We start from the raw sequence: 144,179 nt of genomic DNA, 5'->3' as shown, positions 1-144,179 counted from the left end.
TACGAGAGCGTGGACATGAGTATGGTTCTACTGACTTTGGTTCAGGCCTGCAACTGAGCAAGCAGGGGCTTCTGGGAGATTAGGCCTCAGGAGAGAAGTGCTGAGGACGTGCTGGTAAGGCAAGGACACTCTGTCCTTGGCGAGTTTCGTAAACAACCCTGAGGGGATAAGGCAGGAAGAATGAAGAAGCTGCTTGCTTATCGATCGTAATCTGGGCTGGCCAGACAGAAGTTATCTTTCGAATAAACAACCAAATACCGTCGAATAAACAATCAAATACCGTTAGCAACCAATCATGAGCTCAAGTTCTGCAATATGTATGAGGCTAATTATCTACTGTATAAATATACTTGCTTGTGGGACAATAAACGAGCTCTGCTGATGACCAACGGGTGTCTGCAGTCTCCCTCTCTCCGACACCGGTCCATCAGAGTGGTCTAAAGAGGGTGATGCAGTGTGCTGGCTTCGGCCTTGCCCTTGGGGAGCTGTACAAACAAAGAGGGTCAGTAGACTCTTGGGGGAAGGAAGGGGAGAAATGTGTGTGTATGAGAGAGCAGGAGTGAGCTTGCAAGGAGAAGATAAGCTGTCACATCACCTTTCCTGCAAATCAAAGCTAGCTCATGGTGTAGACAAATACTGGGTCCTGCCTGTTCCCTTTAGAGACTTTATAACCATCCATCATCGTAATCTTCATGTAGTATCTACAGCCTGGCTTCTGGGGAAGATAAGATAGATGGGAAACCAAAGACAAAATACGCCTGAAAAATGGCTTTGTGCAGTAAACAAGCAAGGCAGCCTCCAGCCTCCCATGGAGGAAAGGCTGCTCGCTGGAGATGACAGCTGTTCCCATGACAACACCCAAAACCTTTCACCAGCGGGTATCAGCAGGAGAACTTCTCCCACGGCAAGGAGATGCAGCCAGCAGCTTAGTCCTCTGCTCTCCTAAATCACCCTGTTGGGCAGCAGCGATCAGGAGCTGCCCGTTGTGCACATGCAGCCCACTTTGCTGTTGCAAAGCTGGCCTTAAATGAAAGGAACAGCAAACAAACCCCTAAAACACCAGTGAGCGGGATTAGTGTAAAAGGAACATTAAAGCTCTACTGATGTTCCTGGATTTCCTTCTGCATTCCAGCTGAGGGATCACAGTTCTTAAGGGTGAAAAGCCAGGCAGAAATACAGGCCATTTTGCCAGCCGCTGAGGAAGCCACGTGGCAGAGAAATCTCTCATTGGCATCGGAGGGAGGAAGGTGCCAGGGTGACCTTGTGCTCTTCACCCCAATGCTGTCCTGTCTAGCCGGTGATTCAGCTACATTTTTGCATTGGAAATGTTGGTAAAAGATCTTTTGTAGGGCCCTGCTATTTGTAGGGCTTCCAACTCCCCAAGTGTTAAGATATGTGAGGCTTTTAAGAGCCATCTGAGTGTGCAAGGATCTTCTTTTTTAAGAAATAAGCCTTTGTACATTTGGAAAAAAAGAGCTAGAAAATGTGTCCAGACAGCTCAGAAGGCAAAGGTAAAAAACAAACAAACAAAAAACCTCAACCTCCCAGCAAAAAAATGTAATTTTTAAAAATATCTAACCAAGCTCAGTGGACTTTTCTTGTTTTGATTTTCCTTTTTTTTTTTTTTTTTTGACCAGAAGAGCTAGGCATGTTCTGCTTGAATGGTAGGAGTTAGCAATGCTTCTACATAACACTTTTCAAGCCTATTTTTACTCATCCTCATTTTGAGTATTTAAATATTAACATCCCCGATTCCTCCTTTATTTTCCTTTTTTCTTTTTTTTTTCTTTTTTGAAGGGGGAAGTATTTCTGAAGTCCTTCTCAGATTCCTCTGACCTCTGTTATAACATTAGTTGCTTGGTGATCATCATGAAATGGAGGAGGAGAAGTGAGAAATGAGAAGAGATTCTGAACCTGTAGAGCTTACACTGTTCTGTAAATATGTCTCTTGTGGTTTAAACTCACAAAACTGAATATTAGTAGGAGTTTAGGCTGCATTAGCAGTCCAGCTTTAAAAATTCACGCATTGCTAAGCTGGGTGAAATACATTCGCTGCATGTAGGCACCATCCTGGAAGTCTACCAGACTTGGCTGGGCCTGCAGGCTGGTGGCCCATGATGCCAGCAGCTGCTTTGTGCTGTGACATGTGTGCACAGCTCGCTGTGACATTAATGGGACCTAGACACACATTCAGGACAGAGTGTGCTTGGCTGTGTCTTAGAAACACATTAAATGAATACTGGAAAGGGAATAGGGTGGAACCATAGTGCTATTTGTCCACAGGGCAATATTTGCAATATTGTCCTGTTTCCACGGTGTTTGACCCCGCGCTCCCCTGAAGCGATGAGTTCCACATCTCCGTGCACTCTGCAAACAGGGCACAACATTTTCGGACTTCATTCCCTAATCCTCAGGTCCCGCGCAGGGATCTCTCCAAAGGTCAACACTGCTCTGTTTCTGTTGAGGTTTTTTTTGCTGCTTCTTGATGAAGTTGGGGCTTGTTTTCCTTGCAGTCTCTCATAGCCTTCCCTATCAATATTTGCATGCTTTGGCATTACTGGAAGGGTGTTGCAGGAAGATGCCAGCCCTAATGGGCTTCACCTTCCCACCACTTTCCCACTGATGCTCAGAGTAATGGACCAGTCCGGAGTTATTCCTTGTCCTGTACTGCATCCATTAACTCCTTGCAGGTGAGGCAGAACCTGCCTGAAAAATGAGAGATGCTCAACTCGTTCTGCTGCCTGCGAAAGCCGGTGCTGCTCTGGCCTGTCCGATCCTGTGCCTGTCTGTCCATCCAGAAGGTAAATCTGGCTTGGGAGCGCTCGGAGCTCCTGCTCCAGAGCACCAAGCACAGCTGGACACTCTCCGCTCCGGCTACGAGCGTGTCTATGTCCATTACAGACCCTGCTCTCCGTTTCTGTGTCGTGACTGCTGGGAAGAACAGTCTGATGTAGGAGGCTTTTCCAGTAAACAATTCTCTATTGTGTTACAAAGATGCAAGCTGCAGAAATTCTGGGTTTTCAGATGCGACAACAGGATGCTGTTATTTTTTTCCTTCCTCTGTTATTTTTTCTGTTTTAACTCTGCCTAGCAGCTGCATGCAATATGTAAACAGAGCCCTGAAATGCTCTAACAAGGAGGGTGGCTTAAGGCTGGATTTTGATTCAAAGGGGGAAATGAGTGGGTAGTTTCACAGATGATGCTGTAGGCCCATAAGTGGCTTCACCCACCTCTGGCACCCAGCTCCCTGCTGTGAGCTCTGACCATGCTCATTTGGGCACGGTGGTGCAAGAACTGGGGAGGAGTGAGCTGAGCTGGCTGCACGTCCTTAGGAACCCCTGCATTCTGCCTGGCTTTTCCTCCTAGCTTTACTCGTGTAAGGATGAGCCCTGAAAGGTTTCACTGAGCGCATGGGTTCTGTGTCAAACTCCTCTGCCTTCAGTACTATGAAGATTAATATCTGCCCGCTTTGGGAACACAGTCATAAGTCATCCATTTTACTAGGGCAGAGAAAGCTTAAGCATTTCCAAGAAAAACCCCCCTTCCTATTATGTTGGGTAAACTGGAAAGTTTTAGCTACCCTGGGCACTGTAGGTCTAGCATCCAGGATGGCATTTGCTTATTCCAGCAGGGATGAACGCAGTGGAAAAACCACCTCTTTTGTGCCATTAACAAGTCAACAGAGCAGGAAGGAGCTGTGCTTAGGAGAGCGAGAGGGCAGTGGGGGATATCAGGTTTTTATACGAGGAGAGGGGAGGTTTCTAAGCTGCCTGGCAGTCCCACATGCAGAGCTCATCCGCAGGAACTCGCTTGAAATGACCCTTTTTAGCCCCATGGCTCCTACCAGCAAGGGTCTATAAAATATTAATGCTTCTGATGTAGGATACAGTTAATTCCTCCTGTTCTCTTTGGAAATGCCTGGCTGCTGGGAGGGACAAGGGAAACAGCCCTTGTGCCCTGCCCAGGCAGGCTGGCTGGCAGCCAGGGAAAGGCCATGGGCTGCAGCGGGCCAGCAAGGCTGGAAAATGATAAGGAAGAGGCAGAAAAAAAATAAAATCTCCTGGAAAAGAATTCCCCAAACTTCCCCCTTCTGCCACTGCTGAGTGACCTGTGAACTGCTGGGCTTGGGGAGCACAAACATCTCTGCTCCAGCTGCTTTTGCTGTCAAACAGTGTCAAAACAGAGAAGTAAGTGTATGTGACGCTATGGTCAGTCTTGGCACTGCCCTGTGGGTCTCCACATCTTCCTTGCCCAGGTAGGCCCTTTCCTTGTATGATAATTTGCTTAGAAAACACACTGGGAGGAGGCAGATCAGTTCTGCATGTTACCTATCTAGAGGTTGGACTTTGCCTTGACGCTGTTCCTCATGATGAGGGTCCTACCTGAGGAAGGATACGAAAACCCAGTGATGAACCCGTGGCTGCAGGCTCGCAGGGCAAGCGTGGCTGTCCCTTTAGCATGCTGGCCGTGTGGCTTGGTTTCTGTATCACAACACAAGCAGACTGATGGCAGATGGGAGCTTCGAGTCTGAGAATTCATTCAGCTCCATTAAGCTGCTTTTTTGACACTCAGAATCGCAATATTAATAGTGGTTAACAGAGGTTTCCTGGAAACAGAGATGACAACTTAAAAACAAAGTAAAATAAAATTGATATGGCTGTGGGTGTCAAAGAGGGAGGAGTGTTTACAGCATTTGGAGGCAGTAATTGCTGCTGCTGATGCGAAGGTGGTGACGGGACCGCTGGCTTTGGGCTGCCCTGAGCCTGCGAGGTGGGAAGGGCAGGAGCAGGGCATGGAAACAAGTGGCTACCAAGGAGCAGAAGTGGTTGCTACATTCCCACATTTTGAACGGTTTATTAACTGGCTGTGCCTGGGCAAATGCAGTGGTAAACATGTTTGCTTTACAGTAGCACATTTCAGTAGAAATGGCATCATGAGCATGTTGGGGCCGTATACTGGGAAATGGGGAAGCCCTGCAACTGAGCAACTGCATTTTCCAGCATTACGAGCCCTCGGTCATTTACATACACTGCAATGTGTTTTTCAGTCCTCTGCACCTTTGATAAAAGGTTAAAAACAACAGATAAAAGGTTTGATAAAAGGAGAAAAATGCAGCATAAATACAGATTTCTTCTTCCAGTACACAGAAATGCAAAATAAGTGTTTTTTTTAATAGCCTTTCTTCAGTCTGGAGAGAAATCTCTGTACTGTGCAAGTCAGAGATGGTCAGAGAGGGAGTTCATGACACGTCCCAAGCTGCAGTGACCTGTGCTTGCTCCCAAATCTCATCCCTTTGCAAACAAAAAGCTGGAAATCAGAAATAGTTCCCAAATTGGCTCATATTGGCTCCTTCCTGGCCTTTGTTGTAGGGACGAGATGGGAAAGGTTAATAAGGAAATTAATTTTCGACAAGTTTCGGGGCCTGTAGATAGCTACATTATAATTGGCTATGTTAATTGAGGCTTCCTATTTTGCTCCTTTTTTTTATCTTCGCATCTATTAATTATTGCAGAGTGGTTTCTTGCTACCTCCCCGGCAGCTTGTGCTGGTGTTCGGAAATAATAAAATGATATAGTTGGCAGGATGGGTACAGACACGCACAGTTAATTGGGTTTTTGCAGAAGGAAATTGTGGAACATGCTTGGTGCCCAGGGTGCAATGGGAAGTGCAATTTCTTCTTGCCTTAGTAAATAGGATTGGGAGAATATGAGCTCTGGCTTATAAGTTGCCTCAGAATTGATCCCAGAGCTGCCGAGGGTTGCAAAGCTTGAGGGGCCACCCCCGGCTCCCCTGTCATCATTTCCATTTCCCATCTCTCTGCTTGTACTTCTGCATCAGGGGAAAAAATGGAGAAGAGCAATGGGCTTCCCCCTTGACCTCCCCCAGACCCTTGTGTTGAGCAGCAAGTTTTACCCTAGGAGGCAGGACTGGATAGAAACATTTCGGAGCGTTTTCTAAGTGAGAGAGGCTGTTGAGAATCAATGTTTTTCATTTTTGGCTAAATGCAGTTCTGCAAAACCGAAGCTTTTATTTCCCTCCCTTATCTGAAAGCACAACCTTGGCCCAGTCTGCAAGATATTACACAAAATGGGCAGCTTTGGTGCCTGTGAAGAGCAAACATAGTTTACTCCTGTTTCTTTAGTAAAAACACGAATGATTTTCAGGGAAAAAATAGAGACTGGAAGTCTACTTCTAGTAGGAAGCCATTTCCCTAGAGAGAACATCTTCTCCCCAGAATGACGAGCAGTCAGTCCTTGGTTACAGCTTGCTGGAAGGGCAGTGCTTGGTTCTCCATGCAGCTCCGGTGCCTTCCCAGCGCTCCTGCTGGGGCTGGGATGTGGGAGAAGCATCCCAGGTCCTCCAGGCAGCTGCTCCTCTCTTGCCATCCCAGCTTTGCAGCTGTTAATTGATGGGATAATAAACTTCACCCGTTTTACAGAGGGCTTTGAGCTTCCCTGCAGCCCCGCAGATGCTATGGATGCAGCAGAGTGCGCGTTTCATCCCGGGTAGCCAATGTGCCATCTTGCCAGCTCTGCTAATCTTGTTTCAGCTTCGAGTTTGGGGTTTGTAGTTTTGTTGCTGGTGCTCTGCATCAGCATTCCTTCTTGTAATTAAAGTGACAGCTCTTGAACTTGAGCGTCAAAACAACACGGTTGAGGCAGGAAAGTGCGGGGAAGATCATCTTTAATCAGACAGCCATGATTCGCGTTTGACTGGGTAGATGGCAAGTCCCATATCTAGCTGGCTCCAACTGCAATCCTGTGTCTCTAAGGACAGGGGTTTGTTAGGACGTCTGCACCCAGCCTGGACCCCAACATGTGTGTTTTTTTTTTTTTTTGGTGGAAACTGGAAACTGTTTAGTCTGCATTTTCTGTTGGCATGTCAGGAGTGCAGCTGTGATGCTCTAAACTCTCAGTATTTTTTCTGTTCCTGTGCAGATCCCTCACCTCGATATAGCTGCTTTCCTAGAAAAGCTGTTGTGCTGTCCCCACTATTTCTGAGGTGCTGCAAGACCCTGGGGGCGCTGGGGACAAGTCCGAGTTATCCCAGGAGACCTCACGGGCATCTTTGGCCTCTGGAAACCCTCAGATGGAAGAAGGATGGCTGCATTTTGCAAATCTGAGGCTTGGTTGAAAGAGCTAGGAGCAGGTTAGCAAAACCCCATTATGCTTTTTTATTATGTAAGTTAGCTCAAAACAGCAGAGCCTTTTCAAACATTCATATCCCTGGAAAGCATTAATGGTGCCTCATGCAGTCCGGCCGGGCCTGTGTCTGGGGAGGTCGTCCCAGAGACAAAACAAGGCCGAGCGAGGCTAACTGGCCTGGCAGAGCATCATCATTGGTGTTTTTAAAACAGATAAGGGGAAAACTTGTTGCTGTGAAACTTTAAATGTCAAAGTTTTCTTCATACCTGTGTAACAGGCTGGCTGAGAGCCTCCTTTTTGTCCAGACTTCCCCTTTCTCTAGGGCGAGGAGCCCCAGCCCTGGTTTTGAAAGTGTGGGGCAGTCGTGGCTGCTAAACTCGCTCTGAGACTGAGCTCAAGGGTAGTAACTTGGGAGTGTGGCTGGAGCCCATAAATCAGACGAAATCTGGTGTCCCCCTTTCCACCCATGCGCTCAGCTTGGCCTCGTTAACTGGGATCTTGGAGGCCTGGGAGTATTTTCCTTTCTCGTTTAAGATGCCCTGTGACTCCGTAAATAGCTATTGCAGCAGCCTGTGTTTGCAAAGGCCTCCGAGTTTATTCTGCGTACAGTGGCGGCTCTCCAGGAGTGCAGTGGAGTTTACGGGGCATAGGGACCCTCGATCAAAGGCAGGATTTAAAAATTGCAGCAAATAAACTCTCATTCTTGACCAGAGTCTGGTGCTTTGTTGTCCTGGCATGTTAAATGGGGTATTTACTTGTACTGCCCTATGATCTTTCAGGAACATTTGATGCTTCTGAAGATTAAAACGCTCAGGTTTCAAGGGCTGAATGGATTTCGGGCTGGCAGGAATCAGCAGCCCTAGCTAGAGCAATATACTATATAGCACTAAACTAAAATAACGGTTGCTTTTCCAATAATATAGCTCAAGTTTGAGCTACCGACCTCTGTTAGAAACCATCAGTGCAGACAGGCCTGCTCGGGTCTGGCCTGGCAGCTCTCCTGCTCCCGCAGTGTTTGGCTTGGGAGACAATATTCTCCCTCTCCCTCCATCCATAGGTGTGAAATCTTTCACTCTTAAGGCCCACAAACACTCCTGAGTAGTAAATAGTTATATTTGAAGTAAAAAAATAGGTGGGCTGGGAGGCTGCTGCTTTTCGCACATGTGCTGCTCTGGGAAGGTAACTGAAACCTGAGCTTGGTCCTGCGAGTGCAACAGCTGGAACGTGCGATGGAAAAACATGGAGACTCCGGGCACGTGGGCTGCGAGGAGCCGGGCCACAATGGGAACGGATGGACTGGGAATTGCTCCGAAATTAGCGGGAGGGAGAGGAAAGCCAAGAGGGTGGTGGGGCCGCCTTCCCCGCGCTCCTGGCTCGGCAGCCTGATGCCCGGGAGCTACCGGGGTGGTTGTAATTGTCTCGTTAGGGACAGCCGAGGTAATTAAAAGGGACAGGAATCTTCCTCCGAATTCAGAATGCTGCAGTCTGTCTCTGGAAGCGATTTTGGCTTTTAGTGCAGGTGGGAACGTCCCAGTGATTGAACCCAATCAACTTCTCGTGTCAAACCGCTAAGGAGAACATATCGAGCTCCCTCCCGATGCTGGGGCTGGTGCTGGCGGCAGGACCCGCTGTGGGGAAGCAGGATGGGGCCTTTGCAGCGCCGCCTCTCCCCCGCGATGGGATCAGATGGGCAAACCCAGCCCCGAGTGGCGCACGTGGCAGGAATGTGTTATTTTTGCAGAGCATGAGCAGCTCAGTCCCATCTAGGACCCTAACATAAAGTCACTCATGTCGTTGTCTTCATTTCCTTAGATATTAATGCAGCTCCATGTCTTGGGAGAACGGATGTTGCGTGAGTTTGTCAGTGAGGTTGAGACTCAATGTGAGATGCAGCAGGGTGAAAATGCCCCCTCCTTGCTGGAGCCAGCACAGCTGTTTCCCTGTCCTGCTACTGCAAGGACGGATTCAGACAGCCACCTATCCCAGAGGAAGGAGGTTCATCCAGGCTCTCAGTGAGCCGTGTGGGTAGGTGCAGAATTAGTGCAGGGCAATCGCTGTGTTTTGGTGTTCTTCAAGGCTTTCAAAGCCCCGAAACTGCAAGAAAATCATTTTCACATTCCTCAGGCATTATGAGTATGAACAAAGTATTTTGGTGGGCTAACTGATAGGACCTGACCTCCACCCTCAGTGTATTTTCTTTCAAGACAATCTATAAAATGCTTCTCTCTCCTCCATCATTTATTTCCATTTGTTGCTTTTCTTCTGGGATCAACAGAAGAGAAACTGAAGTACTGAGAGAAAATAATTTTTCTTGGTGTTCCTCATGCAGTCAAAAATGGACTTATTAGATTTACTGCAGGAAAAACAAATCTCTCTGCTTTGGTCCCCTGTGGCCAAATGCTAGACTATGTATTGGAGGTGGAGGCTCTGCTCTCACTTCAGCAAAGCGACTGATCCAACAAGACTTTTTGTTTTCAGCTTCTGCGATGCGGTGAGCAAGTCCTTTAGCAGCCAGGGGCCAATGCTATAAATTGTCCACAGCTCCTCAGTTTGGTGGGGACTGACATTTCCAGAAACCTCGCTTAGAAAAGCCCATACATGGAGGAAAGTATTACTATGGGAACTGGTAGTCAGTACTCTCTTGGGATACCTGGCTAAGAGCTCTTCTGAAATGGTTCCCTGTGGACTCTATCCATAAGACCTTGGGTCCTGCCTTTTCAGCCTGAAAAGGGGATGGATGAAGAAGGAGGTGACTAAAAGGAGGGAATTAACAAGAAAAGTGAAATAGCTTATTTCTGTTTCATCTCCTAAGACATGGATGAAGATCTTTGCAGCTAATGAATTATTTCTGAAAACACTAGTAATAGCTGCAGGCAACATTAACTTCAAGATTCCCAAGCATCACTTATGCACTGATTTAAAATTCTAATGCATTTTCATTTGCAGCAGCTCAACTCTAACATGACTGTAGGTCTGGAAGGAGGCCAAAAGAAGTAACCATGTTTCTGATAGTTATCTCCATAGGTGCAGCAGTAAAGATCAGTGGCTAGATCCTATGAAGGCCTGGCACAGCCAGTTATCACAGCAGAGTAGCTCCAAGGGAGATGGGGAGTTCCCAGTTGCTGCAAGCACAACAGTGAATTTGAGCTAACCAGGAAAACCAGGTATGTCATGAGTTAAACTGTTCTGCTGCTCTTTAGAGGCACAGAGTGAGACCCCGGCCCTGCTGAGTGCCATGGACATTTTGCTCTGTCTTGCAAAGACACTGGGGTTTCTAACTCGTTTTCAAGGAGACCTGAGACTGCTGAGCTGGTGTTAACATCCAGGCCAGGAAGGTGGCTTGGAGCAAATCCCGTGGCAAACGCTCCAAAAATGAAAGTGGTGACCTGAGATCCCATCTCGCGCCTGGACCAGAGGGTGATGGGGAGCATGGAGAAGAAGAGAGGGAGCTGGTCTGAGTGACTCTCCAGGGTTTGGTTCTCATCCTGGTGGCACTGCTGAGTGACTGAGGGATGTGTCATCAGTGAGAAAAAGAGAAGCAGATGGTAGAGGGAGTTACAGTGGGAGGAAAACCCAATTAGAAGTCCCAGCATGGTTTGTGGTAGGGATGTGGATCTTATACCTTGAGTAACAGCCAGGAAAAGAGAGGCACCCATGGCTGACTCGAGAAAAGTCTTGTTTCAGGCAGAGATTGATTTTGAAAAAGCTTTGGGAGATGCTTCTCTGAAGGATGGCAGAGCTGGGGCGATGCAGAAGGGCAGACAAGCTTCACACATCCAGAGTGGAGCTCATTGTTCTTGTGTAGGGTATTTTTCTCTCCCCCAAGAAGGGTGGTTAGTGTTTAAGACAGGGAAGTCGGTAATCCCACCTCTGGGAACAGTCCCGGTCTCTGTGACTGAGCACCCTGGGCCATGGGCTGTCACTTAGGCCCGTGGTCCAGTCTTGCAGAAGCAGAGAGCGTTGGTGCATGAGCTGAGTCAGCCAGGCAGCTTCTCTGGGCCTTGTTTTTTGGAAAATTCCTTGTTTTTGAAACTGAGTTGGTAGCTTTTTGCCATGCAGGAGGACCAGGGGCTGGTTGAGGTGAGATTCACCATTTTTTGTTTATCAGAGCAAAAAGGACCAGCTCGTGGGGGCTCTAGATGCCCCATGTGACAGTCCCTGTTGCTCAGGGTTGCAGGAGCTTGCTTGGCTCCTTCTTCAGGCAGATCCAACCTGACTTTTGCCTAGGGACTATCCCTCCCTGCGTAATGGGATTGCGTGCGCTCCGGATGAGCTGGTGACCACATGGTGTTGCTAGTGTTCAGGCCAATATTCCTCCACGGCTAGGTGGCCAAGCAAGCACACCACCTCTCAAAGCCCAGAGACACGCAAGAAAACACATATCACGCTGCCAGTAATTGCCTGAGGGGAAGCTGGATTCAGAAACAGCTGGGACAGTGGCCTTGTGGGCAGATACATGTGTCTGGAGGGGAAAGAAAAAGGGAAAAAAAACCCCCATCCTTACTCCTTTGTGCATCTGGATGTTATTTAAACTGCAAAATCCAAATCTTGACTTTTCTAACACAGCTAATTTGCAGTTTCCTGTGCAATGCTCATGCACGGCGGTTGGGCATGCCTGCGTGAGCATTTTCCTGCAGTACGCGGCCCCCAGCCGCGCTGAGCAGCCCCGAGACGAGATGAGGGCATGACTGCTCTTCTGGTGCTTGCTGATGTTCACATGCTTGGTTTGCTATCCGAGCAATCTCCTGTTCCCATGCCGGTCTGCACTCAGGAGTGGTGATGCTTTGCAGGTGGACTGCAAAGAGTGCACCATAGCTGACTATTTATAGGAAGAAAAAGCCTCTCCGTGAGGAAAGGGGTGCATGTTCTGGGAGCAGGATGAGAAAGTGAGAGATTATGTGAGAAAGAACTAGCGAGACACCCTGCCAAAAGGACTAGGGAAGAAAGTCATAAAAATAATTCTTGAATAGCATGAGATATGGCAAACATGCCTAGTTTATTCTTTATCACTGTGACCATTTTTTTTTCATGAGATCATATTCATACCTGGTATTGCATTCTAAATTATCTTGCTGGAAATAATATATATTTTTTTCTTCTTAGCTTATTTACTAGTGTTAATAAAGTCATCATCAATTATAAAGCCATAATGCTCTTCTGAAATAGATATGTGTTTTCTTCCCACTGAAGGTTGCCCAAGAACAATAGATCAGCATTAAATATAGAGCCACAGCTTGAGTATTCTCAGACCTCTGCATCAGGCTACCACCATCAAATCATTCTTGTAATAGCAGCACTGGTAGAAATGACTGGCCATCTTTAAAATGGTTTTGCTTTCCATTAAAAAAAGCCCAGGAAATGTTAATTTGAGAATTTATTCTAGACCTCTCAGTATCCTACCTCAGCTTCCATTCATCTACCCAGACACCAGAATACCAAAATCAGTCGGGAGCAGGCACTTGCAATATCCTTCCTTCACTTTCTCTCTCTCTTTTTTTTTTTTTTGTTATAGAAATTCTGTGTTTTCTGGAATAGAGGCTCTGAACTGCTGAACTCTGTCTGAAGTCAACCCAGCTAACGAGCTCATTTATATTAATAGGAAATCAACTGTTCCTTTTTGCTGGATTCCCAGTGGAACAGCTGGTGGTCTGCTTTTTCAGCATTGGTCTTCCTACTCTCTACCCAAATGCCTCAAAAATATTTGTTTGCTAGAAAACATTACATTTCAGGTGAAAAGAATATTGCTGATTTGAAAAAAAAAAGAAAGAAAAAAAAACAGAGAAAACCACAGATTTTTCTGGTAAGTTTGACCTTCAGGAGGTGGTCTTTTTTTTTTTTTTTTTTTTTCCTTAAGCATAAGAAAACACTTAATAGCTGTCTTCCAACAAACAGCATCATGACTTTTAATGACTTATCATTAAAAAAAAAAAAACTGAACAAAATAGAGTTGGAGTTATGGTCCCCTTATTTGGAATGAGCCTATGTGAGCATGAAAGCTGATGTAAAATATCAGGCTAAATGTTTTTTCTCAGCCAGTAGCCTGGCCTGGATGGGCAGCACCAGCTTCTTTGGGGAGGTTGTATAAGAAAAGCTTATGTAGGCTACTCTATTCACAGGGACCATTTCTTCCTAAATCAGCTCATCTCATGGGGTGCACCTTATACCACTAGCTAAAAGGTTTATGTACGTTATAATTTATTTTGTCACCCAGGCCTTCCTGTTATTGGAGCAGATAGTTCCTGGCAGGGCCAAGACCTGAGAGCTGCTTGAACCCTGAGTGTGGAACAGGGTCCTCAATATGCTCCAGGGTAGCTTTGAAGAGCAACCAGAACTGCAGAATGAGCCAGAGGAGTGACCTGAGCATGTCAGGAATGACACATCTTTCCCAGACCCTTATTACACTAGAAATTGGCCATAAAGGTGTCACAGTGAGGAAAGGCTGCGGGTTCTGGTGACCAGCGCAAGCCCCAGGTGTGACCAAAGCTTTGGCTGCGGAGCGCAGGGCTAGGGGTTGACTCCAGCACTTTGTGGGCTTCATTTTTTAAAGAGTTTTCTGGCTTTGCCAGTCTCATGATTCAGAAAGTAATGTCTCCAATTTATTGTATCATCTGGCCATTAAATCTGCCTGTGAAGAGGAGTAAAACTAGACCATCAACATCTATGGGAATTTATTTTGCTAAATAATTTAAATTTACACTTTCTCATGCCTGGATCAATCTTCATCTCAACGCTCCCTAGTGTTCTCCTCGCCACTGTTCAAGAGCGTTAGAGGCTGCAGATCACCATGCAGATCGTTTTTAGACTAATTATCATCAAGGCGTGAAAATAGCATTTTACAGTCTCTATTCTTTCTGTGCAGTACATAGACTTTGATTATTATTAACCACATAGCTGCCAACAACGGCACTGGGTATAGTAAAATGTAAGCCTGCCTTGTAGATTAGACATGTGGATTCATTGTTTAATTATATAGGGATTAAATTGTCTTATACAATGCTGCACAAAGTTGCACTTACTTTCCAAAGCTACGGTTAACGCTCAGTGCTTGGGTTTCTAACCAGAAACCACAACCTTTCCTTGCTGGGACACATTTGTCTCAGCCTCTGCTTGGATGGCTGCAGATGATACTCTGGGGCAAAGTTACCTCTAAATGCTTTTGCTTGCTGAGTAATAATGATGTTGCAGCTCTGAGTAGCTCAATTTCTTAATGAAAAGCAGGAGGGAAGTAAGAAAGGAGAAGGAGACAGTGGAAGAAACTATGCCCAATTTCCTAAGCAGACACTTGCCTCCAAATAACTTGGAATTTATTTAAATCATTACTGACTTTTCTGAAATGAACGTTGTATTTTGAAAACTCGGCACTTTCCTCGTGTTCTTGTGTGATGAAAAAAACTAAACATTCTCCTTGGTTTTGGTGACGTAATGTGATGATACGTGGTGAACAGAAATGTTCCTGCTCTTCCACAGCAGACTCTGAAATCTCTAGGAACGAGGGCCCTGCTGCAGCAGCTGCAGCTCCATGCGCCAGTGGTGCTGGCCAAGCTAAACGCTGGAAAAAATCCACTGCTTTTAAGGATAGAATTAGAAGTAGTACAAGGCACCCGTGCCAAACAAAACCCAGCACTTGCTTGCCAGATCTTTCCATAGCACGTATTTAACATTTGAGCTTAATTGCATGATGTAAAACATTAGCTAATGCAACGGCATCAGGCCTTGCAGACAGCTGGGGTGAACGCAGTGAGGAGTGCAGCACCACGCCAAGCTGCTGCCTTGCTGTAGGGTTAGAAATGCTGGTGTGTTGGCCATAAAGTATCTGGAGGCACCAGGATTTGGAGGGAGGGAAGTTCTGAGCAAAGTGGAGACGTTTCTGTAGCGCACATTGCCTAGCACAAAAATATTTAACAACTGAAGGGCTGCCACACAATAATGAGCCACAACGCCTTGAGAGATAGGCATTATTTTAATTTACTTGATAAAGTAATTCAGTTCATAAAGAAGAACTCCTTGGACAGCATAATTACAGATATCGGGTTATAATTCAGGAGCTTTCATGTTCAGGCTAGCAGGCAAGAAATAAACAAACAGAAAAACAGTAGTAGAAAGTGGAAGACGTATGTGATTGGGGTTTCTCACCTTCTAGCTCTTCATTTGTAAACTTCCTCTCAAGTTCAGCGCCTTTGTCTTATTGGATTTCATTGTGCAGTTTATTGTGAAACACTCAACCACTCAACTGATCTTTTTTTTTTTGTTTTAAAGATTGCACTAAACTGAAAATGAATACAGGTTGGTGTAGCTACACACTACTGAAACGCTATGCAGGTACCTGATACCACTATGGGATTTGGCTGCTTTTGTATGTAACTTTCTGATCTCTTTTTGCGAGTATGGGAGCGTGCATAAAATAAGACGTGCAACTGTACACATTGTAATCTTTTCAATTTGATTTGTTTATGCATTTAGTTTGAGAGGTTGAGTGGATGTGGACCCACACAAACAAATGATGGGCCTGGGCAGGACTTTATGCTTCTTCTTTCTTTCTTTCTTTCTTTCTTTCTTTCTTTTTTTTTTTTCTTCTTTTTCATTTTAAAAGACCATAAATTAAATCATTTGAGTTAACTCTGAATGTCTCGGTAAATCAGGAGGTGCAAACTGAAGGGTCTTACAGAAGATGCAGTCTCAAATAAAAATACAGTTATAATCAACACAAAGAAAACATTAACGAGTAGGTCAAGCCACCACTGCCCTGACGAGTTGCATGATTTAACCGGCCCCTTCGTTAATTCAATGGAGAGGAAACCCAGTGTGGCTCTATCAGGAAGGCCAAGCTCTTGACTCAAGCAGCAGCCAAGGCAGCATCTTTGCCTGCAGCAGGTTTCAGGATGCCGCAGGTTTGGAGGGGACCAGGAGCTCCGAGCACAGCGGGGCCGCGCAGTGCCCATCTCCTGAGGAGCCTTTTGTCCGCGTTGGGTAAGGACAGAAGCACCCGGGTTTATGCAGTCTGAATCTCTCAGGCTTAAACAGGAGGTGTCAAATTTGGCACCACTTTCCTGAATCATGGCCTTCGCCGTGAGCAAATAACATATGTCTAAACCTGCTGTTAGTTGCAATGAGCTAAGGCAGGAGCTCATTGCCAGATGATGGTATTTACTTTATTTTTGGCCAGTAAATATGACTGTGAAACAGAGCAACTAAAGGCTTTGGTTTTATCCATACCTTTTTATTTATTTCTGTAGTCTGTAGTAAGGGACCATTGCTTTAAAATCCTTAGACATTTGGACATATTTTACAAGACAGTACAGTTTCTGAATGTCACACATTGATCACAGTTTCATACTACTACATGCATATAAAGACATTGATTTTCTTTTTAATATTTGTTTTTACGGAAACAACTGGAGAGGTCAATAAACTTCAACAAAGAAAGACTAAATGAAAATTACAAAAAAATGTAAGACTCTAAGTACACTAGTATATGGCTAACATTGCTGTAATCACCCCCAAATGCCAGGGTATTGAAAAATTGCTTAAATGGGGAGAAAGCATCTACTGATGCATTGTCCCTTGGATTGATCCAATGTAACCCAATGTAGAGATCATGCAATATGTGCTGTCTGCTGTCAAAGGCAGGAAGCATTGCCCTTCATGAGATACAAGTTGAACTGGTTTTCCCCTTTGCTCAGGTTTAAAAAATAACTAATGTCCAGGGCAATGGAGAAGCCTACTATGTGTTCTGCCCTTTCTTAAACTGCCACAGTCATTTTCAATTTCCAAAGAACTTCGATCCACAGGAGATGCCATGGAAAACACAGATTTTTCCAGTTTTTATATGTTGTTAAGTATCACATTTTTCTTTTAAAGGAAACCTCATGGCTTTCTCATTGTGTAATGGCCACTGACGCTCACCACTTCTCTTTGGGGATGAGGCTCTCAGGGCATGTAGGGCTGATGGCTAATGGAGCATCTGTAGGTCACGCAGCTGGGCGTGGAAGGACTGAGGCCCTTCACAGCCTACTGAACAGTGGCTCTTTACGTGTTTTCTCCCCATTTAAGACCCATTTCACTGGCCTGATTGAAAAACAGGATTCTTCTTCATTATAGATGGGGCTCTTTATTTTTCATGCTAGTTTAGTTGGAAAGTAAGTTTGGTACTCATGGTTGGTCTTTCGGGTTAAAGCATCAAGGCTTCAAAGTTTAAAGTAATATGGAGATGCTGCCCCAAAGTCAATGGGTTCAATGCAAAAGCAATTTTGTGTACCACCAGGAAATTAGGAAGAAAGGGAACATTTTTCTCTGTCTTTGCCACAAGCCAACAAAATTAGTATAACTAAAATAAAACCCAGTGATCTCATGAGCCAAAGTGTTGCTAATAGTACTTAGGTGCAGTAAAAAATAAAAGAAATAATAGACCTCATGGGCAAAGAATCTAAATGAAAAATGGAGTGTAGAGCAGAACTGATGTATCCTAAAAATGATTTTAATTGCAGATTACCAACAAAATGGGTGTGACACTGTCACAGGTCAACAACTGGTGACCCAGCTCTGGGTAGTGTCTCCTCAGCATCAGCAAATCTTGGGCTCAAGGGCTGGCAGGGTTGAACTGTGTGGCTGAGCATGTGATCCCAATGAAAGGACCATGACTTGTGTCTGGGATGCTACCTGTGGCTTCAGACTAACAAAAAAAAATGAGCTGACCTAGTGTGATGCTCAAGAGGAAGAAAATGGCCATCCTCCTTCATGGAGGTTTACCACCTTTCATATGCTTTTCATGAACTGATACTGTTACCATCCCCAAATGGTTTTCTTGTAGGTGCTATGGACAGACACCTCCATCCCTGAGATCATGCAGAACCTTTAGTTTTCCATTAGCTTTTACAGACATGGGTCCAAATTCTTTACCAGGCTAAATGGGCACAACTCCATGGCCATCAATGGATCATTACTTACAGCAGCAAAGAATTTGGCAAATTAGGCTCCCTGGCTTCTCACAAGGCTTTAGTTTCGGTAGATCTTTGTTCCGAGCCCATCCTGATAGCTCTTTTTGAAGGTAGTGTAACTACGGTATTGAAAAGACCCTTTAAAGTGTCAAATGTTAATCCTTGTTCATCTCTACAGAATATCAATAGTATCATCACTACTGAAAAAAAGAAACTTTGTCTTCTAAGCCTCTAGAAAGAAGACTTCTTGTGCGATGAAGCCAGAATCAAGCAAAACAAAATTCTGAGTAGTATTTACAGATAAGAACAGTTGTGGCACCCTACCATTGGTGTCAAAGGACACTTATTTGTGGCTTAGGTAACACCAGCAACAAAGGGGACACACATCCTGAATACCAGCTTTAGTTTTCCTAAGGTTTCCTTTGTCTGGCCAAGACAAAGACCTAGTGCCAGAGCCTAAATATAATCAGGATGAGGCACAAAACATGTAGGAAAAGTAACATCTCTTCTTTGATGGGCTACTTGTCATTTAGATAATTTCTCTTTTGTTGTGGGAGGACTACTTGCAGGTCAAATTTGAGACTGGTATGAATAGAAGCTTCTTATTGCCTTGCTGAATTTTCTCCAACTTATTGATATGGAAGGTGCCTTTTGAAGGGGCATCTTTGACGATGGAGATATAGCTAGAATTAAAGATCTATTGCAATAGTTGCTTTCAAAAACAAACAAACAAAAACCCAACTAACCAAATGAAAAAAAAAATAACCTCATATATAATCATGCATAAACACATGCAAACCTGTGTCTGCCAGTAGTACTATTCCTTCAGCTGTTAGCCAGGCTTTTTAAACATATGCACATTCAAATGAATTCTGTTTCTGATTTACTGGTTAGCTTCATGGGCATATGAATATATCTCACAAAGAGACCTCTGTAAATGTACAATTGGGCTAACAAATGAAATAATGAGACCCAAAATGCCTTCTTTGAAAAGAAATAGTCATTGACAAGGCTGCTGGGCTGATTCGAAATAAAATATTTATGCAGAGCTATGGGGAGGTCAGAAACTCTTTGTTAGGTCTAACCTGGGCAAAAGTCCTGCTGAACTTCAACAGGCCATGAGAGATATGTTTAGCTCATGGACTTCTTTTTAATTCACTTTATGTGACCTTAAAGCAAGATCATTAAGTAAGCAGGTACATGGATGGACTTTACCTTAGCCAAATCCAAATTGGGTCCTTTTGTGAATGTGAACATTCAGTATTTTGTTCCCCTATTATTTTTCCTCATTTACTGAATTTTGTCTGGAACTGAAAATAGAAGTTCCAAAACCCATTGGGAAATAAAAGTCTTGGCCCTTGTGTTTTAAGACAGGAAAAACTCTCAAGAAGGTAGAGACCTTGTGGGGAGCTTTCCCTGAGCATCATCAGTTCATTTCCTTGACCGAAGACCCTGAACTTTCAGTTTTGATGCCTATCCCAACTCCATCACAATCACCAGGACAGTCAAATTCAAATCCCATCTCTTCTTTATGCTCTCGATTTAACTGATGGAAACCTGGAACATCTGCACTGAAGTTCAGGATATGGTTAACACTGAAACCAGTGACACTTGCTGACATTTGCACTGCCATAAATGAGGTTAGTCTGGCCTTCTGCTGTGTTTCTCAGCAAGAACATCTTAGTTTCCATATCCAATCCCTGGTTATTTTTAAGTTCCACAAACAGGAAAGTACAAACACGTGACAACATCAGACAAACTCAGCGACCTTTCGCAGACGCACTTCCAGGATGGATGTTGCAGGTGGTTTCAGGATGGAAAAATAATAACAAAAAGGTTATTATGCACTATGTAGATGAAGAACAAGAAAGCATCTAATATATTCTGTAATACAAAAAGAAGAAATCTGACTTGATTGCCCTATTATAAATTTGCTAAAAATACAGATATATATTTATATTTTTTATATATATATATATATATATTTTAAATCTGAACAGAAAAATAGACTACTCTGGAATGCATGAAAGTCACATGACTTTTCCATACATCAGGTACTTATAAAGCCAACACAATGGCAAACAGGAGGTACAGAGGTAACTAGAACATCTGTACTTTATTCAAGAACTATTTAAAGCCGTATTCTCCCCAAGTGGGTGCTTCTAGAGCAATCTAAGGTAACACTTGTTCCTTGGGAGTACCGAGGGCAGGATGACTGAGAAAATATGAGCGTTGTTGGAGCTGATGTGGAGCCGCCTCCTCGCGCGGCTGCGGGCTCCGTGCTGTCCCCTCGCCATCGCTGCGCTACTTTATCCAGCGATTCCGCCGTTTGCTTCCAAATGGAGTGATAGAAACCACTGGAGATGGTGGCATGGAGCTTACCGACAGAGAGAGAACCTGGCTTTGGAAACCTTGTCTTTGCAGTGAGCTTTAAATACCCTTGTTATTTACTATAAACTGTACCGGTCATTATTCTGCCAAGACATAAATATACAATAGGTACAAATATTAACAATACATTACAATTTTACAGAAGAGAATACTGTTTTCCTTAGAAATGTGTATCTTATTAGCTGCAAGGGAAGAAAAGGCTACAGTTTATCACAGCCATAGTTGCCAAAGAAACCATCCGCCTCGGATTTGTTTCTGCGTGACTTGCACAGACAAATATTCCCCGGCATTTGACACACGGTATGTTCAGAAAGGGAATGTGCGTTCCATTGGTTTTCTTTTCATCTCTCTTTTTTTTTTTTTCCTTCTTCTTCTACCTTTATAGACTGTCAAACCTTTCAGAAGTGTGGATTTCACAGGAGACTCTCGTTTTTCCTTAAGTGTGCTTAGGTGAAGTTTCTAAGAAAAGGCACTGAGAAATCTACTGCAATAAGTGACTGCTGTTTTCCTTTGCTCAAGGCTAAAACTCAAAGGATCTTTGCCTCCTGGTTAAGAAAACTGCACCCATTCCTTCCGCGCATATATATATATTATATATATATATTTATATATGTATTAAAAATGACATTAATGGTGTAAAATACAAGCAAGAACAGACATCACACATACATAGTCCTTTCAGATATGACGTCTTCTGCAGCATTAGGTGAGTCTCTGTCAGCTTGCTTGGTACACAATACACAGTAAATTCACAGACCTGAATGCCAAATATCAGTGATTGAACTGCACATTTTAGCTTGATGCAAGAGATATTGCATAATTTTCCCCTACTTCCATGAGCTTTAGGAAATATGTATCAAACTATAAAATGAAATTATCTTTCTAGATCTATAGGATTTGGTGAGCATTATGTTTTCAAAGCACTGCCTTCCCTTTTGTAATGAGTACAGATTTGGTCTACCATAACTTTATTTTAGAGTAGATTTCCCAGTGCTTACATTATATATATGTGTATTAGGCACACACACACATATATAGATACATACTTCATATTCAGACTTTATTTCGTTAAAATAAATTAAACATACTTCCTTTTTAACTGGGCACAAAATGAGAGCTACATCTTCATACACAAATAAGAAAGAAATGCTCTTCAAGCATATTATATGCTTAATTTTAAATTATTTGCTTTCTATAAGAAATCTATAGGACTTTGGCTATTCAGACTTAAAAGGTAGATTTTTAATGATACTTTTGAATTTGGCTTTCAAAAGTGAATCAATAAAATGCTACTTTAAAGGTAGGACTAAATAGATGATATAAGGTGTGTGTCATACGCGATCACACAAGGCAGAGAGAGGGCCTTTGGTTACAAGGAGAGTTGCACCAGTTGATTATCAGTTAAAAAATGATAGAATTGTTGATCTATACATTTTTGTCAGTGCCATTTATAAACCAATTGGATGAAAGTGTGGTAAATACTACACTATATGGCTATATTTAAATGTATTAACTTCTGTGACATGTAAAATATGACTTTTTCTCCACATGAAAGCATCAGCTCTAAAAATATTTAACTTGGAAATCACTATTATTTACTTTATCAAAAAAATGTTCCCTGATTTTCTTTTCTTTTTACATTTGTGCTGATGGCAGACATGAATGATCACTGAAACATAGAGATTACGTTAAGACTGTTCTCTTAAAATTTCTCTTTGCTGCTCTATGGCCTTGGAAGCCATAGAATGAATCAGTAATTAAAGCTTATCTGCTGGAAAGTCACTTTACTGTTTCATAATGACTCAATCTTAACTAGTGTCTCAGCAATACGTCAGTTCCTCTAAGTACACTTATATTTACTATGGCCAAATCCTAAAGTCCTTCACCAGGCAGAGAGCCTATTCAGATGAATGGTGGTTTTGACTGAGTGAAAACGGAGCAAAAGCTGAGGAACCTCAGGAATTGGCCCTGTGTAAATGCTCTGGAGAGTGTATTCTGCAAGCATAGACACCTTAACTTATTTCAAGTACCTCCTGTGTAACTCTTTGCATGACATGAGGTCTCTTGCTGCCAGCAGGCTAATTCATGAGGTTGTAGCTCAGTTCTTGCTCGCGCCTTACCCAGGGTTTTGCCTTACGAGGAAGCAAGCACGACTTGCAAGGAAAGTACCTCCATGGGCTACGTCCCACCATGAGGGGATCGGCTGAACAACCGCTGAGTTAATCCCAATGTGTGTACAGTATTGTGCCGAGGAGAGACCTAACAAAGCTATCGTCATATCCCAGAATAGTTCCTACAACATATATGTGCTTATTGCTTTTGTCCGTACATGCTGCATTCACTATTACTGATTACAGACAGAAGTACTGTACAGCTTGGACGGACAGACATTTACATTCAGGACTAACCAACAGCTTTTTTTTTGTTTTATACAGTAGAAAGGAACAAAATGTAGTGGACTCGAGTGGCTTATGATCTTCCTCCAGCGTGTGCATCCTCTAGAGTCCCGTTTATTAGCAAGTTCCAAGACCTGTTGCATGCAAATAGTTACACGCCCCGGCAGGTACTTAGAAATAGGCTAGGAAACGCTTATCGACAGAGTTATTTACAATCGAGTTTTACAGTAGAAACAGATACAACATAAAGTATTACCATCACAGTTATCACAGGACATGTTGTGACTTGCTACGAGTGTGTAACAAATCACGGTCACGACAGGAGGCACAAATTAAAATAGTGCTTGGTTAAAGTGCTTGATTGTTACACTCTGCTATCCTACTCCAGCATTGCAACAACGACAACAGAAAGTCAACGTAAAGTGCTTTTCCCCCCCAGTATTAAAAACCAAAGACAAATTATTTCCTACGCAATTTGACATAACTTTATTGAAACAATAATATCTTAAAAACCTAGGCTGGTGGCTGCTAGTTCTGTTCATTTAAAATGGTCAAATCTTAACTTTTGTTGTTGTTTTGCTTAAAAATGACTGGATGTTACTAAAACCTCAGGCCTGGTTCTGCTGTCTCTCGCAGCCGCTCGGCCCTGGCGCGCGACACCCCGCGAGCTGCGCACGAATCGGCCCCGAACGGCAGCTCTGCGAGGGAGAGCACAACCAGGCCCGCGGCGGGTGACTAAAGAATCCCTCGTTTTGCATATTTTTGTGTAACACTTGCATATCTTTCACTGCACCCCTCGGGGTGCAAAAAGCTTCAGACCGACCCGTTCCTCTCCTTCGCCGAGGGCGAGATGGTGGCTGACGCCTAAAGTCGGAGCATGGGCGGGAAGGGGGAACCCCCCGGAGCTGACCCGGCCCTCGGCACTGCCCCGTAGGGACCGTCCCCGGCGCGAGCGCGTCGCTGCGCGCGGGTCGCGGCGGGTGGCAGGGCAGGGAGCCTCCCGCAGAGGACCAGAGCGCCCAATTCACCCGGGAGAGGACGGAGCTCTCCTTCCACCCCGCTCCCGCCGGCCCCGGGAAGCGGCTCCGGCTGCAATGCCTCCGGAGATTCCTGCTTCTGCATGGCTCATTCCCACCTTCCCAGCGTGGGCTGTGCATCCCTGCGGGCTGCGCACCGGCCCCAGGGTAGCTATTGGTTTTAGCAGAGGGTAAGTGCAAGTTTCACTACGTCCTAAGGGATGTTTGGAATTAGATACAAGTGGTGCAACTCACCCTGCTGATATTTCAAAAGAAAATGTCAGGTCCTACAGGATATTGTATTGTTAAATACACACAGAGCATTTTAATAATTGGTTTCTCTAGACCACTATTTGTTTTAAATGGTTTTCACTTGGATTTTCCAATAATGCAAGTGTTCCCTGTTACCTTTAGACACAATATCCATCAGAGAAAGCTGTAGATGGGGAACAGCTGCCCTGAAGCAGTGAGCACTGTGGTTTTGATAGCTTTATACCAACCCCAGCAATTTATTCCAGAGTTCAAATCTGGCTGCCTTGGCATCCTTTATGGAACTAACGCAAACTGGATGTTAATATTTCCAAAAGGAGCTCTAGCGTTCAAGGGGAATGGATGGATATTTGGTCACATTGGCTTCACTGGACAACATGAAAGGAGATCAATGTGTGATCATGATTTGCAATCCTTTTTTCTGACCGATGTTTGTAGCGCTCGAGTTGCGCAATGTCTTTAGAGTTGTTTCAGAAAAGGACATTTTCACAAACCCACACTGGACCACCCCTCAGGCTTAGAAACAGGTGGCTCGTTTCAGCCAAGTTCATGCCATGCAGAAGCTCTTTTTGTGTTGACTGTAAAGACATTCCTTTAAACTCTCCGTAAGTTCTTTTGGAGCATGTCTCAGATGCTTTGATCATGTGTGTTAGTATGTCCTCCGCCACCTGGTAATACGTGGACTTCTGGGGAAATGTGATTTTCTAGTCTAACAGTCTCCTGATTGCCCTGGGTTCTTCCAGTGATACCTTCCATAGAGTAAATGCAGTTTTGCCCTATCAGCTTAGGAGAGGTGGGTAAAGCAGCAGCTTCTAGATGGTTCTTCTCTGTTCTATAAACATTGTCCTTTTGCTTTAGATAACCACTGTTTGTAACATACTTGGGACTCACATTTCCTGGGGGGCATCCAGGAGGACTTGAATCGTAAAGGAGTTGACCTTCATCATCTGTGTCAGCATCTATATATTTATGTATACCAGCATCATGGAAGTTGAAAGCTACGGCTGCCTGCTTCTCTGGTGACTTTGGGGGTGTCCTAGCACTCGCGGTTGTGTAGATGGAGGTTTCTGGACTCATCAATGATCTGTCAGAGAGTAAGGAACTATCTGTGGCAGCAGCAGCAGCTCCTCTGCTCTTGAGAGGGTCTGGGTATATTCTCAGTACATTTGATGGTGTTACTAATGTGCTGGTGTCCTCTTCCATGAAGTTGACTTTCAGAGACCGTAGTTTTAAAGGGTTACTGGCCTTTGTGGAGCTTTTGGGACTTTCTATGAAAAAAGCAGAACGGTGGCTGCCTTCAGAGCTTGGGTTTAATTCCACAAATCTGGCACCACTCCCCTCTGGCCTGCTCTGCTCCTGAATCACATTGATGCCACCCTTGCAGGGAATGGTAGCAAGCGGGCTGTGAGAAAACCTCCCGGAGTCTGGGAACTCTGCAGCACAACTTATGAAGCTGTCGATACTTGACATGCTCCTCATGTCAATGATCCCGTCTGCACGAGTGGTCAGCAAGGGCACCATAGGGCCGGGAAGGGTCTCCATTTCTAGCTCTTCCTTTTGTTTTCCAGGCTGACTCGACTCTTTAGTATTAAGATTTGGCTGTGACTGAGTCTTTGCCATTTTGTTATACATGTCCTCTAGCTGTTGGACATTCAGGTGCTGGGGACTTGAAGAAGACCTGGCTTTTTCTGGAGATCCTTGTTCTTTAGTTTCAAAAGATTTACTAGAGCTAGTTTCAGAGAGTGTTCTCTTGGTCCATTTCCATTTGTTGGGAGATAAATGATTGTCCTGAACTTTATCCTTTTTGGCTGCACTTTCTCCATTCTTTTCGACCACAATGTCCATGAGTTCTATACTGCGAGCGAAAGCATCCTTCATGTTCATGGAGACGATACTGCCATTCCTTTTGGCTCTTTCAAGAGCTTCCCTGCGCTTAATGGCTTTCTCCTGCCTCTTCTGCTCTTTGTAGAACTCAGAGAAATTATTGACAATAATTGGGATTGGAAGAGCAATCACCAGCACACCAGCGATGCAGCACAGTCCTCCTACTATTTTACCTAGAAGTGTTTTGGGGTAGATGTCTCCATAGCCTACTGTTGTCATAGTGATTGTTGCCCACCAAAAAGAAGCTGGGATGCTCTTGAATTTCGTATCATCCTCATCTTTTTCTGCAAAAAACACTAAACTGGAAAAGATCATAATGCCCATGGCCAAAAACAAGATGAGTAAACCAAGCTCATTATAACTCCTCCTCAGGGTAAACCCCAAGGATTGTAAACCCGTTGAGTGGCGGGCAAGCTTTAGAATCCGGAGTATTCTCATAATCCGAAAGATTTGGACCACTCTTCGTACGTTTTGGAACTGAAGTACACTTTTGTTGGATTCTGTGAGGAAGATAGTGACATAATATGGTAAGATAGCTAGCAAATCAATAGCATTCAATGGGCCTTTGAAAAACTTCCATTTCTTAGGCGAGGATAGGAACCGCAAGAGGTATTCCATTGTAAACCATGCAATGCACACCGCTTCCACATGGGCGAGCTGAGGATTATCTGTGGTCTGCCCAAATTCATCCATGCCTTGTAGTTCAGGAAGTGTGTTAAGGGACAAGGCAATTGTAGATAGTACAATAAACATGATGGAAATGATTGCCAAAATCTGGAAAGGAAAGAGAAAACAGTGAGTTCATCTCATAGTATATTACGCTATCATTATCGTTAGCACATGGTTGTACTAAGCATTTCAAGGCTAGCTCTGCTCAGATAACGAATGCATCCTGAAGAGATTTAATTTTGAAACTGGTTTCAAATGTATTAGATGTAGAAAGGAGGTAAAGCATCGTCCGTGTTCATCTCTATGTATTCAGGAAGGCTGTGCCAAGCAGCTGGGATTCCAGGAGGGCTGGGAGACAGTTCACTGCACAGGAGCTTTCGATTAACTACTAATTAGGTGCCCAAAGTCTGTCTGGACAACAGGCCCTGAAATCTAAGCAAGCAGGAACGCAGTTGTGAATGCAAGACTCATACGCAGTGATGCCCTCCACTTAATGCATGGTTACATTTGTGATTACAGGTGCCTCTGGCTAATTATGGAGATAAGTATACTCCATATAAGTGCAAAAATAATGCACGTTTTGAATGACCAATCTCTAATTTGAAACCTGGTTGTCATGAAGGACATAAAAACTTTTCCAAGCTTTCCAAAATATTTTGAATTTTGAGCCACTGTGTGTGGGACTGCATAGCCATGGCAGCCCCTCACCACAACCAGGGGAAAGAGCAAATTTGTTCAAGCAAATCAAGTTGTACAGCCCTAAGATAGTCAAACAGGTCAGGTCCAACTACTGGAGAGCTCGGTCACTGTCAGAAACCTACTCTTGGGATAAAGTCAGCAACATACCTGTTGCATAGAGATTTTAATATTGACTAGATTCACTTCGCTGTTTCTTAAATACTTAAATACAATTTTTTTTTTCTCCTGAGGAAGAGGGCCTAGTGCTGACAGACAACTTAAGGAGCATCTTTTTTTTTCCCGGTGTATTCTTTCTCTAACTCATTAAGAGGGTAGAAATATACCTAGTTTCTTAGGCTACTGCCAAAGTACAGAAACAATTTCAAAATGCTCATATATGTGACTAATGCTTTTATGTATTTATGGCAGTGTAAGTTGGCTCCTTATGGTGGCTTTTCTTCTGCTTGAAAGAAAAACAATATAAAGTCGATAGAAACCTGTGTGTGTGATGGCTAAATGCACCATTAAGCAATTATGAAACTCATGACAACACTTTTGCATCGTGAGTTGCAGATCTGACTAGCTCTCTGTCTGCTTTCTTCCTTGTCTATATTACTAGATTTTAGATTTCTTCACTACGACATCTCTTAGCCAACCTCACCATGCCAGAACACAATTATCACCATCTGGGACACTACAGAAAGAAACTTGCATAACTTCTCTTCAGCCAAATCCAGCACGGACATCCTAACTATCAGGATATATATCTCCCTAAATGGAGGGTCACTAGACTGGAACAAGCTATGGAGGCCTTGCTGCTGTAGGAGAAATATCTGATCCTATACAATTTGGAAACCCCACAACCTTTGCTGGTAGAGCCTTGCCTCTTCTGCAAAGACTGAAGGGTAGAAGTGTTCAGCAAAGCTTGGAAGCTCTATTTGAATTGTATTAACATACAAAGCCTAAACTATGTTTTTTTTAAAAAAATAAGTATGTATGCCTTCAAAAAAATCAAAATTTCACTTTGATATTTTGATTTCAAAAAGTGTTTTAAAATCCACTTGCAGATAAAGAAAAAAAAAAACCAAATCAATTTATTAAAAACGTTATCCTTTCAACTCACTAAAAATGCACTACATAACTCTGATTCATTCATGACACTGCGGACCTAGCAATTTAATCTGAAGAATGAAACTTGTCTAGAAACAAAAATCAGCTTCATTAAACCATTTAAGCCTATTTGTGGCTTATGCACTTACATGACTGAACAAAGAGGTAAGAAATGAGGCAAAACTCACAGAGACATTTTGATCCAGAACCAAGTACTACTTTGCTTAGCAAAGGACCATAAAAAGGACCAGGGAGGTGCATGTGCCTGACAAGGGGAGGAAGCCAGAGCAGTGGAGCTTTGAGCTTGCTGAAACGACACTTTCTCAGCTGAATCAGCTAGAGGAGCTGCAGGAAAACCTGGGATTCCTACAAAAAAGATAGGAAAAAGCCTAGGAAGAGGCAAAAAGGGAAGCAGGGAAGAATGTATGAACTCCAGTTTCAAACTCATGGGAATAAAATGGAAGATAAGTGTCTTGTGCTGAAGCCAAGCAAAATTTAGATGCAGACTAGTTGATGTTTATTTTTTAAAGTAATTCTCTTGAGACCAAACAAATACCACTGACAAACAGGGAACTGGATTAACTTTCTTAGAAGACCCTTTTTGCTGTGATTTTTTTACTACCCAAGATTTCTGAAGGTTTGAGATGTTTTCAGTGGTAATTTTCCAATTGCTTTCTGGGTTTTATCGCTTCCTACTATACACTGAAGGGCTTACTTGTAGACTTAGATGTACCTAGTGTGTTTCATCTCCCTTACTTTCAATGTAAATATTAACACTACATCTTTATTCAGTGGATGGCATCCAGCAGCAGTAATTGGTGTCAAACCTTCTGTTTCCTTTGATATACTTTTCTGCTTTGAAGATCAAGGCAATGCCAGGTGAACATAAATTTGAGAACTAGGAGATCTGAGGGTGAAATTATTTTTTAGTTTAGCAGATTTGGCCATGGAGCTGAGCAATAAACAACAAGAGACATTTATCATTTCTCCTGCAAGTGGCAGCAAGATGTCACCTGTGCTCCTAAGATACAGGTTTCCCCCTTTTTGATCCACTGCAATCATTTATCTTGAGGAAGCTCATCAATCTATGACAAACTTCTAAATGTGGGGTGATGGTTTTCAGGTAGTTGAAACACTTTAGAGATGGAAAGTGTAAAAAACAAGAAGGTGAAGCATCTCCAGAGGGGCCATAAAGGACTTTCCTCCTTCTCATGCCTTGTCCTGGTCGCATCCATCACCCCCTAAAAAACGCCAAGCTGCAAATTCCATCTTCAGTTGCTAACCACCATTAGTAGAGAATTCAGTGGCACGGGGCTGTATAATCTGATAGGATGTCAGGTTATGGAAACCACTACCTAATCGGGTTTCCCATCACAGCCACATTGAGTCTCTACCTTGGCAGCATTCGTGTTTTCAGCGCACAGTTTAAAACCTGATGAAGTGCTAAGATGGCAAAGGGTCTGAGTCGGCCATCTGCCACGGTGGACTTGGTGTCCAGAGGCAGGAGGGAAGGTAGGGCAAATTTGGGAATTGCTGTCAATGATGGAATACAGGAAGCTGGAGGAAAGGCGTAGACACCACCAAGAATGCCTGGAGATGTCTGTGCTGCAGACAGTCTTTGCAAATAATTCCCAACGTTCTCTCATTTCTTTCCAAGCTTGACCCAGGCCACATCAACAGCAAAGGCAGGAAAGGAACCCATGTTCTTCCAACAGCACATGCCTGAGGGCTAATCCATTCCGTTCCTGCACTGGGGCCATCATAGCTCATTAGAGGAGACTGACAGGCCAGGTCTTGCTGGACAGGTGTCACCACATCACAGACAGCCTGAACAGCTCATAAAGCTGATAAGCCTTAAGACTAATCTTTCCCTGCATGATATTCAGACCGTTTCCTCCAAGAGATTGCAGGAATGAAGCTGTATAGCTCCCTGTTCTTTGTTTCCGTGCCTGCTCTTAAATTTTACCTGTATCACCACACCATAGATTGTGTAATTCCTTATTGAGTTCTTTGCTAAACGACTTGCAGGACCCATTGAATGGGCTCCTAATGATAGCACTGGCTTGTAGTGCATGTCTCAGTATGTATAGGCAGGGTTCCAGAAAAAAACTTCTCCACTGAACTGACTGTTTTGCAAAGATTTTTTATGGAGTAAATCTCTGGGTTTCTGCTATGATTCCTTTGTGAAAGCTAAATAACCCAAGGGTAGGCAGGGCAAGGCTTTGAATGAATTTTAAGCAGTTGCCTCAAAGTGATTAGTATGATTGCACATATGGGCTGGTTATTACACATGCAAATGAGACAAGCAAGCTGATTGCATCAGTAAGCGTACTCAGTTTGTGTGCAACTGCTACTCCCCAAAGTAGAATGGACAAACCAGGTTTGCAAGAAACCAACCTTCCTCCCTGTCAATGCTAGACAGGCAACACCTGGCACACATCTCTGTGTACAGAGCCTGATCCTGCAGCTGGGTGAGAGTGGCCCTAGGAATTTAGCACATGGTCCTTCGGGTTGGTAAGTTCCATGCTTGTCCTTAGAGGAAAGAGTCCTGCCACAGAGATGACAGTTTCCTCAGGAATTTCCTGTCTTTCTTGAGCTTGTGGTGGCAGAAGTTTGTGGGCAGCAAAATCAGGCATGCCACCTTCTAGACCGAACAGATCTGGGTAAGTTTCAGGCATCAGAGACTAACCCAACCTTTGGGTTGAGTAGCATTTATTGCTTTACTGTGCCTTGTTTGTATTACTAGAGACTAAGGCCAAAGCATAAGACTTGAAATTTTCAAAGCCATTAAAATTGATGAGAATTTGCTGTCCAAATCCCATAGATGGCTCTAAAATCTCAGGGTAAGCATCTGAGATCTTTCTGCTCATGGCAACATGCCCTATACTTTTTCTGTAATCATACTCAGCAATGAAGCTGAGGTAGCAAGGAGAAGGGGTGGTATGTGGGAGAGAGTAGGATGGTGTTTGAATATAGATCCAATATTCTTGGAAATACGATGAGGAAATTGTTATGTAATCAAGAAGTTCAATAATGGTTTGTCTAATGCATTTTTTTAGCTCCATCAAGGCCTGCAGAATAAACTTGGCATCAGGGCCAGGTTTCATTCATATGCTCCATTTACTAAGGATTTCTCCTGCAATCCTGCTATTTCCCCAAGCAAGCAATATACTTCAAGTCAGATTGCCCAGTTCCATCCTGCTGCATCTATGCCAAACTCTGTCTCTCCAAGCTCTGGGAAATACAGAACACAGTGTATGTAAAGTGATATCCCACATGCTCCGCAGTGGGGAAACAGGAGGAGAGTTTCCCCCGCCTCCTGTGCTTCAGTTCTGCACAGGGATAATGTCTCATGCTCATGACAGCTACACATGTCTGTAGTGTTGATTGGCAAACACTTGTTTTAGGAAATCTCTTTTCACTAGAAAATGCTTACATATTTATAAACTGAAAACATTCATAGAAAATGGTCATTTCTGGTGAATGTCATATTTCTGACCATTGGCCTTGCAGAATGCTTTCTTAGAAGAGATTGAGATCATAAGGGGATGCAGCCCTTGCTTCTTGGATGAAGACAAGGCCAAACTTGCAGATGGGGGTGCCAAGGGAACCAAGAGAACTTTGCTTTGCTTTTTAACCATGGCAGAATATTAAGATAAATTAAGCAACTGTGAATCCTTAACCAAATCTTTAAGTCCTGCTGATTTCTGTGAAATAAACCCCCCTGATTAAGAGCTCTCCTGATGTGCCACTTGGCACAGCATGCCCATGCACAGCCTCAGCAGGGCCCTTGGGACCTGCCTTCTGCAGGGGCAGGTGCCACCACATGGGCAGCTTGCTCAGCCCTATAGCACAAGGGCCAGCACCTGCAGTCTGCACCAGCTCAAACCCTTTTACTCATCCGTAAGCACTGCAGAGTATAAAACCCTTAAAAGGAAAGCCAAGAGATAACCATTTATATTCTCCCTTGGAAATGTCCAAGCTCTTAATTTTGCCATTGTCTGGCAGAGCCCAGGTTGAATATTAATTGATTTCAATTACAGCTGTAAGTAATTTATCTGTTGAAGAGCAAGTCGCTCTTTGGTTTAAAGGAGAGTACAAGGATGTTGATGATTTTATGTCAATGACTTCTTTACCTTAAGGCATCCCAGAGAGCTGCTGTCACTACTGCTGCTGACTCAAAGTAGCCAGAAAAGTAGCCTTCAAGCATGTTTGTCTGCAAATTCCTTAATGCTGCTAAAAACATGTTTAGATGTCAGAGTTATCAAGTCCTCTAAATTCTAAATGATGTCAGTCTTCCTTGGGTGTAAAGCTCAGATGCAAATGATATGCAGAGGAAGAAGGAAATGATAGATGAATGAAAATACTGAAAAGACAGATTTCAAAGGCACATGCTGTCAATAGATATCAATACAGTGGTAGTGCTCAGGAAAGGATGAGACAGAAGCATCTGTCCTGTTTCTGCTACTTTAGCGTGGGGAAAATTTAAAAAACAAACACATGGTACATGGAAGCTGAATTTTCCCTTTTTCCCCCCGCCTTGATTTGCCTTCTGTCCAGGAAGACACTGTTTGGTAAAACATCTTTTATGCCAGAAGTAATCAGCATATATAACTGTGGTGGCTAAATTGAAGTTAGAGCTGGTTCCTCCATGTCCTGCACAGATGAGTTTTGAAAATGTCTAAGGAAGGATGTTCCCCAAGCAGAAATGGGAGGATTTCATAACCTATTCTTTCCCTGAAAGACATCTAAAAGGACTATCACCAGAAAAAAAACCCCAAGGACAACACTGAGAAAATCTTATCTGTTCTTAAACACTCAGTGGTCACTGCAGGAAATCAAATCTCATGACTTTCTGCAGGCACTTTTAATTAGTTAAATAGTATTTTTTTTTCCTGATCCCTTGTATTATTAAGACTTTTCGTATGCACTTCATTTCCTGCTTTGCTCTTTCTGCCTTAGTTTTCCTCATTCCTCACCTGTCCAGGTTACCATTTTTTGCCCACATTCTCCCTCTGTGGTCCTGCCAGGATCTACCATATGAGGGTGCTAGACCCCAAAATCTGATTCTAACTAAAACACAGCAAATCAACAAAACCCATCAGATTGTAGCCTTCAAAGCAAGTAGGGGCAGATGGTGGATGTGAGGCCCCTTCTAGCCTAAATTATTCAGTGGCTCCGAGAGCAGAAGTGCTCTAGGATATCTGCTCTGGTAAGCGAGATACTAAAAGATGGCTTTACCTGCCAATACAGATAAAATACAAGAAGAAAACAGCAGAGGAGCCACTGGAGTTACATGTTGGTGACAAGTTGGTGTCGCTTGCAGCTATCCCAGCATTGTAGCAGCCTTTTCCCCCCTCCTCTTTTTTTTTTCCCCTCCTTTTTCCTGGCACTGTGGCAAACCATTAGCTGTGACCAATGTCCGATTTCAGGCCACCTCCCCAGACAAAAATCAGTGCAGGTTGGGGCTGACCTTCCAGGTAGAGCTGCTTTCCCTGCTCTCTACACAGTAGCCCACAAGTTTGAGTTCAGGCATCCTGATAAAAAAAGTAAAATAATCAACCTTTGGCAAGGCCAGCTCCTGGGAAGACTGCCCTTCTCAGGGCTTTTCTGATATGACACCACACCAGAGAAAGACAGAGCTCCTGTCCTGAGCCTGCTCAGCCTCACATGTTACTTACAGGGGATGCAGAGTTTAAAGCCTTGGTATTGTGTGGAGCAGTTGTAGGAGACTTTTTTCTATGGTCAAATCCAGTCAGCAATGTGCCAGGGTAGCTTGAAATCAACTAAATGTAATTAGCTTGATTGCCAAACCAGTCTTCTTCCCATGAATATGCATGAGAAGAACTGATATTGTTTCTTTTCAAATTTGAGGCGCATTAGTTCTTTGAATTACAGCGTGGAAGTTTTGGAGGAGTAGCCAGATCCACTGGCACTCTTTTTTTTTTCCCAAAGGTGCTATGAGTTTTTCTGCAGAGAGGTAGAAGTAGCCACCAACACCCTACTTGTGTACCCCTTGGCAAAGAAATTAAAGCAGCACTCAAGTAATGTTTTATCTGCAAAAATTATGACCTGCTTAGCATTTTCCACCCCCTCACCCCAAGATGAGCTAGGAGAAACGGCAAATCTAGTTAACCAACATCAATCACATACATAAATACATACGGAATCCTGGCAGGAAGAGAAAAATGCCATAGGTTCACAAGAAAAGGCAACACCCTGTGCTTATTTAATAAACTGGGCACTAGCCCTGGCTGCTTTTAGCCAGCAGCTAAAAAGCTCCTAGCCGCTATTCCTTGCATGTAGCTTGCAAAAAGCTGACTTTTTTTTTTAAAAAAAGAAAAAACAGGGAAAACGAGAGAGAGACATGCAAATGCAAAGGCCTATAGGTAACTAGAACCATGGGGGAGAAACCTCCAACTTCTCATCCTCTTCTTGACCCTGGCTTCCACTCATGAAGCCTCTTGTTCTCCTGAGAGCGTCTGCTCCGCGATGCTGACACGTGTCCGTGTGCTGGGCAGGCAGGGCTTGTACCAGGCACAGAGACTTCGATCCCGTTCCTGGATAGGCTTCCATGCACAAGGGTCCTTTCCTCCCAAGGTTGGACTCCCCACGCGTTCTTCTAGCTATGGTAAATCACAAAGCCTTTGTGGGGACATCAGTACAAAGCAAAAAGGGTTTTAATCTCAAACACAGATGGCTCTTCTCTTTATAAGCACTAAACGCTGGATTATACAGCACATATTTAATAACAATGAATAACTGCACACAAACAAAAAAAAACAGGCAAAAAACTAATCCTTGGCAATTAATTATTCACCTTAGTATGAGGTCTTAACAAGAAGGAAATAGAAATAGCAGATACAGAGTATGTTTGAAAATAATACAAAAAACCCTGTGTCAGTATTTCAGTTAGACAGTTTGGTCTCAGTTCAGTAAAACAACTTTGTTGCACTTGAGCTAAAAATACACAAGATGAAACTGAAGTCCATGAAATGCATGCTTACTGTTTGTGAAACTCTTTACTGAGCTCTGAAAAGCCTCAAATTACTTTAAGCATCAACTAGCAACCTGGAAGCACTCATTATTCCTGGAAAAAGACATCTCCTGTGCTGGATAACCCCTGGCTTTCTGATCATTTCAAAATCTTTTTTGATGACCTTCCCTTTATCACTACATCCCATCCCATCCTAGCAGGTAAAGTATTTTATGTATATATATATACACATTTACGCAAAGAACTTACTTTTCCTTTACCACCTTCTGCAATATTTAGGAAACCAGAGAAGAAGGGGACTGAGCAAAAAGGACAAGAGGTAGCACAGGTGAGTTTTTATGTTTTCCCTAGGTCTTTACAGCTGTTCTGTTGAATTTGTGCCCTTCATCCTGATAAAAGCCACCTGGCACCATTGGAAGCATACAGGTGTCCTGACTTTTAGGGAATGCACAGAGGAAAGGGGCAAGGGAGGAGGAAGCAGATTTTGCCATAAATGGCAGATGAAGGGTGCCTGGGGGTGCATCATTTTGCAATGCATGTGCAGAACAGCGAAGATCAACCTCTGTGATTAAGGGGGAAATGATACACTTAGCCAGGCTTTGGAGAATTTATTTTGCCTTTTTTTGTTTGTGTTTTCCAAGTTAATACTGGATGATACCACACTGTATACTGCAGTGGAATTAGGCAGGAATTACTCATGTTACAAATGTACTTGAAAAGCTGAGCCTCCTTGAGCTCTTAAATTTGAGCTGATTTGACTGTCTCACTATCATAGCAGCAGATTTTGGAATTGCCAAGTTGAACCTTACTTGAACTTGCTGGCTACGTTAACACTGTTTTTCCATCTCCTCCCGACCTCCATCTATGAATAATAAAACCCAATCTCACTTTTTTTTCTTTTTTTTTTTTTTAATACTATTAAGGCCTCCTAGTAACTGCTCGCTAAACAAACACAGGCTAACATGGCATGTTGGGGGAGAAGCAAACTGAAGAGCCTGATTTTTCTTTGCCAAAGCGAAGACTTGTCATTTGAGGGACACGTGCAGTTTTGATGTCCTGGGAAACTTGGCATTTTCTGTTCAGCATGTGGTTCCTTTATCTCAACATCAGCTAGACTGCAAGCATGACAGCTCTGGGGTTTGCAAAACACATACCAAGTGTCAGCTGGGGCCAGACCACGAGGTTGTTCTTTTTTTTTTTTTGCCCTGTTCTCCTGAAATTTCATTACAGTTCAACTGAACAGTCCTCATCTTGGCCCACTGCTCTCTTGAATGTTTTCGCTGCAGAGCAAGGCTCTGGCGGATTGACTCAGCTCCCAAGCCGCTCCAGCAAAGCAGCTCTAATGCTGTCTGTATCCGCTGATTTTGAGTGAAAGCTCTGCTTGGCCAGCAAAAAATAACCGTTCCCTGGAGCGGCGCGGAGGCCGCAGCGTGTGTCCCTGTGCTGCGAGTGTCCCGGCAGGCGCCAGCCCCTTCCTCTCCGTGGTGGCTCCCTCCGGGAGCCGGTGCCATCGCACAAGGTCGGACACGAGCCGCCCCGTGTGCCCGTTTGGCCACCGGATAAAGCTCTGGCTACAATCAGGTTGCATTATCCCTAACGAGCCCTGGCAGATGCTCCAGCACCCTGCTCCTCCGGCAAGGCAAGCTGGGCAGATCCCACCTTTCAGAGCGCTGCGCTTAACTCTTTCCACCTTCATCGCTTGCTGACGGCACGTGGCAGAAAAGAGCCCAAATACTGCTAAAAATGTGGGTAGTTTTGTTACCAGAACACAGAGTCTCTGTCCATGTTACGCAGTGCAGCACAAAGTGCTGAGAAGCCATAACAGGGGGAGATCTGAAGATCAAAATGAAGTGATGGTCTTTTAAAAGTATATAAGCTCCAGCATGTCGCATTGACAAAACGTTTGAAAATCACCTGCTGTCTGAGTGTGAGCTACTGGGAGCTGCTCTGGTAAGAAGCTACTTCTATGAGAACTCAGCATGTTTGGAAATGATTGACAGAAGCTGCACAGCATAGGGAGAAAATCACTGCAAACTCGAAAAGAAAAAGCAGTTTACATTAGGAGTGGGTTAAACAGGGACAAAATATTAGGAAAAAAGAACCCCTCCATTTTTCAGATAAATAAATTTATAGGAACAACCAATGGATCTTGGAATATCCTTTTACTGCTTGAAATCTAGCACAGAATAGATGCAAATGAAAGACCCAAGCACCTTCAGGCTCTGCATGCATTACGTGAGCTGGGGCAATTCCCAGGGCAGTCCTAAATGGACAATCTCATGAGAAAAACTAACACTGGCTTCCTGATTTCCTTTATTTCCTAGGGAGGAGAAAGCATCCTCACAGGAGTTGTACTGGAACTGACTATCCCAGCCAACCTGCTGCAGGTCGGGTCAGAGCATCTGCTCCTGCCTCCTCAGAGTGTGTCTGCCCCATGCACAGCCCCAGGAAAGAGACAGGGAGGAAGAAGGGGGTGCTTATATATGCAATAATTCTGCTTTATGGAGCTGCCCTTCCTGCTGCCTCCCTGAATGGGCTTTTTTCTTTTTTTCTCTTACTCTCTTCCTTCTCTCTCAATTGATTGCTCTCTGCCACAGGGTATATTAACTTCAAAGCCCCATTTTCTGGTTCCTGAACTGCTCACCTTCCCCGGGCTCACTGCAGCTCCCAGAGGTCACCTCTGAGTCCCAGCATGATTCAGGCATTTCATCCTGACCTCAGCCACCTCCTATGCCCACCCCATCACGCAGAGACCCCCTTCGAACCGCGCAGATCATTTTGGACACATGCATTTTAAAAACCCAGTAACAGGAGGTGATTTGATTATTTCAGTGTTAGGTAGAAACAAAGCGGAACAAAAGTTCCACCCCACAAAGTGGGGTTTCAAAAACCCCAATTTGGTGAGGGGCATTCGTGTCCCTGCGCTAGGCTCAGCTTGCTGCTCTCTGGCATTCCAGGACCAGCAGCTCTGCTCTGCTCCCCGCTTTTGCTACAGGTTAATCTGAAGACTGCAAGCTGCAGCGTATAATTCATGTGAAAACTGCAGACTACTCATGATCCGGGTGTCTCGGAAGGGTTTCCACCTGGATGCGAAATTCCCAAGCTGTAACTTGTCACGTTGGTGGGCAGCAAGGGGCAGCAGCACCGTGGTGCGTGCCGGGCTCTGCGCTGTGCTCTTCACACTGCTCTGCGTGCTGTCCTTTGCTGGGCAACCATGAGGAACAGGTTCGCTGGTAAAAATGCCATGCCGAAAACAATTATTTTTTTAATGTAACGCCTTTGGTATTGCTTCCTGCGCTGTTCCATAAAGTCACCTTCCTCTCAGAAGAGTTTTGCTGACAAGACCTAGTGAGATTCACAGCTTTAAGGTTAAGTTTTCTACTAGCTTCTGGGCAAATTCAGCTTTATTCTATTCTTGGGTCCATGGACCAGTATGTGGACTATGGACTGGCTTAGGAAACGGTTACTTAAAGCACAAGGACAGCAAGGAGTGGACACATCCTGGAGCTGGTCCGTGGTCGCCCCACGGCTGTTCTGCAAGCCAAAGGGTGTTCGGATGAGCTTATAAAAAGTTACACGTTCAGCTTCAACCAGGGATACTTATCCCTTTTCTCTTTGATTCAGCTTTCAATTCTGCTAAAAAGGGGACGTGAGGGAGGACCTGGGCACGGGCAGGATACGTCCTGCGGGTGGTCGGCCTGACCTTGGCCTCCCTGGCTGCCACGGAGACACCGAAAGGATGGGGAACACCGGGACAGCGTCTCCACAACAGCAAGGAAGGGAGGCAGCACCGCACGGCAGCGGGATTCCTGGCGGGAGCAGCAGGGACAGGTCTGTTGGGACAGGGCTGAGGTCCCCACAGGAGGATGGCTCCATCCCTTACCTCTGAAGGGAACAAGCTGGTCACGCCGGAGTTGCCACCCTGCAGCTCTGCTCCGTTACAGACGTGTGGCCAGGTTTGCTGGTTATCTCATTTCCTCTAACGCTTTGTACACTCTCAGGCAGCATAAATAAGGTTTTGTCCTGAGCGACTCCTTTCTGTGTCATTGCAGAAGCGCCTGCAGGAAATTACTGAGGGGAGCCTCAGCCCAGGCTTGTGCTGATCCTATCTCAGGCCTCACGGAAAACCTCGGGAAGATAGAGAGTCTGGAAGGAGAGGGAATGGAAAAGCAGCTGCCCCGGCGCCAGGGCAGGGATCACCAGGGTGAGCTCAAGACATGGAGTGGGAACTAAAGCAGGGAGAGCCCCGTCTTGCTCGGGAGGTGTGAGCAGGAATGGTCAGCATGAGGTGATGTGCTGAGGAAATGTTGATTTCTCCAGACTTATTCTCACTTACAGACATTTTTGGGAAGCTTTTGAAATTCTTCCCTTTTCAGTTCTCCTCCCCCCGCCAACACACAAAGCCCTGATAAATGTAATTAAAGTTTAAAATAAAAAATCTGATAGAACCATGAAAATAAGGAAAAATGGGTTTGTTCCACATCTTCTACAGCAGCTTCCCTGGATTTCGCAATGTTTGTGTGTTGGGTTCTTGCTCATCTGCCATTTATCTCTGTGCACAGTGATGTGCCTGGAGAGGAGCCGCAACCAGGGAGGCTCCTGGTAGAAATTCCTCCCTTTGGAAGGGCCCTGCTCCCCCCAGTGCTTTGCTGCCACCCTATTTACAATATCCACTATGCTTTCCATGAACCTGTGACACGACAAGGCACAGCTCCTATTTATTTGAAGTGCCAAATCCAGTCCCTCCTTCACCCTTAGCTTTTGCTCCAAAACCCAGTGAAAGCACCGAGCTTCCAAAGGCTCCCGTTCCCATCGGGAGGGAGCAGATGATGGAGAGACGAGGGGCAGGACGGAGGCCGCAAGCTCCCGCTCTGCGATGCCTCCCTGCGCTGCGGGGAGGTCTGAGCGCTGACAGTTTACCTCTCCAGTCCCTAAAACAAAACAGCTCTCGAAAATTGCTAAAATATTACTAACACAAACAGCAGCAAAGCAGCAGGATCGCTTTGTCAAAGTGACAGCGAAGGCTTCTTTTCCCCAGGCTGCTGCAGCGCGGTCCAAGGCCACAACTGCTCCAGGAGGGGTTTGGATCCCTCCTGCCACGACGAATATGCTGCTGTTGCCACCTGAGCAGAGCTTGATTAAACCCACCGTTTTCATATGTTATTAGATGCAATGGATCTCTTAATCTGCCTTTCCCAAATCCTCCTTCTCTCTCTGCACCAAGCCACGATTCCCACTAAATCGTGCTCCTGGCAAGGGACACAGTCCTAGGAAAGGCAAGGGGGTAGGGGGTGCCTTTTGTAGAGTTTCCCCAGCGCTCCCAAGACATTTCCTGCTGTTGGGGTGCTCAGAGGAGCTCAGACTCGACTTTGTAACCCCCAGGGTCACTATTCACAGAAAACATCCTCCACAGCCAATGCACGAAGACGGGAAAAAGCGGGAGAAATGGGAAATTACGAGGCAAAGGCAGAGTCACTCAAAGAGAAAGGTGCTGTTGTTTAAAGGGATCTATCGACCAAAAGTAACATCTGCCAGCTCTGTGTGCTTGCACAGTGGCGTCTGCAGCCGGCTCAAACCTGGGCACTGGCCGATGCTATTTGGGGGATGAAAGCCAGACGCTCGCCGTCACCACCGCAGTGTTCTTGGCTTTGCTGCCGTTTCGTTGTTTTGTTATTCTGAAGAAAAGCAGTCTGTCAGAGCGCTCTTTTCCTGGCAAGTGAGTAGCTGCACGCGCAGCCGGTGAGCGGGCTCCGGGGACACAGCGGCTCCGACGCGGTGCTGCCCGCTCCGGGCAGCTGGGATGGTGCAGGGATTTCCCTCCCTACAGAGCTCAGCTCTAGGGGTGCTCAGGATACATCCCTGCAACCCCCTATCCAGCCAGACTGCAGCAAAACTCAAGGAATATATGGGCACACACACGGAAACACCATCTCCCACCATTCGCCCCAAAGACTTGGCGGAAAATTAGGGTTAAGAGCGGCAGAAAGCCTAGAGCTCAGTGGGGAGCGGAGCTGGAAGATGTAGCGCTATGTCCAGATTGCTTCTGGGATGCAGCACGTGGTGCAGCACTGGGCCTCTTGGCCTCCAGAGCCACTTTAGAGGCACAAAACTCCCCAGACCTCCCCAGAGGGGTCTTACCCCAAGCCCAGGTGTAGGCAGGAGCACGTCCCGCTGTGTCAGTCATCATGGGGCCCTCCTGCCACTGCAGACCGGGCTAAAAACCGGGCTGGCTTGAGCAAGATGCTCATAGTGTCACCTGGCATCAACCTGCTGGGGAGGCAGCCCCATGCCCTCCCTCTCCATCACTTGCTTTTGAGGGTTTATTAGTTGCCTGCGGTTATATTAAAGACACTGGTATTACAGGCTCTTGCTGCCGAGCGCTGCGTAATTGCCCCCCGAGCCCTCCCACCCGCCAGGTACCCACATAATTTACAAGGCAGGTTTTGACGTCTGTCTTTAAAAGTGTGACCTCAGGATGAGAGAGCATTTGTCGAGGACACCAATCTGTAATTTGAAAAGGTTTAAACATATTTTTAAGCAACTCTGTGAAATAACATGCTGCCAAGCAGGAGCTTTGGCTTAAATTATACCCCCACGAAAATCACAGTGTGCAACGACGGCTGCTGGAGCTCGACAGGGCCTCAATTACGGAAGCCCCGGCGGGCAGCGCGGCCGTGGCGCGATGAGGCCCCGCAAACCCGTGCTTTGGGATCCCTGGATAACCCCACATGCCGTGTGCGCTCCCCTCTGGATGCAGCAGACATCCAGGCTGATGCTCTGGAAAACAAACACTGAAACTTGCTTCTTAACACAGCTGGGAGCCTCGAACCACAGGGCCTCACTGCTAGCGGACGAGTGCGTGATTTAATCCCGGAGATGTGAGCGAGGAGCTCGCTGGACAGAAAAAACGCTGGGTGGACAGTAAGACTGATGAGGTAATGTGTAAAACCCAGCGCTTTCTAGCAGAGAGGACGTGGCAGAGCTGACATGTATATTGAAAGGGACATAAAAGTGTAGACAAAACAAGGGCCGTGCTTGGCCGTGGCCTGCCTTACGCAGTGGAAACATTTTTTCCTCTGAAGGCGAGAGGCGCAGAAAGCTCCATGATTGGTATCGGAGCCGCGGCATCTGCCTGCGAGATGCAAGCCCTATTTTTTTCTCCACTTTGGGGCAATGGAGAAAAATAAATGCATTAATATAAGCTGATTTGTTAGGAGCTATGCCCAAGGGGTGGCTGTTTGGCGAAGGTCTCTGGCGGTTGTACCACGAATGGAGCTGTAGGTCGCCCAAGCGGGAGGAGGTGACAGGGGACCCGATGGCTTCGGCCACCGTAGCCTGGGCAGAGTTCACAGAGCTCAGTGCCCTGACACAGCTTAGCCGGGCCTGGAAAACCAATAATTTAGTTATTAATGTCATTTTGCGCTGAGATAGTGCACGGAATCAATGTATCCTGCTAAATCTGCCCGTTCCAAACCGTGGACACAAGGTGTATTAAGGGGATTTGGGGAGATTAAAGTGCTGTTCCTGGGCGCCCGCATGTGTGTGGGGAAGCTCTGACTGTTTTATCTGTGCACAGCCGCTACCGGGCTGGGAAAGCAAAAGATAAGGAAAGCTGCTGGGATGGGGATGGGTATTCCTGGACTCAGTGTGGGCAGCATTGCCTGATGGCAAGTGAGCGCAGCCGGCGGAGCCTGGGGTGGTTTTGTGCTTGCTGTGCACCACGGGCACCTCCGAGCGCCCGCGGGAGCACCCGGAGCCGCGTGAGCCGGGGGGGCCCGTCCGCGGGGGCTGACCCGGCCGGCGGGAGCTGCATTTCAGGTCTGGGATTAGTGTTGGGGAAACGCTTAGAAAGAAATGCCGCTCTGCAGGGGGGAAGACTGCAGCGGTAAATCCCCGTGCACTTGGTGCTGTGAAATGTGTGTTATTTCCAAGCATTTACCTGGCAAAGACATGTAAAAGGTGAGTGCCTTTCCCCCAGCACTCATAGCGTGCGTAACAGCGGCTCTATAAAAGGCATCCTCGGAAAAGATTTTCCTAGTGGCTAAAGGCCCATTACGAGGACTTCCTGGCTTACTCGGCTGCATATAGCAACCGTAAGCCTATTATGCTTATCCTAAACTGTCCTCCACCCAACAGGAAAATGAACTTTACAGACCACTAGAAGCTTAATTAAGCCTTCAAGCCTGCTGCAAAAAGCGCCGTTCTGCCTCTTCACAACGGCACAGCCACATTATCTTGGAAAAGGTGAACTGCAAACCTGCTCCACACGCTTCCAGGCACGGCCTCCCTGCCTGCACCCAGCTGCTGTTTTGTCTACCTGAGGTGAGCTCTTTGCAGGAAGGATTGTCCCGTTAGTTCTTTATCACTGAGAGCCCAAATCCACAAGCAAACAGCTGCACTGTGAAGAGCTGCCCTGAGGTTGAGGAGCACGTACTCATCGTGCATGACTGTATTTCCGATGCATTGCAGCACAGCTTTGCTTCTCAGCTCCTGAAGCTCCAGCAAGACGTTTCTGAGCAGCCAGTGGCTTCCCTGAGCCTGGTTTTGGTCATGGGAGGTCACTGCAAAGCTTGAAAGAAGCAGTATTTTAGCAAACACTGGTGAAAAGCAGTCAGGCTGCAGCAGCCCCGGCGCCACTGTGGGCTGCTTGGGGCCAATGTCAGCACGAACCTTGGAGCGCTCGCAAGACCCAGGAGCTGAGCAGCTGTGCCAGGCTGGGCTCTGGAAGTCAAGGAATCGGAATGTCCTAGCCATTTTGTTTCAACCATATACAGCTAAATGACAAAATTCATGTCTCTCTCTTACCGCTTTTCCCCCCTATTCTCACTTGACAGCAACTGAGCTGCTTCAGAGAAATCCAAGCCCCAGAGCAGAAACCAAAGGGGGGTTATCCTGAAGCTATAGAAGAGTCTTTATATTGCTTTGAAAAGCACAACACAGCTCCCAGTACTTGGTCCTACAAGCAGCACATCTCTGATTCCCTCCAAGCCTGGCCTTGCAGAGGACCCGACAAGACCCAGCGTTGTTATTCTGACATACCAAGAGGTGCTGGTGTCAGCTTATTCCATCATACTTCAATCCTTGGTCCCTGCACCTTTTCCTAATGGAAGACAACTCTGTTGTGGAGCCCTAGCAATTAATATCTTCAGACACTTGCTCTTTGGCGTGACGGACTAAAGCAGGCTAAATATTTTGTGTTCTTGTCTTGCCCTGCTGGTAACCCAGATACTATCAGTAAAGCACAACTGGGTCATGTGAATTAATATTAGCATCTGCGTTAGCTGCTTTATTTACATCACTGTAGCTGTCAAAAGTTGTAGGTAGCTTAAAAAGAGTATGGTTTATTCATGCTGACACTCTCAGCAGAATAGTTGCATTAACCAGGGCTGGCTCCTCAGTACCAAAAGGCCAGACAGGCCCTGCAGAAAGCACAGGGCCAAAGGGGAGCCAATCCCACATGGATGTCTTGGTCAGTTTGAGGTGACAAGGTGGGAGCATGTCCCAGTTCCAATGGGCCAGTAAAAGACTCAGCCAGCAATACGAGTATTGCCCCAAACTGGGGAGCTGGGAAGTAAGTAAGGGTAGAAGAAGCTTGGTTTTCCAAAGGTGCCAGCTCCAGACTGGTGCCCCATGGATGCTGTTGAATGCAAAAATATGAAATGAATCTAGCCTTAAAGCTCAGCAAAAAGAAATTTGTCTGAATCTGATTATTAACAAGGAAATGCTCATGGTTTCATGAAATGCTCATTTCATGAATTGTGGATGGGGATAGGTCAGATCTGTGATGCTCCAAGAGATGGAGCTAACAGGTCTGCATCAAGACTCCAGCTGAAACCTCCTGATGCCTGGACCACGGCCCTGCCTCCTGCAGAATCCTGCTGCAGACCCCATCCCACTGCTCCCAGGCCCTGCACATGCCAGGGGCTGGGAGGGAAGAAGAGGTCCCTGACGCAGCATCACAACTGCTTTGTCCTGCCCTGTGGGCTCAATTCCCTCTCTCATTTTGCATCTCATTTCGCTTCAGCTGAGTTGTACCAGGACTAGGGCTGCATTTGAGGTAGAAGAGGTTGTGTAGAAGAGGTTAATTTTTTAAAAAATCTGATCACTCTTTCAATATAATTAAGGAATTAATTAACTTTCTTGATCAGTAATTAAAGAAGCTTCAGCCATGCGAAGTAGTGTCTCTTTCCATAGATTCCTGTGTGTCAAACAACGGACGTGGATCTGGGACTATCCATCATGTCCAGTCTGGAGCAAAGGAGCGAGGTGGGCTGTGGTGCCAGTGTTCAGACTGAGGCTGGCGTGTGTGTGTGTGTGTTTGCAACGGAACAAACCTGGATTATACCTGGATAATAACATCTTTGTAACCAAGGATCAGAAAGGCTGTTAGAGAACGGTAGGAAAGCTTCTCCTTGGCACCCAGCTAACTTTGCCATGGCTGTGCTGGCCACCAGGTTAGTGGAGCTCGTGATCTGAATGTTTGTGTGTATTTGTGCATATATTCCTGGGCAGTTGAGTAAAGAGAGCAGGTTAGACATGAGCTGAGGAAGCAGCCAGATCCCTGGCTAGCTCCAAGTCTGCTCCTGGAGACGAGTGCATTTTTATAACTATTTTCTTTGGACAGCTTATGACAAGCTGAAACATTCCTCTGCTTTCCTGCCTGACAGCTACCCTCAAGAAGAGGGATGAGGTACAAATTTGCCTTCGTCCCACTCCATTGGAGATGGCTTCATGACAAATCAACCTGCCCTGTCCCGCAGTGAACCTGACTCAACCCTGACCACTGCCGGCCCTTGGGAAGCAGCGCTCGGATCTGCCCCGACCTCTTTGGCTGCTGCCCATTTGTCTACAGGTGTTTGCAGCTGACAGCCCCACTGCAACAGAGTTTGACCACCTCTGTTTTGCTCCCCAGGCTGAGCCATAACTGCAGAACAGATCGAGGCCATATCTAGCTGAGAAAGAAATGCATAAAGGGATGTAAAGGGGAAATGACTGTTCTCCCCTTGTTCCTGAGGAATTTTGCCCTGCCAGTGTCTACCTGCAGTACATGTGTTCATGTACAAGTGTTCATGAAGGTGTTGCAGAGGGGGCACCCAAAAGATAGGCAACACAGGAGCTGGGGTTTCTCCAGCAGCCTCAGAAACTAGTGGAAGGGGCAAGGATTTGCGAGTTTGCTTGCTGTTCTAGGCCTCCGTGAAGAGCTGAGCCTTCCGCAGAACTAAAATCAACCCTAAACCTCCCAAATCCTAACAACAAAGGAAGTTGCTCAACCTGGTGAAAGCTCTTGAAGACAGAAGATGAAAGGCTTAAGATCTAGAGAGTGAATGAATCCTGTGCATATTTGCAATGGAAAAGAAAATATTAAGATTCGAGGGGGCTGTTGGGCCATGCTGCAATCAGGAATAGAACGTCAAACAATATATAAATATAGTCCCCTTCAAATAAAAATCAGCTCTCAAATTCATCTCCCTGATGCTTGCATGTCTGCATCTGAAATGAGCAACTGAAGCTATATTTGCCTTAAGATATTTAGTCAAGTCAGCGCACTTTAAAATATTCATGTTTTCCAACCCATTTACCTGCTTTTCTTTTTTCCCTTTGTGCATCACATTTTTTTTCCTAAATAGCTCATGTATTGTTCCGTGTATAGAGTGGAGTAAACACATTAATCTGCCAGGGCTGCTCCCTGGGAAAGGGCCTTCGCTGGGCCCCACTCAGACTAAGAGGAACCTAGCACTATGGTTTATTTGATTAAACACCTTATTTGATTAAAGGGTTAGTTTTTTATACCTTCTTTCTTGCTATTTGGTGCTGTATCTCATGAGTCATCTGGGCTGACTGCAGTGGGAATGCATTCAGCTCCTCTGTCCTCATAGCTTGCACATTTGCTAAGCTGGTTGCGTCTCTGAGAATTGTGTCCTCACCCCGTGGATGCACCTGACAAAGGGCTGTAGTGCAATGGGAGAAGCTGGAGCCCCTGGGACCAGTGTAATGTTTATTTTCTTGTATCATGCTCCCAGTGTTTTGATTCTTCCTACCTGATCTTTTGGCCTGTTCATGCATGTGGCCTCTGCATCTCCAGGCTCATAATAAATTGATCACCCTGGTTAAATGCAGCACTAGAGATGGCTCAGCTAGCAATGTGGAAAAAAAGCTCAAATGATATTTTGAGATGAGGAACCCAAAACCAAACAATTTCCTAACCAAAAATTAATTAATTTAAAATGTTCTTCCCTCAGTTGCCATTATAAAGATGCATCTCACAGCAAAGGCAACATCTGTTTTTGAAAGCAGGCTCCCAAAAGTAGATCTCCAAAACTCAGGTGCTCCAGGAGCCGGAGATATTGCTGCTTCCTGGATTTTGGCCCTAGCAGCTGCCGAGTTTCTTTTTGCCTTCAGGAAACACTAGTTGCCATCTGGAAGCTTCACCAACACATAAAAGCTGCAGCTATAATTGTACTTATTAAAGAAAAATCTAAATCTGTCCCAGAGAAAACAAGGCGCTCCCTGGGACTGAGCATATGGCTGCTACCGTGGGCCCCAGGCAAGTCCGACCCCCGGGAATCAGCAGAGCGGTGATGGGAAGAGAAAGCGCAGCAGAAGTTCTAACGTTGGACTAGGAGGGAAAAGCCCTGCCGTGCTCGGCTTTGCTGGAGCCCCGGGCCACCCTTATCCCTGGAGCAACCCTCACTTGGACTTCCCTGCCCGGGCAGTGCAGGCCCAGCTGCTTTGCGTGAAGCTGAGGTCGCTCAGTGGGAGCGCGATGCTTTGGCTCTGCCCTCCTTCACAGACCAACCCTGCTCCCCTCTCTCGCCCCTCTCCAAAAGCCCCCAGACTCGTACACTTTTGAATATCTGATACTTTGAATGGACTTCAAGAACTCTTGGGGGATTGATTACTTCTGACATACATAATTTTGCATATGCAATGCAGGCGGTCACATGTTTTTTAAAAGCTTGGCTTCTTATTCTAGTAAAAACTATATAAAACTCCGTTCTTTTTGTGTGGTCTGTTCTGTGTGATTATAACTATGCTCCCTAATGAAAAGTTACACTATTATGGGATGTTTTCAGGGGAAGACGCAGGAACCCCACTCCAATTTGCAGGGTTCCCCAAAACCAGCATCTCTCCCATGGGATTCTCCCTGCAGAGAGGCTGCACGGAGCGCGCTCCGCACTGCGCTTACGCACACGGCAGCCCTCGATCCCATAACAGCTGCTGCCACCACCAGCCCATGTCACCTTTTGACTTCACTAATAGGAAAGAGCCGAGTGTTTTGCCTTAATCCATGCCCAATTCCTCATGTTCCCCCATCAGTCATCGCCAGCAGTAATGGCAACGTTACCCTCTTCTTGCCTCATACTAAATCTCTCCCCACAGCTCTCTGTCAGCTTTGCTCTTTGACCTCCAAGGGAAGCCTGAAATAATTATGAAATGGTGCTTTCTTGGCCAGCAGGTTTAGCTACCCTCTAACTGGCTCTTTGGACCCCATCCCACCAGTCAGACGCTGTAGAGGCAGATCCAAAGTGTGACCTCGCCTGGTCCAAAGGCCCCACCGAGGACATTTGAACTGGTGATTTGTGGTCACTGGCTGTGCAGCCCTTTTCTGCAAGGTCCTCAGAGCCCTTTTTTTTTTTAAACAGATGACTATAACGACGGGTTTTGCAATACTGACATCACCTCTTATAGATATACCTACCTCTGCACGAGCTGGAGAGCGCTGAGGTCTTGCAGCTACTACCCCAGAAAAGGAGTGATTCTGGATAACACATTTGGTATAACACATTTGGTTTATATAAATATATCAGAGTTGGCCAACTTGTATATAATCTGCTTCTTACCGTCTTTCCAAATATCTCTGGGCCCTACGATCACGAAACTGAGTTCACTTGAACGAGAAAGGCTGAAACTTCCTGCTGCCTCACTGCTGCATCTCTCAAAGGCACTTGCAAATCTCAGAGAACACTTACAAAAACATTTCTCCCAGGACTAAAGAAAATCCCATGGGTACAAAGTAAATTAACTTAGAAGACTTGGGAATACCAGCGAATATTGTTCCTGATGTGGGGAAAAAGTTGGAGCTGTTTTGTTTCCATCTGCTTCGTGGGCCCGAGAGAATGATCTTGGTTTTGCCTTACTCATGTTAAGGTTTCTGGGAAGGAAAGTTCAGGGAGGACAGAACAGAACCTGCATGGAATACTGGTGGCGAAAATTGTCTACTTTGGCTGGCTATTTTTGACCAAGAGCTCTGAGCATCTACTGGCTTTAGTTTTGCTAACTGTAGCTTTTAATTTTGGCAAGGATGCCTGGAGCCTGGGAGAATAATGCCCTGTATATATAATTATAAATCAAAATATAATATAATAAGTAAAATGAACTCTGAAAAATACCACTTGCTAACTGTGTATGCCATCTACCTAATAGCTCCAGGCCATGAGTCACCACTGGAATTAAAGAGGTGCAGCACAGTGGCCGAGGGCCAGCTCTGCAAAGGTAGCTGGGCTCCAAGGGCTGCTCCAACACTCAGATCTGAACTAATCCCCCAGGCAAATCTGAGCTCAGCGGTGTTGGGCTTGGCCAGTCTCTTATAAACCTGAGCACTGAGACATTCCATCAGGTTTCCTGTGCAATATAGGCCAAGAGTTAATGCATGAGCATCATAGAGCTAAACAGCAGCATAAGAGGCAACTGGGAACTTCCAGGACACCAGGACAGTCTTTTCCCAAGAAGAAAATGGGGAAAGAGGAGGTGTTGCCATATCCTGAAGGCTGAAGCACATTTTGGACATCTGAGATGCCAGTCCTGGCTCTAAGCCCTGCTCTGCTTGACTGGAGCAGCCTCGCAGTGAGAGAAGTGATTTCACATTGCAGCCTAGGTTTAGTCTGGGTGAAACAGGAGGCCACGGGCACTCGAATAAGGGTGTGTGACTAGATGTTTTCAGAGCGCTCAACACATGAGAGGATGGAAATACTAGAGTGAAAGGTGCAAGGAGGGACATGGCTCTGAGAGGTTTCTACTGCAAACCTTATTGTTGTGAAGGCACGAGTAAAATTTGCGTGAAGATAACGAGCAGGACAGCGTTCTTTCACACATACTTCTTTGAATGTTATCCCTGCTGCAGTAAAATCCTCCCATAACTCATGCATACACACACACACTTGCACACAGAGCTGCAGGACCAAAGTCACCAGCCAAGGGCTAGACCTGCTCCCCAGACCCGCATCTCGCCGGAGCAACAGGTTCCTGTGAACTTACACCAAGAGCCGTGCCGAGTAATGGACTGCCTGCTTATCTCCGGGACATCAGGATCCCAGAATAATAACTCATGGTGATTTCACAGCAACTTTGAGCCAGACAGCTCCTGAGCTGCCTTCAAGGCCATGTGTCCTTGGCTTCAACTGCTTCCCTGCCCTGGACTCCAGCCACTTCTGCACTGGGACACACTGGATTTTTAATCTCATAAAAGACAGTGCCAAAGGACAGGGCCTTGCCTGGGGGTTAGTGCTGTAAGGCCCTTCAGTTTTATTTCTGGACAATTAAATATTCCCAGCAAGTTACTAATCCTTGAGAAATGTGCTGGGCTTTGGTCATTATTATTTTAATGGAGTGGATGGCAGAAGGTGGGCCTGAAAGGTGTGACTATTTCATCGTTCTCCTAAAGTGGCTCTGGTTTATGGCAGATCCACTGACAGTATATTCCTTTGCAGTTCTGATTTCATTAGCCAGTATCAGAAAACCAGCAGTTCTGTGATACATTTCTCTTTACAGGATTCCAGAAAAGCTCTAGGTTTTCCTAAATGATAGCAAAAGCCTGAGAGGGCTTAGAGTATTTCATTCACAGTGGTTTTTGTTCCTAAAGTGCTTTATATTTCTTCAGTTTGGTAATGGCAATAATAACCATTAAATCCCATAAATCTAAGAGCGAGTCTCCTAGCCACCTTGTGTGTGGTTTAAATGAAGCAGATTTGTTTACGGTATATTAAGGGCACTGGGAGATTGAAAATTTTTTACCAGCTGTTCCTTGTGATTTTTTTGGCAGCTCTCAGGATGTCATTGTCATTCCCAACATACCTCGAGATGGCTCTCGAAAGCGCGGGGAGCGGCACCAGGCCCGTCCGCGTGTTCCCGCTGGGCTCGGGGGGCCCTGCGCGCTCCAGCTCTTCCCTAGAGGGAAATGGCCCTGTTTTGACCGCTCACTGCAGGACTGCTGTTTTCTCCTCTCCCAGCTACTACTTATATCCCTCTCCAGCTCATGCCCAACACCATCTCAGCAAAACTGATCTCCCCTCTCTCTTGCATGCCTGTTTTGATCAGTCGGTCCATGGATTTTACAAGGCGCTGGGGACCAGGTTTCCTTTTCATTTGTAGTGGGTCTTATAACCTGCAGGCACCTTTGGCCAACACCAGACCTTGTGAAGGGAAAGGCTGGCTCAAGGTACCACATTCCTTTTGCTGAACTGGAGTACAATCTATGGACCTGCCTGGGGCAGCTCCCTAAGCATGTTCGTGTCCTGCTGGTTGCCCTCTACAGCTACTCCTTCTCATAAAATTACAGCCTGCATCTTTTTTTATCCACATTGGGTTTCCTTTGCAGACGAGTAACTTAAAAGCTCATTGGTTCCTGTTTCATCTGATGGGGAATGGACCTTTATGGTTCTTGTAAGATTCCTGTGACATCCAGGGTGTTCCCTCTCTTACACATTAAATTCATTTTTGATTTGGTATAGAGAAAACAATATTAGAGGGCTTTTGAGATTTGTTAATGTATATTCTTTCTTGCTTGATGGCGCTTCTTGTGAATGCAATACATTTACTCATAAGCTCTGGCAATATATCATGTAATTTCTTCTGTGATGAGACTCATGCAGTTAATGCACCAAACTGTTACAATTAACTAAGATGTTGATGGTGATCATGATGTTGCTGATCTCTCAGCACTTCTAAACTTGATTAGAGGGGCACTCTTTGCAAGACCATCAGGATAATCAGAGGTAGCCCCTGTTGATTGGGAGACTGGAAGTGTTCGAGTTGGAAAGATTTGAGTGTGTTCGTACACTGAACTCCTCTCAGGCACAATTTGGGCTGATGAAACAATCAGTTCCACTACTTTACAGAACAAGCTTGTAAAGCCTTGTCATTATTAAAGACTAAAAAAAAAGTTGCAGTCTCTCAGGTAGCTATTGTACCAAAGCAAAACAGAGCCCAAATTAATATAAATCAGCGCCTCAACACAAGCCTGTAATTTGCGTTTAGATTACTAAAGAGTCAAATGCAAATCCTGCTTTCTCAGACATGAAGCTACATTAAGACAGACCAGGTCTGTGTGCACCATAGTGCTGCTGCACCAGAGAGGAGGAAATAGGATAGGTACAAAATGAGCAAGGGGTCGGGGATGGGGTGTGTAGAGCAGAGCAAGTCACCACGAGGAAGGAGAACAGGACGTGCTGATAAAGGCAGGAAGGGGAGTTAGGAGATCTGGGTCCTTTTCCTGACTGGCATTTTGACTGTGTTCTGTGACCTTGGGTGAATACTCTATTCTCTTCGTGCACGGCTTCCCCCATGTGTAAGGTATGGTTAATAGTTACTGCACAGAAAGGTTGGCTTTTCCTAGGTTCAGTGGAGGGATGAGTCAGGACAGACCGTGCCACACAGCGAGCCTGTGACGTGCTAGGACACACTACAGAAGACACAAGTTTATAATTACTGCTTCGTTTCCTTGAGACAGGGGCAGCCCATAGCTGGATCGGCAGGTACGGAGCTGACCAGGAGCTGTGCAAAGCAGAGGGAGCTGCCAGGAGCATCCAGACCATGCGGCGACTGCATTTGGTACCAGCTTCAGGCTTCTCCAGCACGTGTTTTTCTTTTGTGCTCACTGGAGGGGCAATATGACGTGGAGCAATGTGAGCTCTGACAGCTTTAGCACAGAGCGAGGAACAGCTATTATTTTTTTCTATTGTGGAGAGCAAGCCACAACTTCCTCTATGACTGCCTTCATTTCCATCCTTCATCTTGAAATACATAATACTATTTTGGAAGCCAAATAGGAAGAATAATGCAATATTGTATTTCTTTAAAGGTTTTTTTTCAACGCAGCTAAACTACACAGTAGATGTATTCATCTTGGAAACTTGTAACAGGCGGAGGCCGATGCCAAAACACATCAAATACAGCAGGCTGGGTCTGTCCACATTTTCAGTCCCTTTTGCACTGAAGCTACTGTTCCCAATGTGTAACACTCCTTCCCAGCCCAAGCTGCACAGGCACAATTACAAGGCCTAGGCTTCAGTTTTTTTAGACCCTTGGAAAACTATTAGCTTAAGCTGATGTATAGGGTCAATGAGCAAACATGTGTGGCATTCCAAGCTAGAGCAGCTGTTGGTCTCTACTGTGTGAGAATCATATGGCGAATTTTGAGAATTCTTATAAATTCAGAGGCCTGATCAACTCCATAGTTGACACTATGGTGTTGAACAAGTCACTGAATTTATATGGATACTTAACGTTTGCGCCAATATCCCCAAGAAGAGAATTTATCTCCAAATGATAAGAAACCTATTTATGACGAACTACAAATTCTGACATTTTGCATAACCTTATATTGACTTTTCCCCCACGAAGGCACTGATAGTGTACAGAATCTCTTTTACAGCAGGTCCCAGCAAAATGTCTAACTACTAGTTAGATACTCCACTTACCCTATCGTTTCCAGATGTATTTAAAAGGCAGTGAGCAGCTCATTAATACATCAGTGCTGCCCTGAATCCCCGTGAAATACCTGATTTAAACTCCAGGGCACAATCAAAAAGAAGGTGGGGAGCTCTAAGGTGGTCAGGACGCAGTTGCCAACATCTCTCGTACTCCGCTTCACCAAAGTGAAACAGAAGAATCGTGCATGGGGCAGCCGAGCTGCCCGGTCGGGAAGCACTAGGTGACCAGCAGATGCTCTCTGCTGAGGACAAGAAGGTGACAACTGCCCTGCTCTGCTGCAGGGCCAGTTTTATGTACTGCTAACGTGAACAATAAACCAGCCTGGATGGCAGATCGGTTCTTCTGGCTATATAACAATGAATGACATCTATATATTTTAAGGGAATTGCTTGGATTTCTATACCTTTTATAAAAGAAGAGTTATAGGCACTTATAAGGCAGCTCACATTTTAGGTGTTTCCTATTAAACATGTCATTCCCAATGGTTAATAACTCATCCAAGTGTGACTTGAGTAGCCCACATCATCAATATTAAATGTGACATTTACAGTCAAGAGCAAAGTTTTGGGGCTGCTGCCAGCCCCACTCACTGAGCTGTAAATATTTTGATCATTGAACAGGAAGAAGCAGGAGCTGATCAGCCTGCGCTCGCACCCGACACCAGCGGGGAGTAAATGGGTGTTTTCACAGAGCCCCAAGTGGCTCAGCAATTGCAGCCTTGGCAGAAGCAGCATCTTGGGGTGAAGCCAAGGCAGGGTGAGGAACGCTCCTGTGCCCTCCTGCCCAGGCTGTTTACCTTGAACAACAGTCACGACTTCTGCTGAATGGGCAGAAGGGGTGGAATGGGCACTGCACGGAGAGAGAAGAGAACATTCTCCCTGGGTTTTAGTGCATTATAACTTGAAACACTTTGGGGCAACACTCTGGTCTCCACAAAATGGACCCTGCACCGCTGGGGAGGTGACGCTCCCCCAGTGCCCCGCAGACCCTCATGCACCTCCGCTGGGATGGCACAGCCTGGTCCCTCTGGGGTCCCTAGCATGGTGACCCCCCACAATCCCCTCCAGAGACCAGCCACAACCTGGCAAGTGACTCATGCAGGAATTTGCCATCTCCTGACCCTTTCCATGAGCAGTTTGTTCATGGCTATGTCCAGCCTGGGCTGTGGATGGCTGGGATGTCAAAACTCAGTCAAATCACATGCATTCCTTTACCTTCACAAACATCTTGGTGCCTACCTCTGCTTACTGTGCAGTATTGCTTCCTTAGCTACTTTCTGACTGCGTGTTGCAGTGCGCTTCGCTGCTACATGATGCACAAAAACACAACCTCCAAAAGCTGCAGGTGTTTAAGCTACAGAGCTCTCACTCTGCAATTATATTTGTCACGCAGCAGTGGCATCATGGTGTGTAGGAGAAGAAAGGCCCTTGTGAGGGATGTCCCTGTCACAGGTTCTTCTTTCCATTTCCTTCCTAGCACACGCAAGGCTAAGAAGAGGCATCAGCTCAAAACGCGGGGGAAATAAAACTGCAGCCTTTACCTGTGTCAAAGAGCACCAGTGAAGAGTCACTGTCACAGTGACCACAGCCCCTCTTTACTGCAGCAGAGGCAGCAGAGATGTGGTCCAGAGATACACGGCACCATCTAGGGCAAAAAAAACTTCTGAAAATACGCTTTTACTGAATAGCAGAGTGAATAGGTGCCAAAAGCTTTCCCCTTGCGAGGAGGCAGAAATCACAACTGCACGCACAGCCCCAAAACACCACTGCCCTCCATCCCCTGCTTCTCCTGCACCCCATAATTCATTTTTTTAAAGCAGTAGTTTCTACTTTTTTAGGTTGTATGCGCCGAGGAGCCTTGGCTGTGGCTGGGCAGCGGGGATGCTGAGTGACAGATCGCTTAGCTGCGAGACTGAGCTCAAAACCCAACAACAAAATTTTGTCTTGACTCAAAATATTTTGCTCTGCTCAGGAAAAAAAGAAAGAAAGAAAAAACCCTCTCTTTTGCTCTGAGTTAGTCTCTTTTTATTTATGTTTTTCAAAACAGAGAGGTTAGCTCAGCACTATTTCAAAAAAAAGAGACAGTAACTATTTCATTTAGAAAGTATTATAACAAGCCACTCTCACAACTGCCCAAATGAAATGTTTAGGCATTCCTGAATCACACTTCTCCTTGCTGCACACTGAACTGCAAGCTGTGCGGTGCACCCCTCTCTTCTGAAAGGAATATTTAGACAAAGATATTATTTGCAAAAAATTATGTCACTCATCTATGGTAGTAAGGAAACCCCAAGGAAATATCAATGATTAGTTACTTTGGCTTTTTTTTTTTTTTAAGAGTCTATTATTTAAAGAAGAATTTTTGGAAAAGTACCAGGCATGTTATTGTGAACATGACCTTATAACTAGACGTGACAAATAAGTATTGAAGGTCTCATTACTGTGGAATCACACTGTATAATAAAGACTTCAAATATGAGACAAATAGCTTCATTACTCCCATTATCATCTTTTATCATTGTTTAATTGTGTGTATCAATTTTTAATAAAGAAACTTCATGTGCCTATGAATTTAGATCATGCTAACGGAGGCTTTTATTGATTGCAGAACCACAGCCAGGCTCTCTGGATCATCTGGATACCAAAGCAAGGTGCAGTTGCAGAAAGAATCTTAATATTCGGGTCTGCGTGACAAGCAGAAGCACTTATTAGACTTTATTCAGTGTCACTTAATGTTATTAGCCCTCCTGGACCAGAGTGATTCTGCTCTTGCTCCGAATAACGACAAATGCTGCAGCTGGACAGAGCCGAGCTATTCACTCCAGTGGTAATTGCTGCACAATGATATTAAAGAAGCATTCACAAAAACCTTCCCCAGTTAATGATGTTTAATTCATTATTAAATGCAGGTCATTATTGTTGGAAAGAAGGCCATTTAGCAGCCATCAGAGTTGCTAATGTTGCTGAATGTCTTGCAGTGGTGAGGCAACAGGGCGGACAGCATGTTTTAAAAATGTAGTTTTGCTTTAGAATAAAAAAGGATTTTTTTCTGGCAGTCTTTTGAAACGAAATAATGTCAAATACTGTCTGAATTTCTCCTTTTCCTGGAAAAATAGAGCCCTTAGTTGCTTGCTCCTGGAACTAACCTCTCCTTTAGGTGAGATTTTTAAGATATAATGTCGCTGCAAGCAAGGTTCACTACTCACTACTCGCCCCGGCCCCCATCAACACCCCCAGCTTTGCTGCAAGCAGGTACATGTGCATCACGTCAATCACACCAATGCATCAGCCACACCAACACATCAACCACACCAATGCATCAACCACACCAACGCATCAACCACACCAATGCATCAACCGCACCAACGCATCAACTGCATCAACACATCAGCCACACCAATGCATCAACCACACCAACACATCAATCACACCAACACATCAACCACACCAACACATCAATCACACCAACACATCAACCACACCAACCACACCAACGCATCAGCTGCACCAACACATCAACCGCACCAACACATCAGTCACACCAACACATCAACCGCACCAACACATCAACTACAGCCCACCCCCAAGGCCTGTCCTCGCTCAGGGCCGCACTTGCTATGAGAACCACAATGTTTCTGCCTAGTATTGAAGCTCCTGCTCTTTCAGTCGCCTTTCCCGAAGCAGGAACACCAAGGACGTATAATATTGAGCAGCAGAGGAGGGGCTGCTTTACGAGAGGAGATTTAAGCCTCTTACGGAGCGAAGTCCCAGGGTATACGGTGAGCATGCAGGTGCAGGACACTCACATAACGGGCGCTGGAGGTGAGGCCAGATGGTGCTCCACTTTCCAAGCTCATTAGGGGAAGGTGCTTGGTGACTCATGTCTAATTCCCCACTAATGTTCCTGCAAGCCCTGGGCTGAAGCTCCCAACCTCTCTCCCTCCCTGGAGTTCCCACTCAGAACCTGCTCTCAACTTCCCCAGTCCAAGCTGCTCCCCGAGTGGATTTATAAACTTCAGATGATGAAATGGGGCGAAAATAAGGACAGGGCCCAGGAGGGATCTGTGCAAGAGAGCCAGGGAACAACCTGGCAGTAGCAGAGGGGCAATTTCCCTCCAATGCTCTGGTACATCGCAGCCCTGGACCGCCCGGAGCTAGGGCTGTGTCAGGAGGTCATACTCATAGCTCCAAAATGAGACGTGAAACTGGGACACAAAAGCAACCACCATGAGGACAGCAAAGCTGTGAACTCTCTGAACAAGGTATTTTCATGCCTCAGTTCTCTCAAGGACTGGGTAGTTCCCTTGGCTGTTTGGTTACCAGAAAATGTCACTGCTTACGATATGGAAAACGAATTTGGTTTGAGATGGAGAGCCAGAAGCGCTTCTCTCCTGGGATGCTCTGGTGGGTGCTTTGCGGCTGAGTAAATCCCATGTATCTCTGAAAAACAGATGTGGTAGAGGGACTATCTCCTTTCTTCCATAACATTTCTTGAGACATGCCGAGGCCAAACATGGCATAAGATTAATTATTGCTGTACAAAGGAAAGGGCAATTTCCCTGCTGATGTAGCTTGTAGCTGCATGTGTTTCTAGTTATTTTACAAATATTGCTTAATTAAAAAGCAGATAATTCTCCTGAGAAAAAAAATGAATAACACTATTAATTTCATCAGCATCTACACATGCAAAACCAGGAGGGACTAGCCCATATATACACAAAGTCACAGGTGCCTATAATAATTGTTTAATCTCTTTTATCACTTTTTTTTTTCCCATGTGAATCTTCCTGAATTCAGGCCCTAGAAAGGAGTAGTCCAAGAAAACATCAGGCTTCTGTATGGAAAAACTAAACCACTTTTATGCAGAAAATAATATTAACAAGTCAACAGCAAACTTATGCTAAAAACATGAGACTGTGTGGACCCAGAACATGCCAGTCCTATTCTCTTTAATAACATCCAGGTGCTGCATCACTTAAAATAGTATTTTTTTTCAGAGGGGAGCAGGGTGGTTAATGGGTTCACAAGGTGGCTTTAGTGGTGGTGGTGGGATGTGGTGGGACACACTGACGTGCTCTGCTCCACTTTCAGCCTGGCCCTACTTAAACAGTGACGTTTTTCAAAGAAGAGGGACCAGAGGCACTGATTCCTTCCAAGGAAGATAGCTCACCGCTAGTTCACATCTTTTGAGCTAAAAAATTGTATAGGGTAATGTCAGGTTATAGAATAGGCCCTTGATTTTGCCCAGGTTTAATTAGGATAATGAGAAGTGTAGGATGATGAGCTATGGCTCCAGACAGCAGAAAAAAAAAAAAGGAAAAAGAAAAAAAAGGATGAAGAGCAATTACATTTGGAACAGAGAAGAGGCTACAGAACTAGGGGGTTGGGGAATAGGATGTGACAAAGGGGATATCTCCATGAGATTTATTGGGACCAAAAATAGAGCAGAGCAGCCTGGGTGACAGGGAGGGTCTGCACAGGCAGGCAGAGCCTTTGCATCCAGCAGGCAGGTGCCAATGCAGCGCGCTGGTCCTGTCTGATGGTATCTGATGGCCAGAGCAGAACAGAGCTGACAGATCCCAGCGGGGTTCCTCGCAGGCACGGTCACAACACCTCCCATGCCAGTAGTCCCTGCAGCTTCACGATACAGTTTGCAGCAGCCAGGCTGGCAGCCTGGAGCACGTTCCAGCCCCGTCAGGCTTCAGCGAGGAGCTCAAACACGCGCCCCAGCTGCAGACATTCAGGGGGACCCAAACTGAGACATCTCTTCAAGAGCACCTGATGAGAAGGGTTCAGCCACTTTCACTACCCAATTGTGAAAGAAAATGCATTTTCTTTAATACAAGATGCTAGGAAATCCTGGCTAGCAGTGAGTCTTATTGTAAGGTCTTATCAACTTTGCTACCTAGTAACTCTTCTAGTTTTCGCTAACCTGGAAGAGATTCAATATTTTCTACTTCAAATACAGCCCTATCACAGTTTCCCGGGGCGTCCTGCTTTTATGTCCCCGAGAGCCTCACCAGGATGGAGTTTGGTGAATGTGCTGGAGCCCTGCGCACATCAGTGATGCTTCCTTAGTAACAATAGTGACGGTGACACCACTGCCACCACCACCATCACTCTGCAATTGGCACCGGATGTACAGTAGGCTGGAGCAAACCATTTGGTAGCAAACACCATTTGCTTTGCCTTTATCTTCTTTTCAACACCTTGCTTTGGAAAAACAGACCCATAACCTACAAACTATCCCTTTCCCTGCAGCATCAGGTTCATAGCAGCTGTAAAACGTATTTGAGTAAATTCAAAGAACGTGCTGGAAAATAAAAGAAGGGAAACTCCAAATGGGTCTTTATGTGTATGCTACATAATTCACTAGCATCATAATTAATTCAGATAACTTAGTTTTACAAGAAGTTCTTTAACAGTGTAATTAAGCTTATTGGCGATCAAAACTGGCCCAATTTCAGCATTAGATGAGCAGCCAGAAAGTATCAGTAACAACGTGGCAGAGTTTAGACTACAGACAGGTGGTCAATATTTGGGTGACAGGAGACTCATATCTACCTAATAAATATACATTTAATTTTTGTTCCACCGTGTCTAATTTACTTGTTTGCTATTGTATTATACTGCATTTCTATTCAGTTTTTATAGGTTAAGTCCCAAGAGCCATAATTTATTGACATTACTTTATAAATCTTTAAAGGGCAAGAGAGACTGACTTAATCAGAGCGAATCATTTCCCCTTTGTTTGGACTGGTTTAAAATCAGTTGCTTTCTACTTGATACAATTTAAGTGACTAATTATGACTTGATTTTCTCCCCTCCCCATCCTTTTGATTCGTAATCAGTGCTTTCAGCTAATGAATTTCCCATTCTCAAAGGAAGGACTTGGTCTTCTCCATGAATAATCTTATTTATGCAAGTAGCCCATTGACTTCAGAGAGCAGCAGAGTGATTAATTCACACATAATTTATGTGCTTCCCCTCTATCCCCTTCCCGCCTTTGCAAACTGCCTGTGGGTGAATTGGAAATTTCTCAGCTATTCATAATTCAGAATTACTGGTGGATTTTTATCAGTAAATAATTTTTGACCTAAATATTGAGAAACTGCAATGGATGGGCACACATCTTGTGTGCTCTGCTGGTCAGAGAGCACATGGCCCCATCTCTGTTCACAGCCTGGGTGATTTTGATACCCAACCACCACAGAAGGAACCGAGCATTTTCATTTCTGATGTACGAAATGACAGCTAATTCTGTATTATCTTTAATTATTTATCTCCAAGCCCACTTTGAGATATTTTAGGCAAGAGTTACATAAGAGCAAAGTATTGTTATTCCTTCACGTGCCCTCCTTTCCCCGGGACGGTGCTCCCAGCTGCCGGCTGCTCGGTGACTGCAGTTGTAGGCAGCAATTTCATCTTCTCGCCTTGCTCGGTGCTGAGCGGCTCCGAGTGCTGATTTTAAGCGGTTCCTAACGGACCCCTGGAGCTCCATGTGCCTCGCACTGGGAGCAGCGACTCGGGTCGCATCCCCGGAATGCCGGCACCCAAGTCCCGAAGCCGCGTGAAGCTGCGGTGCTCAGCGCACCCAGCACCCGCTGCGGCACCCGGGTGCCGTTCTTATCCTTATGGGATCTCGCCTCTCGCTGCATAGGGTTTCTCCACTCTTTGGACTCAATACTGGGTGTAAATACCATTGATTTTGCTGCTGAGCAGCTCCTCCAGTGCAAGGAAACAACCTGGCTCCGCCTGTCCTCCAGGAAGGGGCCCTCCTCATGGAAAATCCTTTACATTCAAAGGGCGCTGACGCTAACAGAGCTTGATTTAATTTAAAGGAAATAACTCTTTCTCTGACCTCTGGTCCTTGCTTGTTGCCATGGAAAACAGACAGACGAAACCCAGGAATAATTTAAGGGGGAATTTAACTAAATCGAAATTTTAGCTGCGGAATCTTCCTCTTTAGCCTGGATTTGATGAGGAGGATGTTAAGTTTCTTTACTAGCCCAACTATTAAATAATTGAGCCTCAGCATTGATCAAGTGAACATTACAAAGGGACTTCAGCAGCAGGTTGGGTGAATGGAGGGAAATGTCAGTGTGATTAGTGGCAGGGTTTGCTCTGCATGGAGATCAGCACACGTCTGCGGGCGCTGAAAAGGATGTTGGCAGCATTTAGCTCTATTTCCTCCCCTTCTCTGCTGTTGGTTGTTCCTGCACTGGCCTAAGGTCAGCTAAAAGGCTTGAAGGTCAGTGAGAGAGCAGAGAAGAGCATTTTTTCCCCTTATAATATGGTTATAATACAGTTATACGGGGCAACGAAGGGGCTGAGGGAACACGTGGCTGCCCTTCTCCATCGGGACTCCCTCTGGGGTTGTCTGGGGCACGATGCCCTCACTCTGCTCCCTGCAACTCAACTCTGGAGTGGAAATGATCTGAGCACAGGCGGAGAGGAGCATCCCTTGTTCTGAACACGACCACGCACGCGCTCTCATGGGGAAGCAACACTGAAATTTTTTTACTGCCTCCGCCATGCCCTGAGGTCTGACCTTGTCCTTTGGCAAACCTCGCTCTGGGCTGCAGCTTCCCCGCTTGCACGTGGTTTGGGGAATATTCCCTGGCTACGGGACACAGCTCTGTGAGGCTTGTTAATGTTGCACGAGGCTGGGAGTTCCCCGCTCCATTTTATTGCCCCCCTGACCCCATCTCTACTTAGCAACATGGAAAAAAAAGGAAAAGTAGCTATCTATTATGCATAAATAACCTCGTTGCCATGACAGCAGCAGTATCTGCAAGCACTAGGAGCGATGTGAGCTTTTAGGTAAATGAGAAGTGACACTCTGCTTACAAAATGAATCTCCCGGGTTAACCAGGTGAAGAAGAGCTCAAGTTATCTGCCAAAGGGCAAAGGACTGGATAGATGTGGGTTTTTTTTATTTTATTTTATTTGAGAGCACAATAGCTATTCATCTCCACGCCACTGGAAAGAAACCAACATCTGCGGCGTGGGCTTCGCTGGAGAGCTTGCAAGACGGCACAGAGCAGGGACAGAGCAGATGCGGCACCATATCATCCCTGACAGCTCCTTGCCTGTGTGCTGCTCGCAATAGTGTATATCATATGTCTGTCCTGTCCCCACATCTGCTCTAAAACTGGTCAGTAGTCTAGGAGCTAATTTTCCTAAAAGATTTGGCATGTTTCCCAAGTGCCACTTTTGACTCTCATGAATGAGCAGGGAGCAGAGGAACATCTACTGCAGCAAGCGACAAACTGTAAGCATGGGCACGGGCAAGGGCTCCTCTTTCTTGTGGGGCCAGATCTGGCATGTGCCAGCAGAGGTGGTTTGCACGATGGAACATCCCGGTTGTTTCATTTGTCATCTTTTAAATAAATCAAGAAAGATGTGGACACCTGAGGCTTTCACATTTCTCCCTTTCTTTTGTAGCTAGCCACCACCTGCTTTGAAGATCCCGAGGAAGGACAGAAGGGGTTGTGAGAAGCAAAGGGGTTGCTAACACTCTGCAGTGGAAAACCTGTCTTTCACCAGGGAATTCATCTTGAATAGATAATAGAGATGCAAGATGGATGTTAGGGAGGTTTTGTAGGCATGTGCTTGTGCGTTATCAAACCACACACCCTCGGAAAGCGATTCAGAACAGGAAAGTGCAGAAATATCGCTCTGCCTGCTGCCAATATTACTACGTCCTGAGGTGAAGATGCCATCTGTGCCTTGGCAATCCCGTATTTTTAAACTCTAATGAGGAACAATTTTGTATTAGGCCTTTCCAGCAACTGGAGGTCCCCCACCAGCTCAGGTGACAAATCAACACCCAAACACAGACGCTTCTGGGCTCAGGTTTCTCCAGCCTCCCTTGCACAGCCACGGTCTCCAGACACGTGCTTAATAAGCTTAATGTCCTGGGTGATTACTTCAAGAGAGCTGATTTGCAATTCAGCTTTGGCAGCAATAGGCCTGTTATCAACCAAAACCAGGGAGAAATCTCTCTCTTCCACAACACGCAATCAAACGAGGAAGAAAACACATCAAAGGCCCTCCCTCATCTTTTAAGCCTTGTTTCAGGGCCTTTTTCTTAAAAAAAAAAAAGTGCTGAATAACAGCTGAAAGCACAGCCTTAGGTTTATCTGAAGTACTCACTGCTCAAGCTCAGTTTTGTTCTTCTGCTATAAAATCCCTCCTGTCACCGGGATCATCGTGACGTCTTTCCCTCGTCCTTGCTCTCTGTTTGCGTGACTATTTCCGTGACCATCACATCCAGTGCTGGCAAACTTGGCCAGTGACTGCTTCCAAATTTATTTTTAAAAAACATTTTGTACTTTGCTGTCACCGGTGCCAACGCAAATCTCTGTCAGTGCCAGATGGGGCCGAGAGGCCAATAGGCCATTGCTGCCCTGGTTCTGTGATGAAAAAAGCTCTCAACCCTTCATTCTCTCACTTAGTTGGAATTGCAGTGTCTCAAAACCTTCTGAACTGAAGGCAAGTGTACACTTACAAAAGTGAAAATAAACTTGAAAATAAACTTTCTTATTGCAAATCAATGTCCCCATTTTTTTTTGCCATTCAGGGTACTGTAAGAGAGCATTTTCCTTGCTGACCATTTCTCTCCAAGGAGCAGTTCCCAAATTGTTCCACAAAGCAGAGATCCTCTTTAGACCTGGCTTGGAGAATTACTAGTGTAACTAGGAGGTTTTTCCCCAGGGGCAAACAGAGGCTTTTTCACTAAACTTTTTTTTTTTGACTTTGCAAAAAAAATTGCTTTGCTATTTGGATCTCAACAAAAGGTATTGATTCCTACCTTTGCTTTTGTGCAATTTTACTGAAAATCAACATTCTGCCATGAATCCAGCATCACCGAGACACGCGCCACACACACCTCTGCCTTTAACAGAACCATCATTTCCTGCTACAGAGGACAATTAATTCTACACAACTTATTTAAGGATGAGAGAGCAAACAGTATCGGCCTGGTAGTATAAGGTAGACTCCTCTGTACAGTGCGGATGCCCCTCTTGTTCCTTTCTTTTCCAGGAGGTGGTTATTCGCTCTTGAACCAGCTAAGGAGACTTTCTACATTTGCTTATTTAAAGGAGAAATAATTACATTGACTTAAATGTCTCCAGGATGTTTTTTACAACTTGAGTATCTCCTTGTATAGTAACCTTATTATAGCCAGAGATAAGTGACCCCATCGCAGTACTGGCCTTGTTTAGGTTTCTCAGTAAGTATAAGAAGATTACTATATACATCTTATTTCTGTTGCAATAAGCAGCTTAGACAATATGACTGAGGGTCACTCCATACAATAACTCTGTGTCATTATATATAATTTTCTGGTCTGCAATAAACTGAGTTGAGGATTTCAAATATGCAGTTAGGGTTTTTGCCATTTAACAATCTACTACAAACTAGGCAAAGAGCTTGGCAAGATGCATTTTTTTTTCCCATAGGAAATTCAGGTATTTTGATATTTCTTGCAGGACAACATTTTTGAAAATACAGTGTTTCAAATAAATTATGTTCTATTTAGAGAATAATGAAAAATTTTGTTCCAACCATAATTTTGAGAAAAGCTGTTTTACCATAGAAAACAAAAACTGTTCTGGACTGAAAAATCATTCTGAAACTGGATCGAAGACTAACAACCTTAAACTCTTCAAGCAGAGTATGTCTTCATGAATTCAGACCCAGCAAAGACTTGATTCCTGCTTCTTTGTAAACTGCCTCTGTTTTCTCCAATCTCTATATTAATTCCCAAATGGGTAACTATGGACTTCAGAAAAGTAGTGTGAACTACTTGGTTTTTACACAAACTCCACAGGACCCAGTGCAGGATGACAGGGGTCTATGGGAGCCCAGGGACAGGCAGAGAGAATCTCCTCTCATCTGTTTTCCAGAGTTTTATAATTCCTGTATCCGAAATAGGGGTGGAGCCAATAAACACTGCATTTCACCTCCACTTCTGAAGCATGTTATTTTACTGCAAGTTTGAAAGTGCTTCAGAGCTATGCTTGAATCACCCAGTAACATTTCTAGTCTGCAGTAAGATGCTTCAGCAAACTCAAAATGCCACTTACTGAGTCTGCCAGAGGAAGGACAGGAGTGCATTAAAGAATTCAATAGCTAACACATCTTAGGCTCAAGCACAAACTAACTGACCCATGGCCTGACTTTGTAAACACTTAAAAATATGATGTTAATGATTGCAAAAAGAGAACCTGGGGTACTATAACTCTATGAGCAATTGTTCTAATTGAGGGATTCCCTTAGGTCCCTTAAATGAGGTAGAAGAACCACAGAATGGTTTTGTTTATATACAAATGTAACTGCTGAGCTCTATATTGCACCTCTGTTCTGACCCCTGAAATCTGCTGCTCACCCACATCCAGCCAAATGCAGACACGAAGAGCAATACAAGTACTCAATGAACAGTCTGATTTACAGGTCAAGTGATACTTTTTAACATGTAAGCACTAAAAACACATGTCCCTGGATCATGCAGGGTCTATGTTCGAGGCTGCACCTTCAGAAGTGAAGACTATTATTCATCTCCACTTCTCATCACATGCACAGAGGTTGCACGAGGAATTTTGGGAACAGGAGGCACCAGAAGACTTTGGTTATGAAGGGCCTGGCTTTTGGGGCACCTGTGTGGAACCCTTTGACGGTGTCTGCAAACAAGACCTTCCCTGTGCTGACCTTGCCTAGGCTGGTGTGCCCAGAGCTGTGCCTTGATAACGTGTGGCATTTCCACCACTCCATTCCACCACCATTCCATCATTCCACTCCATTCCACCATCCCAACGACCTGCCTGAAAACCTCTCCTGTGTGAGTGAAGCATGATGGAGCATTTCACAGTCCTGTATTTGTGTTTCTTATTTGCCATGCCCCGAGGAGATAGTTAACAAGCAGTACCAGGTTTCACAGAGGGGCTGGGCAAAGCAAATCCAGGGGAGGAGATGTGAAAACCAGTCAACAGTGATGAACTGATTTAGAGGCAGCCACTTCTGCACTGTTACTTCAAGAAAATTCCCCTCTTGCACATGCTAAACTGCTGTCTTTGACAAAGATCTTGACTTGTCGTTTAGGCTTGGGGAAAAAATCATGCAATCCTGTGGAGCCATCAGCTCTAAAATTCCTCCCTCCCATGGGCTGACTGAACTTCACAGTATAGAGGAAGTCCTACAGCAGGGTGAGTGGGTGGGATACTAAGATTTACTGTTTATTATTAGAGAAGTGTCAACCAGCAGAGCCCTGTTGAAGTCAGTGGATTGCCATCCAATTGGCACTGAGCCTTTTCCCCACTGCAGATGTGCTTTGACAGTTGTGTGCATTGCGTTAAATCACAAGTATAAATAACGAAAGGAAGCAAGACCAAAAAAGATATGCCACTCAAAACATCTCCACAGACACACAAAGAAGGAAAGAAGGAAAGAAGGAAAGAAGGAAAGAAGGAAGGAAAGAAGGAAAGAAGGAAAGAAGGAAGGAAAGAAGGAAAGAAGGAAAGAGCATGCACAGGGTTGCCTTGGTGGTGTCCTTTTCAGACATGTTTGGCCAGCACTTTGGGAGGCAGTGGCTGGACGTGATGCTACACTGACCCCCATGGATGGCTCTCCACCTGCTCCTTCCACAGATACTGCACTTTCCTGTTTAAGTCCCATTCACTTTCCTGCATGGGAGAGGAGATAAATGTCCCCTGAGACATGAGCTGCAGGTGACTAAATCTTTAATATGATTCTGGGGGAGGACTATGCAGGGCTTATTTGGTCATTAAGATATTTATTTCATATTGACTTTGTCTGCTGAAGTCCCTGTCTAGAAAAGCCCTCCATAAGTGAGTCCACCAGTACATTCTACCTTTGGGACATGGTATTAGGTTGGGATTCTGTAAAGTGATGATGACCTACAGAAATTTTCACCTCCAAGAAAATGACATGGGGTTTATTGATGCTCCATGTGAAATGAAGGGATGGTCTCCATCTGATTTCTTTGCAGCCCATTTCAGGTAAATCCCTATTACAGCTTGCTCTGATCAGTTCCTATTAACCTGCAGTTTTTATGGAGAGGCCAAGGAGCGAGTAGATATGTTGAATAACAAGCGCTGAGTGGATTAGACAGTTTGAACTCCCTGCTCACCCCTCTGCATAGCTCCTGCCTGGCAGTATCTGGGAAGTGCCAGACGGAGAAGGGGTGAGGGCAGCTTCCCTGGCCCCTGCCATGGTGCACTGTGTGCAAAGCAGCAAATACGGCCTTTAAAAAGCAAAAAACATCTTCAGAGTCTTTCCTATTGAATAGCTCTGTGGCTCAGTCAATCCTCAATATAATTACAAACATCGTGTATCATTCCAAACAGCTTCCTTTCGAAAATGAGAGCTTAATTGTGACCTACTTTTTTGTTGCCAGCTTATGGAAGTTTTTGAAAGGTCTTTGAAATCCATTATGCTAAACAGCTCTGTATAAGAGAAGAAAATCCACTTTTTCCGTTCTTGTTTCTCCCTTCCCCCTTTCTCAAGGATGCCTTTTATTCTAAGCACTGTGTATATCAATGTTCCTTCTATAAATCAATTATTAATACGGGGATGATTAGGCCTAACACACCCCAGCACTTCACAGTCTCACCGAGTTGAGATGGGAATTAGACTGGAGTAGGAGCATTAATAATATGGATCTATGTCAAGTGGAGACCCACCTAAATTCACATGGCTTCAGTTCTTAATCACAAAGGACCGAGGGAGGTGAAGGGGCCAAAAACCTCATTTACTGGGAGTCTCCACTCTGTAGATTTGTCTCTTGCAACATTTAATCATTTGCCTCCAATTCTCCTCGCCTGTTTCCATCGATCACCTTGGCAGAAGATCTATAAGGGTCCCTTGCTGTAAAAAATGGGCCTGGTTCTCCTCTGCAGAGACTAGGGTTGAGCGTAGCCATGGCTCTTCATCTAGCCCTGAAGGAAACCATGCACTTAGAGAGCAGCTCCCCACTCCACGTAGCCCTGGTGCGAGTCCCCATGTGCCTGGGCTCCATGAAGAACCTGCAGAGCCTCTTTGCAGACGCTGAGGCTGCAGCCCCGGGGCAGATGGAGTTCTGCCGGCGGGGTAGGATTCCCGTCCTGGAGCTGGAGGTCACGGAGGATTATGCCGGAGAGTGGAAGGATGGTGCATGCGGTCAGTACAGCAAGTGCTCCAAGTGCAGCGAGTGGATTTGGATTTAGAGCCTGGCCGTTCTTGCTGGGAAGGGGACGATGTCATTGAGTGGAAGCAAGAAAGGGGAAAGGAGATCATGTTTTCTCAATGCTCTTATCTGAAGCAAACCCTTAATAGGGATTGGGATCAGCCCGGATAGAAGAGAGGGCTACCTGTGATACGATGAAAAGCTGGTGGTAGGCGGGTGGGCCGCGTGAAGCGAGGACTAACCCGGCCTGGGGGAGCGCTGACATGCAATTCATCACCCTCTTGTTTGCAGAAGCATTCACACATGCATGCTGTTATTCCAAGCCTGTCGACTGTCAAGCAAATGTACCTGCCTAGACAGAAAACACTAATTGCTATCTCTTAACCTTGTACACAAGGTTGCATAATTTACTTGGTTAATAAGGATAGATATTACCTGAAATGACTCCTCCTCCAGTCCAAGGGACATTTTATATGAACCTAAACTCCAAATACAAGGACATGGAGAAGTAGCATCAGTCTGACACCTTCCTTCTCCCTTCCCAGGACTCTAGGTTTTCAATCTTGCTTGTCTGGTTGTCATTGAGTGCCTGTGATTTTGAGGCTTGGGGGAAAATGCAGTGAGTCTGGCAAAAATTCAGGGTCTTTCATTAAGATTAAGGCCTCTCTCCAGAGCCTCTGTGTCTTTTCCTGAGGACATAAAACCAAAGGACACTTTGGTGTGCTCTTCCCTGCAGGAGAGCTCATGAAGGACAAGAGTGCTGGAAGAAATCTCCATTGCCAAAGAGCTTCTCTTCCAAACCATAGGATGGCACTAGTCACAGTAGCCCAAACTTGTCCCTGAGCCCTGATGCAGGGAGGTGTCACTGGGATGCACAAAGGAGTAAAATTTCTACCTACCATCACTGCAATGATGATAACCATTACTAATCTCAGTGACAGCAGAACCAGCCCTTTCAAAGTTCCCCAGGAAAAGCCAGTGTCTGCCCCAGGAACAAGGTCCAGCAGCAATGTTAGTGCAGCACAAATGGAAATTCTGCTGTTCTCGCCCCTCATCCACTAAAGGCTGCTCTCAAAGAAGCAGAGAAACAGGGATTAAAGGATTGAAAACTCACTGGGTATTAGAGCTACAAAAATACTTGTCTTGCGTGCTCGTTTGCTGGAGGCTGGGTGAGCAGCGCCTGCATGGAGCAACGGCAGCAGAGCAGAGGCCACCACCGCAGCTCCACCACTGCCTGTTACGGAGGAACTGCCAGAAACATCGGTCTCCTCTGATGTTTCCAGCTTTTGGAGCAAGGCTGATAAACTGAATGGAACCCCAATATGCTGGGAACTGCCAGTCATGGCAGAAATCCTCTCTGAGGGCCTGGAGAACTCTAAAGTGCCATTATTTTCTCCACTTAAAATGACTGGTAATCAAAAGTCTTGTTGGAAAGCTCCATTTGTGCCTTGCACAACCCTAGGCTCTGATGTATGCTAAAATCTTGCTTTAATTATGCATGAAATGTACGGCTTTGGCTTTTAGGGACAGAGGAAACAGGTTTGTCTTGGGAATAACTGAGAATTATTTTGGCCTGGAGTCAAGAACACACAGCCCATTTTTTGCTCATTTCAGTTGGTTTTGGGTTACTTTCTAAGTGCAGGCAGTTGTTTGATGAGAGCCCATTTCATACATAAAAGAAACTTAGTCTGTTCCTGGTAAATTCTCTCAAAGAACCATTTCAAAACCAGAGCAGACAGGATAGCATTTCTTTCTATGACAGTTTTTTCCCCAGCTCCAGGCATGACACATGGGAAACAACGTCTCCCAGATCTAAGGTGACTCCAGAAGATGTATAACCCCTTTTCTAAGGTGCTTCCCACCCTTCTTTCTGTCCTACACCTGAAACCCAACTATAAAACCATTAAAACTCCCAGGTACTAGCTATTAAACTCTAGGGCGAGGAGTCTGAAAAGAGAGATGTAGGCTTCAAAATCAGGTAAGAACCCTGGAAATTATTTCTTTTCCTTTTTAGCTGGTAAGTGTGTCCTCTGCAGCATTGCAAGCCCAGTCTGCAAAAGCACTTGCATATATTTGCAGACTTATCATTTGATCTTGGATGAGCAGAGTGCCTGGGTTCTTAGGCATTTTCCTGTGATCACAGCTAAAATTCAAACAACACTGACTTCCTGACCTCTCACTGAGCTCTGTGCATGCACCCAGCCAGAAGAGGCCAAAATTGCTTCTGAACACATACCCAGGTATGTAGCAAGGAGTGGAGATGCTGATAGTTATTTTTCTGCCCTTAGATATAAAGAAATTACCAGGAAAAATGCTGAATATGTTGCTGCAGACCCCATCTTCTCCTAAGCAACCTCTGGCTCTACACTTGTCCCTGTGCTCACCCTGTTCAGCCTGTGAGAGGCCTATATCTGACCTGCCCCTTGTTCACCAGGAGGCTAAAGGGAAACATATGCCCTCAAAGGGAGTTTGCACCATCCCTGCCTTGCAGGGATTACACAACGATAAGAGCACAGAGCTCCCTTCTCTGTCACAGAACACTTAGGTCAGCTCTGCACATTTCAGGTTGGTGTTTCCTTCCTCATTATTTATAATGTGGTAAAAGGGGTTTTTGGTGACTTCTAGGTTCATACTACATTTTTTTTTCTGAAGGAAAATGTTTGCCTGTTCTAAACTTTTCCACCCACAAAGCCAACCATCTGACCAGAGAGCTGCTCAAAGGCCAAAGCACAGTCTGGTACCTCAAAACCACATCTGCCTGGATCCTACTCTCCACTGGATGCAGAAGGTACCAGCACAGATTGCCATAGAAGGGGAAGAGAAACATTCATGAGAGGCAACTACAAAGTTCACTTCAATGAGAGGAAGGGAGAGCACATGTAAGTGTTACTGCTCGCTACTGCGGGGGTCTTGCTTTCAGTCTTGCTCTTGACTTCAGGACCATCCTAAGAGCTGCCTCGTTTCCAGATTCTGCTTCCCAGGAAGAGCAAACAATGCAGATCTGCCATGATATATTTAACGATGAATCATTCTCTTAAAAATTATCAGCTGTGAAAGGCTTTCACCACTCTGGGGATAATGCAATGATGTATTTCATGTGAATCAGTGCAGAGCGTATCCATGGCAACTCAAACCTAGCAGTTTGCCAACAGTTGGGGTAACCGGCCTGAAAGAGTTGCAGAAAATAAACCTGCATATTATGGGTTTTTAAAGAAAAATTCAGGCCTGCTTTGAATTACAAGTGGCTTGTCTGCATGCTCTGCTCCGGCTCGCTTAGCTGCTGCTTTGAAGGAACTTGAGCAGGTGTCATTATCCAAGGAGCGTTCGTATCTCCTTGCAGCATCCCTTCCCCCCAGGAAGGAGCAGGCACCTGAGGGCTCCTTCCTGCGTGGGGCTCAGCTCATGACACAAGTGGCTGAGTGATTGCGACCATGGCTTCGGATTGAGCCCTGGAAGGGCAGCAGCCCCTGGCTACAGAGCCAGATACATGTGCGGGGAGATCATCTGGGTACAATTCTCACAAGGGACTACTTGATTTAGAAGTCTGCCTCCTACTCTCCAAATCGGCGTGGGCACTGAGGCTAGATCTTCGTAAGGCTATTGGCAGCTGAACAGGCTAACAGATCCTAGGTCCACCCCAAGGCCACCCCCGATAAAGTTGCAGCATGGATACCACCATGAGCGCTGCATTTCCACTTGTCAGTAATTTCAAAGCAGCTGAAATGCTAATAATATACTCAGAACTGTATTTCCAGCTGGTGCTCAAAAGCTTCCAGTATTTTGAAAGAGCATGGAAACACCCAACTTGCAAAAGGGCTTGTTCCTGGGGTTCATTTCTAGGCAGCCTTAGAGCATGCCCTATAGTGTTCCTCAGGCCAGTGTGTCCGCTGCCAAGAAAAGACAGTGTGACACACAGAAGCTCCCTGGGAGGACACGAAGTCATACCAAGCCCCTTCTTGTATTTTTCAGGAATGAGATTTTGAAGACCATAGTGCTTCTTAGAGCCAGAATATTTTCCAGTGTGCTCTTTGGCTCCAGCAGAGGCTTTAGGCTATCCCTGGTTCAGTGATGCAAATATTATTGAAAGGTAAAAGTGGAATGGTTCTCTGTGAGATAGCAGAATTTTCATGGAGTAGTCTAAAAACAGAGTGTCTAAAACAGAGTGACTCGGTGATTTTAACATTGCTTAAATCAGCCGGGGTTCTGTGTCTCCCTGAAGAAAAAGCAGATAAGGGCAGCCCACATGGGGTCCACTCTACCTCTAACCCATCCACCTCCGCCAGGAGCACCAGCCTCGTGCTAAGGAGCACTGTGCCCATGCGAGCTCTGCTGAGCTTTGCTCCGCATAAACATCTAGCTTGTTTTATGCCTGGTGTTTGGAGCTCGAAAGCTCAGCCTGAGGCAGCATAAAACACAATTTTCCCTTCAGGATAATGTGGTGAGTGAATCCAGCCCATCTTTACTTTCTTCAAAGCACTACGAAAGACTAAACACTCTAAGAAAATGGCATCCATTCACAGCACGCCAAGGGCCACCAGCAATGCTAATAAAAATTCTAATTGTAAGAGGATAACTATCAATCTCTCTGACTCATGCTATGGAAGATGCTGAAACGACACTCTTGTTTTTCATCTCTCCAGCGCTCTGTCGCAACAATAGTGTCTTTATGATAACATCTATAAAGCGCATGCAGCTCTTGATGCATTTGCTAATTTCACTGAACATGTCCCTTATGGTTCTCCATAAAAAGAAGGGGAAAACAAAGGGAGAAGGCTGAAAGGATGAAAAACAGCAGAGAGAAGAAAAAAGAAAGAGAAATTTGGGTGAAGGAGAGGTAGGAAGAGAAACAGTTCGGTTTCTAACAACTTGATATTTTTCAGTTTTCTAAAAGACAAGGACAAAATATTTATGCACTTCTCTGTGTTTTGCTGCTTTAAAATTTTGTCATCCCTCATGCTGCTAGGTCACTCAGGTTGCTGTACCCAACTTCCATCCCTGGAAGCAACCTGTTCTCCCACCTAGCTGACATAGCAATTTGGCTCCAACAGGAGAATCAACCTTTAGTCACCTGGAGAATATCCAGGATGCTGGAATATATCCCAAACCCAGTTCTGGGAAGTAAATTTAAGGATATATCCATTAGCATATTAATCTTCCTCTTACCTACTAGCCAAAAGAGCTGTATCTTGAAACGGTTTCAGATCTCATGAGCCAGTCCCTGTCATCAACCTTGGTCTTGGCCAGGACCACATAGTACATAGTTGGGGAACAAATCTGAACTAAATCTAATTTTCTGTTGGAATAATTCTAAATTAGTAGTTGAGTTTTCAATGTTTTGCAAGGTGCTGTGGTGTTGGCTAGGGTTCAAGTTATGTACAAATCTTTGTGCCAAGCCTGGAAGAGTTGATAGAGCCTTTTGGTCAGGAAAGATGAATAGGCTACAGGTAGTCAAAGCTATGAAATGCTTCCTATGGACACTCAGTGACTCTCCTTCTGGATCCTGATATCCTGAGGTGATTACAGAGATGATTCTACTGTATGCTACTGCTGTAATTTGAAGTACATGCAACGAGAGAAACAGGGTATTCTGAACTGTTCTGGGAGGTGCAAACCCATCTATCCCCACAACTACCTGCCTGTCCTTACCTACCCCAGCTCTCCACGTGAATGACTACTGGATATTTTTCAGCAAATTCCAGTGCTTCTAAAAAAAGAAAATTTAGTCTTGCAGGCTATAATGGAGCTGTGGTGTCCTCCATTCATATTCCCAGTACAGATAAGAGCAGAGCCAGGATTTCTGGCTTTTCTGTAGCGTATCTCTGTTAAGCCTGTCACAATCTAGATATAAGTGACATGGCAATGCCAGTATTAGACCTGATACTTCGATGATCCACCCGCTGCCTTACGTACAAGACCATTCTGGTCCAACAGAGCCATTGAAGCAGTCCACTCTGTACAACCTTCTGTGCCAAAGACAAGTTGACAGTAGAGCAGACCAACCAAGACTTGCCAGCTGCACACAGCCTTCACATGAACACCAAACTTTCATGTGGTAGAAGATGACATAACCTAGCAAACCATGTTAAGACTGCACAACTTGGCCTCCATCTCAATACAGACCTCAAGTTGGACCCATTGGTATCTCAGCATCTGAGGACAACAGTACGGGACCAAACTGGTAGATATGGATCCTCCTGCAGAGAGTGTTGGCTGGGGAACCTCAACCTCCAGACTCACTGTCACATGTGGCCTCCCTTCCATGGTGGGCAGGGCTGCGCGTTCACCTCCTTCCAGGTACTACACTCTGCCCCTTCCCATCTTTCCCACCTCAGTTATACTCAAGTATTAGTATACTTAACACCTCTCTGCTGTTGCCCGGGTTTTATCAGCCCGTGGTGGATAGAAAGAGGGAATTTCTTCAGCAGATCTCTCAGGAAGTTTGGCGTATAAAGAAGTGTTTCAGCCCTCTCTGTTCTGTTTCTACTCGTTCTTCTTTGTCCACCTTCTCCCTTTGCAAGTCCATCACAGCCCCAGCTGGATGATGCTTGGCTGCGCTTTCTTTTGCTAGTAGCCAGCAAATACAATGGTATTGCTCTAATTAACAACAGGTTCTGCAAAGCACTCCTATAATTAGCACACTGCTAACGTGCAATAGCAGTCATGTCCTAAAGGACACTTTTTCACTGTCCACGTATGCCAAGAACCATTCTACAGCCCTCTTTGAAGCCAAATTATTTGCACTGTGACTTACAGAGTGCTAGATAAAGCAGGGCTGGTAAAATAAATGTGTATGGAGCAATACAACTGCACTGCCCACTCCTCAAACTGGTAGTTCTTTCCTACAGAACCACTGATAGCAATTCATATCGGTATGGTAAGAATATAAGCAATTAAGCTCTACCACATATAGTAGAATAAACAGAGATTTCTTGTAGAGGAAAGAAAGTTGCTAAGGCCTTTTAATACCTCGAAGTTGGCTAATACAGCTACTATCAGCAGTAATACAAGTTCTTACTGACTTTACAGAAATTAGGCAAAGTATGCTGTGAGGCAAGATTGGGACCTGCAATGCTATTTTCAGTGCTGTGGTTTTTGTTGGTTTGTGTGTTTGTTTTTTCATTTTCATACCATTGGTGAATCTGCAATGTGCAAACAGACAAGCCATAGACTGCAGGCTAAAAATACGTTTTCTGAAAACTTAGCCCTATATAGTCAAGACTGCATTTCATCCTACTCAGATAAGCAAACCGAATATGCCATTCTGATAACACTATTTTCAAGAGCTGGGTTTTCCTGTGTGAGCTGTCACCTAATTAATACCCTATGATCATATTTTACCTTTCATCGCTCGCATTTTGTGTCACTGAGTTGCACCTGTGGCAAAGATAAATTGGCGATTGCCTCATTTCTATAGATGGCACTGTATCTTACAGAGGTTAATTGACTTTACCAATGTCCTATTAATAAAGAAGCCATTACTTCTGACTGCCTGCTTCCTTCTCAGTACCCTGAAATCTGTATTTGCACCATGGCAGAGAGCAGAGTTCTCATGTTCTCAAATCTCATCAGCCTGGTCAAGCCCTAACAGCCTCCTGACCTACCATTAGAGCAGGTATCACACAATTTAATGGCAAAAATTAAGCATCACCTTTCACTATGTTGCCTCAGGGGTCTACGCTGATGTCCATTGAAGAAAATCAAGGCTAAACCCCAAATGCTCACTTGCTGTTTTTCACTTACGCTATATTTTCTGTTATCTGGCTGGTGTATGCATGCTCTTGAAGATCTGATTCTTGAAGATGCTGTGCAATCGTTTCATGCAACCTGCTTCTCCTATCCCTTTGGGAATGGCTGAGGAGAGCCCAAGAGTGCTAGAGGTAATGACTGGGGAGTCCTCTCACCTGGCCTTGCCTTTACCAAAAGCCAAAGTTTTCACAAATTTTCTAAACTTTCAACCATTCGAGGCCTGATGGCTGGAGAATTGTCCGTTTCCTCGAAGACCAGATGATGAAATAAGTCTTTTTGAAAGGTATCTGGATAATATTGTGCTATTTTGTAGGAATTTGTGTTCTGAAGTGATACAAGTTGAGTTAAAAAATTAAAAGTTAAAAAATAAAGGGATGTTTGAGTGCAAATTTACATGGTTGATATGACAACAGGCATGTTTTGTTTAGATAAGACTGAAAGACCTTGAGAGGAAAATGAAAGAATAATACACTCTAAAAAATGCAAATCTGGAATGTCTTCCCCAAGATACATGAGGATTTATTAATAATTTCCTCCAGACAGAAGATAAAGTTGGCACGTTGGAGAAATTACCTGAGAATCATTAGTTATCCAAGAGCTGAAACCTAGTGGTAAACACAAAATGATTACATTACAGTTGCATCTGGGAGGGATATTTAATCATTAATTGTTAATCTCAAGAACAAGTAAATTTACTTTGCCTTCGTTAACACCGCACTGTAAGTTTGACAGAAGATGCACAGCCCCTCTGCACCTCTGCTCTGCAGAATTAAAGATCCCCCCTCCTTCCCACTTGCCCTGTGACTCTGTGTTGGAAGTGTTTTCACAGAAGAAGCCCTGCAAATGTCTGGTTTCCACAGGAAAAGCCCTGGAGAACTCCTGTCTCTCACGGAAAAGCAAAATCTGGGCAAAATTAACTAGATGGAATAAGATAAAGACCAACTGTTTCCATTACCTATGGTTATTTTAATTTCAATCTCTGCAGTAGGAACCTTCATTTATGACAATGAGCAGAGGAAGTCTGCAGGAATTTTTACCATTTTCCAATATTGCATTGGTATTATGCAGAAAACCTTGTTCTCTATCTAAGGTACGTGTGCCTCTCTAAGCCTCCAAACACTGCCATGGAAGTGGCAGAAGAAGCAACAAGAGTAAAGTCAGACTTCCTAAACTTCAGTGCTTCCTGGTTTGTTTCCTTCATACTCATATTGGTTACCTCAGTCACCTCAGTGTCAGCCTTTTAATGCATTGTATGAATTGCTCTGAAGCAGTAATTTATTTGTTATCCTCATTTGCATTGCAGATGCAAAATCAGATTCAGGATTCATTACTGAAACCGACCCTCTGTCCTACAAGTCAGTTCTCCTTGTGTAATGCAACCAGGAAATGTGAACCTAAGCAATGACCACAGAGCTATGAAGAAGACGGAGGTTAGGGAAAGTTATTAGGAAAGACCTGTGGATCATACAAAATGCTTCTAAATTCCTAATTCTTTACACAGCAAAGAGTTTGAAGCTCTCCAGATTTGACAGGTATGATGCTGTGTTTATCTCGGCTTTACAAAAGCCAGTCAGAAAATCCTGTTTTGTGGAAAATTCTGATAATCTGGGGAGCTATCAAATTTTCTTTAACAGGAAAAAAAAAAAAAGAAAAAGTGAGACAAACAGGCACACTTTAGTAATGTGGAGTTGTTTTAATCTGGTAAATCGCAATGTTTTGTGCTAAAATTGCAAAGTCATAATCTACTATAAAATACTAAATGGTTTATGTATCCTACTCTCATACATTCAAATATTAAAGTGTGTATTTTAATCCAACTCAAAAGCTGAATTGACACAAATTGGAATGATAAATCAAAGGGAAACATTTTTACTTGAGCAAAATGAAACACCTTTGATGCTATTGAAACTAAATAAGGAAGTCAAAATGATTTGACATTTCCCATCAAACATTCAGTGAGAATTGATACACTTCCATGCAGGGTTTCTCCTCTGCTCAATGTGGCCCTGCAGCTGAAGCCTCCCCGGCCATGTCGCTTCTCCAGCGTTTCCTTCATTCTCAAAGCCTTCCCCAGGGCCCAACAGAATTCTTGAGGTTGGCAGGAACCTCTGGACATGACCCAGGCCAACCTCCCTGCTCAGGCAAGGTCATCACGTTGCCCAGAACCACGTCCAGACAGCACCTGAGTATCTCTAGGCATGGAGACTCCACAGCCTCTCTTGGGCAACCTGTCCCAGTGGCCTGTCCTGGGGAGGAGTTTCATGCATCCTTTGAGTTTCATGTGACGCTCTGCTCCACCTCTCCCTCTACTAAAGTCTCTTAGAAATTCCTTGGTATAAACCAGGCTGAAATCAGCTCCATTTCTACAGGTGTTAACTTATGAACTTGCAGACATTAATAAAAAGTTATGGAGAATTTTATGGAACAACTTATAGGATTCAATTGAGAACTACATTTATATATGCTGGTTTAATTATCCTTTGTAAAATCATCTATAAGAAAAAATGAATTTTTATAAGCCACTTATGGAAAGAAAGAACTCCATGTGATTCTTTTAGTGTACAAGATGTCATCTTAATAATGAAAATTCAAAAACAGGAGAATAGAGAGCCAAGTGGAATACACTAAAAACTTTTCAATACATGGTCCTCCTACTATAGGTAGAATAACAGAAGGAATTAATTGTAAAGGTCACTTAGGATGTGATTTTATTCCAAAATGCTTAAAATTTCCAGGTCTGCCCTTTAATATTTTAGGAAGGAGAAATCTTGAATCCTGATTTTTATGTTTTGTCTTCAGGGAACTTGTGTTTACCACCTGTTTATAGAGCAGTGTCAAGCCAGCCAATTATTTAAATATCACAACACTGACATCTGTGACACAATTAAGCTGTTTCTCTACCTTTGCGATGCGAAACAATCTCCCTCTTGCTTTGGGGCTCTTTCTCTTGCTGTCAAGGCTCCATCACCAAAAGTAATTTGCTATGCCTCTTGCAGCCAATTCACCCACAGGAGAGGAGAGGAAAACTCGTTTAAACATGAATCTTTCATGCAGCTCAAGGTGTCTGCTTGGAACCATCCCATGATGGACCTCTAGCTGTGCTTGGATGCTTGCAGAACGGACTAGTAAATATTTGGACTCCCTGGGCAGCCTGGGAGAAACCAGCAGTGTCTATGTTGCTCTGTGACTGCTCTTGACAAGCAAGCCCAAAGTTTATTCTTCCCTTTCCAGGATGGGTAGATGCTCCTGGATGTACCTTGTTTCCTCCTCTCTCTTTTGACCCCGAACCATGGGCTCTCCTTTCCTCTCCCACCAGCTGCTGCTGCACAGAGCGGTCCAGGGCTGGCAGCCACAAAGATGTCTGCATCTGTGGATGTCTGCACAAAGATGAAGGACCTCCACACCTCTTGCCTCTCTCTGGACAGGACACAGCATTAAAAATTTATCTCCTTCCATACATAGAAGCAGACAGACCCAGAAACATCATCTGGCAAGCGTGCAGCCTTTGCACTGTCACGTGGAATCTTCCAGGTTTATTGGTGCTTCATTCTACCTGATCTTAAAGCAATTAAACAGACCAAAACCACAGATAGATCATTAGATAGATCACATCTAGAAACCTTGATTACTTAGCGAGAGTCAGAAGCAAAGCACAGCCTCTCTGGCAGCATGGGAAGCAAAGCAGGGTGAGAAAGGGCAGGGTGAGAACAAGCAAATATCCCCGTATCAAATCCTGACCTGTGCTCATGTATTATGGGGTACATGGGGCAAATGTAGAAAAGCTGTAGGGAGGAAGGTCCAGAGATTTAATCCTCTTCTCAGTATTTTCAAAGAGGCCTAATGAAACCCTGGACAACTCAAACACAGCCATGGTGCATTAGGTAAGTATCTGTCCCATTGCCCACTAAAACAAATGTCAGAGTACTGCATTTACATGGTAACGATGCATCAATATTACAACACTGCAGAGTTACAGATGATAATATGATCTCTGGAGCTAACAGTAGCTGGTGATAGATGCTAACCCGAAACAATGAAAACATATGCCAAAACACTACCTTAAAACAAAACAGAAGACATTCATGAAAACAAGCCAAGTTTTAAAAGGTAGGATGGTGGTTTCCCACAAGAGCACGGTTAGTACACGAGAAGTCTTAGCTGGGAGCAACACAGGTCAAAACATTCAGGAGTTTCCAAGTACAAGCAAAACTTTTTGCTACGCTGGCCTCTCCCACATGTCATCAACCCCTCTGTCATCCCCATGTTAAACTGGAGACTCCAAAAGTAAATTTCAAGGAATAGGAGGAGTCAGACAGACTTTTCTCTACAGGAAAGTATTGTACAATAATGAAGTTCACAAATGAGAGACCAAAATTCACCACCAATCCCTGTGTAACTCTGCCTTCTGGAGTGTGGCAAGGAGACCTGATCAAAGGGGAAAAGATATTTATGTCACATAATTTATTAAGTATCTGGACTCAAACAAATGACCTCAGCTTAATACCTCCTGTGCATTCATTTTATCATGTTTGTTGAAATTGCTTCCTCATGGCCAACTTCTTGACAAAGGGTTCCAAATCTCACTATTTGGTGACATATTTACTCCCCTTTACACCAAAACCTAACCCTCTACATTAGCTGCCCCCTCTTTTGTAATGAGAAATTACCCTCTGAGAGCCTCAGGTTTGATTTGGTTTGCAAGCATGCCAACGGGTCGCAAGGCTATTTTGTCTGGATTTATTCCTTTGAAGAAAGCAGAGAATTTCATTAGTAGTTCACATGAGTTTTTACATCAGGCATTTTGAAGACAAAGAATGAAAATTTAGGATCTCAAAACTTTGGATTTGCAGAGGATTCAGTTACACAGCTGGAAACACGCCCACAGAAAAAAGCGTTCTACAAACATAAAATAGCCTGAAGCTAATCTCTTTCTCAGGCCATTAGTTGGGCTCTGAGACAGCCCTTAGAGAGGGGTCTGATCCTACCCTGTGCCCTCTTTTGGGTCCCATTTGCTCTCTCTTCTTGGCTAACGAGTTCAAAGTGACTCCTCGTATTGTGACTTGACTTAGCAGTGGATGTTTGTGAGAAAGCAGATGAAATGCTGCTCAGATTTGTCTGGTTTTGACAGGCTCAGGGCTTTCACAGCCTGTTGACTCGCTCTCCTGCCTATGAAGTTGCCTGAATTGTGATTTTTCTGACTTCTCCTTTCTCAGACAGCTTGACTTGCACTTTGAATATATTCATGGATCCATAATAACTTAACATACAAATATATTTCAAGTCTTTTTTTTTCATATCTATACAGGTTTCCAATAGAAGTACTGTTTGAGAGATTGACAGGCTTTCCTAAAGACCACACATGCTGGATTAATAACACTGGTTGATTTAGAGCTTTGGGTTCCTCAGTTCTCTCCCTCTAAACATAAGCTGTTGCAGTGCTTGTAGTTAAACAACGGCTAGTGACTTATTTAGCACTTTTCATTTCTGATCCCAAAACACTGCAGGAAGGAAGGGCACTAGTTTGACAGAACAGGAAGTTTGTCCTCCTACAGCATACAATTATACTGCAGTCGAGATATAGATAGGAAAAAACCCACGATTTTAACAACTTGTATCCTAGGGCACTCTGCACTGCCCCATGTTAACTGTCTGCAGAACAGAGGAATCAATTTGCCCATTCATTATTCCCTCCTAAGTAAATCAAAACCTTGCTGATGTTCAGGAAAATTTGGGGGCCGGGGGGGCTGATTATTCTTTTCGTAATTTCTTTGTCCTGTAGAATTGGTTGATCTGAGCTGAATCACCATAGTTAATACAAATTGATCTTAAATTGATCTTAAAGTTTCCAAGAAATATGTGGTGATCTATTGGATAACTCTCAAAAAGGAACGCTTGGATGTTGGAATGGACTAAGGGCTTGATCTAAGGCCATTCAAGGTAGTTGAAAGATCTCAAATACACTGGCTGGAACAAGGCCCCAAGTGATTCTCTTATCATTTCCATGAAGCCAAGTGGGACTGAGGGTACCATCAGCAAAAAAAAAAAAAAGGTAATGCAAAATGGTATAAGAATGAGGTCAGAGTCAGATCATAAATCATCACTCGATAACAAGCATGCTAGCCTCATTATTTTGTTTAACGACACAAGACCTGTGAAGGTGTGGGAGTAAAATGATATCTGGAAAAGGCCAGATTCAGATGAAAACATTTTACACAGACATTTTTTTTTCTTTCTTTGATAAGGTTAAAAAGGGAGAGGGAATTATCCAGAACAATTAGTCCAAATAATGCCATTAGTCCTAAGAAGAAAGGAGCCTTATTCTGAATAGATCTCTAGAGCAAGATGAGAACATTTTACCATAAGCAGTATAGAGATTTTCGTTGTTTACTTGTTGCACGTTGTATGCTCCTCTCCTTACAAGCAGCAGTTAATACTAGTGTTTCAGTAGAGCCTAGCTATTGCCTAAGTATTCATATTATATTCATCATTGCTTCACAGCCAAAATGCTGTAAATAATCTACCACTCAAACTTATTATTATCTTGACTGCCAAAGGCAGCTGCTCGTGCTGCTTAGCATCCCTTTTCAAAGGAAACCTATTGTTCCTTCCAGCTTTGGTTCTTCTCTTACACACGAGCAAAAGCAGGAATAGCTGTTCCAAAGCCAGTGGAGTTGTAGGGATGTAAGCTGGGAGCACTTGAGAAGGAATTTATTGCTATCATGTTGGTCGTGTTTTCATAACTCCCCTAGCCCCTCAATCCAATATGTGCTCCAGTTGTGCTGGGAGCTGTACAACTTGTATTCCTTGCAGCATTCTGACTCAAAACAAGCCTGTTTTATTTATTTATTTATTTTTCTGCTTATGTGGGAGCTCTTGTGAAGCCAGGGGCATGAATGTGTTGCATGATGCTAGCCAGACCTTGAGGAATGAGCTGATCTTAGAAAGGATGATGAAGCTGCCTGAAATAGGACATTTTTGAATAACTTGCTAACTGCTGGCATAATCCATTCACCCTCAAGACAGAGACTGAGAATGCAAGACTCCACCACTTTAGAAGGTGATCCTGGGTCTTACTGGAAGATCTTCAGTGCAATACATGTTATAAACAACACCTAAATATTTTGCACACCTTGCAAAAAAGCTTAAGTAAGTAAGCTAAAGTAAATAGTAAGATACGAAGAGTGGAGAACAACTGCTGCAATGCGAACCTCTTCCTACAATGTTTTCTTCATCTGCAGAGCTTTGCCTGCTCTTCATGCATGACCATTATTTGTAAAACTTCATGGTTTCACATAACAGGACTAGATACTTGAATCTGTGAGTTGGGCTCAGCTTCAGCATTGCTGCACGAAAACACCTTCCAAGGCCAGAATAAGACAGACTGGAATAGGAGGAAGAGCCAAGTCTTGGAGAAGTGCAAAGGAAGTTCTGGAGCAGGGTTAAACTGCCTCCATGCTATGCAGACATGAGAGGAGGCTCTGCTTTTATGCAGCTGTGGAGACCTATTGCAGACCCTGTAACTATCTGTTGGTATTTCTTTTTTTACCGAGGAATCTCACTGACCACGCAGCTTGGTTGTCACCTATAGCAACGTGGTGCTCCCTGTCTCTTTGAGAAGGGCCCATAGTACTTGTTCATGCCAGGCAGGCAGCGTGATCCGTGAGGGCAATCAGCCCTATCTGCTGTGATGGTTGGACCTGCTGATGTGACAGACATGGTAGATGACTGTGACACCTGACCAAGCCCAGCCTCAACACAGACTCAAGCTAATCCGTATTGGAAGGCTAGTCATGCTTGGAAAGCCTTTTAAGCTTTTTAAGCATTCCACCCCAACACCACCTTTTTTTTTTTTTTCTTTTGCTTCTTCAGCTATTTGTCTCAGTTAAAAAATGCTTGTAGGTAGGCCCCTAGACACATGCCCAACACCATTCACAGGTTTTGTTGGACATTCAGAAGATCACAGGACTGGAAGATCTGTCAGACTATGAAAGGAAATTTATTGTGTAGCCCAGCTAACCTCTTCAAGCAGGGAGTGAAACAAGGGGACTACGGCTTGCCTACCTCAGCTCACCTTTGATCGAACTAGAAAAGACTCTGTAGGAGTCATGCCAGATCTTGAGAGTCAAGAGTTAAGATTTTTAGGATGAGCTGCTATGTCCTGAGCTGTTCCATGAAATGAAGTGGAAGCCAATGTATAGTCAATGGGCAACTGAGGAGGTAAAGCCTATGTTTTTCATTTGGTATACCAAAACACATCCAGAATACAAAGATTTAAAACCATAGCCAAGAGCATCTGTGGCAATGCTTGCAACTGTGCCCTACAACACCCATCCCGTCTCATGTCCATTGAGAGATATTTCTGTTCGTTTGACGGCCTTTCAACCTTAGCAGAGCTCTTCAACTGCAAAAAGAATTTCAGGCATTAAGTAGGAAATAGGGTAATAGCAGAGCATTTAAGGGAGATTTCTTAAATGTCTTTCTGCTTCTGTATTTTCTTATTACGGGTTGGCTAATCATTTCAGCCATGAAACAGCTGGGCTAATACATCTCCTCAGAAGCATCTGGGGTGCTAAGGCAGAATCTGGAACCTCTTGGGTTCAAAAGAAAGGTGAAAGCAAACACAGACCAGCATCAACAGCTAAAAATCTTCCCTCTCCAGTGGTCTTAGGCCATTTCTGCCTATTCATTGTGTCCTTCTAGTCAAAGGATCATCTTTCTGTCATGTACCCGTTTGTTACTGTGTTGGCCCTGCTGTCGCTTTGGAAATCCAGCTTCAGAGCATGCTGTCAGCATGTCCCTCAAGCTTCAGACTTTCCCTTTGCATAAGCAGCGGCAGCAGCAGGGAGGAGAACAGCCCCAGCCTCGGTGCAGCCCAAGCACCCACCCACGGAGGTTTGAAGTCATTGGAAGTCTGTTCTGGAGTGTCTTCATTGCTTTTATTATCTACACTAACTACATCGAAGATAAGCCTAAGCCATGCTGCAGTCCCCATGGAAACAGGTCCAAGGAGCTTTGGCTGATTATTAATCAAGGTATCCAAAGCCCTTTCTCCTGCAAAGGTCATGAGAAAAGCACTGTTAGGAGCCCCCATCTGCTGCTGCCTTTCCAGGAGCAGAGGAACCTGCAACAGTGGGTGAACCCAGGAGGGCTTAACCTGGCTCTGGCATGGGCTTCTACCAGGGGTCTTTTTCCTGCAAGGAAGGGAGAAGGGGAGATCAGTACAAGCCCTCAGCAAGTCCCTACCCTGCCATCCAACAGTCCTCGCAAAGAGATCACAGAAACATGAAGTCATGCCTCATCTCCATGGGGTTTGGTGCTTAGAGGCCAAAGGTGGCATTTCTAGGGCTGGCATTTGAGATGACAGTGTTTGCAAGCAGAGGTGAATCATCTCCCTGAGGACACCCTCAGACTTGATGCAATGTTTTTAGGAGGAGAAAATGTTCTGTCTTAGGTCTTGACAGTCTTTGGGGGTCTCTGAAAACTGCCCGTCAGATGCACAAATGTGTGCAAGGAGGTTGTGTCTGTTCCTTAACTGCTACTGCTCCCAATACAAAACAAACACAAGTCCTGGCACCAGGGTTTAGTGTAATTTAGCTAACATTTCACCATGAAAAACTGTTTTGAAAGAAATTTAACAGAAAATCCCATTTTGAAACTTCTCTTCAACTCCAGTTTCAAGCTAGTTTTAAGCAGGAAAGCCATGAAAACTGAGCCTTTACCGTAGGCAGCTTCAGCTTTGACAGTCATTTTTTAAGACAAATATTTGGTTAGAGAGTTCCCAAACAGCATTTCTACAGCATCAGTTTGTTTTCAGATATGAAAATAGGAGATTCGGGGGTTTTAGTCCCAAAGTCTTTCTTGACTGAAGACTTAAAAAACAACAATAAAAACAAAATAAGACATAAAATCAACAGCTTTGGGTTTTCATGAGCAGCCCCAGCAATGCCACATGTGCTTCCCTCTCATGATACCCACTTCCAAGCCTAAGTTACCGTTTCCAGGGTCTTAGTGTAGGGCTCTGTGTTTCATGGGAAAGGGGAAGGAGCAGCATGTGTTGGGCTGGGACAGAGTGAGGTGAAGTCCTTTTTGCTTTCCACCCATTTTAAAATTACTCAGGCACATCTCTGCCGAGCAGAGGATCCTCTCTGGGCACTTGGGCATCTGCAGTATCAAAGCTCTGATTGAGTGTCCATCTCTTGTTCCATCTTTGTGAGTCAGGGAATCATACAATATTTCTAACCTGCTTTTCTAAAAATGAGAGCATTGGATTTTCCTTCTCCGTGGCCCGGCATTTTTTCTCTTGGCACAAAGGGTGCCCTGAGGAGTGATAAGATAATTTCCTCCTTCCCTCTGCCACTGTCATAACTAGTTGCAGTCAGCCTTGCTTGTGAGATGCTGCAAACCACATATACAAGCTGCCACAGAAATATGCAATTAGAGTAGATTTGTATCACGCATGCAGAAGAAGCCTGGGAGCTTTAGGACAGGACAGGTCTTGTGCTCAGACCCAGAACAAATAGAGCATCAACTAGGTACTAGAAGTTTCCTTTTATGATTTACATTAACAAAGCTTTATCCTTGTGTTCTGGGAGATTCAGGACCTCTGGATTGCACTAGATAGAGCCACATCACCCGCAGCCCCATCATGGGAACTGATTTAGTCATTTCTGGGAAGGACAGCCTCTAGTTTAGCTAGAAGGTTGCACCAAGAACAACAGCATTGGGATTTGATCTCTAAAACTTCTCCTCAATGTCTTGCCATGACAGAGCTACAAGAATGTTTTAATCGTAAGATTAAAATAGGAGACTCAAAGGAAAAATATTAATTAATTCCGAGTTGTTACAGGTTCCCTCCCTGGAGCTCAGAAACATCTTCTCAGATCACACACAAAGCTCCTGAACCTACACTCCAGCCAAACTCCAACAGGAACCTCTTGACCTCCAAAGAATAACTATGTTTTGTAGAGTTTCTAGATAATCTCTAGAGTAAGAACAATTTTTACAAGAAAAGAAAAATCCCATCATCTTTTTCTGAGCTAGAAATGGAAACCTGAGTGTTTTTGTGTGTAAGCTAGGGCCAGGGTCAGAACAGGTCTATCCAAGTTTTCTATTTCTAGTCAAAGAGCTTTACAAAATAACTCTGTGCCAGTAGCTCCCATAACCTTCTTTGCATGGAAAGGGCAATGGGCTCACCCGCTTGACCTGGTGAAAAATGAAAACATCTGGGCTCCTTCTGACCCCATTTCTTCCTTGCATAATTAATAAAAAAGACTGAGGAGATAGAAAGGAGATGGAAGTCAGACACAGAGGGGCTTTCAGGATTTGCTGTTTTAGCAGTACTACCCTCTTCACAAATGACTCATGATTTCAGCCAGGCTCCAGCTTTTTACAGCAGCTTTGATAGAGTCAAAGTGAAATACAGGGGTTAATCCTCAGAGACCGAAGCCAAAATAACTGGAGGTCAGATAGCAAGATCCTCTCTTGCGTTTAGTCTTTTTGAGGATTATGAAGTTTTCCATAGAAAAAAAAAAAGTGAGTTCCTGTCCCTGCTCTAAATTAAGGTGCCCTGAACCCTCTTCACCATCCTCCATTCTAGCCTGTGGGGAGCCATCATAAATTACATAGGCCAAGAAACAACAAAATACTTAGACTCTTAATTCCCAGTTGGCTTAATAAATATAGGATGTTAAGAGTTTGCATAGGAATTAGAAGCCTAAGTTTTCTAAAACTGGACTTAAATAAATTTTACTTTATCCTTAGTGCAAGAGAAAACTCGTGCATTATCATTAGAAACAGTCACACGGGGACAGGCTATTTTTCATGTCACTAGCTTATCCATGGGGAACTAACAACTTTGAAAATTCATGGGAAAACACACACACAAGAATACTCTGAGCAAAAATCTTCATTTTAAGGAAAATACAGCAGTGAATGATCTCAGCATGTAATTAATTTCATAGGAATATTTCTGATTTTTCTTGCCAGATTGATGAATCTGTGTAATACCTAATAAAGGTAGTCACCTTTCACTGCTCTATTTTTAATTTTCATACACACAGATATTCTAAGGTTTTTGCTTTTTCTTTTTAAATAAAAACACTGCTTTGGTTTGGGAAGAATGAAAGGTCAAAACAGAGGACTAGGCTAGTCCTCTTCAGCTGTCCCTTCACTGTGCATAATCCGTGGATCTGATCCAACCTCCATTCAACTGAATTGGAATCTTTCAAATTAGGCAATAATATAGTGCCATTATCTGAATTTTACAGATGAGAGAATTGATGTACAGCACAAACAGGCTTTTGGGCAAAATCACATAAGAGGTTTGTGGAATCCAACCTGTATCTCTGATCTTCTAGGCCAACACCTTCCCCAACAACATCCCTTTCCCCTTACTTTTTCTATTCTTTGTCCAATATCTTCACCTGGAATTTCTTACTCAACTTAAAGCAAGGCAAAAGCTCATAATTCAACCAAGTTCAGGAAGCCTTATACGTACATATATGTCCATAATCCCACGACCAAGGCTTGCAGTATTCACACTGCTCTGATAGCGCGAGGGAATCGAGAGATTTGCACAGAAAGCAGCGGGGCTTGGGGGGAGCCCTCACCCTCACACAACAGGAAGGCCACCAAAGCAGAGGCTCCTCTGACACAGGAGCCTTAATCCGTCCTGCTCCATTACCCTCCTTTTAAGCCCAAATGGTGTCTGATGCTTTCACTAGAGGTGAGCAGCCTGCATGGCCAAACAACTGGCCAGCCTGCATCATGCCAGCGAGCAGATGGACCATTACTCTGTTCTGGTGCACAAGCTCTGCGGTGACAATGGCTGTGTTCACTGCATTGTCCCCAGGACTCCGATTGTTAGTCCTCAATGTTGAGCACAAATAAGAAACAACATTCAAAACAATAAATAAAATCACGCTGGTTCTTAGAGCCCCGGGGATTTTAACTCGGTGGGATTGCCTACAACAACTGACCATAAAATGTTACATTAAAACCAGATGATATTACACGAGTGTATGCTACAGGATAAGAGGCAAGAGATAAAAAGCCAGCTGTAGTCTTTGCAGTAAGGTCCATAACATTAAAGTAAGCAGCAACGCTTCTCCAACGCTGGATGAGCATGATGCGTATCTTACAGCCACGTTTTTATTGACTGTAATTTATACCCCGAAGTGTTATTGCCTATGTATGAAAAGAATTCTGTTTTCCAGCGAGCAAACAGCTATCCAGAAGGCATCCAAGTCCTTCAGGGGGAGGCACACGCAACAAAATGTTTAACGCAGATTAAAGAATTTATTGCTGGACCAACAAAGATTATAACCTCTTTTGCCAGTGATCTTTGCTAAACAATGTAAATGAGACATAAATACTTAATTAGTGCCTGATAATCTGCAGCTTGAACATACAGCTGTCTGAAGGGACACAAAACTCTCATTCCATACAAAATAGGATATATTCTCTGCAAAACACCAGTTCTCTGCTCTTGCTGGCTGCTGCATGGGACAGCAGGCCTAGGAAGACGCCCTCACTGTTTTCACCCAGCCAAAATCCCTCTCACATGAGGGGTGCTCTTCCCCTCCAGGGTCCCTCACCCCTCTCCAGGGCATCCTTCTGTAGCACAGAGCATCCAGCCTTCTCCCTTCTTCCCATAAGGATCTTGGGGAGCAAGGAGAAAACAAGTCTCACATCTATTTGTGCAGTGACCACAAATACAGAGTCACAAGGGGATCCCCAGCAAGTTCATAAATTATGATGTTGATCTGCAGTATTGAAAGATAACAGAATTTTGCAGAACGAAAACCAGCCACTTCTCTTTCCCCTAAGGCCTACAGTAAAAATGGATTTGCATTCCGTTAATTGTCCAGCTAATTAGCTAGCGAAGCTATTACTAATAAAGAGATGAAAAGCTTCCATTTCAAACACTCTTGGTTCATTGAAATGGACATAATTTATGTGCGTTTAATTACTGCATTGGCAGAACAAAATCATCTTAGCCTGCGCAGTCATGGTAATTGCATATGACATTAGCATAGCATATGCATTAAAAAGCATCTTAATATTTAGTGCTAAAAATAGCATCCGATCTATAGATGGTACAAATGAATGGCCAGGGTGCTATTACAGTTTACTTCCAGGAAGGATTGCTCTGTAATTTTTAACCAATCAACATCTTTTCAGTTGACAAACGTTAGCTGATCTGTATCGTGCTGCCTTGTGAGGCTGAAAATAGATTTTGCAAATATGTTTCTGGAGTGCGGAGGTGGTTCATACAAGCGATGCAAAAAACAGAGGAGAGGAGAGATGGACACATCTTGGTTCCTGGGGATAGATTTGAGGCTCTCTCTTGCGCATATGTTCATTAATCAGAGCAGAAAGGAAACCGTGATCCTATTGACAAAGCTCACCACATGTATTCAAAGGAGAAGAGGGAGAGCCTGGGAAAGGCAGGGCTTCAAATCCATGCAAAAGAAAAACCACCACCTAATGTGTCCTGTCATGTCACACAATTGGATAAAATAGCAGGCACTTGGCACGCAGATTTTTATAGGTCTGTTTTGAATGAAGCCTATGGGAGCTTCCAAAATGCATTTACCAGCGTTTAAAATCTAGGGGCTATAAGGGAAAACAGCTAGAAGAAAACAGTCACTTTTTACTTTGCACTTAGATTCTGTATGTTTTCTGTATATCTTGCTGAATGCAGATGGAGCTTAGGGTGACAAGCTCCCCAGGCTCGATAGCCCTTGAAATATTCTCTCTTCCCCTTGATTTTCTCTCAGCAAGGGACTTACGTTGAATTTGCAGACCAAGGGGACCCATAATTCCCCAAGCCAAACACCTGCTGACTGCTAAGACGTGCAGAAAAATGAAAATAGTTTCAATGGGCATAAACAAGCCACAAATTCAGCATTCAGATGTACCACTGAGCGCTCGGAAAATCTGGCAGATAAGTCAAAGGTATCTCAGATCTGCAGATCTTAAAGTAAAAAATTGAGGGCAGTCTTAACATTCACCTAACTCAAAGGGTAGACAGAGGTTAGATTTTTAGATAGAAGATTATTTAAGATGTAAATCTCCACCAGTGTCTAGATTATTTTTTCATACTCCATCTTTTCAGTCAATGAAGTGGCACTTCATTGACTGTCTTGCTTAGTCATTGTAGGATGAACAAGATTTGGGATCTCTGAAAAAATGCTCAAGAGAAACTTTTCTAAATGCTACAATAACTGGAGCAGAACCATTACTTGTCCAAAACCAGAATTTGCTACAACTGTAAGAATTTTATGTCTGGCAAAATATAGTAAAATCATCACATAATAAATTACTTACAACTGACCTATTTTTATTTGGAGCAAGCAGAGAAAATGTCTCGACAGATAAGCCAAAGGGGGAAGAGGGGCTCCAGGGGTGTTTATAGTGCTAAAGGTGTGAAGCATTTGAAGAAGAGCTGCAAGGATGACCAGGTTCTGTCTCCCTGATGACGTATCCTTCATTTTTAGGAGAAGGGCACTTGGCAATCGCTTTCAAAAAGGTAAGTTTGGAAAGCACCTGAAAGAGTAAGATTTGCACTTGAATGGTACTTGAATTGGGCCTAGGGGCATAGGGGGACACGTGTAAAACAAGCAACAGAGCCTGCTCCCTTGCTCACAAACCTCATGAGAAGCACTGGTTGGAAAAGTCAGGGAATTGCTGGGAAAACTAACGCAGAACTTGATGCCTGTGCCCATACGAAGCTCCTGAGAGGCCGCAGGGCTCGTGGAGCCGCAGGGAGCGCGCGGGGGCGAGGAGCTGGGCCGCGGCCACCCCGGCTGGGGACGAGCAGTGACGGGGACCCCGTCACACGGCGCGGGGCAGCGGCTGTGTGAGCCAGGTGGTATCACAGGGAGCTGCACACACGCCAAGCGCTCCGTGAATCACAGCCGCAGGGAGATATTGCTAACATTCAGCATTCAGATCATGAGGCTGGAATGAATACACTTGCTTCAGGCTTTTTACTTGCTTGGAAAAGAAAACTTCCAGGTTTCTTATCTTTAGGCTTTTTTCTTCTGCATTCACAAGGACCTAAGAGTTTCTTTTCTATTTTTCAAAGCAAGCTGAAACTCCTGTGCAATCCTATGATTCCAGCAGAGGTGACTTCAACCAGCAGCCAAGCCATCACAAGACTTGCACTGAAGTCCCTTTGCAGATAGTCATTATAGCGCAACGTATTTGTTTTCCTGTAGTTTTATAGGTTATTTCTTAACTGTAAAGTACCCACCTACCTGTGACCACTGTTATACAGAGAGAAGAGAGCTGAGATATGTTCTGGAGCTCTCTGCCAGGGACATACATCCGTGTTTCTAAGTTTTATGATCATAAGCAACCACACGCTATTCTGTCCCTAAAGGTCATCTACACAGTGAATCCCAGTACTGTGTTATCAAAGCAGCAATTTTCTTCCTTCCCTCTATTACTCAGCTTAATACAGAATCTAATTGAGCATTTGTCAAATATCTTGAAATTGCCATGTTATTCACTAGCATCCACTGCTGCCTTTTAGCTTGGCTTTCCTGAAGATCAAAGACGTAGTCTTAATCCCATTAAAGTCAAGGCAAATTTCTCATTTCAAGGACTGACATTACATCGTTTGTACTTAACTCTGGTAATGTGATAGGAGCTGATAGAATAGGAGAGAAAGGGAGGAATTTTCAACCAAAAAAAGACCTAATGGGAAACACCAAAATTTCCAGGAACAAGTTAAGATTTTATCCAAACATTTGCCCATTGAAGAAATTACAGTCACATTTCTTTGCTGTCCCACTGGGGATCCAGTTCTATTTACATTTCTTCCATACTGGGATTTTTCTAGAAAACCCTTTTCCTGCTCAGGCATTACAGTCCTGAACTTTTCTCTGACTCAGGATAGAAACACTTGAAGGGGGAAGGAGGGAGGGTGGGGGAAATGCATTTCCATTCCCAACACAGCCGTGTGTTCCCATCCGCTCGGGCTGCCGTACGGAGTCACGCCATGTTATCCTAAGCAATACACTCACGCAGCGAGATGCAATAACACAATGCAAGCTGTTGTATCTGACAGAAGATGACACAGGTTGTCACAAGAGTGCTATATCAAAAAGCTGGGGAAGAGGAAATAACAAGAGACACTTTACAGATGTCTGGACTTGAGTTCAGAGGAATCGACATTTATGCATTGAAGGGGCAAAAACTCTTCTTTGGGTCTTCTATGGAGCATATCTCCTTCTATGAGTGCCTAATAATGGGATTCTTTCTGCTCCCGTATGTTTATGGCCTCTTTCAATCCAGGTAACACGGCTGACAAAGTGGGATTGATCTGATCAGCATGGAAATAAAGCCTCCTCGCTGCTGCTGGCTGGTCTGTCGTGGTTATGATCGATGGGATTCTTCTCTGCCTCTGTTCTTTACGTCTCCTTGTTTGCTGAGTTTTAGGGTAGAGGCAGGTGAACAGTGAGTGCACACTCAGCCCTGAGACCTGCAAGAAAATCCATGTTCCCTTGGTTTTGCAGTCTTTTTAGGTGTGCTTTCTACAAGACTTTGACTGCTCAAGCACAACTGCAGCTTCTGGGGAACGTGGGGGAAACTAGTAGCTCTGCACCCTCCGGCACAGACAGAGACTGCAGTGCTGCACCATGATCCTTCTGGGCCCAGGCCGGGCAACCAGGGATGTCACAGGGTCCCAATGCCCATACAGATTTACTGGGACCACAGCAATCCTCACTGCCGCCTCCATCAGCACAAGGCATCAAGGGGTGTCCTGTGAGTGGGCTCCAGAACTGGTATCTCAGCTGAGCCCTGTGCAATGCCATGAACCCCATCATGGTGCTCAGCACTTCCCTTTACCAGCTGGTTCGCATCACCCAAGACTCATGTCAAAGGAATCACTCTGGGAGGAGGCTGAGCCTGGGAATCACCTAGAAGCATGTTCACCTTGTTCAACCCAGGCACCTGCAGGCACCAGGACACTGCCCAGAGGCAGGAGACGCATCCGCAGGAGGATCCATCAGCTCTGACCTCAGGCAGCAAGGAGCGACTGAGGAAACGTCTTACTGACACCAAGATCTGCCTCAGCTTCCAGACCACAGGATCTCAAAGAAAGAATTATTTCTTGCCCGCTTGCCATGATGCTGATTCGATGCTATCTGTGTGCACCAGCTAATGTGCAAACAGCCTGAAAAATAGCTGTCTCCTGGCTCTGCTGTCCCTGTCTCCCAGGAAAAGGCTGCGTGCTCCAGTCGGTCATCCCCAGCGTGGGGAGAGGGGACACACAGTGAATGCTGGCCGTGCTCTCTCTTGTTTTGCAATGCAGGATCCATCTGTTTTTCTTGGGGATGCTCAGCCTTGACTGAGCTGAAATCTCTATCAAAGAAAGGCCCTGTCCTAGCGTGTGGCACTTGCTCCAGAACATCACACTGTGACCTTCTGCATCGTTCTCCTCATGACAGAGCAGCAAATTTAGCATATTTGCATCTCATTTTCCAAGCAAAACAGTCCTGAACAGCTAAAGGGAAAAAGACGGAATTCAAGCATGCTCATCTCAACACGGTCCGTTGTCCGTGTAACTGCTTTTGTCCCCAGGGAACAGAACAAAAGGAGTCCCAGATGGAGAGCTTCCAGACTGAACGGTTCAAGGAATGGTTAAACACGTCCTCTCCAGAACTAAACAAACAAACCTCTTTCCCAAATAAATTCTACCACTCCCCTGTCACTTAAAGAGATAGGGTTGTTTTCAGTCACCTTCACAGGGAAGAATAAATCTGCAGGATTTTTTTTTAAAGCTAACAGTTAGAGGCCTGAATTCTGACAGTGAAAGATGCATAACAATAACAGGAGACATAATCCCAGTAAATGAAAGCGGCAGAAACCCACAGCACAAAGTGACAGACTGCAAGCTAAAATTGATCTTCAGATAAGTTACTGTCACCAAAATAGGCCTCAAAAATAAATACAGGAACCCCCTAACAAAATGAACCAAAGAGTTGCTAAGTGATGACTCGGGTGGTTATGTGCGGGAATGCATCTTGCATTCCCATGTGCACAAGAGCACGTGTGTACGTACACTCACACGTGCACAAACACACCCGTGGCCACAGATATTCATGTTCCAGAGAACTTCCGATTGGAACAGAAACAAAGAAAGATTGGACTGGAGTGATGCTGAAGCAGTTTACTTCACTGTATTGAAACTATCAAGAGAACAAGCACAATATACCATAATACTGTTAGTATCTGAAAACAAAGTGTTTTACCTTAGGGAAATGTTTCATCAGTACGTGAATAAGAAAGAAAAGTGCAAAAAAAAAAAAAAAAAAAAAGATGTCTAACTAAAACTAATTTGATAAAGCTGTACTTTCAGCCAGAAAAATATTCTGTTAATATTTTCAGTACGTGTCTAAGTGAGCTGTTTCTGTCACCAAGGAAGCAAAGGCAAGGACGCTGCACATGGGAAAGCCAAGGTCCCTCTCCGTGCTCCGCGCGATTCCTCCAGTGAAGGAAGAAGCCTCCAGGTGCCTCCGGGAAGCGGAACCGCAGCTTTCCCGGGAGCAGCGGCATCTCGGACACTTAGCAATATTTCAGGGAACAGCATTTTCTGCTCTAACTTATAGGGAAAAGGAAAAGACAAAATTTCCACTGCCAGGACACTGCTAAGGGGGTTGAAGCAGCCCCAGCAAAGCCAGGGCAGCGCGTCTGGAGCTGGGCAGCAATGAAGTCATATGAGAAGAAACCAGACTTTCCACCACAGGGAGCCCTGCTTGTTAGAGGTTTATGTAATAAAATCATTCTGTATTAAAAGAAGAAAGCCACGAGTGTGGAAACTGCTCACAGAACAAAGTCCAAGGCAATGCTGACTTATGGAAATGCTATGCTTTAGCAAGACTGATGCACAAGATAATCTGAATATTAATTATAATAAAGAAATTATGTTTAAGTGTAACACCTGTATTTAACATAACAAAATTAAGCAAAACAAGATCATCCCTCCAGCTGGGCTCTGGATTAACATGTCCCACATAATGTTTTAATTTGATCACGACTGAAATGTGGTTCAGCTGAAATGTCCCTGAGCGGTTCAGTCTTTAGCTCTGCTGAGCGGCCTGGATGGTACAACCGCATTTCCTGAGGCACAGCCCTAGCCATGCAAAGCTCCAGACAAGATCTAAACACCCCCAGTCCAGGAGCGCTACCGATCTGGTCGTTGGGAGCGCGAGCCCTGCACACGCTGCTTCTGCCCTTTCCTCTGCATCCCTTGCCGAGCTTAAAAACATTTAGCAAACCACCATGTGGAAGCAAAATACAGCAAGTTTCCTGCTCCCGTCTTGAGGGACACGAATCCTTTCGGTGTTTTGAAACCTTTAAAAGCCAACCCTGCCTCCCCTCCGCAGACATGAGCCGGCATTACTGAAATCAAACGTTGCAGGATATGAACCAGGACACTGATTCTTCAGGCAGGCACGGCTCCGTCTCTCTTATAACATATCAGCTATTTTTATGCATTACAGAGAGCTAAAAAAAGATGATTTTTTTTTTTAAAGAAGCACTTCAGGGAAAAGAAGAGAAACTAGATTGAAACCTTCAGTAATTTTGGAGCTACTTGTCTCCCACGAACACGCTCCCCTCCCGGGCTGACCCCCCTTGGTGCCCTCTGTCCCTTTGCAGAGGAGACCTGACACCCGAGCTATCTGGCGGGTTGTTTGTTTGCCTGTCACCAGCCGGGGCTGTTCCTCCATCAACGGTGCTATCAGGGTGCCCCAGTGCTGCTTGCCATTTTTGGCAGTCGAGCCCAGAAATATGCATGAGACATAAATAATTCCTTTTTAGAATTTGGTCAGAAGCACACAGCTCCGACTCATGCCAGAACAGCACTGAAACACGGGTTGGAAAGTGCCTGCTCTGGGAGCACAGGGGGAAAACGCAGGAGCTGATCTGCTTTCTCGGGCCACAAGGAGATGGGCATCACCCTGTGTCCCGCACACACGTGTGGAGCGGGGGCAGAAGCAGCAGGACCCTTGCACCCTTCAGTGGCCACATTTGGATAAATATGGAGGGTTTCTCCTAAGCTGTCCCCTCTTCACCCCGTTGGGGATGAAGGAAAAGAGATGAAGAAGGGATCTGGTGGTATCCCTGAGGACACAAGGCAGGACACATTTTTAGTGATGACGTGCACTGTGGAGCACAGCACACTGTTAATCCAGGCAAAATGCAACTGGTCCCTCCCTAACAAGGACATGAGACATGTTTTAGGGTAACCCCCTCCCACTTGCTCCTCGCCCTTTGGAGAGAGAGGAGACAGGAGCCAACTCCAGGTCATGCACTGGCTGTCAGACACCTGCCCGGCAGATCCACTCCTCAGCACACGTCCTCTGGACACGGCCTCCACTTGCTCCTTGGCTTCTCCATGGCTGCATCTACAGATCCCTGGTGGAGACCCTTCCTAGGGAATAATCATTTATCTTTATGACAGAGCTGAGCCACAAAGTATTAAAAGTGCTGTCAACCACTGAGCTCACAGAAGACATGTTCTCAGTTTCCAAGGATGCTGACGCCATCCCCCAAACAGCTCCAGATTTTTGAGCTTGGCCCTTGTTGTCTCTTACACCTCCCCACCCATCAGAAAGAGATGTCAATACATGATGAAAAACCCATTTCCAGGGCAACTCAAACCAGACTGTGCTGATCCAGCACCACAGAGCTAACACAACATGGAAATTAGGTGCTGGTGCTACATTTCGTAAATCCTAAAGCAGCTGATCGCATATATGGAAAGCAGCAGCATTTGACATAGCACTGATTCCTAACCCAGGAACCTGGCAAATTCAAGAGGCAAAACCAGAGTCACAAGAAAGGGAGAGAAGAAAGATGTGTTTGCGGATCAAGATGCCTCAGCATCAGTGGACACAGTCCCTCATGGTGCACCAGGACAACATCATGAGGAAGGAGGTGATATGAAGAGCCACTGCCAGATAAGATGGACTAGTGCTGGAGTCCTTGTTGACCTGGGAGCCATGTGTCCTAGTGGCCATGTGTCAGATTTGTTCAGAACCTTCCCTCTTTGCTCACTTCTCCAGGCTCTTGCTGCCAGACTCATCTCTCCAGATCTGAGCTCCCCATGCATGTCCTCCCCTCACCATTTCAAACCTACCAGGAGCTACTCCACACACCCCTGATGAGAGGTGCTCTTCCTGCCCAAACGAGCACCTCTGGTATTACAGGAGAAGCATGGGAAAACTCAGAGCCCATGGTGGTTTTCTCCACAGGGAAGCAGATCCCTTTGCTGAGTCAGGAGAGCTTCCTGCCCTGATCTGCCTCGCCCTCATCTGCAGGGCAAAAACACGCACTGAGCAATCTGTTAAAAGCCTGGAAATCTGCAGGTTGGGCAAATATTGCTGATTTATGGGCAGGGTTCAGGCAAGTGTTTACAACATGCAAGACACACTGTGTCAGAAAGAAAGCTCAATCTCACAGCCTTGGCAGAGGGACTGTTTTGGCAGGAGGTCCTCGCCACAGTGCTGGGGTTTTAACCCCCAGGAGGTTTGTACTCCCTATTCAAGAGAGCCTACAGAAACACAGCCCATGGAGGATATTACACCCCATCCCGTATTAGAAAGGTCGGAACCTACACATCTGAACAGGCTCTTCAAAGCTGGCCTGCAAAGACATCTCACGCTGAGAGGTAACCTGCCCACTTGCAATGCCTCAGGGTTTCCTCAGCTGACAAAAACCCTGTCCAGTGAAGTCCGTAGCCCTGACATGGTGTCCTTATGCCAGGATTTACTTAAGCTCTCCTACTGGGAAAAAACAAAAAAAGCTGAAATATTCTGAAAACAAAACAGCGTTTTGGCACCAGGGGCTGATCCTGAGGAGGAGGAGATTTGCGCCAGCTCCAGCTGAGCTTTGCTCTTTGACACAGCACAAGAACTCGCCTGTGTCTGCAAATCTCCGGCTTATGCAGTGCTGCTAAACGCGCTCTGTGGCCGCTGCTTGTGAACCCGGCTGGTTGCCCCGGGGCCTGCGCGCGGCACCGCTCGCCGTGAGGGAACGCGGGCGCGCGGGGAGGACACGGACCCTTTCCTTGGTCAAGCGACACCGTGTGTAGGTGCCAGCTGCCCATGAGCCTGCCCCGGTGACAAAAACACGGCCTGTTCTCCGTAAAAGGCCCCAGGAGGCTTTTCCTGGGAGTTGTGCAGGCTCCAGCTGAGAGGGGTGCCTGGATTCGCCTTTGAGGCCTTTTGAAGTGTCCCCAGTCGCAGTGTGCAGCTCCGGCAGTGGAAGCAGCTGCCATGGAAACCCCGCAAATGCCCTTTGCGGAAGACTCGGCTGAGAGCATTCCCTCCGCCAGGCATTCGGCGCGGAAATTACCCCTGCGAGCCCTCGCGGGATCCTCGGCACGCCTGCAAGATGAAGATAAACGGCTCCGAAACGTGGCACGGAGGAAACTCGCTGCAAATGAAGCCAAGCACAAAAGGACCAGCATCCGGAAATTAAAAAAAAAAAAACTGCTTTATGCCACTATATTTCAGTCCTGTCCCCAGCTAACGAGATTCTTTCAATGACATTCATTGCCACAAAGGGTATTTCCTGGCGCTCTGAGACTTGAAAGGAAAAAGAAAGAACTATTTCTGCCTGTTGCAGGCAGACAGTGATTCAGAGAGTCTCTCCCCACATCCCTCTCTCACCAGGGCGTCACAAGGCACCATCAATAAGGCACGGGGTAGGGACTGAGCAGGGCTCACGGGCAAACAGAGGCACAAACTGGTTTTCAAGGCATGGTGGGAGGCTGGAGGGCTCAAAGACTGAAAGCAGCTTTGGTGCTGGGGCTGGCACAGGCTTGAGAGGCTTCGGTGAGCGCCCCGAAACAGCGAATGCAGCAGAAACCCCACATTCTGCCCAGATTTGCAGATGAATTTAGGTGTTAACACCCAAGCCTTTTACATCATGCTCTCAGAGCGGTACTCTAACACCCTTTTACATCATGCTATCAGAGTGGTACTCTAACATGGACCCTGCTAACTTTTCAGCCAAATTTCCCATTCTGATATTTATTGTTTTAATAAAGCTTCATGGGAGTAGGAAGCAAGAAGAACAGGGAAGATGCACACAAGTTAACTGAAACAGCTATCAAGGGAAATTTTGACAAACTGATAAGCGGCTAAATGCAGTTCTTGCAACCAGAGTTTATCAGATGGCTTCAAGATTAAGCAGCAGTGCCGGCCTGGGGAAAGAGCCCCGCTGGGGCAGTAGGGCTCTCACAGCATGCCCTGTTTGAGACGTGTCCAAATAGTGAAAATAGGGATAGGCACGGGGGAAGAGGAGTGTATACAAAGATAATGTAAGAGTCATTCTCCACAGGGCTTAGCTTCATGCTTCTTCCATTTAATATTCAGGTCATTTGACTTGCTTGTTTCCTTCAGGAGAGGAGGAAGTATTTTGTAAGCCAACTAGGAATCATTTTGACCAAACAACACTTAAATGTTGCCAAAGTACAGTGCAGGCAAATCTACGAGGGCAGGGAGGGAGAGGAAAGGGACAGATTTCATTCACCTGAGAACAGATCATGAATTTTGATTTTAGCATTTATCTATGGGGCCATAGAGCACCTCATCCAGCTCCATTTGCTCCATCCCATGAACCCAGGAGGCTCAAGCCCAGGAGTTAAAGCTCCAAGAGCATCACAAGAAACAGTCCTGCAGCAGTTCATAGTGCTGGGTACATCCTTGCCATCCAGTGCTATGTTCACTTGTTGTGCTTGGCTAATCTGTCTTTAATCACTTCAAATTATCTAGCATTGAAGTGAGATGCCAAGCTCATACCAGTTTCTGTTGCTGCAAAGCCCTTGTGCCGTCAAGCAGAGATGGTCCCTTGTTGTAAGATAACAACACTTAATTTGACTATACAGAAAGAGAGACCTTACATGAGATTAGCATCTAATTACTGGCAAAATAATAAAAAAATGTAATATCTTTATCAAAATATGGTACAGTGTGTTTGACATACAAAACAACCAAGGCTCAGCACCCAGACTGGTCACTACTTTCTGACATTTCACCTTATTATCACATCACTGCCCAGCAGTGAAAGAAGTTTGCACACCCACTCCAGGAATTTGCTTGGTTAAAGGACATGTTTCCCATCCTCTGCCTGGGAAAAGCAGTTAAGAGCATCTTCCCTTCCACCTCCAGCAGCCAGCACCCAACTCAAGAGTTCTTAACAGTTTCTTAAACTACTGCACGTTCATGCATTTCCTTAGCTTTCTATTGGTTTTCACGTGTTTTTTTTTCTACCCAGAACTAAAGCAAAGAGCAGGCAGCAGCACCCCATGTCCAAGCTGCTAAAGGGGAGCAGCGCTCTCAGAGGTCAACGTCCCTTGCTGTCACCAGATGAAGGTCCCCACTCTTGAGTCCCTTTGGCATCTTGACTCGCAGCCTAAAGCCAGTAAACGTCCTCCAAGCTCATCTAGTACCAAGCCATTTTAGAAGTCCCTGTGGATGCCTGGAAATTTCAGGATTTAAAGACTGCAATCCACACAGACTTTCTTTTCTTTTTCTTTTTAACCTTCAAACCTGTCTGTTAGAGTGCCCTGATATCAGTATTTCAGTTGCTTCAATTCTGCAGCACCAGCAGAGATGCAACACCAGGACTAGCTGCTGGGAATAACCTCTGCGTTCAAGTTCTGGCCACTGGCACGATCAGTGAACTTGAACCGAGCAAGTCAGTGTTCTCAGGAACTTTTCAGGACTCCTTGAGCTAAGATAGCTTGACCTCTTTCTCGGGGCCTCTGTGGATCGATAGTAAAGAAAATGGCAACAAACTCCTGGCCTGGTATTAGATCTCCAGCCTCTGTTTCAGTCAGGGGTCTGATCTTTTTTTGGCCATTTAGTTCTTCTTTTGTAGGTGCTTTTTCAGCTCCTTAGCTTCTTGCTGTAGCTCATCTTGGTTAGAAATTTCTGCATTGTGCTAAGGTCTCGTGGACTCCTGTGCTTCACAGATAACCTTCTAGTCCCAAGCGGGAGGGCCAGCACCTCTGTGCTTGGCAGCCTGCAGGGATGCTTTGCAGCCCCCTCTCCAGTACAAACTTCACCTCTGCCTGCAAGTTATCTTTTCCTTGTCTGGGAAACTTCCAGATGCCCCTTTAACTCTTTTTTTTTTTTGGTCTTGTGAAGCTTATGGTTTCTTATTAGAATTTGCTCAAACCTTATTCTAATTCCTTTTGCAAGGTCTCTTGCAGTCTTAGATCTACTTTAATACTTTTTGCAAAATCTCCACCTCTTGTTTTAAGTCTTCATTTAAAGTCTTTTAGCCTTAAGTCCTGGCTTACGTGCACAGTTCATTTATTTTTTCCATTGAATTCAACAGCAGTAGCAGCTCACATCTTGTTTCTTTGAAACTGGATCCTTCTTCTGACATCCAGACATCCCTCTTTGATCTGGATCAAAGTTTGAGGCCCTACAAGATAACCCAATTATTAGGAAAACCTGACACAGGACTTAGGCATTTCCCTGATGAAATCCTGCTTATTTATGCAGAATGAACAGGCTGGTTCCTTGAAAAGAAACAGGGATGAAGTTTCCTTGCTTATAGCTCCAAGCATGTGTCAGGGTTAAGGTTAAGGTTAAACACATAACGTTAGCCAACATTTAACCCCCAACTGCTCCTTTCTTGGGATCACGCTCCCAAGGCTTGCACAGGGGGAATACCTCCCCTGCTTTCCCTGCCTCCTTGACTCTGTTTCTCCAAACTTTTTTTCTCCTCGTGCACAGACAGATGAAAACTCATGAAACAAGTGCCTGGAGGCCCTTGCCCTTAGCTACAGCAGGCCCAGGGAGTAGATGGGCTTGGGAGATGCAGAACATGTTTTAGAGGTAGAGAGCAAAGGGAGCAAAACTCCCACCAACCAGCAGTAAATGTAAAACTTTTCTCCAAGTTTTACATTCTCCCATATTTCAAATGAGGGCAAGACAAAGCCTTCAACAAAGTTTTTCACCGGTTTAGATGTATAATCACAGACCTTGTAAGAAATGACCCGTTCACCATGTGCAGCCAACCCAAGAGCCGGTATAGTCAGGGTAGACAATATGCATAACTCTGCGTTCCAAGCTCTTCTGAGGATCTTAGCATCTCTCTTTAGAAACAGTGCCTCCAAATAATTATAAGCATCTAGCTCTGGCTCCTTTTTAAGAGCTTCGCAAAGCAAGCTCTGCAGGTTGCCTTTCCATGCTGTATCTCTTGCCGTGGAAGAGAGAGCAGAGCCTACTCAGCCACCCAGCAACTGCTCAAACTTGAGAAGGGGAAATAGGGAGGGGAGAGAAAGGAGTTTGTTTTTCCCTTGTAAACTTTTGGAAATAAAAGTAGCTGCGATAAGAATCGTATTGGCATGTTTTCACTATTGATAAGGACTTAAAAAGAGTTGTTTTAACTTGAGGTTGCAGAGATAGCCAGACTGAAAGAACAGTATTCTCATTTTTTTCCTGAAATTCTAAATCTGAAGTTGCTCAAAAGGTGAAGTGGGACAGAATGTGCATGTGACTCCTGCTGAGAGCAGGAGCGCAAGGGAAGACTAGGAAGATGCTGAAGTCTGAGGAAAAGCAGAAGCTTTCTGTGAAAGAATACAGAATTGGGCAGCTGGAAAAGGCCAGCCCAATTCCCAGCAAGGGCAAGCGTTGGAGACAGAGGATTTCATGGTTTCTTTTCTAGTCCAAAGAAAAGAAAAAAAAATCAACTTCTATCTTTTGAGTGGTGAGGATTTAAATGTTGGGTTCTCCTGAATACCAGGGTATGTTTTTGAGGCTCCTTCCAAAGCTAAGTTTTTGAACCCTGCTGCTGCTGCAGTATGGCCAGGGCAAGCCAGGAACATGGGATGTCACTTAGAGGTATTTCTGCACTCAAGTGACAGCCAGGCAAGGACACTTTGGTCTTGGGAACTCATGTCTCTAGCACCAGGCTGGGCTGGTTGGATCGTAAGGACATTACTAACACCTGAGTGTCAAATAAAAGACCTCCAAAACTCCCTCCTAGATCTGTAAAGCCAGAATGGTATCTGAGTGCCAAGTAGAAGAGCCCCAAAACCCCCTCCTACATCAATAAGACCAGAACGCTGCCCAGCTGCTTGTCATTTTGGATGTAACTGCTCAGGTAGTTTATTTGCACAACGGCTCTGTCTGTAGAAAATTGCTCTGCAGGAGTTTCACCATTTGATGCAATTTTGGAACATACAGACTTAGTTTCTTCCATGTGCACTGAGCCCTTCCCAGCAGCCTCGCTCCTGCTCACCCAGGTTCACTCGCAGCTTGGAGCTCTGCTCTATCAAATAATTTATGCCGACAACTCCAAACTGGGTCTCAGCTCCGGTTGGATGCAAGAGGCTTCTGAAGCTGTACGGAAGTGCCACATCTACAAAGCTGGCATCCCCCTGACAGGAGGGAGAAAAGTTGGGGGAATCACGTGGTAGAGAAAAAGTTTGAGTCTTTTTATGTGACGAGTCTGTACGTGAAGTGTCAGAATAAGAAAATGCCAAGAGAGAACTTTGAAATTCAAATCTTGGTTGTAAGCACAACTAAAGTGAATTCTTATATTTTAATTGAAAAAAAAAAGAAAATTGCAAAAGCTCTTTTCAGATTTATGGCTACTTTAAACCAGCTCCCAACTATTTTCTAAACTGCTCTTTCCCAAGTCAGAAGAAAGTTGTCTCTGCAGAGATTTTGCTGAAAAGGGAAAGCAAGGTACATGGAATTAAATTTTGCTTTTGTTTTCTTAGGGAGAAGTGATATTTTTCCCATGGGTCAGTACGACTGGAATTGATTAAAATCAGTATTACACCAAATGGAAAAGTCTGGACTGTAAGGGTAAACTTACATTTTTTTCAAGCTCTTTCCTTCTTGGGTTTGCATGCTTGCAATAATGTGTTCAGCTGACCCATTATTTAGTCACTTAGTCTCCCCCACGAATAAAATATGTTAGAATCTTCCCCTGTATTTCCATGATGCTGAAGGAAAAGCCCTTGAAAACTTGCCTTGAAAACAGGCAAGGAGCCTGATTTAGTGAAGGGATGAGACTCCAGCTCCCACTGGACACTCACATCCATGTCCAGAGCTCTCCCTTTCTCACCATGGGCTGGGAAGCTCTTCTGAAAACACGGCCTCTACTTGGCAACCTTTTTCTCTGCTTTCTCGAGGGTCTGGTTCCCACCACCCATTTGCTGTAGATTTTCGTTAGGAAGGACATGAGTTGTCCTCATAGCACAGGGCTGTTTCTCCAGGCTCTCCAGTCAAAGACAGAGAAGACCAAACCAGAGGGAGGTTTGCAGCCATTAGGCGCTGAACGAGGGTGATAATTAAAAGATCCGGAGCACTGCAGTCTCTCAGAGGTGCTGCATAGGTTTCCAGGAGTAAGCAACATTATTCCAAATTGGAAACAGCACTGTACTCTCTTGCCAAGAAACATTTGAGATTTTGGACCCAGCTTTTATCTACATTTGGTCAAATATTCAGATATATGTAAATCTGCCCTTGCAGCTCCAAATATCCATATGCATGTAGGAACAGTCTGTAACCATCAGGTAGAGCTAATGGGTGAAGACACACATGCACACACACATATTTGTTCCTTCGTTAAGAACCATCTCAAAACTAGCCCCTTTCTAAGACAGGCCAAGGCCTTTCCCTTTCAGATCAATTGAAACATAATGATGTTTGAGTACAAAATGTGCCAAGTTTTCTTCTGCATTCATCTTACCTTGCATAGAGCGAGCACAGAACGAGCCTCAGGTCTGTAGGACCAAGCAGAGACAGGTCTGTCACCACGGATGTGGGCAAGAAGGGGTCAGTGCTAAGGGAGGAGAGCAGCTCAACCCTGCAGGAGCTTCCCTGGGAGGAGGCTGGCGATGCAACCGTGTCCACAACTCACAGCTTGAGACCAGGCTGCCTCTGCTGCTGCCAGCAGAGCTCAGAGAGCCTCAGCTAGAACTTCCCATTTTGGAGCATTAATGGGAATTTGGAAATCTTACTGAGGGCTGTGATTTACATCCCAGCTCTGTCCTATACAGTACTGCATGGAGACATTAGAAGCTGCTTGTGGGATGTCCTAGCATGGAAACTACAACTGCTTCATTTTCCAGCTCTAACCATCTTGACCTCTCCCAGCCTTCTGCGCACTCCCGAGGGTCATGCTTTTATTGAGATCACAGTGGGCTTGTGTTTTTACATCCTCATGTGGTTAATAAATTATGCTCTACAGATATTTAAGCAGCTCGTGTTTATTTTTCCATCAATAAAAGAGAATATTTATTTGACCTGGGAGTCCTGTTTTTCATTGTCTGAGCTGAAAGTTCCAAACAAAAACCTGAGTTTTACAGCAATTTATGTGGCTTGGGATTGCCAAAAAAATAGTTCAGCCCATTCTCATCAGTGGATCTTCCCTTCTGCCCTTCTACAGCCACCCAGCAAAGCAAGAGGTGAAAGAGGACCCGGGGTCAATGGCTGGCGCAGGCAGAGCCCACGTGTACGGGTAAATACTCAGACACGTGGCCCTTGCTCAGACGCTGCTGTCACAGACACGGCGATTGCTGCAGGACCTGCCCAGCCTCGGGCAACGCTCTGTCATTGACTCCCCCAAGAACCACCACCAATTTCTTGGTAAATTCAGCAACATGCAGTTTTAGCCCCGGAATTCCTATTCTCTCAGGCTACTTCTTCTCATGCCAGCTCTTGCTGAGCACATTCTGAACACTTCTCACCTTCATCTTCATGTCTGGGTCACAGCGTTTGAACTGGCTCCATTTACTCCATGTTTTCCTGCCTTAGTAAATCCCTTCTGCCCCGGGAGTCCTGGGGACACGCAGGGCTGTGAGACCCTGGACTACCACCCCCAGGAACCTCTGCAAAAGCACTGCCAAACCTGCTCACATTTTCACTAAGAAAATCCAAGGGGCTTAATGGGAGAAAAACACTCAGAGCAAAAATGTTGCTGAGGCCCAGCCTGCAGTCAGAGAACGGCGTTGAGGGGATTTTTCACCAGCCCAGGCTGCAGCCGGGAGGCCCTGGGGAGGGAGGCAAGGGGAACAGCTCGTGCTCCGGGTCGGATGAACCGGAGCTCCGTGCCAGGGAGCTGTTCGCTCGCGTGGCCCCGTCCCCGGCCACCCCTGCTCTGCTCCCTGTTAACAGCAGCAGTTTTGGTGTCCCTCGGAGCAGCGACACTTTCTTCCCTCCTCTCCGCAGGATGCTGGAGCGTGTGCAAGGCATCCCGCCTGCCTCCCACAGCCTTCGAGCACGTTTCCCACCTATATATAAAGCCCCCGGTTCCCTGGCACGCCGAGCGCGTGGGTGCCAACGCAATGGGTGTTTTCTGCCACCAATGACAGCCCCGGCGTGAGCGGCTGCTCCCGCAGAGCTGCAAAATCAGAGGTGAGCGCCGAGGACGCGTCCCCCGAGAGGGGATTTGCTTTCCCCCGTCCTCCAGAGACACAGAAACCCTGTTTGCAGCTCAGCCAAAAGACAAATATTACCCCGTGTCTCACTAGGATTTTCCCAGATGGAGTAACACACATGTGCAAAGGGTCACCAGAGCTGAGGGGACATGGCAAGACCCCCGGGCATACGCAGATCCCAGCAAACAAGCTGGAGTTTATCGGCACTGCGGGCGAGGGCTCAAAGGAGGAAGCATAAACCTTTAAACAGGCTCAAAACCCATGGGAGGAAAAAGTCCTCGGGGGAAAGCCGGGATGCTCGGGGAGCAGAGCGGGGACGGGAGCTGCCAGGCACGTCCGCCCGCGAGCAGCCGCCTCGGGCTGCGCAAACCAAGCCAAGAGATTTTCTCGATTGCTAATTTCCCGAATACTTCACAAAAGTATAATTAAAGAGCTCTTCCTTTCTTTCTGGTGGAAGTCTGCTAGTGTCAACAGAGAGACAGGATTATTTAGCAGACTTCTTTTTCCATCCTGCTAATTTTAGCCCCTTATATAACGTTTCTTTTCAATACAACCCAGTTTCTCTAGCCCACTGAAGTAACAGTGCTTCGCGCTTGTCTTACACTTGTGCCTGCAGGTTTATCCTGCAACATAAACAGATGATAAGGGGTGATCTCTGCCCAGAAAAACATTCAGCTTAAATAGACCATCACGAAGCAGGACACAGGGGCAAAATGAGCGAGGCCCTAGTGTGACAGCAGCAGAGGAAGGGATAAAGCCCAGCTCCAGAGCATGACCATGATTTCAGCTCCCTCCCAAGCAAATACAAGCAGAAAAGGTGTTGCTGCTTGACCCAACAGCAGAAACAATCCCTGGAAACCTTCTCTTCAGCCTCCAGCCTTGGACAGCTGAACCTCTGCAGGGCTCCTGGAGGCAGCTGCTCCACCTGCAGACACTTCCCAGCTTTTAGCTGTTCCTGCAAATTCTTTCAAGGCATTCGGTACTCTGCCTCTAGCTGTCATGTTTGACAGGGAATGTTTCTTACCTTCCTAAGTAAACCTCAAAGTTTTATTGTGAAGCTCCGGAGCACATCAAAAATACATCAAAATAACTCAAACTCCCTTTGACGGACCACATAAAGTTTGCAATTAGCATTTCAAAGCCATGATCCTGCATGCAAGAAAAAAGCAAACAAGGAACAGCAGACACCCAAACCTGTCAATTATCCACCCGAGCTTTTGGCAAAAAGGCTGAGAGACACATAAATAAATGTCACTGGCTAAGATCATCCCTGCTATGACACTACTGAAGTCAGGGGTTTTACACGTGATGTGGTTTGACTTTTCTACGTGCCCTTTTGTTGTCTGCCCATGCAAAGAGGCTGGTTATCCAGCTTCCCTCCATTACCATGTGTTGGGATAACATGACTGGCATGTTCATAGCGATCTGACCAGTTAATCAGTTAGAAAAGAAGCATTTCCCACTACAAAGAGGGAGAAAAAAAGAGAGTTGCCCACAAATGCAGAGAAACATATACAGGTGAAACTGAAGCAAGGTCTAGAAAATAAGTCTCAGTGGTCATAGCATGGAAAAGTACAAGTGGTTCCCAGGAAGAGGGTGGTGAAGGGTCCTGGTGGCCCTGGTCTGTCCTGTGCTGACCTCCTCCTTGCAGGGCAGGGGGTTCAGTCCCCTTCCCTCGAGCTCTTTGCTGATGCAGACACAAATGTGGTTATTTAGGTGCCATTTGGACAGTGTTATCATTTCCTTTGCATCATTATACGCCAAGGATCCCTAGTGAAGCTCTGAATAATTAATGAGCATCTCATTTCACTTTATAGTAATTAATCTAGGGGATAATGCACTAATTTGCCAATGCTGCGAGCATTTATCTTTTCAGGAGAAAGCATTTTTGTTATTGAAGTTGCATCCTAAGCCAACAGAAACAAAAAGCTCTGCTCAACCCGTGCTGACAGCAGTTTTCAGCAGCAGCCTGGGAGGTGAAATACAGATTCCCTGCAGCACAGGGCTGCCTCCATCCATGCATTTCGGGGCTTATTTGCAGGCACGTGTGTGTTCCTACATGCACAACATAACCTACCTTTAGGGCAGTGGCTCACTGCAGTTAGAAATCAGCCAAGTGTAATAGCCCAGGGCCACCCTCCACAGTGACCCTTTCCCCATGGCCTTGGTCTCTCCTCCTCCTTTGCTTCTTCCCTAAAACCGATGGTGAAACCTGGGGTTGCACAGCCCAGCACAGCTCCTGGCCCAGCACAGGCCTCCCGGGCACTATGGCAATGCAAATAAATACGATTCATAAATTCTGACTTTGCGTTTGGCAACTGGTCCTCCGAGCAACGCCGGCGACGAAAGCCCTGAAGAGGCGCAACCATCCGGAGCGCTCCTGACCATAGTAGTCAGCACGAGGGAAACAGTTTCAGTTGCTCTCACATAGGAATTCAGTACGACTGCTGTAAGTGCTGGCAGAGAATTATTTTTATCACGGTTGTGAACTATTTGATCTGCTCACTGAAAACACCAAAGAACGCTTATTTTTTCCAGCTCCAGAAGTATTGGCAGGCAGTGCCAGCCCCCGGGCTGGCCTCGAGCAGCACAATGTGCTCAACGCAAAGGGCTGCGGCTACTTATATCACCCAAGACTCCACATGGCACATAAATAATGAAAAAAAGCAGGATTAAATGCGGACATCTAACACCTCACAGGCCAGTCAGACGTAGTGATAAAGTAAAAATAACATTTTTTTTTAACAGCAGCTTACTTTTTTGATTAAAATGATGGATAATGCATTATACCTCATTCCTGCCTGCCCCTGGCAGCTCACAGTGTGGATGGAAAAACGCTTCTCTTGCAACATGCCTGGTGCAAAGTACCTTGGCCAGGCTTTGCTCTCTTTACACTCATTACCCACAATTCTGAACACAATTCAGTGCTATTTATGAGCTAAAAAAGTCTGTGGGGATGTCCTGGAAAAGATGACCAGGCCAGGCCAAGGCAGTGGGGAAAATATCCCTCATTACAGCTGGAAAGGAAGAGAGACCCTGCACTTTAATTTGCATTACCCACATTTTACATAGCGAGGGGTAGGAAAGGAAGAGAGGGATCCCGGGAAGATGCAGTGAGGGGGGAACACGGCACAGTTTTAGCAATGCTATTTTGAACAGCCCTGCGAGGGTGGCACTGGAAGGAAGTGGGACCAGATAGGAAGCTCGTGCAGGCAGGGAGCAGATGTGTGAACAGGGGAGCTCGTGGTGCTGACAGGGAGAAAACCCCCGTCGCAGGGCTCGGAAGTGCCCTGGGCTTGGCGAGATCAAAATAAAGGTGATGTGGGAGGAGAGAAAGGAGAGTCAAGGGGAAGGAAATGTGAGAGCACGGAGAGGAGTTGTCAACGGAAGCAAGAGGGAGACACCATAGCTGTCATCACGTAACGACATCATGTAAATTAATGCTCAAAAAACCCCTGGGTTTTGGGAAACTGGCACTTAAATCCTCTAATTGTGTCGGGCTGAAGAGCCTGGTGCTGCGTAGGCGGCATCTCCCCTCTCCAGGAGATGATCCCTGAATGGTACCTACGGCTGCTACAGGGCCAGGGAGGTGGCAGAGCAGAGGCAAAACATCCCCAAGCTGAGCCGTTTCCACAGTCATTGCAGGTTTTGAATAGAAATAGGTTCAAAAAGCAACCCAAAGTGGACAGCCCGCACTCCAAGGAGTCCTGGGCTTGCACAGACACGTGTCCAGCAGGGCCAGCGGCAGCTCCGTCCCTGGCTACATGACACATCCCAGCCCTGGGTGCGGAGCCCCGCGATGGCTGTGCCCGCGGGACGAGGCACAACGGGGAGCCGTGTGCCCTGTTTCTCTGCTGAGCTTCTTATTGTGACAAGTGAATCACCAGGCATGAAGCTAACAAAGATAGCGCCGTAAACTTAACGGAGAAATTACATCCCTCTGAATGCGTGTTATGTTTTGAGAATAAACCAAAGAGCAAGGCATTCCTCAGCCTAATCCATCTCCAGTGTTTGTCTGGGAGGGGGAAAAAATAAAAGCCTTGCAAGGCTGGTTTTCTCGTTTCCATGTAGCTTGCCTTTCTGAAAGGCGAGAAGGAGACAGCCCGTATCAACCTTCCTTCCTTCCCTGCAAAGTACAGTCTGCCTGGGCAGGTTTTATTCTCTGCTTCTTCAAGGAGATGAAAAATCCCGAGTGGTGCAAGCAGCCCGGGAGCTCCACACGTCCCTGTTCATCGGATGTTCCTCTGGGCACAAGGAATGAAGGCACTTGGGTGCCCTCCCTGTAGGTTCCTGAGTTTCTCAGTGAGGGTAATATGAGGCTGACCCTGACTAACGCTGTTGGAGAAGAACGGAGAGCTGAGGTCGTTCTCCTGCCTTCCACATGGCCATGTTACAAAAACGCAGAGTAGATGAATGGGCACTGATGGACAGAGCCAATGCCAGTAAACGGCTCTTGTGCAGGCACTTTTGGTGCTCTGAGGGGACCCCGGGGCCCAGGGAGGCTCTGGATCTGTGCATTTCATTCTGATGTTGCATGCACCTGTGCCAGCCAAAGGAACCATCTATGCCTTAAAAAAAAATAAAAAGTCTGGTGAAATCTAAAATGCAGATGAAGAAGCCACATGTACTATGAAAGATCTCTACACAGTCCTTCTGAAACAAATTGTCACACTTGCAATGACACTGCTCAGCAAGGGTGTCCTTCTGGCGCTAATCGTGCTTGTTTCTGCCTAAAACATCTAAAAATGGCACAGACCTAAGTGGACCCTTTTGCCAAAATGTTCCTTTCATCTCTTTTCCAGCACACATCCGCCCCAGACCTGGGCTGGCTGGTGCACCCCGAGTGCCAGGCGAGCTCTTTAGTCAGGAACCAGGTTGAAACTGGGTCTGAACTGGTAGGAAAACAAAATCCTCCTCCTTTTCCCACTGCAAAGGAGCTACGAAATGCAAAGCTGTGTAGGACAGTGGCCACAGACACGACGATTCAGGGCTCACCCCAAGCAAAGTCCCCGTCTCCAGCCCAGTTTCCCACCCATGGGGCTCAGCTGCCCAAACACTGTTAAACACAACCACATTCTTAACACCGAAACACTTGGAAACCAAGCCAAGAAGTTGGACCTCAGGGAAAGAGCAAAGGAAAAATACATCTCACTGACTTCTTTCCTTTTTTTTTTTTAAATAACTTTTGGAACTCTGGTCAGATTTGCCGGAGTAGAAATGTTGTGTTTTAAATACAAGAGATCACCGTGCCCCTGCAGCCGACTCTCCCCTGCTCTGCCTGGAGCAGCATTAACTATGTCTAAAAGAAGTAGCCATGGCATGACTCATACTTTCCAGTCTCCATAATCCCTCTCAGTAGGCTTCAGACTTAAGGTTTTCCTCTGTCTGACTTCGGTTTTGCAGTAATTTATGCACCTGCTTACAAGTAGCCTTTGAAAATCTGACAGTGGAAAGAAAAAAAGAGCCTGTTTTATCTCTCTGATGGATGGACTGAAGAAACAAAAACCAGCTGAATTCTGCATTACCGGGAAAATAACTTTTGTGTATATAACTTTCTAGCAGCCTGGTAGTAATCAAAAATAAACTACTAGAAATCCTGTGTCTGAACAAGAGCAGAGCTTAAGTGAAAGAATAAGCAGTTTGGCAGAGGCCGAGACGTGCGGCCGACACAAGACAGAGCAAATGCCTTTTTAAATACACACTAATGAATTATGTACAAACTCATGCTCAGCAGCCTGGGTTGCACGCCTGGCTCCCACTGACCCCAGCAGCAGCCCCACTGTGCCCCACACGCTTCCCAGGTGTGGGGAGGCAGGGACTTTTGCAGAAGGATTTATCATGGATTTTTGGAGATGAACATGAGCTTTTGTATTTCCACTGTGCGTAGGTCGGAAACAGAAAATATTTTTTTTAGAGTCATTTTGAGGTGGCAGTTTTATATGGAGCGATGGACTGTGTCACCTCTGCCTCTCAGGTCTGTAGGCGAGAGCCTGTTCCCGAGAAGTCCATGAGGATGCTCCTGGCTAGCACAGATGGCTCCCCAGGTCCACAGTCGATGCCCTTCTGCTTCGCAGCCTCCCTGCAGTCTGCCCTGAACACAACTAATTCCACGTTATCCCCCCTGCCAATCACCGCTTTCAGCCTGGTGCTCCACCTGCCTTCCACACTGGCATCGGGTACCAACAGTTTTAAAAGTTAAAAGCCAATTTCTGGGCTTAAATGTCTTTCTTGCTCTATTACCTGCTTTTCTGCACTGTGTGTCATTGCAGAAGGGAAAATACAGATTGAATCTCCTTGCTGTCCCCTGGCAGAAGACAGATTTCAGAGCTCCCACCCTGCGGTAAGGAGCCACGTAGGCAGACCAGAGCATCTTGGAGTTCCCCAGAGGATGAGATCTCCCCTGTGGTTGTTCTTGCGGGAGCTCCAGAGCTTTCGTGCAGAGGAAGCAGCTGCCAGCCATATGCAGCCTTTGCGGTGCCTATAGCGGTGTGGTACTATATGGCTGTACCCATCTGAAGCGGCGGTACCTCGGGGATCCCCGCACTGTGCAGGATAGACACCCCTGATGAAGTGCTGGAAGGAAATCCAGTCTCTGGGAAGCGGGTTTCCTGCTTCAGGGCCTGAGACGATGCTTGGGATGTCAACGGACCTCTGTGTCTGCCAGCAAACACTGGGTCCACATGAAGTTAAGTAAGAAGAAGAGAGGATCAGGCCTCCAATAGGCCCTAACTTGGTGCGTGTCTGCCTGGCTTGCAAGCCAGTGTCCCGTCTGCTAAGGGACCCTTTCAGACCTCTGCATGACACCACCCAGCAGATGCCCTCAAGTAAGATCCTTCTTTATGATCTTTTCTGTCTGACATATAACATGGCTGTTAAGCAGGAAGATTTCCTTTGGTTACTGATGTTTATTTAGTGTCATTTTACAGCTCTACTGGCCTAATCTGTTGTTTATTTTTAACATCTCGAACATCACTCCTTTCATCTAGAGAGAGGGCAGTGAGTGCATGTGGAAAAACAAACAATCTTACTGTTGCCTTTCTGGAAGATTTGGTAAATAGCAGCACCTGTTTCTAAGTTTACTTTGTTCTAAAGTGATGATAATGGCTACCTTCCTCATGTGGGACTTCTGAGGCTGTTAATGAAGAAGAGTTGTATTGATGTGTGCATTTGGGACTGTGTTTTGTGCATATGAGATGCATGTGCCATTGGGGAAAATTATTATTTCTCATGGAATTCAGAGCTAAGAACTATATGAATTATAGAGGCAGACCCTCTTAAAACATCTCAGTTTATCCATTCCATTTCTAGAAAGTCATATTAGCCAGCCGAAAGCATATAAATGATGCAAAATTGCCAGGTTGTTCAGCTAATTCAGAATATTCCAAACCCAAGTGATAATATCTTAGTACTCCAGTGATGGATTTATCTACTGGTAATCCTTCTGCATTCCCTTTTATTCTGCAGTCAATGACTAGCTCTCCTCAGAAAAGCTCGGGAGCCTCTACCATCCATCATCTGGATGGCTGCAAATCTCTCTTTAATAGTGTGAGCCCCACAAATGATTTGCACCTATATGAGAGCATGAAACTTTATGGGTGCTCCATTCCCTGGAGCTTCTCCGAATGTGAATAATGTAAAGGGGATGCTGGGTAGTGGAAGAAGATTCAGAAGATTGTTGATCCACATTAAAGATTGATCATATATGTAACAACTCCATTTTGTTTGTGACCTCCACCGTTCTTGGCGCTCCTAATATAACCACCTTACACCATACCAATCTCATCTCATTAAACACATTTAAAAAGAGCAAATTTGGTAAGTCTGCATTTATATACCCTTCTTCAAATAGTGGGGAGAAGCATTCACTTGAAAATCTTAGTTATAACACAGCTGTCTTCTCTATGCTTTGACCAGTTAGATTATTTTGAACATAGTGTGTGCTATTTACCTCAAACAAACAAATAAAAAGCAAACGACCTCTGTCCCACCTACACTGTGCACCTTTCCAGAGGCTTGGGAATACACAGACAGTCTTCTTGCCTTCATGGTACCTTAGAGGAAAGCTCTTTCACCTCCGACAATCCTGAGGTGGAGACCTCGTTGTAGTCTCAGCTCAGACACGGGGGACTCTGCTCCCCTCCTGATGCCCAAAGGAGAGAACTTGCTCTCCTTGTTTTCCTTGCAGCACAGAGTTCATTTTAAAGGCTCTGAGCACACACTGCCAAAAACTCTGGCAGAGAAGGGGCTGTGCGGGGATGAAGCCATGAAGACAGGCTTCAGGGCAGAGATTCCATGGGTTTTGCCAGCACAGAAAATGCTGTTCACTGGCACACATCCGTCTGAAGCATCCTGTTGCACCCTTGCTTCTTGTCATCCAACATTAAATTTTGCAAACCACCAGAGAGCTCTGTAAATGGCAGTGGAAATGTAAACAAGATCAAATCACGTGCCTTAGCCTTAATGTTGGTATACTATCAGCTCCTGAGCCTGAATAGCTCTTTATTTTGAGTTGTCAGGCAATCCCCTGGCAACCAGCCTTTCAGCACAATAGTCCCTTGATCAATACAGCTTAAGGCATTAATCAGAAAACCAGAGCCCTTTAACCTAATCTATTTCTTTAAAAGGTGATCTTACTGGGCTTAGAGCATGCATGTGCTGTAAAAGTGCCACATGGCCAAGTTGTTTCAGGATATTGTGCAGCAGGGTCACAGAGCCCCTGGGATGGAATCACCTACTACAAAACCTTTCTATCCAATCATCAAGATTAACTCTCATTGCAAGCACAAGCCAACCTTTGTCATCTGCTGTCTCCATGGCTTCAAAAAATACGGTTGAAAAGTAAACTTACACATAACACATACAAAACCATTACCACAGGGAGTTGTTATAGAGCTGTTACATGGTGAATTCAAGCCCTGCTTTCCAGCACACCAACTTTCCCATCTAGGCATGCCTTGGTGAGCTCCCAGCTAAGCCGTTCTCCGTGCCCAAGTTAATACAGCCGCTTGCTGTTGAGAAAATGACATAATTGCACACAAAACACTAAGTCTAATGAAACCATATTGATTTTGTTGTTAAGGCCTATGTTTCCAGGATTACTGGGCTACCAAAATGTGTTTTCTGAACTGTACAGCAACAGAAAAGCACAGAGAAAGATCATTAATGATATAACAAATAATCCAGAAAAAAACCAACAGTGCTTGTTTTCCATTCAAACCCTAAAGGCAATAGATTTTAATGTGTTCAATATCTTGCCTCCTGCTTGATGACAGATACTTTTGAGTGGTTCTCTGGCATTAGTCATTAATTAGATATATGGTTTATACTGTAACCTTTACCTGCAGAGAAGGAGGTTTCCAATGCCAAAACTCTGTACACAAATGCTATCAATATCTGCTAGGAAAGGGAAGGAGTGTCTTAAGTGCAAGTAGCTGCTGTGTTGGGGAAGGGAGAGCAGGTTCTGGCTGCCAAGCTGGGATTTCCCAGGTAGGGGCTGCCCAAATCAACATCCTGTGCCCAGCTCAAGCACTGTGACTGGGGCCCCTGGCCCAACCTGTGATAAAACCCTGCCCTTTTCTCTCATTTCTTTGCTATTCTTTCAAAGTTTCCAAAGTGAAGAGATGTGAAAACTTGCAAGTGGATCTGACTGTGAATGATGAAGAAAGGGCAAGCCTGAGTGTGCAGGCAATGGCTCCAAAGAGGGTTCCTGCTATAGTCCCCTCCATGCAAGCATCTGGAGGAGGAGGATATGAAGGGAATTGAGGCTGTTCCAAGAAAGGAGAAAAATAAAGTTAAAGCAAGTTATGAAAGCACATGCTGAATACGAAACCTACATTTAAATGTTTTGCTGAATTAGCTTGGATTAAATTAATAGCAGAGAAACTGCATTTAAAGATCGGGTGTAGATCTTTATCTTTATTTGTACCTGGACACTAGAGTTGTTTCCCATCAAATATCTCACAGTCAGGGCAGTGAGCTGGAGATCACGCTCCAGTGTCAACAGTCAACACATGGTTACTCCAGCTAATCTTAATCTAAGTGTGAACTGCAACTACAGTAAACATGGACTTTCCTTATGATAACCACTGCACAAAGATACATCCCCAGCAACCTGGAGGCTTTAAGTGTGGTAGAAAAGCACATTCTCCCAAATTTGGCCATTCACCATCTTTCACATCCACACAATCTGCAGAGCAATAGCTTTCCAGTGCTCCAGCCTCCCAGGAAAGCCTCTTTCTCAGAAGACAGCAGAATCTCATGCTTACAGGCTAAAACATAAGCATGCAAGAGTACACTGTCCAGAAGGAAAACAGAGTCCAGGATGCATATTAATTGCTGGTGGCATAGAGCCCAAGCAAGGTTGCTGCTCCATAGTGAGGTTATAAATCTGTCCAAATAGGATTCTGAACACGTCTGCCTTGTTTATATTGCAAAATTTTATGACCATGTGATTCTTCACCTGGAGAGGAATAGTATCACTGTGCAGCCAGTTGGTGACAGAGATTTATTATCTGGTGAAAAAGACCTCAATGTTCCCTGCAGGCCTCTGTCGCTCCAGACCCAGAGGAGGTTGCATGAACCCTCTGCTGCAGGCTGGGTGCCAGGCGGGTCTTACAGCTCTCCCCAGCACCAAAACGAGGTCAAAACGGGGTATCTGCTTCAACACCCGCCTCTACAGCACAAGAGCTGGCGGAAAACCCCCCATGAAAAGCTCGCCCCTTTGCTTTCCCCAACAAAAAGCTTAACCAGATCCTTGTTGATCTGACTGACCTGCTGCGAGGACATTGTACGCATTTACCCTGGTGAGGAATTTGGCCCATCAGAGAACCATTGCATGGATCTCTGCTTCAGGAGGCGTTTTGCTGTGCAGTTTAGAAGACTTTTTCCAAATGAGGTCAAAAAGGATTCCCTCTACTTTGTCCTACCCTGTCACGGCTGAACTAGTTCTGCAATGTTGACAGGAGAATCCAAATGTCGCTTTTACCAGAGAAATGAAAGGGGCTGATTTGAATATGCGATGGGAGACAGATGGCTGATTTAAGGAAATACAGATTCCCTTTCCCAGTTTTAGCCATACATCAAAGCTCCTGGGCCCAGCACTGCCCTTGGTGAATTAGCAGATGTTATGTCATTATGTTCAAGGAGAACAAGGTAAAAGAGAAAAAAAAATAACCTTAAAGATACAGCCTTGTGAGAATGTCATGATGCAATAAGTGGTTAAAAAAATCCTTGGGAAGAGTTTCAGCGGATGGTACTGGCATTGGCATCTACTCTGCTCCTGAAAAGCAGAAAAGCTGCACTCGTATAACTAACCAAAACAAAACAAAAAAAAACAGAAAAACAAAAGAAAACCAGATGCTGAACATCTATTCTATAATAACAATTTTTCCAGGCCTCGTTGGATGCTGCAGATGACACATTAACCTTAAATACCAAGGAATTTCAACTGAAGGAGGGCAGTGGCCTTATTTTCATAGTAACTTAGTCAGCGGGTTCTCTTGGCCTTCTCAGGAAAATTAGTTAATTAATTGCATAAAAACTCCCTCCTGCTTTGGTACGTGCCTAATTTTAAGCAGATGCTTAAGTCCTGTTGGCTTCAGCGAGGCTCCTCACATGCTGGAAGTTACGCACATGCTGGAAGTTACGCACATGCTGAAGCTCCCACTCCTCTAAATTAAGATACCAGTGAGGTGCTCGTTTTGCCTCTAGCCACATCCAGGGAGAGGGTCAGGCTGGGTCTGAGCATTACATGTGCTCGAGGCAGCGAGGCTGGAGCAGCTGTCTGGTTTGATATTCACTCTTTCGAGACAGAGAAATTTTTAAAAGGGCAGGGGAAGACATCCTCCATTCCTTGTTATTGTATGAACGTGTATCTCCAAATTCTCCATTCCCTACTTGGCCCCAAAGGAAAATATTTGAAATAATCCATATTCATTAGTGTTTTTAATCCCTCATATACCAGAATTCAGCAGGCTGCTAATGAAGGAGACAATTAAACAGCACTTCAGAAAAAAAAAAAAAAAAAAAAAAAGGCAAATCAGAACAGGTGCAAAGACTGGAGCTTTGCCACGTTTGCTCTCTGTTCTTTGGCACAATGCATCACTATTTTACTTAAAATGTGTTGAAACATCCCAACAGTTTAAGGAGTCAGTCTGAAAGGAAAAGAGGTGACGTTAAAGATTAATCACTAGCCATTGACCACCTAAGACACTAAATTGGACAGCTGGCCAAACTAAGCTTTATCTGTATCCCTTCTGATGAACACAAGTGCAAATGTGGCTCTACCAACAGAGCAGTAAAAAGGTGGATTGTGTTTGTTTTGCCCCTTGAACTAGCACTTCCAAATACAATTGCAGAGAAAGAAGTGATGCCCCAAGCGCTTAGCTACTGCCTCAATAAGCATGGGAACATGAAGAAAGGTTTTTCCGGCTTTTGCAGATGTGTGATAGAAAATGACCTTTTTGGGCAGAAAACTCATGGCAAAGCCACAAACCCTGTTCTGCCAACATCAGGCTGCATCACTGCCCAGCATCTTTCCTCTCATTTGGGGTTTTCCTGCTTGTGCTGCCTGCGTGGGGGAGAGGACACACGGACAACACCAGAGCAGGACAACGCAAAGGGCTTTGAACTCCAGAGCATCCAGCCACATCCCAACCTGGCAGGCTCGCCAGAAACATTTTGACTAGGAAAGACTGGAGCAAGAAGGTCAGTGATGAAGGGCTTTTGCTGAAAGAAACTGGCTTTTAAAGAGGGACTTGCAAAGTACTTTAATGGGAAAGGAGATCTTTCTGTGTGAGGAAAGGGAGCCATTACCAAGGTCAGGGTTCGGTTGCAGAAAAAAAAAGAAAAAAAAAGTACATAAAGGGAAAGAAATATTCCAACGGATAGGCACTAACATAGGGAACAGGGGATGCAATGACAGCAGAGATTTGAAGAGCTGTCTAAGGGTATGATGGGAAAGGGAAAAGGTAGAACAAAATTAGGAAGAAAAGGGACTCAATACTTATGTGGTTTCTCCTAGGTTATAACGCCATTAATCGGTAATAGAAAGGACCGCATTTGCTGACCGTTTAGACACACAATACACTGTGTGCAATGATGCATCTAATTTGCACACATGATTATCCTGTTTTTCCACATGCAGATTGGGTAATTGCTTATATAAACTGTGAGATATATTTGCATATTCCAATTACCTGATTCGTATGCTGAATCATAGTAACTGTGTGTACAAATTAGGTGTTCACTCTTCCTTTGCGCACAAATGTTTGCCTAAGTCTGCATAAATGAAGACTATAGATTATGTCTGTAGTATCAGAATTAGTAACAAGAAAGTACCAGCTATACTGGTACTTATGGGTCTTCACACACAGATCATTTTCCCTCAAACCAATAGAAATACGTCACTGAAAGAAGAACTGCATGCGTCCTGTTTCTCAGTCATTTCCTAAGTCTACCACCAGAAATAGGTAACCAGGCTTAGAGAGACATTTGTTCATACTAGTTTGCATTGGCATGTCAAAATACAACTTGATTATGCAATTAATAATATAATTAATGTCATAATTAATATTAATAATGGTAATAAAAATAATTATTTCAACAGCTGCCTTTTCTCTTTAAAACATATTTTGCCTTGTTTTGAGGCAGCATATATGAGCATGGGTCAGGACAGAGATGCACTTAGCGCTATATAAACTCAGAGCTAAAAAAATGCAACTTGCTACAAAAAGCTTCCAAATTAAATAAACTACATCGATAACTCCTGGAAGTGACATTCATCATGCCCGGGTTATCTAGATCAAGAAGCAAGTTTCCCAGAAGACAGTGCATACACACAAATATTTCACAGCCACTGTACAAGAAGATCTTAACAGAATCTTTGAAAAGAACCACCACGTAAAACAAGAGAGTTTTGCTCATGGGCTCTCATCACAGCCAGAAGTTTTAAAAAAATTGTTCCTTTGCTTAATGGACAGGCAGAAATAATTATACTTGATCCAGTGTTCAACAGAGATGAAGAGAAGCTGGATATCACTCTCGTAAGACCCAATGCATTTGCTTAGTATGAAAGTCTCATATTTCAGTGGATAGATTTCATGAACTAAAGTTGGCTTTGGCCAGTGCTACAAGTGCTAAAGGAGATCATTCCCTGCAATTATTAGAAGTCTAAAGTTACTCCTGTTAAATAACATTGTGTATAAATATAGACAAAGAGAACCCATAAATGACAATTAGCAAAATGAACTCCAATAGCTAAACTGATCAAGAATGGACCATAGCTTTCATTTAGCGGAAATGTCTTCTTAACAAGACAACAAAATGTGCTCTGTTCAGATATTCCAATCACACATGGGAACCTGGATTCAGGAAGGGATCAAAATACATACGTCGAGTGTTAGATCTACTAGTACCTTGGGTTGTATGAAGGGAGTGTGAAGATCTCAGTCCTGAAAAGCTCCTATTTTAAGATTTGCTTCAATCAAAACAGGGGTAGTAGGTAAGTGGGGATTAATCAGACTTTGCACTCTCATTTACTTCCAATTTAACTTAAAGAATCAAGAAAGCAATAAATAGGACCTAGTATACCTCAAGCCAGCTATCAAACCTGCAAACTGGACAAAATAAAATAAACTAATTGCCAGTCATGTCATTTGGCCTCTCCTCCAAAAGAGGAAACTGGGGTTTGATGTTTGTATCAGAGAGCCTTTGTGCTACCACAGGGTCTTCAGCATTCCTAGAAAGCAGGATCCACACCAGCTCCTTGCTGTCTCTTATAATGACATAATATGTCTTAATACATGGTAAAACCAGGCAGGTACTTCACAGTGAGAAACAAAACTGCTACTGCATCAGCCTTCCTTTCTCAGAATCTTGGGTAGCTTTTAAAATCTGTAACTCTTCTCAGCTAAATGGTGCAAGATCTGCTGAGTCAATCAGACTGTGACTTGAGGCAGACTAGAAGTTAAGAATTATCATATGTTGACTAACCTAGGTTTAATCCTTCCCATTGGCCATGAGTGTGAGGAATAGCTGAAAAGAGAAAGGGCATTTGCTGCTAAAACATTGGGTCCTTTACACCCAAGGATGGACCCTATTTCTGGCACAGCCTTGGCAGGCAGGTGGGTTAAAAATACCCTTTGTGAACGGCCCACACTTCCTGGGCTGCACCTTGGGTACCTGTCCTATGAAGTAAAGCAAATCCAAGCTCCCAGGGAGCGAGGATCAGCACATTTCACCCCGAGGTTCCTCCAGAGAAAGCCCTCTGCTGCCAACTTCATTACTTTCAGCCAGGGATGAGTCCTGCTGCCTATTGCAATTTTTCTCCTGCCAGCATAGATAATATTCTATTGGTCTAGAGAAAAAAAAAAAGAAGCCTAACTGGCTGCTTTAGCCTGTGCCCAACATCAGTCAACTTCAAATGTGATGGCACCTACATATTGACAGGCAAACTAGTGGATTCACTCGAACAAAAAATGACTACATATTATAAAAGCTGCTCCAGTTTCAGTACCTTTTAGACCAGGTTTGATCTTGCTTGTATCATGGAAATTTTCTTATTTACTATTTCCTCTGCATTGTCATATTTAAGTGGAGATTGATAATAATAGTTACTGCAGCAGGCAGTCGTGAGGATTACTTAATTAATGTTTGCGAAGCACTTTAAGATCCTCAGATGAAAGGAGATAAGAAACGCAAAGTATAATTATTATGCATTATTAATAAACTTTTGGCACATTGACGGAAGAGTAGACAACACTTTTTTTCTCTCTCTCTAAAAAGATTTAACTTTCGTGCTATGAAGGGCAGATTTAGCCAAAAATTCACAACCAAGTAAATAACGACTGAAAGTCTATGCATCCCAGTTCACCACAGAGGCCAGGATCTTCTGATAGCAGAGGGCAAATGTTGCGAGTGAGTAAGTGACTTACACATCTCTTCTATCCAGACCCTTGGCAAAATCACTGTTTTGAGAATAGCTAGATACGGAGAAGTGCAAGGATACTGAAGAAATTTCTATTAATGGAAGCTGTCAGATATCCTGAGAGGTAGTAAAAACAATTTATTTAATACACGATCATTGTGGTTAATGAGGGCATGCGATGCAGAAAAAAGCCTGTGTAGAACGATAGGCAGACATTTTGAAAAACAATAACAAAAAAGGATTCGAGCTGTGTGAACAAAGTTTTTTAGAGCTGAGAATGTGCCAATTGCAAATGAGATTCCCAGAAACTTTAAAAAACTTACTCTGAGATGGACTCTTAGGCAGTGAGATAGAACCACTGAACTCTCCAGTGTATGATAGCTACCTCCTGAACACTTATGGGTGGAATTCAAGTGCACTGGAGGAAAAAAAAGTGGTCTGGGGATTAGGGCTGGACTCCAACACCGTTCCTTGCTCTGTGACAAACCCTGACGAGGAGCTCGTCCCTTTGCACCCTCACTGTGCAAACCAGGGATGATTGCACTGCCTCTCTGCAGGGGAGAGCTGTGAGGGTAAATACATCCCAGCGCACTCAGACACCAGGGTAGGGAAAGCTGGAGCCCGACGGGAGAAGAACTGCTGCAGGAAAGGTAATGCAAGAGGGGGTGATGCCCTGCCTGGGGCATATGGCACTGCCACCAGCGAGGCAGAGCACGGCCAGAACCAAGGCGGCCAGATCCTGCCGTGTTTGGGTAGGAAACGCTTGGAAGAGACACACATCCTGCCGGAGCCAGCCAAGAAAAGCACACGTGGCATGTGGAGGAGCTCTCATGTGTCATGGAAAGGGCGCTTACTACAGCTAATACTCCCCACGCAGGATCTTTCGTAGAGAGACGGTGACGTGTATCATCCCTCAGACCTTCCCTTCATTCTTTTAAAGAGATACCACAAGGAATCTTAAGTCCCAAATAGAATTTTGTGACTATAATTATGTTTTGAAATGTTTTCATTCATCAGTACCAGAGAATTTTTCTGGCATTTATACTGTTTTGTAAAGCAAATGAGATTTACTGCTCCATCTTGTTCAAAAATGAGCAAGAGCAAATGGCCTTAAATAAAATAAAACTAATCTGGGCTTTCGGGCTTTTGGCTAGAGACTGTGCGGATCATAGTCCAAACAGCTTTAAATAAGTTCAATGCATAATAACTTGAATGGCTTGTGTACTATAGGAAAAAATAAATTTTAAAATAAACTGTGCATGCAATTTATTTTCACTGTTCACTCTGCTTCTGTTATCGCCACAAATTCTGAGCAGATTAAATGGATGCCTGGTGGATGTTGTTTTTCAAATGAGATTTTCCAGGTTCAGGTACAAACAAATGCTTTGGTTTTTAGCCTTTGCTATTGATTTCTCTAGTCTAAATGGAAGCATCAGACACCTACTCGGGAAGCAGAGCTGCAAGTTATTAAGCACCTTCTCCTCCTCGTGCCACTGCAGTGCCAAAGACCTCGGGGGAAAGCTCAGAAACATCTCCCAGCAGGGACAGCATTGCAGCACACTGGCTGCTGAACACCGGCAGACCAAAAAACCCTCACTGAAATGATAACAAGACTGGAAGAGACTTGTGAATGGGTAAGGACTAACACTTGTAAAACACCTTCAAGGACAGGCAGAGCCTAAATGCAAAAGAAAGGACTGGGTGGGACAGGTTATACGGCCGCGAGGGGCAATGATGTGACCTTCCTGTGCCTCTGAAACCACTCGTGCCCTCAAGACTGACAAAGTTTTCCAGGATCTTCCCATGCAGGCTGGACTCAGTTTAATAGGAACACCTGCGCTGGAACAAAAACATTGGATTTCTCGCTCCATCGCCTTTGATACTGCGAGAGAGTTGCTAGCACCTTCAGGTCTGCAATATCCCACCATGAGCAGCAGGTTTTGCTGCCTGGGGAGTTCTGCTTTACCATGAAAATCTGCTAGGGACATGGGGAATGCAGGGTCCCCCTCAGCTGTGCTCTGGCCTTGCTCAGTGACCTTGGGCCAATACCACCTCTTCACTTTAAGATGAGGATAATACATATATCATGGGTTTGTCCTGGCCTTAAGTAATCCATCTTTTCAAAGCACTTTGAGAGCTTTGCTTGATGAGTATAGACATTATAATACTCATCTGTTCCCATTACATTCAATGTGAGTTTTACCCTCCTCAGATGCAGAGACAGGTCTGTTATTGTGGGACCTAGAAAAAAAAAGTGCATGGAATACTTCAATGTTAGGAGTTTGTTTTTCTGTAGAGTTATAACAACATAAATGTGCATGGTGCTTGTGTGGGAATGCTTGGCACTCCAATGGAGTTACACTAGAATAAGGAGTGAAATTCTTCCTTTAAAAATTCAGAATGAGACCTCACTGACTCCTACCAGTAAATATGCTCAGCTAGTGCCAGGCTGCAAAGGAGAGGCCAATAAAAGGGAGAAGAGGAGAGAAGCCAGAGACCAGTCGAAGTCACGAGGAAAGCTTACTACAAGGTTTGCTTTTGTCATACTGAGTAACTGAGAAAGCCGGGAGGAGAGTGTGTGGATACTGCCTGTGACTAAACCCAGGACAAGGTCACCAAAGGGTGCCAAAACTGAAAAACAAAGAAAACAAACAAAAAGAACCATATATGACTGCAGCAAGCAATTGTGCGTGGGGCAGAGATCCCCAGGCTACTGCCGGCTCCTGTGTCAGGGGCACAGAGCGACGTGGCCGTGCTTTGCCCCTCAGCCCTGGAAGTGGCATTGCCCCATGGAGAGCAGCCTCTGCGCCCGAGCTCGGCCACCGTCATCCCGTGTTCCCAGTGCAGGGAAGCCAACCCGACCCACGGCGCAGCCCCACATCCAGGGGGTCACTAGTAATAACAGCAAGGGCCTGATCTTGCCTCACTTAATGTAATGAAAGCAGGGGCAATGTATAGCTTCTGCGGAGAAAGACAGCGTTAATGCCTGCCCACACTCACCGACCACATGTGCCTCCTCTGCTGCTGCCAGATACGTCCATAGAGTAAATCATATTGACTGTGTTTATTACAAGAACTAAGTGATCAGCTGTGAACTTTCTTTGACATAAATATTTTGCCACTAGTAATGACAAATAGCAACACTCATGTTGCAAAAGTACCACTGGATTATTCCTCTCCATGGGGGCTATTCAAGAGAGATCAGATGGGAATTGTGAGCTACAGGATCAAAAGGTACAGACAAAAACGTGGAACTAAGAGCCAGGCACTCCCAGAAGCTGATGACAAGGATGCATATTTATATACCACTGTATAAAAAGAGTTAAATGAAGAAACTGTTTTAAGAAGTGAAAATAATTGATTTTCATGCAGCTCTAGGGTGTCTCTGCGTAGCTAGTTTTTAATGCAGCCACAGTGAGCACACGCCAGGCAGGAAACTGTGTGCTTGGCTCTCTAGTGCATGCAACTGTTTGGTTCGCACATGTAACAGCTTAAGCTGCACACGCGCTTGGTGAGCATTACACCATGCCTACATTTCCTGCGTGGATCAGGCCCAGGGCTTTTCTCCTGAATCACTTTCTTGCTAAGTCTCAGCAGATACAGCTGAGCAAAACAAGGATTTTCTGTTCATGCGAGATTTCCTACATTTTTAACCAGTGATGTTGGCACTTCAAACCATGTCTGTTCACAGGCTGAGCAAATGAGAGGAGGGGAGAATGCTGAGCAGCATGGGGAATGAATCTCTCGGATAGATTTTTCAAAGGTACAAATGAGAGCTGCTGCTTTAAAAATAGAATTGAATGTGCTTCTATAGCACATGTCCTCCAAGGAATTCAGCCTGAGCACGTAAGCTCCTCGCATCTCTCCCAAGGCAGACAGTCTCATACAGATGTGGATACAGAGGAACAGGGTGGGCAGCAAACTTGCTCCAGGCTGCCCTAGCAGAAACCTGCAGATATTTCCAGTGGTGCTGAGTTAAAAACCAAAGGTTATGCTTCCATGTCTATGTTTACACATACACTGTACTTTACAGACTGCATGACATGCACATCAAGAGGACTGCTAGGCATAACAATTTTAGCTTTCTTGTACAAAAGTTCTTTAGAACTATGGGCTTCTATTGTGAACTGCTGAATTCCAAACATTTTTAACTAAGAAATGCCAGGCAACTGGCTCCTCGAGGTGGTAAATATCGTGCTAAGGGGTCTAGAGAAACAATTCCCTTTAAAAGGTGAGCTTCCTACCCGGGGAGCTTAGTAGAAGCTTATTGTTGGCAAATGCTTGCCAGGAAATAATACGAGATGCTGTAAGAGGCATGTGGGAAATCTCTCTCATGACAAGCGAACTCGATGGCTGGGGTGTCTTAGCAGCTACAGAGACTCCCAGCAAGTATTTGTAGAGCCAACAAAGGGTTGCTGGATACAATTCCAGGCAAGAGCATGGCAAGGATGGTGCACCCACGGTGTAAATAAACCATATGCAACAGGATGTGCTAACTTTCTGAAAACTGGCCTGGACCAGAGCATTCCTCTTACTGTGTTTTGACCCGAACAGGGGGTTTAGGGAGGCTGTAATCCAGAGGAGTTCGGAACCAGTGCACATCAGTACATTTGGGGAAGGTCGCCAGGTATATCGAAACAGAGTGACCATTAAAAATCAGTCCAACATGTGTAATCAGGCCTCCCTGGGCAAGAGGTTTAAGAAGTTCATTGGAAGGAAAAGCATCCAGGAAAGGATTTGACTCCTGACAGGGAAAACCAACAAGGATGTGCGAAGCAGGATTACGAGAGACTGATGTGGATTTGCAATCATTCGTGTGTCCACAAGAAAGTGTTGTACTAGAAACCCAGTGATAAACCATAGACCAAAGTGGTAAGTTCGTGACCCAGGGGAAGGGATTTGGAATGAGGCCCTGCTTTTGAGGACCTCCAAAGGCAGGAGTTTTCTTTGCCTGAAGGGAAGAACTCTTCTATATATAGCAGAGACGGCCAAGGCAGGAGCTGCATCAGAAAAATGGAAGTCACAGCTGCAAACTGAACATGGGCAACTTGCTTTAACAGAGAAGCCAACACCTGCCCCACAGTGGGAGTCCTGGAGGAGAGGACGTGGCTAAGACAGACCCCTGCAATTAGGGAGAGGGCTTTCCTCTGCTGAACGCTAAATTCAGACAGGTTCTTGGAGATGAATGAAAACTGCGTGCCATAAGGAAGGGCTGAGAATAGAAATCCCCTGTGGGGGAAGAACGCTCTAGATGTAACAAATGCATCTCCAGGAGGTTTTATCATTTTTTTTTTTATCCCCGCTACTATCAACAATAATAAGGAAAGAGCTTACAGAGCAACCTCTTCAATCCCTGAGCAATGCACCCAGAGATTAGCAGCAGAGCAGTGGGCAGCTCGAGAAAAGCTGTTCAACAAATGTAGAGGCATGCATAATGAGATTACTGAATTGGAGTTGCATGTTTTCAAGGATAAATGCGATACTATGGCACTGGCAGACGCAGCAGGACCAGGGAAAGGAATGAGAGGTATCCTGCCAGACCCGAGGCACTGCTGCAGCCGAGCTCCTGACAGGACAGTGGGAAGTGGAGGCTGAAAGAGCCTCCAAGCCAGCAGAAAGCGAATATCGTGCTTGACATGCAGAGAAGCTTTTTGCAAAGCGGGTGATGTCATCGTGTATTTCTCAGCCTTCAGGACAGCAAAAGGAAAAACAGAGGCAGCCAGCACCTGCAGAGGAGTCTGTAAGATGAGCAGGGTGTTTTTTCCTCTGTGCAACACTTTAATCGCTCAAATATTGATCAGAGGTATAACGTGTAAAGACTAAAAGAAAAAAGAAAGATTTCTTTCCCTCCTAAGAGGCAAAAAGGGCAACATTCTTGCAGAGTCACTGGAGAGGTCAGGTAACCAGAAGGTTTTCAAGACCTGCTGTACCAATTAAGGTGCTGAGTTGGTCTGATTTGTTATTTGTTTATGTCCGAAAGCTTGGAATAACGGCAGCCCCTGATTTGCAGGAGGCCCTGATGTCTAGCTGGATTTACAACAAGGCTGACTGTGGCAAAAGGCACAAATGTCTCCCTAGAAAACCCCCAGTGTTACAGGCAGACCCACAGGTCCTCACTATTTGGTTAGTAAAAACAACATCTCCAGGGAGGGCTTCTGCTATGGGAACCTAGGGCTGCTACCTGGACTGTGCGTGGTGGAAACCAGCTGTCCAGACAGAGGAAAAGGAGTAACTAAGATTAAACCCCAAAGCAGCCGCAGGTCTGTTTGGCTTCTGGAAAATGGTCTTGCTTTCATGGGGAAACTACAAAGCTATAATACCACAAAATGTAAAGCTAGTCCAAAAAATATCCGCACCTTATCAGCATCTAGGGTAAAACAGACAGACATGAACCCTAGAGAGTTCTCTAAGGTTAAATATGGATGCTTTGAGCACACCAAAGTACAGGGAGATTGCTATTTTAAAATATAGCTAACTATTAAAGGAAACTGGGGGAATGATAAAAATAAGCAGGAAAAAGCAAAACCAGTGATCACAGGAAGAAAAAGAAGCAGTCTCAAAAATTGCAGCGAGTCTTTCGCGGGGATATAAAGGCAAATAAAGTCAGAGAAAGCAGGAGAAACCGATCCTTTAAATTATCTTGTAAGTCATAAGGAGAGAAATGAAAAGTTTTATTAAATAACTGCCTTAAGTGTTTTTTCATCTGATGCAGAGACAGAGAGGCCCTTGGAGTGCTCGGCACTGTGTGCATGACTTTTCCCACTGAATAAAGTGAGCACAGAGGAGTAGGGCACAGCGAGTGCCTTGGAGCTAGCTGGACACACGGCTCATGTGGCTGCTGTGCTGGCTGACACCGGTGGGAAGGGTGACCCACACACAGGGGACTCTGGAGCACCTGTCACAGGATGGGGGGGCTTTGGTTACAACCCTAAGGGGCTGGAGCACGGGAGGAGAGAAGCAAATGCAGAGCTCCGTAGGTCACAACGCGGCACGCTTGGGTCTTCCCAAGCCCCCGATTCAACATCTGAGAGTCTGGACATTCTCAGAGGTAGGGGGAATATGACAAAATCTAATACTGTTATTTCTTTTCTTTTTTTCTTCTCTAAGTACGAGAGTTGTGCATGTCCAATATCAGACAAAAGTGAGATATTGCTTGCCATGAAGTGGCAAGTTTAGAAGTCAGATTAGTCAAAAGATAAGGGTGAAGTCACAGTGGATAAAGGAATGAAAAAAAAAAGAAAAAAAAAAAAAGGTCTGCAGTATTCCTTTTCTGTTATTTTCACACTTTTCCCACCTTGACATACATCACGTATAATTGCTTTTTTAAAAAACAAAGGAACAAAAAAAAAATCATTCTGTCAGGACTGAACTGGTCCCAGTATGGCCATGAGATGTTCTGCAGTAAGCTATTATGGAGGAGTTAGGCTAGGTGTTCTGCAAAAACAAAACCCAAAAAACTAACAATATAAACATTGTTTGCAGAGCCAGCAAAAAAGCGTCCTCCCCTCCACTGCTGGAGCAGGAGTGGAATACAGAATATGACTTACAAAGGCACTGAGTTGGGCGTACAGGAGAACATGCATTTAGAGCCACTTGCTACACTGCTTGAACACAACATGAAGGGGTCTCTTTTTGTGCTATTAAAAGGAAATACATTTTTCATAGACATTTCACGAAAGTGAGAACTGTAAGTGAAACCATTGAGAATTTTCCTGACATGGATCATCAGTGGCCATCATTAAACCTCAACGCAGTTCATTTTCTTCCCTTTCCATGGGGGCAGTTTGAGCTCTCCAGACCTGGCAGAGATGGCTGAACCTGCTTTCTGGTGACAGAAGTTTCTGGAGGCCTCAGCAAAACTGTTCCAGTGAACAGCGTGGCTGAGCAAAGCTGGCCAGCAGCTATCATGCAGAGGCTCCGATTTAGAAAAATCAGTCTGAAATTGAGCCTGGGCACAGCTGGACACAGCAGATAAAGGTCAGGCTGCCAAGTCCCTCTCCCAGCATCCTTCCATCACAAGTGCAAGACTGAGTCCTACCTATTCAATATGTAGAGCAAAGCACCATGAAGGTAATCACAGCAAAGTGTGCACTCTGCTATGAGAGGAAAGTTGTCCACCAGCAAGGAGGGAAAAACATAAAGCCTGGGCTTGCCAGCTTTGCTTTCCCTGCTAGATAAGCTAATGTCCATCATACCTGACTAGAGATCTGTGCTTGGGAAATGCTACAGTATTTGAGGTCTGAGAACATACAGCACCATTTTCATTAGAGTAACGAAGCCACAGAATGGAAGCTTTAAATGAGAGGGATAATAATGCATTCCAATTCACTTTCAATTAATCCAGAGCCTGCAATGTCGAATGCACTTACTCCGAGAATTTTTTTCAGAAAATGAAGCTAGAGTGTATTTCATTTATAAATCACAAAAGACACTTATTTGGCAAGAATGACCCCTGCTCATATACAATAAATCATGAACATCAACAGTCTCTAATGGATTTTGAGTCAGTGCCACAGATAGCTAAGCCCGGGGCCTGTGTTTCAGGATTCCAGGACTGTGCCAAAGGAGCCTTATAAATGATTAATGCATTCAGCACAGTGTCATCTGTGCCATTGGAGAGAAAAAGACATTTTGGGGCTCCATTTGTCATTAAAAAAGTGATAATCAGTTCAGCAGCAGACCGTGCCTCCCCTTTTCCCCTGCCATAATGAGCCACTTAGCCCCACACTTTCTAGAATCCCTTTCCAAAACTTCCTGCGTGCTTCTGGTTCATTATGCATAACATTTTAATGAGGAAAAAAAAAGTCAGGAAAATAAAAAATCCATTTACATAAATATCCCTCCAAAATCAGATTTTATGAGGTACCAAGCTACAGTTAACATTTCCAAATATATATACAACAGGGGGGTGACACTACAGAAGTAGCTGGGGTCTCTTTCTCCTCTTAGCCTTACTGTGAAAATGCCAGTACATAGAAAATTCAAGTTTGCAATCCTTAATGCTCAATCTCTCATGCTCTCTAGTTCTTCATCCTACAGTTGTCAACCTCTCCCCCTTTATTTTTGTCCCCATGGTTACTGAATCACTATGTTTGCAGAGATTTTCCTCACTAAAGAATACACGACTAACATGAGACAGCTAAATTACCAGCCAGCTCTGACATTGGTTTCTCCTACCAAGGATCTTATCTTTCAAAGGTGTTCAAATAGATCTGTTGCACTGGCACCAACTTTAGAGTAAGCAGGAAGACTTACAATAGGCTGGAATCAGGTAATGGGTGATACTCAAATGCTAATTTTAGCAAACAGGTAGCCTAGGAGTATGTGATATAAATACCTAGAAGACGTATTCAACCAGAAAATTTTTAAGTAACCGCTAGAAGTGAACACACTATTACCTGACTGGAACCAAGTCCAACACAGCTGAGTTAAAACAAGTTTCCTTCTTTTAAAAACACAACTTGACTAAGCAATAGGAAAAATTTACATTTGGGGCTCCAAGGAACCTGCTACACAAGACATCAAGACAGACCACTGGATAAAAAGTCCACTAACCTCCAGCCACTAGATGTTTAGTGAACAGAGTATGCTGACCCAGGGCTCAGTAGCACTGCTCTCATGCTGAGCGGCCTACACTAATTCCAAGGATGATCAAAACCAGCCCAGTTTAGCCCAAAAAGTTAAACTCAGTCTTGCTTGCATCTGAGAAGCCCTTCTCTGCTTCGCTCATAGCTTCCATTCAGCGACAAGTGTCCAGACACTAAGTGAACTACCAGAGTACCACCTCACATAAGCATCATCAATGAAGCCTCCTTGGAGCCAATACAGACAAGACTGAGTGACACATGGAGACCTTACCTTGGCCGCTACGGAGGAGTTGGGCTTCTCCAGGAGGTCCCAGAGCTTTTTCCTTTTGTCAGCACAGCAAGTGTTATCAAATTCCTCCCCTTCCCTTTCCCTCAGCGTCTCAGCTTCTCTCTTCAGCTCCTCATTCATCTGCTCCTTCTTTTGGTGGTAGCGGGCCTGGCAGCAGGACTCCAGGTAGATCTCATCCACCCCCCAGTAGTCCAGCTCCTGGCTGAAGGACAAGGCGCACATCTCCTCCATCATGTGCAGCTTGCCAGTACGGTAGAAGTTCAAGATTGAGGTGAATGCCCCAGGGTGCCTGTCAAAGAAGTACTCATTCTCCTCCAGGTTGTAGTCATCACAGATCTCCATGAGGGAGTCATGTGTGTTGCAGTCTCTGAGCTTACCCAGCCTGGTCCGCGGCAACCTGTCCAAGGTCCGCCAGAGAACCTCGTGGGCCAGCCCCCCCACGTTGAGCTTGACCCTGCGGGAGCAGGCCTTGCTCCTGACGATCTCCGTGGGGTCCGGAGGCAAAGAGGTAGTAGAGCGAGATCCATGCTTATTCATTCCCAGAGGCATCGCTGGTCGCCCTCAGGCTGGACGCTCCAAGCGGCGGCGTGGGGCAGGGCGCGCGGAGGGCCGGCTCTCCTCACCTCTCCTTCCCCTCCATGCCCCAGAGCTGCAAGAGAGGAGCCGACCATGGGTGCGCGCCCGGGCACGCGCGGCCGCCTTCGCGCCTGCCCGATCCACGCGCCGGCCGCTAATCTGCTCGGGGGGCGGCGGCGCTGTCCGCCCCGCGGTGCTGAGCGGCCGCGGGCGGGCGCTCTCCGCGGTGCTGAAGGCCCCGCGCGTGGGCCCGGCGGCCGCCGAGCTCCCTCGGGAGGCGGCGGAACCGCGCGGGGGGCTCCGCTGGAGCACCCCGTCTTTGGGGGGTGGGTTATGGAGCCTGGGCAGGGGGTCCTGGAGGCGCTTTGGGCAGCGGGGTGACTGCACGGAAGGGAGAGCTGCGCCGAGCACCGCTCGCCAACGCGCCCCTAAAGGCGCCGGGGCCGCTAGCCACGGGCGCGGACACGTTGCCCGCTCTCCCGCAGACGCCGGCCGGGGACGGGTTGTCCCCGCTGCCGCCATCCCCTCCGCTTCCCCCCGGCGAGCGGCCGGCCCTGGCCCCGCCGCTCTCCGGAGCGCCCGGCCCGGCCCCGCCGCCTCCCGGCCCCGCCGGACCGCGACCCACCCGGTGCGCCCCGCTCCCCGGCGGCCGCGGTGCCCCCGCCCTGCCCGGCCGTGCTGGCAGCACGGAAATGCGGAGGCCTTTTCTAAGTCCAGCCCAGCGAAATTTCCCCGAGGAAAGGGCTGGGAAAGGGAAAAGGCGGTTATTTCCAGCCACGCTAACGACGCACTCTGCCTCGCCGGGCTGCCCAGGGAAGGGTCCTCCCCCCTCCCACCGGCGCCCTTTGCATAACTGGGAAATCAGCGAAAATTGGAATAACAAAAGCTCCGAGCTTTTCCCGGCAGAGCCAGGCGGCTTGTGGCAGCCCCCGAGCACTGTTGCTTACACAAGATGGCACGACCAGAAACCCGGGCGCAGACGGGAACGGCTCCTCCATGCCCAGCCGGCGCAGCTGCCGGGGGCCCGGCTCCGTCCCCCTCCAATGCCCCCCGGCTCCGCTAGCGAAACAGCGGCGCGGAAATCCCCCCGCGGCCGCGGCCGCCCGGCGGGGAACGGCTCCCGCGCCCCGGCGCGCACCTACCTCCTGCTGCGGGCTCGGAGCGCGGCGGCGCGGGGCTGTGCGGGGCCGAGCGCGGCGGCGGCGGAGCGGCGAGCGGGGCCGGCCCCGCGCATCCCCCGCGGCAGCCCCGCGGCGCTCGGATGGCGGCCGCGCTGCCGCCCGCCCGGGGGAGGGGACGGCAGGCGAGGTAAAGCGGATCCCTCGGCAGGAAGATCTCCCGGGCCTTCCCTCGGCGGCGGCTCCGCGCTCCTGCCCGCAGTCAGCGCCGGGGCCGCGGCTGCCCCATCCCCCCGCTTTCCTTTTTTTTTTTTTTTTTTCTCCTCTCTCTCTTTTTTTTTTTTTTTTTTTTTTTTTTTTTTGAAGACACAAAGGAAAGCTCCGCTACTTCCTTCTGCTGCCTCGTAACGGAGATCAACAAGTCTAGTCTGAAGCTCCAGCTTTTGCCTGCAATTCTGTCCCGGAGTTGTTTGGAGTGGATTGGAAGTTGGGGGTGGAAGAGAGGAAGGCAGCTCCACCGTGAGCTGGGACGCAGCATTGCAGGAGGGTTAACGCTTTCCTGGCCGCGGGGCTCGCTTGCGCAGCGGAAGGTGCCTGGAAGAGACCTAGCAGCAGGAGGGAGAATTACAGCGTTCCTTGAGAGAATGGGGTGATTCCCACCATCCTTCAGCTCCCGGTGGTATCACCCATGAAAACAGAAGCAGAGATTGCTGCCAGAAGAAAAATACGATGAGCAGAGAGTGCTGATAAATCTAGAAGGGCCCCTATTGCTTTTCAGGCCCTGCTGGCTAAGAGCAGCTGAGCTCAATGAGGCTGCGAATCACTGTGTGTGAGACAGGAGCAAAGGGGGTCCCCTCGCACCTGGAGCCTCTTGGTGAAGGCAAGAGCCTGTTCACAGGTGTAGAAAGGCAAGGAGCTCGCTCAGGATCACCACGCAGGGAGATGGAAAGAGGACCTGTTGAGTAGCTTAACCTCAGCCCAGGCTACGTTCACTGAAGTTACTCCCCCCATGCCGTGACATAAAATCAACATCCAGAGGACTTCAGTTCTTGTCCCGCTTTCTTGTCATTTCACCTCCAGACTACTGACCAGGGCTGCAAAGCTAAATCTATTCATGATTATAAAGTATTTTTGAAACTTTCAGCTGGCAGGTGTTGTATGAGCACAAGTTATTTGTTTCTTAGCACCGTGTCCAGGCCGTATCACCTCCCGTTGTGACAAATGCCGGTCACTCTTCTGCAGGAAGAGAAAGGTGGGAGGCAAAATAACCTAATACAGGAAGATGCATCAGATTCAATACAGTTAAATCACGGGGAGAGAAGCAACTCCATTTTTTTGGCAGGGTATCTTTTTACATCTTGCCTGATGCATTGACAATGTCATTCACATGTCCACCAAGAGACTGGGAAACAATGCATAGAGAGTGACATGAAAGGCCTGGATGGACATAGGGAGCCCTCCGTTGCTGTGTGCTCACCTTCTTGTTGGTGCTTAAAGCTGTGTCTCAGTCTCAGCTAGAAGCTGAAGGAGGAAGCCCTGCCAAGGGCAGGCTCTGCAGCTGGCTGGGACTGTGGAGACCCAGGAACCTGCTGGCCAAGACAAGAGCGTGTTTCAGCCCCAGGACATCAGTACTCTGCAACACTTCTTGTTCCATGCCTGGAGAGTTTGTCAGCAAGGGGCAGCGCAGGCCTGAGGATACAAAAATGTACAGTCAGTTCTCTCCTCCAAGGTTATCTAACTCAGTTTTCCTCTGGGTATTCCTTTCAATTGATATTTTTGTATCCTGAGCTCCTGCAAACTTAATTTATAGCTTGTTATTTCCACAACCTAAGGAGCCAGTCAAATGCTTGAATGCAGTTCATGGCAAACCCTGTTCCTTTCCATATATTTCAAGAGTTATTGACAAGGAAATACCAAAAACCTCAAATACTTTACAGGAAATGCACAGGAATAGGGTATAAATGTGTTCTTCTGCGCTCACAGTCTTTGCAATATGCATAACTGGATTTCACACGATAGGCAGAAAAGGTGCAAAACAATCTCTTTGGCGTTTATTGGGCTGCAGGGTAGCAGTGAAACAGACTGAGCCTAAATGTGGAAAAATCACTCTACTGATCTGCAGTGACTCCTCTGCCTGCATAAGGAAAAGTATCACGTCTTTATAAACACCCACATCTTTACAACAGTCTGGCATCTTCTTGTCCATTCTCTGAAGGAAGAGGGGACGCTGATTTGCATCATTTTCCTGGACAGAACAAAACAAATGGCTGGGAGAGAAGAAAGGATCCCTCTGTGCAAACACGCTGCCGGTTCCGTCACGGCGATGGCATGTAGGACAATGGGCTTCAGCAGGGATCCGCTCAGCTGCCTTGGTGGCCACAGAGTCTTGGCTGGTTCTAATGCTGAGTGGAGGCTGGTTTTCATGGTCTGAGACAAACTATAAGATATAACCATAACCCATATTGTTCCTGGAGCCCAAGGGTCTTGTATGTGTATTTGTGAGTGGGAAAGAAGGTCATATACAATAAACCGTCTCAGTTGAAGTGTGTTTCCTATTATGCCCCTTTAAGGATTCCTTGGGTTTCCATGGATTGTTTTTCTTCTTCAGGCCTAGAAACACTCCAGGTATAATGGAGATTTTATTTTATAGATTGAAATATTTTCCATTAAAGGGGAAAAAAAAATGTGATCAGCTTTCCAGGTAGAGGTCTGCAAGAAGCAATGAAAAGTGCAAGAGCTGAGATATATTGTGCAGATAGTCTGCTACTACTGAGAGCCCGAGAGCATGGAAATACTGGAACACCAGGAGAAAACGCTGGAGATGGAGAGCAAAAACACAGTCAGAAATGAACTTTAAAGGCTCAAGACTGTTCTCAAAGAAACTTAAGTAGAGCTTGAGAGGCAGTCTCAGCAGCAGCCATCCTCCATCATTGCATTCGCCTTTGCTGAAAGGCCCTTGCAGAGCATTTTGGCTGTCCCAGCAGGGCAGTGTATCCCTGCCACCTGTCTGCTGGTAGATTTGTAAAAGGACCCTAGAAATGAATGTTCTCCTACCTGCTAGTACCATAAGTGACATACTCAGTGTTCCCAGCTCCCTGTCCTGCTCTGGATGAAATCAGGGGGGCATTTGGGTTCCCCAGGGCAGGCCATGCCAACACTTGCCCCATGGAAAGGCCTGAGGAGGACAATTTATGGTCCCTATCTGCACTGCTCAGGCAGGCTTAGCACAAAGGGCCACCTACGTTATGTTGTATGTATGCTATGTACTATATGTATGTTATCTAATACTTAGCTTTAAACACAGAATTCTCTGAAGTAATTTGGGTTGTTGTATTATTCAGAGACTCTGGATTTATGATGCACTGAAGGGCAAGAAACTCTTATTAGTCACCTCAGCATAAATCAGAGAGGCCAGGGAAGCCAGAGTTTGGTCAGTTTGTGCAGTCGTGTGAGATGCGACCTCTCACAGGGGCAACCCGAGCACTAGCCCTGCCAGAACACTTCACACCCTGCTGGGAAGGAATTGAGGGGCAGAAGGACCTGCCTGTCCACTCTTTTCTCTGCACTCACCCAATCCTCTCCGCTTGCCAGGTTGTGGAAGCAGGAGGCAGCCTGGCCACGTCCCTTACTCTATCACAGAATGGGGTGCAGGTGGCATGGCCAGGTCCCAGCTCTGAACCAGAGATGCAGAGAGGTGTAATTAGGAACAGAAAATATCTTGGACCCTGTCATGCTCGTCAGGAGCTCCGTGTGTTACTGCCTGACTCAGCGGCCACGGCGATGCTGGAGAAAGGCCGGCTGCTTAACCAGCCTTTGGGAGCCCGGCCTGCTGGCAGCGCGGGACGGTGGGAAGACCTCTCCTGCTACGGGAGACCTGAGAAAGAGCAGCAGGGGGAACAGACAGGATAAAGGAGAATACGCTGGTGGGAATGCTTCAGGAATAGCCTTTGGCACCAAGACACAGAGCTGTGTAACCAGCAGCCGGGTCGCTGAAGAGCTCCCCCTGCTCCCTTTCCTGGCAGCACATTCCCAGCTGGCTGGAGAGAACCCAGATAGGGTTGTGAGGGATCCGCTGTGCTGCCGGCTGCCTCCGCTTCCCCATGCAGCAGGGAAGGACGGGCCAAGCACCCTCCTTGGGCAAACAGCCCCGAGCGGGCGGCTCACAGGTCGCTGAGGACGCAGCCAGCGGGGTGACAGGAGGGCGCACGAGCTGCTCCAGCCCCTCTCCCTGCCACGTCCCCCATTGCAGTTGGGAGCAAGGCCAGAGCCGCGCGCTGCGTGTGCTCCGCTCCGACGGAGATGGAATAACCCAGGCCGACCCGACCCTGCGCCGTGCAGCCTCGGCCATCACCTACCGGGCTGGTACCGGGGCTCCTTGTGCACCCTGCAGGACCTGCTCCCAACCTCGCCCGCTTCCCGCCTGCTGGGAGGCTTCACACTGCAGGATGGAGGGGGATTATTCCAATATCTTCCAGCTTTCCCCTCCAGGAGCAGCTCAGGGAATACAAAGCACTTCTCCACAGCAGGAAAGCCACCACAGCCCTGACTGCTGCTGCTTGCATTCAGTGCTGCCCTGTCCTCACGTCCCCTTTCTTGGCTTTTCTTGGCTAGATCCTTAATAACCAACACAGGCTGAGGGCTCAGCCTTGCAGGCAAAGCAAACACATAACTCCTCCTATAGATAAAATCCACTTTAGGAAATAACACTGGGAAAATGCCATCACTTGAATACCCTGAAGCCTGCTAAGTTTTCTCAGCATACTGATTGTAAGAATTGCTCTGCATATGAAGACTCTGAAAGGACACTGCAGTTAGCGATAATTTCAGGAGTTTTGAAGAAAAAAATACTATATCCCCCTTCATACAGAGGAAAATTGAGGCAGAGAAGGATAAAATGACCTCCTGAAAGCTGCACAGTGGGGGATGAACAAGGAGCTAAATGTATTTTAAATCTTAAGAGGTATGTATCTCTTAGTGATGCCTAATGCGATTCTTTGCCTTGTCACTTTTATTTGCAGATAACCAGAGGATACATTTTTCAGAGGTTCCTGCCATCATTGGCAGCAACTTTTAGAAGACTCACGTACCTCAGCAAGAATAAGGCTTGACAGCGGCTTCCTATATTGTAAGCTTTTTGTTGCTCATCTTTGCTGAGGAACTGGCAGGGATTAGGCAAGATTTGGAAGACCTGGGCAAAACCAGCTCTTCTTGGCCATTTCAGGCTCCTGCTCACCCTTAAGTCTGAATAAGCAGTTCCTTCCTTCTCCTTTGCCTTTGTGCAACTCAGCAATAGTTAAAACTGGGGCTGCTCTGTGAGGCTGCAGCCACTGGTGTGAGGCCAAGCAACATGGGGGTGAGGGGACAGATCTCAAATGTAGTTTCAAGCAAATGTCCCATGGAGCCCCCAATATCCCATGGGGTCCATGTCCTACAGGATCAACCAGCTGCAGGGAAAACCTTCCCCACATCTATCCAAGATTCCATGCAGGAGCCCTGAGCTGTCCCAATGGGGCTGGTCTAAGAAGAGCAGCAGGGTCAGAGAGGGGATGAGGATGCACAGGGCTGGGTTTAAACCCCCTTCTCATGTCACAGGCTGCCCGTGCTGCCTGGACCGCCTGTCTCGCTCAGGGAAAACATGGGCATCTGGTGCTACTAACACAACAGGCTCCTCGGAGCAGCAAGAGTTTTGCTGCAGCAGCATCATTTACAACTGCACGAACACCACAAATCATCTCTGAAAAGGGTCACGTCCAGCTTTTCTTGGAGTATTTTGCGTCTCTAGCAGGTATTTAATAAAATACATTTTAATTCACAAGATTATGAAGATCATTTTAAAGCAGCTTATCTAACACTTTGTTCTCCTTCCTTGTTTTTCCCCGAAGTGTTTGTAGCGGTGATGCAAAAAGCTACAATAAACTAATCTGAAACAGCCTGCAAGGAGAAACTCCTTCACATGGGACAGCACCAATCTCCATGAATTTTAATAAGATCTTCTAAACATGCCCTTTTCGCTGTGTGCATGAGTGCTGCAAGGCAATAATACCATTAACTAACCCAAAAGACGAAAGTACTGTGATAACCTACCTGAAATGCAGAGTTGCTTCCTGGGGATCAGCTAGCACTAAAGATACTCAGAACAGAGCAAGAACTGCCACACTGCCCAATTCATAGGGACATGTAAATCCTGATTTTGGCACCAAGCAGTAGAACAGGAGTGGGAAATGCAAGACATTGAGCAAGGAGCTACCTGGAGCTGACCCAGAGGAAACACTAAACCACATTAAAATCATGTTTCTTTGAGGCTTAGGTTGCTCCTCACTGAGGATCTGGGGGAGTTCCTCTCTCCTTGGGATCTGCAGTCTGAAGACCCCTCCCAAAGGCAGGGGGAGCCTGTCTTTTTCTAGTGTGACTAAACATCTAAGAAAGGCAACTGCTTAGAAATGTAGATTTACTATCATCTCTGAACTTCTAACATTAGGAAGGCTCTAAAAATATTTTCCTGTCTAAATTTCTAAAGCATCCACTGAAACTGCTAATTCTGTTTTTTTTTCTCTTTCTTTTCCCCTGCGAAAGAAGCTGCAATTTTTTTAAATTTATGTTTTTTTTTTTTTTTTTTTTTCATTTCTGAAAAACACACTAGGCTGCTCCTGCAAAAAGGGCAAAAGACTCAGACCTCAAAAAGTCACTGCCTAACTTCCACCAGGATCAGGAGGGATGTGCAGCAATGTTCAGTTATACTGTGCATGACAGAATCAGTGTCACTCATCTCTATGAAAATGCAATGACATGTTTTGTCTAAAGACATGTTACTTACCAGTTGATTAACACCACCTGGGCCTTCCCACAAATCTGCTCTTAGAAATTGCTGCTTTTTGAGAAGAGCAAGGGTCTAAAGTGGAGAAAAGGCTCCAGATTAAAAAGCAACAGCATGAGACCCAGCCTCAGGAAGAACCAGCATGGAGGAAACCATCCCCCTGCAACACACGGTCATATCCGCATGGTCACTTGGTACCTGGCACAATGGGGTTTCCATCCCTGCAGCTTTTGTTTTGTGCTATTGCAGTTATTAAAGTAATAACAATAGCAAAGACTTCTCAGGCTTTCATAATAAATATTTTTGAGAGTTGTCAGCTACCTAACTTCTTATTTCTCTATATATTAACTATTTACCAGCCAAAGCAGTCAACATAATGCAAAATTTGAAAGGCCCTCAATGCAAGCTGTTAGCCCCAAAGAACCAATAAATGCCAGCAAACTCCAGAACTTCTCACCCACCATCATCTCTGAAGAGCAAGCAGCCACCTCGGTACTTTACAATTGCCTTCCCAAGTCCTTTGGCAGCTCCTCCAATTCAATCCTTTGCCCATGCTTTCAAAACCTCCATCCCGATGGGATGCAGAGACCAGCCAGCTATTACTTGCAGCAGGCAGCTGGTCCTCCATGGCTGTGAGCTTTGCAAGGTGCTGCTGTCTCACCCCTCACACTGGGGTCACCATAGCTGGAAGCACCCACACACCCTGCCCAGCTGATGATGCTGGATGATGTCCACCTTTCCTGATCCTCTTGAAGACCCCATCTTCCCCCATGTCATCCCCGCTCTGCTTGCTAGAAGTGGATGGTTTGTTTTTCTGCCTGTTGCTCAGCTTCTGTAGCACCCTGTTAGCCGAGGGAAGGCAGGGTTTGTGGCAATGATCTCTTCAGTTCATCGCCTCTCCCTCATCCTGTCTCAATTTTATGGTGTGTTCACAAAGGTCAACCACAGTCTTGCCCTGCAAGACAGGGGTCAGTAAATGGAGTCCATCTCAAGCACTCACTTGGTTGTTTTACAAGTGGCTGCTCTTCAGATACTCTTTCTTGCACATAAAAACTGAGGGTGTTCTCTATTGGAATCAATAGAGATTAGTTAAATACTTCTGCTCAGCAACACATCACGGATTCTTCCTGAAGGCCAGTGCTTGCATGGCTGATCTTTGCTAGCTTTGCCCAGACCAGTCTCTTTAATATAGAGGCAAGGCAGCTCCGTGCAGTGGTTCTCAGGAAGCCTTGTAGGAGTTCAGCTCTTTCGCTGAGTGTGCAACACAAGTATCCTTACAATAGAGCTCTCTATTCCTCCTTTCCC

At 45.5% G+C, this 144,179-nt stretch overlaps 1 protein-coding gene across 1 annotated transcript; it reads right to left on the bottom strand.

Moving 5' to 3' along the window:
* Nucleotides 1–24,043: 24,043 nt before the first annotated feature.
* KCNB1 (potassium voltage-gated channel subfamily B member 1) lies at nucleotides 24,044–136,193 on the bottom strand. The gene is made up of 3 exons (XM_088528592.1): nucleotides 136,085–136,193; nucleotides 134,349–135,015; nucleotides 24,044–26,810 (listed from the first exon to the last, which is right to left on the bottom strand). Exons 2-3 carry the CDS (start codon nucleotides 134,913–134,915, stop codon nucleotides 24,780–24,782), a joined length of 2,598 nt encoding a protein of 865 aa, XP_088384718.1. The 5' UTR covers nucleotides 134,916–135,015; nucleotides 136,085–136,193; the 3' UTR covers nucleotides 24,044–24,779.
* Nucleotides 136,194–144,179: the final 7,986 nt, after the last annotated feature.

The sequence above is a fragment of the Tinamus guttatus genome, unplaced genomic scaffold (assembly GCF_059628265.1).
Source record: "Tinamus guttatus ecotype Peru unplaced genomic scaffold, ASM5962826v1 Tinamus_guttatus_pri_ptg000027l, whole genome shotgun sequence".
In the NCBI taxonomy this organism is placed as follows: domain Eukaryota; kingdom Metazoa; phylum Chordata; class Aves; order Tinamiformes; family Tinamidae; genus Tinamus; species Tinamus guttatus.
The sequence above is the reverse complement of the archived record's forward strand: the minus strand, read 5'-3'. Positions and strand labels throughout refer to the sequence as shown.

What these genes read in the sequence shown, in the direction of transcription:
- KCNB1 (XM_088528592.1), bottom strand. Translation starts at nt 134,915, where the DNA reads ATGCCTCTGGGAATGAATAAGCATGGATCTCGCTCTACTACCTCTTTG. An exon ending in ACTCCTCCGTAGCGGCCAAG is followed by an intron (nt 26,811 to 134,348) that starts GTAAGGTCTCCA and finishes TTTCCTTTCCAG; the next exon opens with ATTTTGGCAATCATTTCCAT.